Below are 144,179 nucleotides of genomic sequence, written 5' to 3' on the forward strand. Positions count from 1 at the left end.
TCCAGCTGCTTGAGACTTTTTTTTTTCTTTTTAGCCTTTTGATGTCATTTGCATGTTACACAATGTCTACACGGGAGAAAGATCTTTTTCTAGTAGTTTTGAAAAATATGGAGGCTTTTGATGGGTATGCATCGAATATTTCATAATGTATAAATCTCAAAGAGCGGAAACTTTCAAATCTTAAAAGTCATGATGGTCATATTTTAATATAAGATATTTTTTTACTAGTTTTAAGATCGTCAATGCTGAAACGAGTTCTTGCAATTATTTCTCAATAATCATCATTTTTAAAAGCATTATATTCTAAAGTTCTTAATCCTCGAGAGCTTGATCAATTGGAGTTTAATGTTACACTTACTCTTTGCCATATAGAAAAGATCTTTTCTTTTAGGTTTTTCACTATTATACTTTATCCACTCATTCACTAAGCTTCGGATGCTAAACTTGGTGGACCGGTATACCATCGATGGATGTATCCTATTGAGAGGTTAGTTTGCTAAACTCTATAGTCAATATTTAGAAATCTTTAGCTTCAAGAATATCATACTGATGTTGACATTTCAATTTTTTTTTTATGGTTTCTTATGCACTTAAAGGATTATATATGCAATCAAGCTTATCCGGGGGGCTCGATTGCTGAATGATATATTGCTGAGGAGTATTTGATATTTTATTCAACATATTTTGAAGGTGTAGAGACTGCTTTCAATCGACTACAAATGAATTGTGACATTGTAAAGAATGTAGAAGTTTATAAGTTCTCATCTGGTGGAAGAGTTCTAAAAAAGGTTGAAAGTATTGTTCTTGACCAAAAATCATTCGCACAAGCACATCATTATGTCTTACTTCATAGTGACACAATATCCGAGTATCATAGGTTAGTATAGTTATTGATAATAATTATGAAGATTGAGAAGAGAACAGAGGAAGAAGATGAAATGTAGAAGAAGAAGAATATATTTTCATTCACCTTCCATCGGTTTACTTGATAGGGTATATATAGAGATCGGAGAGATCAGAGTTGTCAGAAGGTTGTTAGGATTTTATTGCCCAGCTGGTTTGTTGAAGATCCGTTAGACATAACGCCGTTTAGGAGAACGTTTCACTGAAACGTTTGAGCCGGGACGTGTGTTGAAGTGCAAAGCTTAACCCGATGGCTTTGTCCAGCTGGTCATGAGCAGGTCTGCTGATATCCCCCTTCAAGCTGAATGTTCTTTTAGAATATGAAGCTTGGAACAGAGAGATGAATGTCTTGTAGAGGAGAGGGATTTGGTAAAAATGTCTGCTGGCTGGTCTATGGAGGAGATGTGGGATAAGTGAATCTCCTTGGAGCGAACTTTTTCTCGAACAAAATGGTAGTCCACCTCGATGTGTTTCGTTCGAGCATGGAATACTGGATTGGAGGCCAATAGCATTGCAGAAATATTGTCAGAAAATAGCTCAGTTGGTAGAGTTGTTGTAATCTGAAAATCTTGAAGTAGTCGCCGGAGCCAAATAATTTCGGTGGTAGTAATAGCGAGAGCCCGGTATTCTGCTTCTGTAGAAGATCTTGCAACTGTTGGTTGTTTTTTTGCGTACCAGGAAATGAGATTTGTCCCCAGAAAAATGCAAAATCCCGTTGTGGAGCGTCTGTCCGAAGCATCCCCTGCCCAGTCTGAATCGCAGAAGGCTGTTAAGACTGAGTTGCCGGGTGAAAAGTGTAGAGAATTGTGAATTGTTCCTTTGATATACCTGAGTACCCTTTTCAGCATTTGAAAGTGAGTTTGCTGTGGATGATGCATGAACTGACAGAGGAAATTTGCTGCAAATGAGATGTCTGGTCTTGTTAATGTGAGGTATTGTAAAGAACCGGCAAGACTTCTGTAGAGTTCCAAGTTGGAAAATGGTTCAGATACAGTGGTTGGATGATGTTTGAGAGAGAGGGGTGTCTGCACTGCCTTGCTGTCTATCATACCTGCCTTGTTTAGAAGATCTGTGGCATATTTAGTTTGATTAAGGTAGACCCCTGCACAGCTGTATTCAACCTTGATACCCAGAAAATAAGCCAAGGTACCTAAATCCTTGATTTTGAATCTTTGATGTAGAGTGCTGATGAGATTGGTTATGGCGGTTGAGTCATTTCCTGATATCAAGATGTCATCAACATAAATCAGGACATAGGTGGCAGTATGATCTTTGTGTAGAATTAGCAGGGAGGGATCTGCTGTGCTGAACTTGAATCCAAGGTGCAGTAAGAACCCAGAAAGTGTGGAGAACCATTGTCTTGGTGCTTGACGGAGACCATAGATGGCCTTTTTTAGCCTGCAAACATGATTGCATAGAGTAGAATCTGTAAATCCCCTGGGTTGTTCCATAAACACTACCTCATCAAGTGTGCCGTGAAGAAATGCGTTGGATATGTCGAGTTGCCGAATGATCCAGCCGGAAGATAAGGCCATGGATATGAGAACCCGAACAGTTTGAAACTTAGCTACAGGGCTGAAGGTTTCCAAAAAATCTAGACCATATTGTTGTTTGAAACCCTGAGCAACCAGTCGGGCCTTGAAGCGGGCAATTGATCCATCTGAATTTTGTTTAATTCTGTAGATCCATTTGCATCCTAAAATATGTTGAGTTGGTGTTCTAGGTACAAGATCCCAGGTTCCTTGTTCTAGCAGAGCATTGAATTCTTGGGACATTGCTTCCCTCCACTGTGGATCCTTTGAAGCAATGGTGTAGCAGGTTGGTTCAGTTGGAGTAGTTACTTCATGTTGCAAAGATAGAATCCTTCTTGGCCGAAGTGTTCCCGTCTGAGATCTTGTGATCATTGGATGAGTGTGAGATTGCTGTTCAGGGAGCTGAGAAAGTTCAGCTGTTTCTGGAGCAGGAGCTGGGTGAACAGGAATTGGGACAGTGTGTTCTGTGAATGATGTAGGGATGATGGGGGAGTTATGCTGATTGGTGGAGCTTAATGGTGAGGAAGATGTAGGAGGAGTAGAGGCTGTATGAGTAGCTGGAACAAGAAGTGGATATGGTAGTAGGGCTGGTTGATTGGAGGTTTCTATTTTGGCTGTAGCAAATGGGAAGTGGTGTCCATCAAAACGGACATGCCGTGAGATGAAAATGCGGCCTGTGACTGGGAAATAGCATCTATAACCTTTATGTGTTGAGCTATATCCAAAGAAGATGCAAGGGGAGGAGCGTGGTTCAAGTTTGGATGTGGTGTAAGGTTTTAGCCATGGAAAACACCTGCATCCAAAGGTCTTTAGTAGACTGTAGTCTGGGGGGCGATTAAAGAGTTTTTCATATGGTGATTGGTTGGAAAGAAGTGGTGTTGGTAGCCTATTAATTAAGTAAACAGCGGTTAAAAGAGCTTCAACCCAAAATTGTGCAGGGACAGAGGACTGAATGAGTAAGCACCTTACTGTCTCGAGAATATGCCTGTGTTTCCTCTCAGCCACTCCGTTCTGTTCGGGGGTGTGAGGAGAGGACAACTGGTGAATTATTCCAGAGGAAGAAAAGAGTGTTTGAAATCTGCGATTAACAAATTCCCCCCCACTATCAGATCTAAACAGTTTAATTTTGGTGGAGAACTGTGTTTCAACCATTGATTTGAAGGTTACAAAAATGTCGAATACATCAGACTTTGAGGACAGTGGGTATACCCAACTGAAACGAGTGAAATCATCAAGAAATAGTGCATAATACCGAGATCCCTGGGGTGAGGTTGTTGGTGATGGCCCCCATAGATCAGAGTGTATTAGTTCAAGGGGAGAATTGGTAGAAATTCCGACTGTATTGAAAGGCAATTTGTGGCTCTTTGCAAGGCTGCAAGGTGTGCAAAGAGTAGTAGACTTGGATGGAATATGTAGATTTATTCTCTTGGTGATTTGGAAAAGGACTGATGATGCTGGATGACCAAGACGCTGGTGCCAGTTGACAGCAGGGTGAGTTGACGATGTGAGAGCTTTGTGGGATGAAATGGATGCGGTACTTTGTTGAAGGAATGTGAAGGGCAGTTTGTATAGACCATCATTGTTGCAGTGACCCTGAAAAAGGATTCGATTGGTGTGTTTGTCTTTTATAACACAGCTGACAGAATCGAAAATAATAACACAGTTGTTATCACTTGCGAGTTTATGAACGGACAGCAGGTTATGTGAGATTTGTGGAGCATGAAGGATTTTTGAGAGATGAAAGGGAAATTTAGGAGTGTAAAGGGTGCCATTACCAGTGTGACTGATGGAGAGATTATCTCCATTTCCAACAAACACTTGATCTGTACCTTGGTAAGTTGTGGCATTTGGTATATTTGAAATGTCACATGTTAGATGATTGGTAGCACCACTGTCTATGATCCAAGCATCAGTGTTGGGAGATTGGGTAGTAGCAAGAGCTTGATGACTTGGTGAAGACGAAGCAGTGGCTGGAAATCTCCCATTGAAATTTGGATCCATTCTGTACCAGCAGTGGGTAGCAGAATGTCCAAACTTCTTGCAGATTTGGCATTCAATGGATGGTCTGTTGTCCCTGCCTCTGCCAGAATTGATCCAGGGTCCAGATCTGGGCATTTGCCGTCCTCTTCCCCTGCCACGAGATGAAGGAGAATAATAGTTGTACCTTCCACGTCCTCGAAAAGCAGGGAGAGCAAAAGAAGCATCCTGGGAATTTTGCTGTTTCTCTTTGTTGAGAAGAATAAGTTCTTCACTGCTGAGGAGGGCATATAATTCATCTAATGGTATAGATGAGGATCTGGTACGAATGGCTGTAGCGAAAGCATCGTAAGATGTGGATAACCCAGAGAGAATGTGCAGAATAACATCTTCAGAGTCTATTTTAGAGCCTGCTGCAGCTAGAGCGTCGACTTTCAGCCGTATTTCTTGAAGATATTGAGACATTGACTGATTTTCCTTTTTGATGTTATGTAATTCATTTTTCAGTTGGATGATATGTGTTCTAGTGGAGGAATTAAGCCGACATTCAAGGGCTGCCCAGATCTGGTAGCAGTGTTCCAGGTTTATCACGTAGGGAAGAATAGAGGAAGAAATGGTGGAAGACAGGGCTGTAGCAAGGAATTGATCCACAAGGATCCATGCTTCATATGAGGAATTATCAAGTGAAGTTGTAGATGAAGTTAAGATGTAAGAACCATCTAAAAAACCTAAGTATCCGCTGGCCTTAACAACTCTTGAAACTTGGGATTTCCAAGTGAGGAAGTTGTCATGTGTGAGAGGAGTGGATACCAGATTAGAGATGTTATTCAGCAGAAACTTCAGTTTAGGAGGAATGCTTTGATCTTCCATTGCTCGAAGTCCTTCATTTGATTGGGTAGCATCTATTGATCCAGGTGAGGCCATCGGAAGAACAACTTCGAGGTTGAAGTTTGGAGACTGCATAAGCTTCAGAATCCCTTCATTTTGTAGGAGGAAGATTAGATGTATCAGTTGAGGTCGTCCCAGTGAGGTCGTCCTGCTCTGATACCATGATAACAATTATGAAGATTGAGAAGAGAACAGAGGAAGAAGATGAAATGTAGAAGAAGAAGAATATATTTTCATTCACCTTCCATCGGTTTACTTGATAGGGTATATATAGAGATCGGAGAGATCAGAGTTGTCAGAAGGTTGTTAGGATTTTGTTGCCCAGCTGGTTTGTTGAAGATCCGTTAGACATAACGCCGTTTAGGAGAACGTTTCACTGAAACGTTTGAGCCGGGACGTGTGTTGAAGTGCAAAGCTTAACCCGATGGCTTTGTCCAGCTGGTCATGAGCAGGTTGCTGATAGTTATAAGATAATTTAATTTAATGCCATATAATATGTAATATTCTTAACCAAAGATTTTTTGATTGTGCAGAGAATTTTTAGTTGCTCAACGATGAGTCAACGATAACATTCGTCCTAACTCAAAGATTGAGCAACGATGGTTGGTTGAGATATTTCTTAAATAACTTTTCAAACAGGTTGGACATAAAAATAATACCAACTTAATTGCTGAACTGCCTGGAAGGTATTAAAACAAGCAGCTCCTCTCCATACTTTTAATGCAAAATAAACTATAAACGATGTTCCTCTTAGCAATTAGAAGTTCTCTTTGTTATCCAAGAACATTAGGAAAAGAAGATTCCTCCAGATTCCGTCAGGCCTTCAGTCAACAAAATTCATCTCAGTGAACTCTGTGCTGCCACTTGGGCCAAAGAAAGAAAACTGGATATCATTATTTGTTTTTTTTTTATCAATTCGTGGCAGATAAGGAGAGAGTTATTAGTACAAGCATTAGTCCTTTTGTCTTTTCCTTTGTTCTCTGACAGGCGTATGTTAGCAAATAAGTTATGGTTTCTCATTAATCCTTCTCACTATTCGGTTTCCTACATATTCTTGGGGGAAAACCCTTCTTTCTGTTTCTTGTTTTGGTGAGTTAAGCACAAAGTCTGATTTAGTAGATCATAAACTGCACTAGGATGATATGCCCCTAAGGGACATGTCCATCACAATATTGTACTCCAAAGGAATTCACCCCTTCCACTTCTCTTCAAGTGTTCATGACCATATCTGTAATCAAATTCACAATATCCTTTTGGGTCCCTTAATAGCCATGTTAGCTTTGTCCAATCAAACAAGAAAGCTTGTGGTTGTGAGAGGCACCTTATTTTATTCTCTCTCTCTTCCCCCACCCCCAAAACCCACCCCCTTTCCTTATCAAAAGAAGCTTCTTATTTGATTGCAGCATCAAAAAGAAAGTCTGAATTTTCTACGGAATCTCCATGAATAGATCAAATTTATTCCATGATATTTCCATAAATTTCTCTTTTTTATTCTTAAGCAAGCCCCCGAGAGGGCTTAGTTGATCATGATTTATGTTTCACCTTTTTTTTTTCTTTTTGCTTGTTTCGAATTCAATCAAAATAAAGCATCGAGATGTGGCCCAGCAAAGACTACGTCAGGATTTAAGCAACCTTAAACACATACTCTATAGTAGAATATGACTCTACTCCAAACCTTTCAAGTAGAATTATCCAATGCTGGGTTACAGCCGATGCCTGCAGACCCTTGGATATTCAACATCCTTTCCATTAAAACACTTTTTAAGGCAAAAGAATCTTCAACAAGTGGGGTTTTAAAGAACTACCGAGATCCTCAAAAGACCCCAACGTCTTGGGGTTCCCCTTGGCTTTCTTGTCCCTTTCATGAATATAGTGCTCATGCCACTTGGTGCATTTCTTTAGGGTCATTAATGCAATGGGATCCAAAGAGAGGTGTGGGTCAATTGCCAGCTTGCCTATAACATATATATACTACATAGATGGAAGCATATATCATATGAGAATCTTGAAAACCTAACTACGTGTCCCTTGGCATATTAATAGCCCAGAGTGTCTTTCGTCCTTGTTATCTTCCATCCCTTTTTCCTTGACCTTTGGAGTAATGATTCAGTTGTTTCCTGGGGTTAAGAGAAGGACCACATGGAGGCTCCCCACACATGTGCACTCCAGAAATCCAGTTTCCTCTATTGGTTAAATTGGCATCGGCAAGTACCCCCTCGCAATTTGCCGTAAATGCCACGACAAGAGCCGAGGATTTTGATTATTTTAGAGAAGTGTTTTCCATAACCATGCCCATATCTTCCAAGTGGAGTATAAGAAGCCAAAAGTATGTCAAAGGGCATTGTTAAAACCCCATGCAACACAGATAAAAGATATTAGCATCAGCATAAGTTAACAGGAGATCTATATCTATATCTAATATATATATGCATGCATGTATGTATGTATGTGTATGTGATGATAAATATATAATTGACACAAACTAGTTGCTTGTGTCTGAAATGGCCAATCATTCTCCCCCATTTTCTGATCAAGTGGATTATGGCATCTTGGGATAAGAAAAGGGAACAGATTTGCACTATATGGAGTCAGATATGTTTTCAGAATAAAGTGTACGCATTTTTTTTATAGCCAGAGACATTTTCTGGTTGAAGAGTGGGGACAGTATATTATGGTGCTGTCTGGTTGGAAGAGAGTACAAAAATTTGGAGGGACTTGAGATAATAGGGAAGGAAAATTTCAACTTCGGAAGACAGGATTTTGCCGAGTGAAAAAAAGAAGAAGAGATTTCTTATTTTGAGAAAGAAAAGAAAATGTAACTTGAACTAAAATCATGATTTACAGTGAAAGAAAATACATGCTTATCATGTAGTAAAACCGTCCAAGAATTTATTTTCCATTTGTTTTTAAAGATGAAGCTGATGTAATGATGAATACATTTTTCCCAAACAAATTGTTCTATACTATGGCTATTGGTAGGGCATTTGAACTACATTCACATGCTTACTTTATGTAAATAGAACTACTGATCAAAACCTTTTTTATAAAACTAATAGTGAGCTCTGCTTCTCCATGGCTAGCGTGCGCTGAATTTGTTTTCCATAGTTCCCATAACCATATTTCATAATTTAACTTAAAGTTGCACCATTTATCCAATAGTTTCTCATTATGGTAACAATTTTGGACTAATTAACTAATTTTTGGATCTATATGAAGGTTTTTGGTTAAAAATCATACTACTATATATGTTGTCCTTCGACTTGAAAAGAAAAAAAAGGAACTTCCAGACTCATTTTTGTAGTTTTAATAGTATCAAGTGTAGCGTGGGGTGGGAGTTTTAATGATTTGCTGCTGTATCCAGGCTCATTTATTAGTTTTATAGCCAACGGCTAATTGAGGATCTCTAAGTGAAAAAGTTCTGTCAACAGAAGGTGGGACGTACATATGGTTTATAAGACCAGGTGGATGGATAGGAACATGCTAGCTACAAGTAGAGAAACAATATGCTACTCCGTCCAAAGTTAACACACCTGCCCATGTAAATATCATGACATATCATGTTGGCTTTATTTTAGGGTAAATATGTAGCAATTGGCTACAAACCTTATCTTAAACATGTCATGCATGCTTTTGAGTTCTCGAGTCCAGGTGTCCAATATATAGTTAGAGAAAGTAGTGTTAAGTTCCTATTTAGGTTTGACTACTAAAACTTGCTTTTGTGGATAAGACCGTTTGAATGTTTATGTACAGACATCTGGGTGTATTACATAAAATCAACTACGACGATGCACCGAAAGGGCTCAAATGATAAGGATATAAACTTGGATTGCGAGTCCAATATATAGGTTTTTGTATTTAGCATGTAATTCATTGAAATTGCCTGTTTATAGTAAATCGGGAATACAATGTAAACAAGGTCGTATTTGCATGTTCCATGTGAGCCATCTTATTGATGTCTATTGGTAAAATAATTAAAAAATAAGCTTAGATAGATGTAAATTTGATTTATGTTGCTTGATGAGGCGTACCACAACTTATGATCGTTTCATAGAGAGGAGTTTTAGTCATATTATAATTATAAAAGCAAAAATTCTTCTAAGTATGATTGAAATTTTTGGCTGGGAAAATAAATGTAGATGATTTTTTTTTTGAAACTTTTTCTTCTTCTTCTACTTCTCCTCCTCCTCCTTCCTCCTAGCTCCTCCTCCTCCTTTCTCTTACCTTTCTTTTCTTTCCCCTCTTTTGGTGGAGAGAGTTGATTGTCAATTTTTTTATCAACCTTTCTTTTTCAAGCACTTTATCCTCAAGAATCTTAGATTTTAGGAATAAGAATACATAAAGACTAGAAAAATAATTCATTCTTAAACTGTTCTTGCTACTTTATTATATTGTTTCTTATAAGGAATAAAACTGATTTATCTTCAGCAACGCAACCAATAACTCTTGTAGGTAGTCCAATATCTACATTTTTCCTGTTTAGCTTATCATTTTGGCTTATAGCAGGTCAGTGTTTCAGCTGCCCAAATTAAGTGAACCAAAATTCCTAATGTTGATAATGACTCATATTTCTTGCTAATAAAGTACATACTGATTTCTTCTTTTTTTTTTAAAAAAAACAGTCCCAATATCCACATCAATCTGAAAATAAACCTTCAAACGGTTGTTGGGTATATGAAAAAGATAGTGACCAAGATTTCAGTCATTTGAGAGGGACAGGCTTGTAGCAAAATTACGCCACCAAAATCTTGGCCACTTCTGAGTTTACGCATAACACAAAATCGGTCATTGATGTATATCCATGAAAACGAGTCTAACCTACCACTCAATCATGCCATTTAAGATTCTCTCTTTGTAGATGAATAATGGAGTTGCAATCATCAGCCTGTTCAATATGTGGTTGGTTTCACCACCATTAGTGACCTGTCTTTTTCACCTTATGCTTCTTTATTAAGGTCCCCATCTTTTGTGTCCATGATTAATTAGGGATGATTAACTTTTAGGTTGTAGGAGACACTCAAAACTCGAAGCTTCTCCACATAGAATTTTCTCATATTCTCATTCCTTGGATGGATAATTGCTGCAGTGGTGCTGCTTGACATAACGGGCTGTACAACTAGGATTATCGAACATTATCCAATGCTCTTTAACCATGAGGCCACATAACGAGCCTACAATCTAGGTGCCTTAGCAACCTCCTTTTATCAACAGAAGTGGGACTAATACGGGGAACATAGCTCCCCCAGTTCTCCCTACTTAAACTTCATTGCTGGCAAATGGTGAGGCATCCTTACAATCCATGCTTTTGATTGATGAGGACAGATCATTTAACAAAATTGGGAAGGGCCGGTTCGAATTCTTCACTTATCAATGTGGTGTATTATGGTGGTGAATCTTCATTTGAACTTAAAGAGCAAGCAATCCAACAAGGAGTTTATTTTATAATTAAAGCTTCTTTCCATGCAGTTAGGTCTGGATCCACAGCATCACATGCACAGGTGATCAACCATGCAATGTAGTACAATCATCGATGTCCAGAGCGCATTAAAGATCAGAGGAAGGGGGACCATATCAACCTTGCATTATGATGTGCTTAGTGGGAGGGTGAGCATTAGCCTAATTTAGCACCAACCCTTCCCATTTCAAAACATGGAAGAAGAGTCACTTAACAAGCGAGATGAAAAGCAATACACACAAACTACGCAATAGCAGGTGATAATATTATGGTTTGAACAGCTTGTTCCAAGCTGATAGCAGCCGACATTGGGTTCCTCTCTTCCTCTTCTTCTTCTTTTTCCTCTTCATAAAACCCTTCTTGAAACAACTACCAGAATTAGGGCACTCAGTGATCATTCAATGGTCATGTACCCATCTTGTAAATAACTTCACTACCAATAAAATAAAAGGTGGTAACACTGCCTCCCATTTCATCAAAAAATCATGTGTTCTCCTCTCATGTCTTAGCACGTGCGAAGTGAGTCCAAAAGTCTTCCCTTCAGCACTGATCCTAATCAAACCATGATATACTAACAGGCAGTCCAACAGCTGAAACTTTAAAACCTCCACCACCATATATATGGGACCTGAGCTCACAGTGTGAATCCCCACCATCCAGTCCTACAACAACTGTGGAGGTTTCCGACATCATCATAACATGGCACTTCCTAGAACGCTGACACCACTTCTGTGTCACCTCAGAGAGATTTACATCTCTTTACCCTTTGCACATACATGCAAGAACTTTAAATGTATGCATGCATACATACATATACATATACATGTACGCTTGGAGCTATATAGGAGGAGCCCGTGTCTCCATTCGAAAGGGGGTTTCAGTGACTGTGGATATGGCTGATGGCGTAGGGAACAGCCCAGAGTCAGAAGGTCATCCTAATAATTTCCACACAGCTCAGGGTACATCCGGCGGCGCAGCATCAGGCGATGGAGGCATCAAGGAGCAAGATCGACTTCTGCCCATCGCCAACGTGGGGAGGATCATGAAGCAAATCCTTCCTCCCAATGCTAAGATCTCCAAGGAAGCCAAGGAGACGATGCAAGAGTGTGTGTCGGAGTTTATTAGCTTCGTCACTGGGGAGGCCTCTGATAAGTGCCACAAGGAGAAGCGCAAGACGGTGAATGGAGACGACATATGCTGGGCCCTCAGCACCCTGGGATTCGATGACTATGCCGAGCCGATGAGGAGGTATTTGCAGAAGTATCGGGAGATGGAAGGGGATAGAGCGGCTTCTGGAAGTCAAAATAGTAGGGCGAACAGTATGGATGCTAGAGATGAAGTAAGAGGTGAGCAGCAAAAATATCAATCATCTGGAGCTGGTCAGTCAATGTTTAACGCCATGGAGGGGAATAATGCTTCAACATCAAGGCGATTTTAGTCTCTTCGAGTCTAGAAGTGATTGTACAAAAGCTATTATTTGATGATGTGATGATGATGGCAACGATGGTCAGGAATTAAATGTTGCTATAGCTATTGCAAAGAAGATGATGCTGATGGTGATCATATTTGTGCGCTTTTATTTTTCATAAGGTCAGAAATCTCGGATTTCTGCTTTGCAAGTGTTGTTGGCTAAATTCTTGAATCGATATGTTTTTCTACTAACATTTGATCTCTTTATCTAATTTCTATTTTTCTTATACTATCTAAGCATAAATTGGGAAAAGAAATTTCAGTTTTTAGTTACTCAAGAGTTTATTAAATGTTAGGACTAATTAGTTTTATTGTTCTTAAACGTACGTAGTACAAATTTGCAGTTCTGAATTTTTATAAAGATCGACATACTGAATTTCATATTGCCTTTTGAGAAATTTTGATCTAAATAGTGGATGAAGACAAAGGAGACCTCTCAGTTCTCTCAGTTATTTGAACAACCAGAAAAAGATGACAATCTGTAAGAGATGTCCTTTGTGCGATGATTAACTTTACTAATCTTGAATAGTTATTGTTTGAGCTCGAGAATAGACTGCTGAAATCATTTCAAGAGAAAGCAAACTAGAGAAACTACAAGGTGTTGATTCTGATGTTTTTTGGGGTATTTGAAATGGGAGTCACCGTTGGAATAAATCAAGATGTGAGACATGCTTTTCTTATGTAAATTGAGGAAAGATGATAGGGTGCTGACAAATCTTTGAAACATTTTATTTATGGCAAAAATATCGACACATGAAACTAATCTAATTATAATTATGGATTGGCTACTCTTGTGCTTTTAACATTTTTCATTTGCTTATTTTATCTTTCAGGATGTTAATGCAAGGTCATATAAGCATCCCATTCCATTTAAAATTCTGATATAATATTCCTTGTTCATGTTTCATCTGGAGGGTTTTTTTGGTCAATCCATGTGTTTGTCTAAAACGAAGCAAGCGTCTGATTAAGAGGTATACCTTCCATGTTTATGTTGTTTTGCTCACTTAGCATAACTGTGCTCCACCATGGTTATTACACAGGTCTAGTTTTCATGCTTCCTTAAGCCCTAGCTAGGGGACCGTGGACAGCCCTTGCCTGCAAATAACCTGTATGGGTTCCAGTAAAGCCTCCGCTAGGATTTTGCAACCTGTCCTTATGACCGTTTTGCTTCCTAGAACTGAGGATGAACGTAAATTTGAGGTATACTGGTTTCAGATTCCAATGATTCTAGAATAAAACTAACTACATATCGTTCTTAGATAAGCAAATTTTTTTGGAAACAGCAAGCATCAAAAGTAGAGTTACCCTCTGAGGAATTAGCTTTGGTAAGAGGTATTTTTTTATAAGTTTAGCTCTATGAAATCTGGGACTTTTTATGGCCTTTGGAAAGGGAAGAAATTGAGACCTCTCTCTCTCTCCCCCTCCCCCTCCCTCTCCCTCTCCCTCTCTCTCTCTCTCTCTCTCTCTCTCTCTCTCTCTCTCTCGTACCGCACGCACGCACGATAATAACAAGTGCCATCTTGGTATATGCGAAGGCTTCTAAAGAAAAACATCTGACAGGAAACTGGCATGGCAGTCGTTTGGAGTGTCAGTGATGACATGTTGCGCATTAGCCAGTGTCTCTTGGCATTAGACCAATCAGTGAAGATTGAGAAATAAATGTTTGTTAGAATGTCATCATGTGCTTTGAATTGCACGCTGTGTTAAGAAATGTGGTATTTCTTCTAAGGAAAAATGAACTTCTCTATGTGAGTGGCTGAGAGGGAGGAGGGAGAGAGAAAAAGAGATAGAGAGGATGTGCAGATTTGCAGAGTAACAGGCCCGTGCTGTGAAGACAAATTTAGCTTCCTTCGTTGGTGAAGACAAAGGAGAAAACTTGTTATTTATTTTTATGTCTGGTCAAGGCTTTGGTAACAAAAGCTTCTAACCAGTGAATGTACACAATACACAATACTTCGGTACAGAACCAGTGGTTTATCATGCCAAGGGATATGAATACATGTATTATGCCTTATATATTGATCCAAGTTCAGGCTTTGATGCTCATTGTTATATATTAGTGCTTCAGCATAGTTCTGGAAGACAAATTTTAGCTTACTTTGTTAGTGAAAACAAAGGAAAAACTTGTTATTTACTTTTGAATCAGCTTAAGTCTTTGGTAACAAAAGCTCCCAACTAGTGAATGTAGACTACACGTAACACAGTACAGAACCAGTAGCGGTTTGTCTCAAGTTATGCCAAGGGATCTAAATACATGTATTATGAATAATATTTAGTAAAATAACTAATCGAAGAAATTTTACATGATGAAAAAATTAAAAAGAATTACGTATGGAAGGCCTAACTTGCACTTTGTTAGACATTAATGTGAACAAAATCATGATGATATCAGAAATTCAACTATCAGTATAGAGATATGTAGATGCAAAAAGCTGTCACTTTTTATCATATAAAGGAAGTTCATTTCTGATGTAGAACAAATATCATGGTCAAAGATGTACCTGAAAAAGAATAAACATCTAGCTCCTTCCTACACTAATCACACTTAGATTCATATAAAAGAAGAATTAGGCATGGCTGGCACTTCTATACAACAATTAATGTGCAATGTCAGCATTTGTTGTATAAACCACTATATACCCAAGCAAGCATGGTACATATCGACAAAGTGTATTAATCAGTTCAGATCCTTAAAAATTATCTTCAGGTTGCATGGCCTCATGCAATTTCTACCGGAACCCTAGTCTGAATGCATAATGCCTTGATATTGTCATTGCAGGAATATTGACTGGTCTCATCTTGAAATCCTATGTGCTTTTATTGTTAGAGTTAAAGCTAATATTGGTTCGAGTTTGTGAGAACCCGTGCATGCATGTGTTTAGTCCTATATTGGTTATTTACTGGCAAGAACTTGGGTACTTATATAGAACTAAGGATCCCAAATAATACCTTCCAGTTAGCCTTTTTGAGTGAGATCCTGAGTTGTGACAGAATTTGAGTATGTTATCAAATTTGACTTTATTATTATTATTATTATTATTATTTGATGTAAAAATTTGACTTGACTTGGGGGCTAAGTTTTGTATGTTGCTGTTTTGAGAGCTAGTGGTGTCCAAGAAATAAATGATGTTTGTTTCCACATAAAGTTTGGATTATGGTCAAAAATTCAACAAGGTTTTCTAGAAGCCCCAAAGTTAGAGTTTCAGAGGAGCATTGATAGCAGTCATAGGCAAACTTGTCCATTGAGTTTCTTTTCTTTATGTTGGTGTCCGATCAAGGACTCATTGAGTTAGAATAAGTTATTCTTTGATGACCTTTACCATGAAAGCCTTTCTTCTTCGTGTTTTGATATTGTATGAGGCGTGAGGAAGCTTGGTTAAAGAGAAGTTTGAGAAAAGTAACCTGAGTCTGAGATCTTCATAGCTAATACCATGTAGAGCATAAAGATGAAGATCTTTGTAACAACTTAGGACCTTACCCAAAAAGACTAGCAAGAAGGTATTATTTGGGTTACTTCATTCTATATAAGTACCCAAGATCTACCTAGTGAATAATCGATGTGGGACTAAATACATGCCTTCACAAGTCCTCACATACTCTTCCCATTTAAGTTCTAACATCCTCGACAAGCTAAGAGTTGAAATCTATTCAAATCTAATCACAAGCACTACGATCAGTCCGTGGTTAGCCTCAATGAATCCGTGCTATAATGTTTCCTAGTCTACATAGGTTATAGACTGGGTCCACTCTGATACCATTTGTCACGCCCCAGATCCAGAATATGACATGGCTGTGCTACCGAGAGGTACAACCTATGATAACATGAAGCTAATATTATATTTAGTTTTCAAGTCTATCTCAAATATAATAAGATAAATAGGAATCCAATTTTATTATCCATTAAATAAGTTAATTCTATTAAAACAAGAGCCTTAAGTAAGTTAATTTTGAGGACGAAATTATATTAAGAGGGAGAATATGTAATAACCCATATTTTATTTAGGCTTGTGGGCTGGCCCGGAGTGGCCAGGGTTGGCTCAGAGTGGCCAAGGCTGGCTCGATCTCGACCGTGGGCCGGCTTGGAGTGCCTCACGTGCGAGGCATGTGAGAAAGACTCCCAGTCGGAGTCTTCTTCCTTTTGATCACAGATGCCTATTGCTCCAGAAAAATTGGTGATTTGAGGCGAATTGAATAAGAATTTTTGCCTACTTAAGATCCCCCATCCTCCTCCTTAAGATCCATCGAAGAGTAGGCTAGAAATCCTTCGATTTAAGCTTTTGTTCTCCAAGTTTCTTCCTCTGATTTTCACCAGAAAGTCTTGTCGGACTGAGGTACGAGCTCTCCATATTCGCATCTTTCTTTTTTGTGTTTTGGCTTTCGATCCTATGGATTTGAGCCAAAAATCACCAGAGTCATTCCAAAATAAGGCACCCCTATTTCCGTCTTCTCCCACCGAAGTTGGACGGCCAATCGCTGCCACTGACTGCCCTCCATTGCCTTCCACCGCCATCTTGCTGGACCACCATGATCACAGCCACCAGCCTCTCTCTCTCTCTTTTGCTTTGCCGAGAAAGAAGAATTAAAAAAAAAAGAAGAAAGAAAAGAAAAAGAAAGAAGAAAAGAAGAAGAGGAGGAGGAGGAGAGAGAGAACCATCCTTCTATTTGATGAACCAGGGACAACCCTTCATTGATGAACTATGTTGATTAATCTTGATCCTGATCGAGTCCATGCCTATGATTTATTGATCTAACCGCTCAGGCCATACCCATCCAGACTCATCAAATGCTATCATCCAGCTAATCATCTCTATTTTTTACTATTTTAATTTGATTAAAATCGCTAAATAGAAATTAATTTTACTTAAAATATTTTAATAGGGTTAACTGAATTGCCTACTAAAGTTTGATGGTCTAAGATGAAAGAGGTAAGTAAATCTTATGCTCCTTATTATATTCTAAATTATCATATGTTCCATGCATATATATAATATTGCCAACAAAGATATCATATTTTCTTAAAATTACGGATCAACATATGTGTTATGAAAATCATATTCTATGAAAAATATTTCATAAATATTTTGCTGAAAATAGCTTTATTATGACATATGAATCTGATCATGCTATTAGTGTTTTTCATCTATATATGTGCATCTTTTAAGAAAAATATATAAGTTTTCTAAAGACTCTTATATAGCTATGTATGATCTCTAGAATTGAGAAAATCGATACTCAAAGCTAGCATCCATATGATCACAAACCCTACCAATGGGTATAAAGATGGCATACGAAATATGAATCTTTGTCGATTACGAATACGGGCTCTGTCATGGGTATAAAGTGACCGTAGCACGAATATCTGGAAGCAATATTTCGAACTATGATATGGTTAAATAGCAGAAGAATGATTTATGTATTTATTTGCAAAATAAACTAGGAGTTGTGTTTATAAAATATGAATGATTTATTCACATATGATTTACTTTATGACTTATTTTAATATACCGTATTATAAAATGTTTATTTTGGAATAATTGTTATATTTCTTAAATGATGCATTGATATGGAAAAACTAATGCTTGACACAGTAACATAGTAAAACGTTTACTTACTTAGCTGAGTTGTTCATATCCTCTCTTTTTCTTTTTCTCTCTCCAGACAAGTAGGGTCGATAGAAACCGAGGATGGTCCAGACTTGGAGTTACGCCAGCAAGCTTGACGATCTATATAGCAGAGCAGAGTTTTAGTTCTTTAGTTGATTATAAATTTGTAATTAGTGATTTTTTGAATAGTAAGAATTATAGGTTTGGTATTTATATTTGGACTTAGACACTCTGAACTAGTATTGATTTTTATTTAATGGATAATAAAATTTGATTTCTATTTATTTTATTATAATTGAGATGGAATTGAAAGCTAAATGTAATGTTGGCTTCGTGTTATCATTAGTTGTACCCCTCAGTAGCCCGGCCATATCAAGTTCTAGATTTGGGGCGCGACAATCCTTCTCCACTTTCAGAATCTCGAGACGAAGAGGAAAGGGGTGAGATGAAAATGGCTTGACAAGCGATGCTCTAAAGGATGTCAAGAAAAATGACTACAAAGCCTTGTACTTCAGTTAGCATGGTAGGGAAAGCATCTTTTATAGAGTCTCAACGACCAAGAATTCCCGTGAGGGTGGGTTACTCCAAAGTAGGAGTTCCGTGGCAATGCAAAGGTAAGAATGGTTGAACTTTAAACTCTTAGAAGAAAATTAGAGAATTTATTCATGAATGAACGTGAATTGGTGTATGATTTATTTTAAAAGTTATGAAGAGAGATAATTAGATGTGTGTAGAAGATGCACTATTAAAAATAAAAAAAAGTAGTTGAAAATCCTTAGAATTTTAACAAAAAAATGTGATCATATTTTTGCCACAGTAGAACAATTAAAAATTCAAGTAAACTTTTTGTTAGTAAATTTTTTAATTCTTTGCAATCAGATGAGATACACTAAATAGATCCTAGGAAAAATATGCTGATCTTGTCTTACATTCTACATTAAATCTATCATAGAAAAAGGTGATATAGATAAGCAGCCTAGACAAAACTCCAGAGTTCGAGGATGTGGTTGTGATCATGGACGAAGATGCGGGGGTAGATCTAGTGGCAATTAGAGAAATGATGAGTCAGATAGTCAGAATCAAAGAAATTACAAAAAGGTAATAATCGAGCCCAATCCCAAAAAATATTCATTGTCATTATTGTAAGAGATTTAGATTATTAAAAATTTTTGTAGGTTAAAACAGAAGCATGCTAAATTTATTGAAGAAAAGGAAAGTTGAAAAATCTAAAAAGAAAAATAGCAATGTTTGATATGTGGATAATGGATATAGTGATTATATGACAGGATAATCGGACTTATTTGTTGATTTAGACAGGTTTGTAAAGGGCTACATGAAGATAAGTGATGGCTATGTCGAAGAGGTACCTGGAAAAGACACAGTTAAGATAAGAATTGTTGGTGTTGATAAAATTCATAATATGCGTTGCATTTCTGGGTTGGATTCAAATTTATTTATTGTGAGCTAATTTTTGAATAAAAATGCTCTCTTGTTTTTGAAAATTTGAAGTACCTTACTTATGGTGATAGAAGTAAAAAGTATCTTTTGTTTGAATTTCCTATGACTAAAATAAAGTTTTTCCTTTGTATGACATTTTAATGTGAAGATTTTAGTTTTGTAAGCTTGATCTTTTGCACACAAGGATAAAGTAGAAGGCTTCCTTTAATATTAGGAATTATCATTGAGATACATCTAAAAAAAAAAATAATTGGAGGGCTAAACAGTCGCTTTAGATTTTGTGATCCGACACCATCATTGAATGAAAATCTTTATTTTATTACGTTTGCGGATGATTACTGCTGGATAGCTTGTTTTTATTTTATCAAAAAAATAAAGTATTTCATATGTCTTGGAAATTTAAAAATCTTGTGGATGGTAAAGAGACTACTGGATCAATACCCTTCACACTGACAGAAGATGAGAATTTGTTTTTAATAATTTCGAAAAAAAATGTGGAGCTAATGGTTTTTGCAGGCAATTGATAACCAACTAACTATTCATCTCAATAAAACAGCGTAATAGAGTACAAACAAAGGATTTTAAGGGAGACCATAAAAGGCATGCTGAAGCTTTAGGGATTCCTAATATTTTTGAGTCGAGTTAGTGTTTATAGTAACCTATGTTTTGAAAAAGTGCTTCACATAATCATCGGAAGATATCACCCTATATGAAGTATGGACAGGACAGAAGCCTAATATAAACCACTTTGAAGTTTTTAGTTGTCTTGCTACATTCATGTCACTACAGGAAAATGGTCTTTTCCCGACGCTTTTCTACCGACGCTAGGAGAAAGCGTCGGAAAAATGTTCACCGCCCAAATATTTGCCGACGCTTTCATTAAGCGTCGGTAATTCTTAGGAATAGACGACGCTTATTAGCGTCGTTGTATATTCCGGCCTAAAACGACGCGTATAAGCGTCGTCAAAAGTCAAATTCACATCAAAACCAGTGGCCACCCCTCTCCTCCTCATTTTGCATCCCGATCGATCAAGCCCTAGCTCCTCTGGCTCCTCCTCCCTCCTCTCCGACGACGAGCGACCGACCGACCCTTGTCCTCTCCGGCGCCGAGCGACGTCCGACGCCAAGCTCCTCTCGTCCTCTCTCCTCTCCGGCGGCAAGCGACCATCCGCATCCTCCTCTCTCGTCTCCGGCACCGAGCGACCGGCCACCTACGACAAGCTCAAAGAGCGAAGAGGCTCCGGACCATCTACGACAAGCTCCGCTCGAAGGTTTCTCTGCCGATCAAATCGAACAGGCTCTCTCTGCTCTCAAGGTTATTTTTCTTTTCTCATGTACTTTTTTTTCTCCTCATATCACAAAATTCCCTTTCTCAACTTGGGGTTCAAGAAACACAAATTGGTTGATTATTCTGGTTGAAACACAAATTTATTGCAATTCAGTGCCTCGAATCTTTTTTTATTAATCATTTAGAAGTCACAGTCCCGGATCCAGTGAAACACAGTGTAGTTTCACTGTGTTTTTTATTGTGCTTCATCATATACCCCATATATATGATGAACATTTGCATTATGTAGTTGAACAAATTTTACTATTTATTAATGATGAAAATATTTAACTGAATTCTTATTGCTATTATATGTTTGGTTTAAATTTTGGGTGTAATTGAAATATTGTTCGTTCTGTAAGACTCGTATGCTTTTTAAGAGTCATGCAGCTGTGTCACGTAGCCAACTTTGAGAGTGTGAGAAGCTGTTAGGGACAACAGAAGATACAACTTAAATAATGGATGTCACTCATGAATCCTTCATTAAAGAGTTTTCTGAAGTTTTCCAGCTCTCTTGATTCAGAGTAATCTCTGAATTGGACCTCCCTGAGGAAAGTTTGTTTACAGGGAAGTCATTTCTTCTGAAAGAGCACTCAATTTGAAAACAAACTGCATTGCTCCCACCTTCTTGATTAAATGACATAAATACTCCTCACAATTTTATGTAATGAATAGGCTGTATTTACAAGACTAAACATTTAAATCACAATTATAATAAAGGAGTTAAAAATGGATGGGCAGCACAGGGACATTGAAATATCACAGTCCCACATGTATGTGCATGTTTGTGTATGTTCATCAGTTGATTAGTATAGTAATGCATTAGTCATGCCTTTTATTTTTTACGGTATTTACCAGTACTTTTCTGAGAACTTGCATTGATAAGTGTTGAATATGGTCTTATTATAACTTCTGTAGCATGGTTTTATGATGTTGTTGTTGTTGTTTTGTGGACCTATTATTGTCAGTCTTCAATTTTTGACCTTGAATCTTCGAATATGGCATGCTTGTCGATATCTGTTGCAGGCAAGAAGTGCAGCAAGGCGCCCAAGACTCAAAGGCTTGTAACTCCCCTGACTCTCCATGATCTTATAAGACCAAGATCTTATACCTTGCATGCTTACTTGATGATCTGGCTTTCTTCTATTGTGGCACTGGTAGACCATGATTAATTGATGAACTTTTCAAATAATGGAACAACCAAATGATATTTAGAAAATATTGTTTAGCAATATGTACCAATAAAAATGTTGTGTAGACTGGCATCAATTAATTTACATATGATTTAAATTGTAAAGGTACAAGATGTCTTTCATGGCTAGTTACAATATCAATAAAGTAACCGATCTAGCTGATACATCCTTTAGATCAAGAAAGTTTGTTGTCTTATATCATGTTCCTTAGTAAACATTCGGATCACATGATATTGGGTTTCTTTCAAATCACAGTAATAAGATTCTTTACCTTTTTAATATTGATTTGTGACACATGCTCTTTTCCTTGACATTGATAGTGGATATTATCATTTCACCAAGATATTATCTTCTTCCCTTTCTTGCTAAATTCATCTCAGTGTGCTTGATTTGGTGACTTATTGCAGCTTGGTCAAAGGACAGCAAACGTTCTAAAAGATCTCTTTCTAGTACCTAAACCAGATTCCAAATGCATAATCACTTTTGCTAATCGGAGTGATTCAGATCACATAAGTTTTAGTAATTATGATATAAATATAGTTTACAATCTCATGTAAAGGTAACCTTCATAATATAGTAATTATGACAGGCTACTTAAACATGTCAATATTTTTCACTAAATATTTTGTGCAAAAATAATTAAATATTAAAGGCAAAGTTATAAACATCATGCACCCAGTACCAACATTCGTTTGGTAAGGGCACAAAGCATTAAACCAACCCTTGTTCCAAACAAACTCTTAGTCCAGCTGATTTGATATATAATTGCTGGACCAGTCCATTAGGGAACTGGTGCTACCCTTATGGAATAAAGTGCTTGCCTTGAGCATGTAGTGTAGCAGCTGCTATAGCATGTTTTTTCTTGATATATTCGGCAACTTTTACCCAAGTGCCACAGAGTCCCAATGAAGCTTAGTGTAGCAATTTTGGGTCAAAATCACTATGGCAGCTGCTATAGTAGGTGCAGCGACCACTTTTTGAGACAATGGGTGGAAGTAGAGAATGTAGTAGAGAATGTAGAACTGTTGTTGTGAAGAACCAGTACTTAAATAGAGGTCCATGGCAATGTAGAGACCAGTACAGTTGACTTATAATTTATGGAATGTAGTTTGTTTCTTTTTATGTTCAATTGCATGTGGTCATCTAAATGTAGTACTACTTTCATTCTTAATATTATCATCAAAGTGTATAACTTGGAAAAACATTTGAAATCTTTTGGACTAGTGGAATGGGAACCCAAGAGAATCTTTTGAATCTTATGTCTTGAGAACTCTATGGAAATTAATAGGCTGCTCACTTTCATCTCGCGTACAACAAGACTTCGTTGTTTCAATTCTTTATGGATCTTCATCCAGGTACGGCAGCAGTTAGTAAGTGTTAGATTATAAACCAGGAGATGTTGAGCAACTAGTTTGATAGTTCAGGTTGATAGTTTGATAGTAAGTGTTAGATTATAAATGTGTTTGATTGATGGTGTTGATGATCCTATTTTTGTTTGTTAGCAGTTTAACATCAAGAGATCCGCAGCTAAAGATGGGAGGACCGGGTAGCAATATGAAATTTAGTATAAATTTATCATTTAACCAAATATTGATTCTTTTTTGTGCATACCAGGTAACAATATGCCCCGAGGGAGACGATTTAGAGATGTGGAGTTCCAGCATTCTCAGGTGGGATCTACTTCTGATCAGTCCCTGCAGTCCCAGCAGCCATGTGAGCACCAGCAGCACGAGTCAGGATCTCAGCGCGAGCCTCCTGCTGATTGCCCGGAGGATGAGCTCCGGATCTAGGGTAATTCGATTTAAAGTTCATATTTTATGTTCATATTTGTCTTCAACTTTTTAAGACATATTTTATTTAATTTTAATAGATGGACAAGGAACGGTGAGGATGAGACGGGGACCCACTCAAGCAAAAGATGTGTGGAAGCTTCCTCCGGGTGAGAAGATTATCATCCGATGCAACAAATTGGGGCAGCCCATCAATAGAGCTAGAAGTCTACTATCAAGCTTTTTAGGATCGGTTGCACGCAAGGGTCAGCTGTGTCCACTCAACTATACGAAGTGGAATGACATGCTTCCTTCGTATAAGGTTGAGCTTCTTAGACTTATACAGGTAATGAATTGAATTTATTCTTTTTAATTCGACACCTCCTGTATATTAATTTGCTTAGTATCATAATTTTATTTTAGATGTTTAATATTATTATAACATTCTGAATCTTGTTGTAGGGTAAGTTTGTACTCCCTCCAGAGAGCCATGATTGGGTGCTAAGTCCCTCAATCGCAAATGGAAAGAATATAAAGCAAAATTGAAGACGGACTTCAAGCACGAAGGTATGACAGAGGAGGAGGTTGCTCGTGTGACTCCTCCTGATGTATACCCTCAGCAGTGGAGGGAGCTTGTTCATTACTGGTTTTCTGAAAGAGGACAGGTCACGTATGTTGTTTCAATATCTTCTATTATCTTTATTATTAATATAGATTGCAAATATATACATTGAATCATATTATACTATGTGCTTTTATTTTGGCAGACATATTCTAATATTGGTAGAGCTGCACGAGCATCTCAAGCAGTTCCTCATACTTCAGGCTCTAAGAGTTATGCGAGACGTAGAAATGAATTCGTAAGTTCTTTTGAAACTATTTGAAACTCTACTAACATATAGCACGTATCATGATATATAGTTTGCCCATATACTTTCCGTATGTGTAGATAGTAGAGCATGGAAGGGAGCCTGGTGAGGTAGAGTTTTATAAGATGACCCACACTCACCGAGATGGCAGCTTTGTCCGGGACGAGTCGAGAGATATAGTTGTATGTATTATGTATTCATTTTTTATTTTATCATAATTTTTTAATTAATTTTACTTCTTTTAAATTATTAATGTGACTGTTTTTTTTTTGAGAGAGATATAGGAAAGAGCTACAAATCTTATTTCAGAGCATGTCGGGGAGTCATCATCATCCGACGCGGCCAGTCGCGTCGAGGCTCAGGTGTATGCTGAATTGATGGGCCCAGAACGTTATGGTCGCGTGAGGGGTTACGGTGTCGGAGTTACCCCCACTCAGCTGTCTGCAGTGAGCCGATATACCCAAGATGCCAGACAAGGTACTAGCACTGCAGAGGTTTGTAGTTTGAAGATAGAGATGGCACAGATAAAGCAGTCATATGAGACAAGGATAGAGGAGATGAGGCAGAGTCATATGACTGATATGGCGGAGTTGAAGCAAAGCCAAGAGTTGAAGATACAATCTTTGCAGGACCAGCTTGACCATATTTCATCCTTTTTGCAGAGATTTGCTCCTCCGGTACATAACTAAATCTATTTGAATATTTTATGTAATTATAATGTATTCTTGTATGAGCGTGATGACTTTCGTATTTTTAGTTTCTAAAATATTTTTTTTTCTTGTAGGTTGATGATACTTCATCTACTTGTAGAGATGATGATGCCGACCCTTGATACATATTGTAGATTGTGTACTTAGGAATTTGACTTGTATGTTTTTAAAATTTTGGAGATTCCTTTGATTAATCTTGTATGATGATCATGAGATCTTTTTTGAGCAACATGATAAGTAGAATCTATCAAAACCTATGTGCCTTCTTCCGCTTCCCTTCATTGTTAGAATGGAATGCAACATCCATTCATTTGCTTTTCTAATTAATTGCTGTGAGTTCATTTTGAATCATATTTTATTCTATGAGCAGGTCACTTGACAGCTAGGAGTGATGTCTACAGCTTCGGGGTTGTCCTTCTTGAGCTCTTAATAGGACGCCGGTCTGTGGACAAGACTCGCCCGAGCAAGGAGCAGAGCTTGGTTGACTGGGCTCGCCCCAAGCTTAATGACAATATTGTAGAGATGATGATGCCGACCCTTGATACATATTGTAGATTGTGTACTTAGGAATTTGACTTGTATGTTTTTAGAATATTTTTGAAGTACAATGTAATCAAATATGATAATATGAATGTAATCAAAGTTCTTGTTTGTGACTCGTATTTTGTTATATATGTGATTCAGTGTATTTGTTTCTATTGTTTTGTAAGAATTTAATGTACACAGAGTATTTAAAAATTACTTTTACAAATTTTTTTTTTAAAAAAATTTAATGCCGACGCTTATAAGCGTCGGAAAAAGCAACAGGAACGTAAACCTAATGGCACACCTTTAACGACGCTTTTAAGCGTCGGCCTAAAGCCGTAGTAACCAACCCTTCTCGCCGACGCTTATAAGCGTCGGAGTCTGATAGAAGAAACGATGCTTAAAAGCGTCGGGAAAAGCAACAGGAACGTAAACTGGCACGCCTTTAACGACGCTTTTAAGCGTCGGCCTAAAACCATAGTAACCAACCCTTCTCGCCGACGCTTATAAGCGTCGGAGTCTGATAAAAGGAACGACGCTTAAAAGCATCGGCATAGACCAACGACGCTTTTTTGACGCGTCGGGTTAAACCCGACCCACGCCCACCTGCCCGACGTCTGACCCACGCTTTGCAAAGCGTGGGCTGGGAATTCGCCGACGCTTATAAGCGTCGGTAGAGACAAAAAAAAACGCCGGGAGTTATTCCTTCTTTTGTAGTGTGTTCCTCTCAGAAAGATAGAAACCGGATGATAGTTATATTAAGTGGATGTTAATTGTATTCTAAAAGAAGTAAAGCATATAAATTTTATGATCCTACTATAAATTCTTTGATTATTAGCCATGATGCTATTTTTTATGAGTAAAAAGCATAAACGGAGGAAAGTTGTGTAGGAAAATCCTACAAGCATTCTAGATGATGTACCTTCTTCATTTGAAGAAAATAGTGATGATAGAAGTTCTACCCTTTCTGATAATTGAAGACCTAAATCCTTCTCTAGTTTTATCAAGATCTCTCTCATTAAGTGCTACTTAAAAGAATTCTTCTGCAAAAATATCTCCTAGAAGAGTTAAGACTCTTCCTAAATTTTGTGAACGATATCAGTATATCCAAATTATTGAGCTATGCAAGTTTGAAGATGTAGCAAAGTCGAAGGATTAGTGCAAGATGATGGATGAAAAGAGTATATCACTGAAGAAAAATCATGCTTTAGAGCTTGTAGATCTTCTCCTAAATATGTTTTAATTAGGGAGAAGAAAGAATTTTTTCAACCCATTGAACTCGAACCTCTTAAATTTTTTTTTAGAAAAAAGATGAAATAATTACAAAAGTAGGGTTTATGTCCTCTTTTTTATTAATGATCAATTTATGATTCAATTGATAATTTAAAAATTGAGGTACATAGCCTCTATTTTTAATAGTAGTAGTGAGGTCTGCCCTAGTACAATTCGGATTGCATTCCTCTCCTAGTTTGAATAGAACTAGCTTTCCAAAAATAGGTATGACTAATAAAATTAAACAAAAAAACTAAAATTCTATTGAAGGTAGATCTTGTCTCCTACATTAACTTTGCCTTCCGTTGCTCTATCTGATTCTTCTTGGATTGAAAGATATGCTTGATCAAAATCTTTCTTGAAAAAAAAATTTGTTTAACTTGCCTATTTTGAGGCCTCAGTGATAGAATTTTATCCCATTTTGACTTCCTAGGGGGTGACTTTATGTCATAAATTATAAAAATTATCCAATTTGAAAAAAAATCATCTCAATCAGACATCGTATGAGCAAGTTATGACTTTCAAAAGTTTGGCTTGTGATTCAGCTTCTTAATATGGCAGATTTTACTTCTAGATCCTATTCAGCCTTACTCGTATTGGCCAAAGTAGTCTCCATGGAGTTTGGTGATCCTTCTGAATTACAGCTCTTCCAATTTAGGAGATTTAGCTCCTACTAAATTAGAACCAAAGATAGTCAAATACTTACTTTCCTGCCTCACGATTGAACCACTTGGCTTTACTTGGAGATAGCTTATAGTCTTACTCTTCTTTGCTCTCAAGTCTTAATGAAATACTTATCTTGCTTTTGCATTTGAACTTCATAGTAGATCCTTGTTTCCAAACATGGAAGACAACTTTGCTACGAGAGTTACTGGTGGTTGTGCTAAAGGCATCACCAATTGAGATGCAATCAAGGTGAGTTGGGCAATCTTCTCCTCTAGTTGTGGGGGACATTCCTTCATCACATCATCCATTGAGATGGAACTAGCAACCATGCTTACTTTTGATCTTTGATCTACTTTAAGCATCGGTTCCCTTCTCTCATTTGCTTGCATTGTATATGCATTTAGACCATAAACTAAAGCTCTCATAAATGTAGATGATCGAAGGTTTAATATAACTTGCTCACATAGATGTAGAGGAACCTAGCACTGAAATCAACTTGATCTGATCGAAGAGAAAAAAGAATTTTCTCAACCCTCTAAACTTGAATCTCTTAAAAAAAATTTAGAAAAAAAGAAAAAAATTACGAAAGTAGGATTTATGTCTTTTTTTCTTTCATTGATGATTCAAAAACTGAGATACAAAGGTTTTATTTATAATAGTAGTAGTGAGGTCCACCCTTGTACAATTGGGGTCGAACTTCTCTTCTAATTCGAATAGGACTACTTTTTCAAAAATAAATATGACTAGTAAAAATAAATATAAAAAACTAAAATTTTATAGGAGATAGATATGATTCCTACATTAATTTTGTTTTCTATCACTCCGTCTGATTCTTCTTAGATTAGGAGATACATTCGATTAAAGTCTTTTCTAAAAAAAAAAAAATAGTTTGAACGATGGCATTTTAGCCTATTTTAACTCCTTAGAAGGTTGGCTCTATGTCATAGATCTCGAAAGGTTCCCAAGTTTTTTTTTAAAAAAAGTCATCTCAATCAAGTGTGATATGATCAAGTTATGATCTTTGAAAATTTGGCCCATGGTTCGGCTTCTTGATGTAGCAGATATTGCTCTTGGATTCTCTCTAGTAGTAGTCAAAGTGGTCGACATCGAGTCTGGTAATCCTCCTGGATCAAAACAAGAAGCCATTGGTTTGAAATAGTGGATTTACAAAATAAGAGTACAAGCTAGATGGAGAGGTTCAAAAGCTAAAAGCAAGAATTATAGCAAAAGAATACCAACAACAACGTGGTATTGGTTTTGATAAAACTTTTACTCCTGTTGCTAAATTTGTTATTGCTAGAACTGTTTTGGCTTAGTTGCACATGATAAGTGGAAGTTTTACAAATTTGATATAAAGTCAGTTTTTTTTTAAATGGTTTTTGGGTACAAAACTGATATGTGGAAGATATATCTTGGAATGACATTATCCTGACTAGATGGGTTGTATAAATTGATTATACATGGAATTTACAATATAGAAAAGTTTCTAATACCATTGAAATAGACTAATTAAATTAGCCACATGCAACTTTGGTTTCTACAAGCATACTTTTGTCCTCAATTTTTTATATTCATGAAATAAGATATATATTAGTCACATATTTTAGATTTTTTTGACCAATCTCAGAAAAAGGAAAGCAGTCTTACTGTATAAAAGTTCTGGCGACTATAAAAATGGTAGATACATGCCATAGATTAGAACTAGTAAAAGTAACTTATCTTTACGATTTTATGGTGAATTTAGTAATATGAACCCATTAGTTTTTTGTCACTCCATCTTTTGCAAAACAAGGGGCATCAAAAGATTATAGAGTTTCATACCACTCCTACCCAGAAAATATTATTTGGAATCTCTGTTATATGATTCATAATATTGAAGTATTGTAAGAATAATTAATAATCTTTAAAGTAATGTATGATGAATCATATCTTCTCACAAAATAACATTTCATGCATTCTAGTAAGCTTGTATCACATGGTCATATCTACTTGTCCAAACCACATTAAAAACAACATGATCGGACGGCAGTTTTTTTTTTTTGTTTTAATAAAAAAAACTAATTGTCAAATCAACAATTTGTAAGTAGTTAGCCTAATGTCCCGGAGGCTAAGCTGAGGGCGGCTTGGGAAGCCTAGGTTATGCTAGGCGGGCTCTGCAGGCTAGAGCTGTTATGCTGGAGGGAGATTCATCGATGGTTATTGCTTAGATCTAACAGAGTGTGGCCGACTACCATCCACTACTTAGAGATATTCGGGCTATGGTCTGTGATAGGATGGTCTTTCACGCGAAGCATGTGTACTGAGAGGCTACCGGGGCAGCGGATTGGGAGGCCTTATATGTGGCCAACCACTCCAGTGACACTCTTTGAATTGGGGCGAGAGAGTTGCCTGGTGTGCTCTAAGATTTGTATTTTTTGATTTTTTTGCCTATGTCTGTCCCAGTTCTGTATGATACATCCATTTAGAAAAAAAAAAAGAAAGTACTTAACCTAATAGGATCTACTAGTTATTGGACTAGTAGCTCCATTTTTTGGAGTGATGAATGATCTAATGACATAGAAACCAATGTTGGGCATCTAGAATCAGAACATTCCACCTTTAAGTAGTTCAAGAATATAAGACATATCTGAGTCATGCCCTTTCTTCCACTGTAACAAACTAGGTTAGAGATGTTGGTGCACTTGATGCGCGTGAGCCTCTGACTATATATTTATACGTAGAAATCCAAAGAGGCCCGAGTGCAACATGTCTCCCTTCAATGGGTTTAGGTCTGTTCTTCTCTATGGAAATAAAGGAGAGTATAGATGCCATCTGCATTACAATGGTCTTGACCGCAACATTTCAAGAGCCATAACAAATAAAACCCAAGGAGATGAATGCATCAATGGGCAAGATCACCTCTTGCTGATAACCACTGTAGGATGAATCATGAACCATATGCCGCCCAATGCTAGGATATCCAAAAAAGCGAAAGAAACTCTTTAGGAACGTGCATCCAAGTTCATCAGCTTCGTTACTGGGCAAGCCCCCGAAAGATGCCGCTAGGAGAAGTGCAAGACTTTCAGTGGGGATGATATCTATTATGCTACGAAGACACATGGCCATGATGACTGTGCTGATGCTTTCAGAAGGTATTTGCCTTGATTTAGAGAGAATAAAAAGAAGTCAACCTCTATAAAGCATGATAGGTTTATTCAAATGATCGATGTCAGAAATGAAGCTGTCAATGGTTAGAAGTAATCAGTCTAGACACCAACGTTTAACTGGCAGTCATTATAGTAGCTTCGAGTTTGAAAATGCTAAGAAATTACTTTGACAGTATTTTTGGAACTTTTAGTGAGATTGCATTGAAAATGCGTGTATGTGTGTGTGTGTGTGTGAGAGAGAGAGAGAGAGAGGGAGAGAGTATTGGTGATCTTTCTTTATCTTCGACATTGTGTTGCCATGATAGCTGCAGTTCCTACATTTCTTCATTGGTTCAATTAATGTCATGTATTTGTAACGGAAACTTTTGTATAGCAATGCTATGTCACTTATTCGGAGTGTTAACTCTGTCATTAATTAACTAACATGATTCCTTGGGATAAAGATTTTGTATCATTTTCCGTATGCTTGACCTTTTATAATTAGTTGAAAACATATTGTGCACTATAATATTTTTCCCCCATTTTTTTTCTGATTCTCAGGAGTAAACATATGATACCTGGAATTTAGTGGCCTGAGTAGCTCCTCCTGATTGCTGCAACATACTATATGCAACTGCTAATCTTGTTCGCTTTTGTCTTCTGGCTGATTAGGAAGTTCGATTTAGACTGACCAATAAGAATGATCCAACATCGCAAATTCCATTTAACTTGTAAATGAAGTTTACTTTGTTTTATACAGTGAGAGCAAATGAGTTCTCGGGAACAATTTATATATATATATATATATATATATCTTAGTACAAACTCTTGATCATCCATTAATCTTGTTTGGTCTTCTGAATCTTCTTGTTCCATAGTAAAACAAAGGCCAATAGAGCAGCTTAAGTTTTCATTTTAATAGCCAAGAAGCAACTGGACTTGTGAACAAAGTTAAATTAGAGTCAACCAGAGGGGGACAAGCATTTAGTCACTATCCGTACAACAACCATGGGACCTTATAAATTGAACTGTAACCCCTGGCCATTCAAGTTAAATATAATATCATGCCATTTCCTGTTACTACGTTCAACTTTAAGTTTTGTAATTTGAAATGAATGTGTCACATCTCTTCCCACTAATAATTAAGCAGGCGCAAACGTATGGCTGCTCATGCTACAACGTTTGACCTATAGAATATATTAAATTTTTTCTAGATATTTGCTGCATAAAATCAGTCAGTAAAACTATAGCACTTAGAAAATTCTTAAATAATAAACGTTCATAATTAACCAAAAACAAAATCATCAGCCATTGACTTTTGTCTTGATCAAATATCAACCACAAAATTTTTATTTTTAACTAGAAGGGAAAATTTTCTAGGTCCTAGTTTTCCTGCTCTCAGTACCAAAATCCTTTTTGAGCTATTCGTCAACATTCGAAAAGAAAAGAAAAACAAAAGGTGAGATAACAGCACAATAACTCCTCTATATTTCTAGTTGGAGCAAGCATATACTACAGGAAAATCGGCCTTTTTCCGATGCTTTTTTCCCAACGCTAGGGATAAGCGTCGGGAAAAAATACAATACCGCCGACATTTGCCGACGCTTTAATTAAGCGTCAGTAATTCTTAAGAATAGCCGACACTCATAAGCGTCGTCGTAATCTTACAGAAAAAGCGTACGCTTTTTTAAAATGGGTAGAAATAGACGACGCTTATTAGTGTCGTTGTACTCACAGTCTAAGACGACGCTTATAAGCGTCGTCAAAAGTCAAATTAACAACCAAAACCAAGCGGCCGGCCCCCTTCTCCTCATTTTGCATTCCGACCGATCGATCAAGCCCTAGCTCCTCTCCTCCTCCCTTCTCTCCGACGACGAGCGAGCGGCCCTTGTCCTCTCCGGCGCCGAGCGACGTACGACGGCAAGCTCCTCTCCTCCTCCCTCCTCTCTGGCGCCGAGCGACCGTCCGCGTCCTCCTCTCCTCCTTCCTCCTCTGCGGCGCCGACCGGCCGACCCCATCTCCCTCCGCCTGAGAAAGAGATAATTCAAAAGATTTTTTGAGGCCAAGATAGATATGTCATTAAATTAATAGATAACTCAATTTTGGTAATCCACGCCAATCGACTTGGATTTTAGGGTTCTTTCCTGCATTGATGAATTGAGTAGATAAACTTTCCTTTTAGGGTTTGTGCATGCCAGATTTCAAAACTCACCCTCACATGCTAGGATGCTGTTCGCGTGTTATTATAAGGGTTCAAGGCATTTGATAGTTGGGATGTGTCATCTAATTACTAAACATGCATATTAGTACATGATAACATCTTAAAGGTCGTAAAGCGTAGATGAGTCTCAACATTGTGGAAGCAACTAAGGGATTGTGACAACAAAACAACCATTATTCTTGAAGTTTTAACTGATGAGGACATACTATAATATTGGTAAGGTTAACACTGAATTCAAGGGAAAATAATGTACACCAAAATGTGTGGTGCTGCTTGTACATTGAGTAAAGACAATGTCTCTATAAGGTGAGTAATGAGTACTGAGTATCATGAAAATAGATCACAGAGATGACTTCATTCAGAGTGCCCTGACTCCTGACTGATTGATAAACAGTGGATAAAGCAGGTATTATCTATATGGTCAATAAATTCGGCATGCCTGCGTCATCTTTGGTGTGTTTCAGTTCTTGTACTAATGATTCAGATATAGTGCTGTGTTATGGTGCAGTTCACCATGCACATAAAGTGATGACATTGAGATCCTTTCCAGACATTCGCCAAGCACCTGGTGAGGAATTGCTGGGGAAGACCGTCTTACTGTGGATGAAGTGAATGAAGAGGCTGAAATTACTGATTGCTGAGGTCTTATTTGAGACAATTGAACTTAATGTTATATCTGGAAAATATATTCCGTTCTGATATCTTTGACCATAATTTTGTTTGCGCCTCTTATTATTGCATCTGGACTTACATACAGGGGAGGAAGACAATAATGTTGTGGACCATACATAGTCCATGGTAAAATGTTGGTGAAGGTAGGTAGTGGAAGATGATCCATGACAGAGCTACTAAGCATTTTCTAATCATCAGGATGGTGTAACTTGATTTTAATTTCTCCCTTCATCCCATTTCTTTAAGTGCTATGCTAGCTATTCAGATGGATAAAAGGGGTTTTTATGATATCTCCATATTTATGCACTTATCTCTTTAATTCTTTGACATTTTGTTTCTTGAGGAGAATGGGGAAGGCAGCCATTGGAAAGCCAACTGAGCAACAGGTGAAGGTTTATTAAGTGCATATCATTGACTTAAAAATATTTAGTCTGTTGTAAAAATATTTTCAGTCTCCAAGGGGATGTCTAATTCTTTAAAAATCATTCTTTTCATAAATAAAGTTTTAATATTTTCATAGGTTTTTGGTTATTAACTTAGTATGTTGGTCAATATAATATCAAAATATCAGCCAGTATTTTCTATTTTATTTCTTAAGATTTCAATCGATATTTGAATTATCAATTAGTCAAATTAGCAGTTCATTCCGGAAATTAATAGTGTCTGGTTTCATTTCATTTTAGCCTCAAGAGAAGTCCATCTGCATTCTTTTGGTACAGCTCATCTCCTAAGACTAAAAAATTAGCGAAGTATGGCGCCATTTCATGGTTCAAACCTGTTAGCTCCACAAGATTTGTTAAATTTTCTTCTTCTTTTTCTTATAAAGAGAAATGGTTCCAACAAAGCATCTAATGTAGAAATGGAACAAAAGTCTATGTGGAAACGGGATTCTCAGAAACCTACAGCATGCCTCATCTTTAGTTGTATATTGGAGACTTGCTTTGTCCCCTATTCTGAATGCTCACTTTTAGGAACAGAAACAATAAAGATCAGCACATACAGTGTATTCTTCAGTGGATGAAAGGAGTGATACTTGCCTTACTTGTAAACAGGTATACATTATTCCCGCACTTATGAATTACATCTCTCTTTCTCTCTCGTGACAATTTTGACAGTTATGTGATTACTGATATGTTTCTTCTGTTTCATTAGGTAATGATTTTTGAGAAAATCATTTAGAAAGATTTATACTTGCTAATTTGCTTTAAAAAAATTATAGCATTAACAAGAATACTAGCACAAAGGTCAATATGAAGGAGAAGGCGAAACATTAATAAAATCTTTCATTCCTTTTAGCATCTATAACATCTGTTTCCAACCATTCTTTCTGAGAAATAAAAGCTCTTATGCAAGAATGAGTTGTGATTCAGAGTTGCATGAATTGTTAACATATCATGAGTAAACAATGGGTAGTGTATCGAGCAGCTCAGCATCAGAAACAATCTTACCAAAGAATTGGTGAGCACCGCAATCAATATTTAGATTTTATTTATTATTTAACTAATATTGCTTCTTTTTGTGCATACTAGGTAACAACATGCCGCGAGGAAAATGATTCAGAGATGTTGAGTTTCAGCACACAACTGTGGGATCTTCTTCCGATCAGTCCTTGCAGTCCCAGCAGCCCGACGAGTCCCAGCAGCACGAGTCCCATTCTCAGCACGAGTCTCAGTCTGAGCACGTGCCACCTGTTGATTGTCCAGACATGGATGACGTGCACATCCAAGGTAATTTGATTTATATTTTATATATTAATTTTTCTTACAATCTAATTATATTAAATCATTTGCCTTTAATGTTTTAATTAATGGATATTTTATTTTATTTTTATAGATGGACTGGGGAGAGTGAGGAGGACACGAGGACCCACTCGAGCACGGGACGTGTGGAGCCTACGTGAGGATGAGAAGATCGTGGTACATTGCAATGAACTGGGGCAGCCCATCAAGAGGGCTGCAAGCATTTTATCGACTTTTCTAGGATCGGTTGCGCGGAAGGGTCAGTTGTGTCCGCTCAACTATACGAAATGGAATGAAATGCTTCCTTCGTATAAGGTTGAGCTTCTTAAAGTTATTGAGGTAAAGAATTGAATTTGCTTACTATCACAATTTTATTTTTTAATTTAACATTGTTATAATATTCTTTAATTACTTTGGTGTAGAAAAAGTTTTTGCTTCCTAAAGAGAGTCATGATTGGGTGCTGAAGTCCGTCAACCGCAAGTGGAAAGAATAAAGGGTCAAGTTAAAGGCGGACTGGAAGCACGATGGTATGACAGAAGAGAAGGTTGCTCGTGTTTGTCCTCCTGATGTAATCCCTCATCAGTGGAGGGTGCTTGTCCACTATTGGTTTTCCGAAAAAGCTTAGGTTGTGTATATTTTTTCAATACCTTAGATTGTTTTTGCTAATAATTTAGATTACAAATTTATATTGTTTATTTTTTTTTTGGGAAGACATATTCCAACATAGGTAGAGCTGCACGAGCCTCTCAGACTGTTCCTCATATTTCAGGCTCGATGAGTTATGCTCGACGTAAAGCTGAATTCGTAAGTTTTTTTGCAACTCTTTAAAATCATTTTAAACTGTTCTATCATATAGCATGTATCATGATAACTAGCTTGCCAATATACATTTTGTTATAGATGGATGATAATGGGAGGGAGCCTGGTACGGTGGAGTTTTATAAGATGACTCACACCCATAGAGATGGCAGTTTTGTTCGGGAGGAGTCAAGAGATATAGTTGTATGTATTCATCTTTGACTCTTTCAATGATATTTTTATTAGTTCTATTATTGGCATGCATTAATATGACTTTTTCTTTTGAGAGATATAGGACAAGGCAACAACTCTTATTTCAGAGCGCGTCGGGAGTCATCATCATCCGACGCGACCAGTCATGTCGAAGCTCAGGTGCTCGCTGAATTACTGGGCCCGGAGCGTTATGGTAGAGTGAGGGGTTATGGCGTTGGAGTTACCCCCACTCAGTTGTCTGCGGTGGGCATGTATAAAAGAAATGCTGGAGAAGGCAGTACCAATGCAGAAGTTAGTAAACTTCAGGCAACAATTGAAGATATGAAGGATCGCCATCAGGCAGAGTTGGCGGAGTTGAAGCAAAACCAACAAACTTTGCAGTCTCAGCTTGAGCATATTTCATCTATGTTACAACGATTTCTCCCTCCTCAGGTAAATAACTATATATATTTGATGATTTTACATAATTATTACTTATTTTGCATGAGTTAATGATTTTCATATTCCTAACTTCTAATATTTTTCTTTTTTTGTTTGTAGATTTCTGATACTTCAATAGCTCGTAGAGATGATGATGGTGCTGAATCCGGTCCCTGATACGTTTTAGACTGTTATTTAAGAAGTTTTATATGTATCTTTCTTATATTTTTTAAAGTACATTGTAATTCTAAACTTATTATGTAAATTTAATCATATATGACAATATGAATGTTTTGAATGATCTGAATATTTATTTTGATGTAAATGTAATGCAGGTTCATATTGCTATAATATGTTTTTTAATATGCTTTTGTTTTTCTTTTTTTAAAAAAAAATTCACTCCCGACGCTTTAAAGCGTCGTTAAAAACCCCCTTTGGCACGGGCTGGCACGCCATCGCCGACGCTTACAAAGCGTCGGTAAAAATCCCTTTAGGCGACGCTATATAAGCGTCGTTATAGCGTCGGTAAAAATACATTTACCGATGCTTTATAGCATCGGCGAAAACCCAGAGTTGGGCTTCCTTTGGGCTTTCCTAACGCTTTAAAGCGTCGGCGAATGTGTTTTTGCCGACGCTTACATTAGCGTCGGGAAAGCCCAGTTTTTTCCGACGCTTTCTCTTAGCGTCGGCAAAAATATTTGCCACTCCGGTATCGCCAACGCTTTTGCGACGCTTCTGTTTGTGTTGCGGAAACTTTAGCCGACGCTTATAAGCGTCGGTAAAGATTACAAAAAGCGCCGGAAAAGATAAGTTTTCTTGTAGTGATATAACTAAATAAAATGATATTCATAAATACAAATATTATAATAGAAACTAATCTAGTAAATTCTCAAGAAGGAAATCTACAACCGACAAATAGATTTTTAACAATTTAGATATTTCACCTTCAAAATCTTGGAATAAAAAAAAACTTTTAAATTTATCCCATTGAGAAAACCCCTTTTATAAAACTTTAAGTAAAGTAATAACATATTTTTATCCTTTTCAATCTTTGCAACTACGACCTACCCCATGGCAAGGCCATAAGAGACTAGCTCTTGAATACAATAGCATGCTATCAATCCATATATGCTAACGTTTCGCTCTAACAGGCTGGACCTAAAAGAAAACTAGCTCTGAATCACATAGGAGATATATCTGTTAATAGCATGTGTAAACGATTGCCTTGACTAGCTAGGCTAAAAAAAAATAATTTTTGAATATAAAATACACCATCGATCAGTCTATTCCAGCAATCGCCCTACTGGCTAGGCCTGAAAGGAAAGCAGATCATGAATATATATGATCATAGTCAAACTAGAGAGCAAACATCACATCCATTTCAGTTAATTGTTCTTAGTCATATAGTAAAAATAATTTCTTCAAATGTCTATCCATTTTCAAACAAGGTTTGGCATCTCTTTCAAATAATTCCAATGTGCAATTTAAATACTCATGCCCATGATCATGCTCAAGTGGCACATTACATGCCATATCAATCAAACATTTTTCTTGAAGTACATTTTCATCATGGAAATCCAACAAGCATACACAATGTTGTCTTCTATACTTGATCCATGTTTTGAAATTCATTTCTTTTCATGAATTGTAAATATATATTTTTTAAACAACTATGTACTAAATACAATACAAAATATACATATGCAGATCAAGGTATTAGCTATAAGATAGATTGTATAAATAAAACATGAATGTATTTGTAAAGCTCTAGATAGAGATATATGCTTACAGATCCGGTTACAAAATATAGAAATTCTTCCAACAATGCTCTGTATGATCTAGACAAAATATATAGATGATTAGATTTTCTAAAAAGATCTAAAGTAACCATAAATTTCACTTTAAATCCGAGTATATGAAGGGTCCACCTAATTTGGAGAACCCACCCAAGGCTTGACAACCCATGATTCTTTCATATCAGGGGTTGTGACTACAGATCTAATGACTAGTAATTAAGATCTAGATGTGCACCACCAAGCTCAATCTAGCCTCCAGGAATACCATCAATCCCTAATTCAAAAATAGAGGGAGGGTCAAGGTTATCTCGGGTGTAGGGCTTGTCCCTTGAGCCTGATATGCCTCCAAGATCAGGTATATTTGCCTCCTATTGATTGCAAGAGTGACAAGCCTCGTTGGAGAGAGAAACAAAAGGATAATGGGAGAGGCTAAGTATGACACACACACACACACAGAGAGAGAGAGAGAGAGAGAGAGAGAGAGAGAGAGAGAAGAGAGGGTGGTTTAGAGATGGAGAGAGACCAATGAACTAGAGATTCCAAGAGAGAGAGGGAAAGAGAGAGAAAGGGAGAGTGACTATGAGCATCGAGTAGTGCGCAGGAAGTCGTTGGTGAGTTGGTAAAAAGAACTTCATTAGAAATGAAAAAAATAAGGATAAAGCTATACAATATTATCTAACATCATAATATCACATCAACATCAATATAAAATATAAATATCCACAATCTAGTGGCCAATATTATCATCCACCAAAAATAAGAATATTACTGATAAGATAAAATTGTGCATAATCCCATGTCATTAACTTTAGAAGAAAGATGTTGATAATTGTATAACATAATTCACTTCTTATTCTCCTCTTCTTTAATTAGCATTTTATCTTTGGCTAGGGCATGAGATAATTTGAGTGGCTTTGGTCGACCTATTTGAGCAGTTGATTGTTTAGACTATTCCAATTAAAAATCAGTCCAGTTTGGAAAGGAACAAAATCACCTACTTTGTGCTCGTAGTGTACCAGCCACTATGGTGGGTTTTTGCCCAATAGCAATCGCTTCATACCATGTAATGCTATCTTGATACTTTAGGAATACATTTTCAGACCAAAATCCATAGTGGCTGATTTTTACAAGAATGTACCTAATAACCTATTGTCATCCTTGTTTATAGTCCATTAAAATCTCTTTTAAAAAATTCAAAAAAACTGCTAAATGGAATGTTACTCTATTTTAGCTCTTCCTTTCTCTATTTCTTTGAGATAGAATTGAAAAGAATTCTGTCAGCCAAAACAGGGAATATATCTATAATCTAATGTAAATGCTAAACTGTTTAAATTCCGTGTTGTTCCACACATGCATTGTCCAACGACTATCTTTTAGCCAAGTGAAGACTGCATCTGGTTATAATTATGGTCAAACCTAAACCCCATTTCTGAAGTCTGAACTCAAACCCGAATATAATTTACAATGCTTCAACTTTATCTAATAGTAGGTCTAAGTATAAATGATATTGATCAAGTTTTAGGTTCTTCGCTACTTTTGACTCTTATCTTGATGGTGAAGTGAGAAGACAAGGACTGATTACTGAAAGAGTGAGAGAGAAGGGATCAAGGAAGGGGAGGGAGAGAGAGAGAGGGTGACTGTTGATTCCCGTCCTTCCATCCATGACATAAAGGCCCACAAGAAATGTCATTGCCATAGTAGAAAATTTGGAATATTTTCATATATTTGTTTGTTAAGATAAGTAAGAGAGAAGAAATATTAAAATATTACATCTATAGACATACATAAAACAACTCAATCCATGGATTCGATTCAAACCTATGTCCAACATCAACTTAATAAAATTTTAAGTCTAATTTTATTTTTTTGGTATTATTTCATGTCTGATTTTGGACACCAACCTAACTCAATAGCTTGATAGATGTATTTTACATTCCCAAGCCTCACATTTCACATTGGTTTTGGGCCAGGTTTGTATTATACTAAGAACATCCATTGCTATCTCTCCTCTAGACAATCATCCATAAATATTTTCTTCTAATTATTAAATATACTTGAATATTCAAAGCTACTACAAATAGTCTTGGTTGATATGACTGATACTATCCATCAACTTTCTTTATCTCTCTCGGTTTTTCATGTTATGTCAACTTTCATCATCCTCTGAGGCCCAATTTAGCATTTTTTAGGGGCTAAAAAGCACTTCTCAGAGGATTAAAGATTCTTTTGCATCATTTTGAGATGTTTGGTAAAAATTTTAAACAATTTTCTACTTACTCAAAGCACTAAAAAAAGTCGTCAAGAAAAAAGCTCCATTCGGAGCTTTTGTGCAAAAGATCTAATTTAGATATGTCGAGAAAGTATTCTTATGTTAATAAAATTTTTTGTAGAGATGAAATACCCATGATAATAATATAATACTATAACAAAATATTATTATCATATTATTTGAAAATAATAATATCAGATGTGTTGTATTATTTAGATTAAAATATTAAAATAAAAAATTTATAAATTAAGAAGACTTTATGATAATAGTTTTTGATAGTATAAATAGTTAGATAACTGAAACCACGATGCAATATCTTTTATTGTTATTTTAAATAATAAAGGCACTTTTTCACAAATATTGCAGTTTCGAAGAACGTCAAAAATATAATTAGTAAACTGCAAACAACTTTTTGTTAAAAAATTCTATTAGCAAAAACATTACTAGCTAAGGCTCTACCGACAAAAACCTTACGAGCTAAAGTACATGCATTTTTTATGGATTCAAGTGAAAATTATTAAGATTTTTCTCATTAAAATCAACCATCTTCTATAAGTTGGCATAAGTGCAGATCCTTTATACCTAAGAATCTTGTGCCCCAACATATGTCCAATACTTGATTGGTGCACTCGTTGTGGGCTGCAGGCTACATGTGTGACTTTATAGGCCTCCAATTGATACCGAGCACGAGTCCTGAGATGCACAATAATAACCTACCTAACGCATATTGGCATGCACATGACGTTCAGTCACTAAGAATTCGCTTTATTGTATATAGGTCCAAATTGTTTAGCTTATTGAAATCTGTCATGCATCCTAACACTACACAAAAAAAGAACATTACCGACTCTTATTTGCCGACGCTTATTCCAAGCGTCGGCAAAAAAATTTTCCCGTCAACATTTGCGGACGCTTTTAAAAAGCGTCGGCTAATGACGACGCTTAAAAGCGTCGTCGAAACTTTTAACGACGCTTTTTAGCGTCGTTAAATAACGACGCTTAAAAGCGTCGTCGGAAGCCAAAACATCACCTCATCTTAGTCCCACATCGGTGGATCTGAAAAAAAAAACTGTTTATATAGCCAAACCCAACCACTCTGCGCGGATGGAATGAAGGTACCGATCGGGGAGATTGTTTGTATTTCTGAATGGAGGAGAAGATGTAGACCGCAAATGGTAATTTTTTTTTTTGCAAATGGGAATTCGCGACGCTTTAAAAGCGTCGGGAGTTCGCGACGCTTTAAAGCGTCGGGAAAGAGCGACGCTTTAAAGCGTCGTGAAATTGGAATTAGCGACGCTTTTAAAAGCGTCGGAAAATATTTTTTCCACTGTAGCATAGGCGATGCTTTACCGACGCTTTGGAAAGCGTCGGGATGGTTTCTACCGACGCTTTTAAGCATCGCTAATAGCCAAAAAAAGCGTCGCTAATGTCCAAGTTTCTTGTTGTGTAATAGTAAAATATATAAATTTAAAATAACGCTATGGGCGTGAAGTTGGTACCAAGAAAAAGTTCTTTAGATTAGATACCAAGGTGCCATGTGATGGGGGGCAAAATGGATCGTTTTGCTCAGAATAAGGGATCATCCGATTCCAGCCAGCCAGACTTCGACACCGACCAGGCCAGACCTCGATTCTGTTAAGAGCCAATCTGATCTTGGACTTCGTCGAAAGCTCGGCCGACCTCGGCCGAATCTCTCTATTGCTACGACCTATAGCAACCTCTTCTAATGTTTATAATGACGTCTTAGGCCCGAGTTCGGGGCGCCCTGCTGCGTTGCCGGCGAGCCAAAGAGCTTCTTCGACTGCACTATACGACGACACGCCCCAGCAGAGCTCGGGGCGCCTTTATATTCGCCGATACGACCCCACCCGAGCTCGGGGTGCCTTTATATTCGCCAACACACCCCGATCCAAGCTCGGGGCATCTTTATATTCGCCAACACGCCTCGACCCGAGCTCGAGGCGCCATTGATATTCGATGACATACCTTGGCCAAGTTCGGGACGCCCTATCCAACAACGTACCCCGACCCACGAGCTCAAGGCACCCTACCGAGCAGACTTTAGAATCGGAGAGGCTAGGCCGACCTCAGCACCCGCCAAGCCGACCTCACTAAATATATGCGCGACCTCTCGAGCGAGCTTGACCTCAACACTCACTGGGCTGACCTCACCGAGTATATGATGCGACCTCTCATCGAGCTTGATCTCGCCCACGTCCGCATCCACACACACGCCTATGCTCGCATATGTGGCCGTACATTACAACTTTATCGCGCCATGCTTTGCTTGGTGACCAACGACAATCAAGGACGACGCCATGCTGCCCCAGCCATACCCTGCCACATCTACCAACATCTTACCGTTCATAAAAACGCCCTACACCGTGCGCCTCAAGCAAGCTCTAGCTGCGCGCCATCTGGCTAAAAGCCATCTCCTCCCATGATAAGGATGGGTCATACCTCGCCACCTAGGCACTTCTACGGGGACTATAAATAGCCCCATTAGGTAACACCTATGGAACTTTTTTGATCAACTAAGATCCACTCTAATTTGAGCATCGGAGGGCCCTCACCGGAATCACTAGTGAGACTTTGTGTAGGTACGCCGTCGCACGGAAGATGGCTCTTCTTTCTCCACTCCGGCAGGCAGCTTCCTTGTTTCTCCCGGTGTGGCCACCTTCGAGCCAAATTTGAACCACAACACCATGTTGTTGGGTTTTGACCCACATGACCACATCGTGGTCAGTTACGATTCCGTGAGAAGTGGAAGCATTATCCTTGATGGTAGGATAACATAACGGGTCTCACCCTCTGCCTAGCAAGCGAACAGAAAATTGGACTCCATCTCCTGAGTGTTCGAACAGGGGCCAAGAGGGAGATACGAACTTAGGACTTGATCATCCAGAAAACAAAGGAAGCTTTGATCGTTCAGTCTATCATGGATCCAGGTATGCTTCCTTTCAAGATTGGTTCTATTATGATCCTATTTAAGATGGTTTTTATCATGTGGTATCAGAGCCTGGTTCATCCTAGAACCAGATCACAGTAAAGGGGAGAACCAGATCATGGTAAAAGACCCATTTTTGACAGTCCATGGATAGTCCTCCACGGCCGCAGGGACTTGGCAATGGGATGGTCCGACCCTGTGATGGCCGGCAAAACAACCCCAATGCCGGATCAGCCATGGCTTCCATCCCATCCAAATGCCGGATCGGGCCGGATTCATGGATTTGAGAAACAACCCCAAAAGGGGAAGAATGACCCTGCTGACGCCGGATCTGGCCGGCATATGCCGCCATGAGCCATCAGAGGATCCGGCGTAGTGATGCGGGATGAATGCGAGGGATTTAAACATAAGGATTATCAGTAAGTTATGTTGATTAACTAGCCTAATAGCAGCAGAAAATTCAGTCACATATGGGATAAGAAAACATTAACATGAGCATAGTAATTTCAAGACTAGTTACCCGCATGTACTAATTCATTTAGGACTTAGAAGAATGGACCGTTGTGGTTGAGAAACCACTTGATTAGGACACTTCCTTCAATAAATCAGACCTAGAGTTGAGGTTTACCAAACATTGAACTTCTGAAATTTTTTTGGAGGAGGATCCTTGATCTCACTCTCGAAGGTTGATGATTGGATGACCAAGCTTCATCTTCCGTTGCAACAGGGCCCTTTTGCTATTGGTTTGGAAGGATAATTGACCCAATGACATGGAGTACTTTAAGGACCTGCAAAGAAATAGGGATTAGAACTTTGGCGTGAGAGGGGAATGGAAATCACAAAAGAAAAAGGAGGCGAGAGGAGGTAGGGCAGCGGTGGATGTGGTAGTGGCTTTAGGGCCTCACGCCCAACTTGGAACAAGGGCCTCACGCCCAACCTTCTCTCAAGGTGACAAAGCAAGATTGCTAAGGAAGAAAGAAGCACTTTTTATTCATTCATCAATTGAAATTACAAGATATCATGAGGAGGTATTTATAGACTTTCCTCATGATTTGAAATTTAAACACATAATGAATGGCGCTCCACATTTGAAGGCTTGGTTGCTAGAGAAAAGGAAAGAAAGTTGGCCGGCTTTAAGGGGGAGGATTTGAAAAGTTGTTGGCTCCCATTTGAAATTTTCTTGCATTTAAATTGTGGCCGACCTCTTGGACTTTGAATTTGGGTGACGTGTCAACTTGTATGAGGTGGCATGGTGATTGGTTCTTCTGATGAGGTGGCATGACGTTGCATTGGTTTCTTTGATGAGATGATGTGGTCGGCTCCTTATGCTTGACTTCATCCTGGTTGGCGTGCTTCCATTGGTTGGAGTGGTGGTGAGGTGGCCAGCTGATGTTGATGTGGATGCCGAGGTGGTGCTCCAAGGGTGTGCAAAGGTGGTGGTAGAAACATGCAACATGTCCTGACTTGGCTTGCTTTCTGACTTATTGAGGCTTGCTTTCTGACTTATTGAATTTATTTACAGGACTCGATCAAAGCCACAGTGACCTTGAGTTAATTGATTGGAGTCTTTTCTGGATTCTGGTGCCCGCACCACGTAGCCGCCGGCCATGGTCTGCCTCCCACCCTTTTTTTTTTAAAAAAAAAAGATAAAACTCACCGGAGTCAGTGCGGGTGGTTCGACCGCCCGGGTGACGCCGTCGGGCGGCGTTTCGTCCGGCACCGGGCCCATCCCGGTGGCGCCGTCGGGCGGCACTTCGTCCGGCAGCATGATCGCCGCCCGCTGCTCCTAAGAGCCGACGGGTTGGGTTCGGCGGAACCCCAACCCGCCGGCGTTGCCCTGCTGGCGTGCGACCGCCGGTGGGCTCGCCATCGGGCGGCGAGTCCACCGGAAGGAGGCGGCGCGCTCGTCGCCCGGCGACCGGAGGCTGGCGGGCTGGGTTTCAGCGGAACCCTAGCCCGCCGCTAAAAGAGGAGGAAGACGGGTCGATCCCGACCCGTCTTCAGTTCTTTTAAAAAAAAAAAATATTAATTTATTCATAACGGGTCCGGGTTTTGAGTTTTAACCCGAACCCGTAATTGGTAACCCGTCTGCATTTAAAAAAGGGCATAACGGGCATAACGGGTTCGGGTTTTTGGGTTTCGATCCGAAACCCGAGTTCGTTTGGCCAATAAAAAGGAAATTTTTGGTTAAACCCCTCTGCATAGTTTATTTGTGCAAACAGTCCTTCCAGGGCTGTTAGAAGGACGAATAATTTTCATTTCAGTCCCTGTTAAATGTTAAACTTATGCATACAGTCCTTCCAGGGCTGTTAAAAAAAGAAATGTTTCTGTTAAATCCCTGTGAAATATTTTATTTATAGTGAAGTCCTTAGAGGGCTGTTAAAAGATGAAATTGTTTCTGTTAAGCCCCTGTAAAACATTTTATTTATGCTGACATCCTTCCAAGGCTATAAGAAACAAAATATTTTGATTTAGTCCCTGTAAAGCATATCACTTATTTAGAGATCCTCAAAATATGTTAATTTAGTCCCTATAAAACATATTATTTATGCAGAGGTCCTTGTAGGGTAATGTGATAAAAAATTTTATCATTTATTTTACATTTTAGTATACTTGATAGCATGATATGACATATGTACTGATTGTGTAGATTAGTAAAATATTAAATACATGTTTTATTTTAATTTGTCATATTATGAATTGTCAATTATGTGCAATGTCATTATTTTAATTTGATGTCTATATTATGAAATAGTTTGGTAGTTGCCAAAGTAACCCAACTAGAATGTTTAATAGACATCAAGTCATCAAATACTCTAATCCCAGGTATTAAGATAATGACTTTGCAAATTATGACTTACAGTTTTTCAATCATGAGATATTATGGATTGGCCCAAAGGTGCACCACTTTCAAATGATTGATTTGCTGAGTTAGGATAATTAATGAGTATCCTTGATTTAATAGGTATTGGATGCTCAAAGGCAACAGACCTATTTGAATTTTGGACCTATATCATTAATTATTCCTAGGTGAATTGGGAATCACCATAATAGTAATTTAGTATTTCATGATTACTACCCAAAGGTGTATTATGGTAATACTGTTTATGTTATTCATCATTATTGCTAACTCAAAGTGTTAATGTTGTAAGCATTTTCTTATTGTTAATTTTCTTATTGCAGTATCTATTCCTATTTCGCTTCATTCGCAAGCTTCATCTGTTACGATCTTTAATAGAACTAATTTCTCAGAGTGGAATGAACAAGTCCAGTTTCACCTAGGTGTTCTGGATCTTGATTTAGCACTCCGATCTGAAAAACCGGCTGATATTACTGATTTGAGCAGCTCGGAAGAAAGGTCTTTTTATAAGACTTGGAAAAGATCGAACAGATTGAGCATTATGTTTATGCGGATGAGTATAGCGAACAATATCAAGTCAACGCTTCCTGAATGTGACAGTGCTCAAGCATTATTGAAAACTATGGAAGAACGTTTCCGATCTGCTGATAAGTCTCTGGCTGGGACATTAATGGCTAAACTTACCACCATGAAATTTGATGGTACTTGTGGGATGCATGAGCATATCCTTGAAATGAGAAATGTAGCTGCTAAGCTGAAGGCTCTTGGGATGGATGTGAATGAATCCTTTTTAGTTCAATTTATTTTGAACTCCTTGCCTCCTCAATTTGGATCATTTCAAATTCACTATAACACTATTAAGGATAAGTGGAATGTGAATGAATTGACCAGTATGCTTGTTCAAGAGGAGACAAGACTTAAGCAACAAGGATATCATTCTGTCAATCTTGTAAGTCATGGAGCCAAGAAGAAATGGAAGAAGCCAAGAAAGGGCATGAAGAGTGGACCATCCAAGGGTAAAGAGCCTCATCATGATACCGAGGTTCATAAGAAGAAACAAAACAAAGATAGATGCCATTTCTGCAAAAAATTGGGACATTATCAGAAGGACTGCCATAAACGCAAGGCATGGTTTGAAAAGAAAGGTAAGCCTTTGGCTTATGTATGTTTTGAATCAAACCTTACTGAAGTTCCTTCTAATACTTGGTGGTTTGACTTAGGTTCTAATGTTCATGTTTCAAATACGATGTAGGGATTCCTTACAACCCAGATGCAAGATCCAAATGAGAGTTTTATCGTTTTGGGGAATGGGGTTAGAGTTCCTATAACAGCTGTTGGAACCTATCGTTTGCTTTTAAATACTGGTTGTCATTTAGATTTGCTTCAGACTCTTTATGTTCCTTCTATTTCTAGAAATTTAATTTCTGTTTCTAAACTTAATGTTGAAGGATATTTCTTTAAAATTGGGAATGCTAGTTTGCGTCTTTTCAAAGACAATCTCTTCATTGGTTCTGGTGTCTTGTGTGATGGTTTATATAAAGTAAATCTTGATAATCATTTTGCTGAAACTCTTATGACCTTGCATCGTAATATTAGAATTAAACGAAACATGATAAATGAAAGATCTTCTAACTTGTGGCATAAAAGATTGGGTCATATATCCAAAGAAAGATTAGAGAGATTAGTAAAGGATGGGATTTTGTTAAACTTAGACTTTACTGATCTCGGTATGTGTGTAGACTGCATTAAGGGAAAGCAAACCAAACACACAAAGAAAGTTGCCACAAGAAGTGAAGAACTTCTTGAAATTATCCATACAGACATTTGTGGGCCTTTTGACTCTCCATCATTTGGTGGAGAGAAGTATTTTATCACCTTTATTGATGATTTTTCACGTTATGGTTATGTCTATTTGTTGCATGAAAAATCTCAGGCAGTGGATGTCCTAGAGGTATACATTACTGAGGTTGAAAGACAATTAGATAGAAAGGTGAAAATTGTCAGGTCTGATAGAGGTGGTGAATATTATGGTAGGTATGATGAAACAGGACAACACCCTGGCCCATTTGCTAAACTCTTAGAAAAGCATGGCATACGTGCTCAATACACTATGCCGGGAACGCCACAGCAGAATGGAGTAGCTGAAAGGCGTAATCGTACACTTATGGATATGGTTAGGAGTATGTTAAGTAATTTTTCGTTACCCATATCGTTGTGGATGGAAGCCCTTAAGACCGCTGTATACATATTAAACCGGGTTCCTAGTAAGGCAGTTCCAAAAACTCCTTTTGAGTTATGGACAGGAAGGAAACCGAGTTTAAGACACCTGCATGTTTGGGGTTGTCCGGCGGAGGCCAGAATTTATAATCCACATGAAAAAAAATTGGATTTTAGAACGATTAGTGGATACTTTATAGGTTATCCCGAAAAATCCAAAGGGTATAGGATTTACTGTCCTAACCATAGTACGAGAATTATAGAGACCGGTAATGTCAAATTCATTGAGAATGGTGAAACCAGTGGGAGTGATAAACCACAAAATGTGAAAATTCAAGAAGTTAGGGTGCAAGTCCCTTTACCCATGACTTCTAAGAAAATTGTTGTTCCTACAGTTGTCACACAGTTTAATAACAATGAACAACAAATTAATGATCAAACACTCCATAATGAAGTTATCACCACTGAACAAGTTGTAGAAGAACCACAAGGGATGACATTAAGGAGATCTCAAAGAGAAAGAAGATCTGCCATTCCAAATGATTATATGGTTTATCTACAAGAATTTGATTTTGATATAGGGACAAGAAAAGATCTGGTTTCTTTTAAACAAGCCATAGAAAGTATTGATTCGACTAAATGGATTGATGCCATGAAAGATGAGTTAAAATCAATGGATCAGAATGAAGTCTGGGATGTCGTTGATTTGCCCGAAGGTTGTAAGACAGTTGGGTGTAAGTGGGTCTTTAAGACCAAGCTCGACTCAAAGGGACATAAAGCCAGACTGGTGGCCAAGGGTTTCACTCAGAAAGGAGGCATTGATTATAAAGAGACCTTTTCTCCTGTATCTAAAAAGGACTCATTTAGAATTATTATGGCTTTGGTTGCACATTATGATTTAGAGTTGCACCAAATGGATGTAAAAACTGTTTTTCTAAATGGGAGTTTAGATGAAGAAGTCTATATGGACCAGCCCGAAGGTTTCCCATTAAAGGAAAAAGAACACATGGTTTGCAAATTAAAGAAGTCAATATATGGTCTTAAACAAGCTTCCCGACAATGGTATCGCAAGTTCAATGATACCATCACTTCCTTCGGTTTTAAGGAAAACACTGTTGATCGGTGTATATACCTGAAGGTCAGTGGAAGCAAGTTTATCTTTTTGGTCCTATATGTTGATGATATATTGCTTGCCAGTAGTGATCTTGGCTTATTGTATGAAACTAAGGTTTTTCTCTCAAAGAACTTTGAAATGAAAGATATGAATGAGGCAACCTACGTGATAGGCATTGAAATATTTCGTGATCGATCACGTGGATTGTTAGGGTTGTCTCAAAAGGCATATATAGACAGAGTTCTAGAGAGATTTGGTATGGAGAATTGTTCAGCCAGTGTTGTTCCAATTCAGAAAGGGGATAAATTTAGTCTCATGCAATGCCCACAGAATGAATTGGAACGTAAGCAGATGGAAAATATACCTTATGCTTCTGCAGTTGGTAGCTTGATGTACGTTCAGACCTGTACCAGACCGGACATCAGTTTTGCAGTTGGAATGCTAGGAAGATACCAAAGTAATCCAGGGATAGATCACTGGAAAGCTGCAAAGAAGGTGATGAGATACTTGCAAGGAACAAAGAATTACATGCTTACATATAGAAAGTCAGATAGCCTTGAGGTGATTGGCTATTCGGATTCAGACTTTGCTGGATGTGTGGATAGTAGAAAGTCAACGTTTGGCTATTTGTTCCTATTAGCTGGAGGAGCAATCTCATGGAAAAGTGCCAAACAGACAAGCACTGCTTTGTCCACCATGGAAGCAGAATTTGTGGCATGCTTTGAGGCCACGGTTCATAGTTTGTGGCTGCGTAACTTTATCTCGGGACTTGGGATTGTCGACTCTATTGCCAGGCCGCTGAGAATCTTTTGTGACAATACTGCAGCCGTCCATTTTTCCAGAAACGACAAATATTCTAATGGTGCCAAGCACATTGAGCTTAAATATTTTGTTGTCAAGGAGGAAGTTCAGAAACAAAATGTGTCTATAGAAAATATGAGGACAGAGCTCATGATTGCAGATCCTTTGACAAAAGGTTTACAACCGAAGACTTTTAAAGAGCATGTTGAAAGAATGGGTCTTAGTTGTAATCCATGATATTTGTTGAGGATTGTATTATGTTTATTTCTTTGACACTTGGATATAATTGATTATGTTTCTGTTTTTCCTGTTCTTCAAATATATGTACATGTCTGGGTTTGAATGTATGATTACAGGAATTGTCTCTGACAAAGACATAATGTTTGACCATTAAAGATACTTCTCATTTATGGACTATGGTTAAATAATTTGCTAGTGTTGTAGTACTTGGAAGGAACTATGTCATTATATTGATGTGGAACCGCCTTGACTCGCATTAGTAAGTTGTTTAATTATGGTATTATGATGACCCAACTGACTATGGATTAGAATGATGCGCGCCTAATGTTTATATCATTTCTAACCAAAGTATGGTCATATGGGCCAAGTGGGAGAATGTTGGGTTTTGACCCACATGACCACATCGTGGTCAGTTACGATTCCGTGAGAAGTGGAAGCATTATCCTTGATGGTAGGATAACATAACGGGTCTCACCCTCTGCCTAGCAAGCGAACAGAAAATTGGACTCCATCTCCTGAGTGTTCGAACAGGGGCCAAGAGGGAGATACGAACTTAGGACTTGATCATCCAGAAAACAAAGGAAGCTTTGATCGTTCAGTCTATCATGGATCCAGGTATGCTTCCTTTCAAGATTGGTTCTATTATGATCCTATTTAAGATGGTTTTTATCACATGTATTATAGATTGGATGATATGACCTTTTTATCATTTAATGAGGGATGGGATTTGAGCTTTAGAGGGTATGGATCCTCAATTCCGCCGCGTTACTCGATACCCCAGGGCAACTTGAGGTTTGGCAAAGGTGGAAGGAGAGGATGGATAACTAGGGTGAGTTAGAATCCTATTCGCGGTCTTTAAAAACTACAAAATAATGTGCTATGTGTCAAGAGGGGATTGGTGTGGTTCGTAAAGTTAGCCCAATTCACATGCAAATCTTGGGTAAAGCATGAGCCCTCTTATGCACTGCCCACTATTTCTGTATACTAGGTTTGAGCCTCAAAGCATTTTTTATATTTAAAAAACGGCTAAAATAATGAAAAATGATGTTTTATTAAATTATGTTAATAATTTTTTTTAAAAAAGAATAGTAGATGGATCGGGTCGTGTGAACGAATCCAATAGTCACTCTCCACGTTACTCTCTCTCTCTCTCTATATTTATACTATGTATCATCAAAACAGAGGTGAGAATTTATCTTGTTATCCATCGTGTGCATGCTCCGAAATTTGAGCAAGTTCATTGTACTTGATTCATCCGATATTTTTTTTATAAATTTTAATGTTAATATAAAAATATTATTTTGACAAAAGTATCAGCCGAGATGAAAGTCTGGTCCAAGCTAGACTCGGACTATACGGAGATAAACCATATTACTCATAGTTAGGTCGCGATATGACCGATAAAAGCATAGTTCGAGTCAAATTCTTTCTTTTCAAGTCTGTGTTAAATGCAACACCAAAATACTAGCCTGGTGGTAACGAGGCTTGAATTCTATATGAGTTGATCGAGTTCGAAATACATAGGTGTCGATTAAATCAGAGGACCACATTACCCCACGGTCGGATGGCTCTGTGTGGATATGCTTTCGTTCTATCTATACTGAGGTAGCTGGATGGCCTAGTGGAGCTTCCCACAGGTTGGGAGGGGCACGGAAAATTTGCGACCTGCATCGAACATTCTAAGGGGACTGCTACGCGGGTGGGGTCCTGCCTCCCCCCCCCCCCCTCTCGTTTTACCAAAAAAAAAAAAAAAAAAAAACAAACAAAAGAAAAAGAACAAAAAAAAATTGAGGGAGGAACATGTCGGATTTATGCTGTTCTCCTGCTCAATCTCTTGAAGAGAATCGAAGGCTTCTCACCCCACTCTCATAGCTTGTTCTCCGCCATCGGCGCCGCCTCCGCGGCCTCCGCTGCGGCCGCTTTCATTGCGGCCGAGAGGCCCTTCGCTCCTGCTCCGAGATTTGAACCAGTTTACTGTACTTGATTTATCTAATAATTTTTTTATAAATTTTAATTTTAATATATTAATATTATCTTGACGAACGCATCAGCCGGGATGAAAACCTAGTCCAGACTGGACTCGAACTATACGGAGATAAACCACATTACTCACGGTTAGGTCGCGATGAAATCATGAAAAACATGGTTTCTCCTGCTCGATCTCTTGAAGAGAAGCCAGGCTTCTCCCCCCGCTCCCACAGCTTGTTTTCCGCCTCCGCCGCGGCCGCTTCCATTGCGGTCGGGAGGCCTTTCGCTCCTGCGCTGTTTTCAGGTGAGTCGACTTGGATCTCCTCCTCCTTACACGCGTTCTTGATGTTTCTGTTTCATATTCTATTGTTGGGATTTGAAGATTTAATATTCAGCTATGATTTTGGTTCATAGCTTTCACAGATCAACAAAAAGATAGTTTCTTTTTTTATAAGAAGGATGCCGTGTTGTTCTTGTTCCCGTTGCTAAATTAAGGTAGAAAGATGCGAGCGTGCGCCAGGAACTTGGATATCAGACATATATATGATTTCTTGTAATGTAGAATCCGCGGTGGAATTATCAAAACTTACTTTTTATGCTTTGATTTTAGCATGAATGGATTAGATCTTGATTGAATTTCTTGTGGAAAATTCTAAGAACTGATTGTGCGAAGATGAGTGAGTTTCCGCAGGCCTATTCTAGGCAGCTCCAAGATCAATTTTTTTTAAAATAGTTTATGCTTGTCATACGTGGAATGTTTTCTAATTGTCTAGATGTTGTATGATTTATTATATATTTTGAAGCTATGGATTTATTGATAAGAAGGAAAACATGGGATAACGTTAAGTATTAATGTTCTTCTAATACAATTTGGGGGAAGTTCCTCACTTCCTCCATGTTTCCTTAAAAAAAAAAACAAAAGACAAAACAAAACAAAACAAAACGAAATGTTTGAGATTTGTGAGAAGGCATGGATTCGGTCATTGTTGAAATTTAAGCACAAGTATGCAACTTTTGCAGGAAAAGAGGGCTTTCTCATGAAGCTTAAGCAGTTGGTTGTAGAGTAGGGAAACCTACCACGTGGGTAGCAGTAAAAGCCCATGAGACTAAAGTGCAACCTATGAAATTCCTGTGTCCATAAGAAAGGGGAATTGGCGGGGTCTTGATAGAGGGTATTATGTTTAAATATCAGGAAAAAAATATCAGCTAAAGTTCAAAATGCATGATGGAATGCATGGTCCTACGGGGTGATACATGTAAGAAAGTTTGCTAAGTTTTATAATTACTGGAACAATTGGCTCTAAAGATTGTAATCCAACAAGCAGTTGACTTATCAAGATGAGATGGCTCAACATAGCTGTGATGAAATGAGATAAATAATAAAAAAAAAACCCTATGTCCCATCATGGTTGTAATGAAAAATGTTCATTTTAAGAAGCCCCAATGATGATCAGATTTTCTTACAAGGCAAACTTTGCAATGCAAATATAAAATTAATTTTGCTAAGTTTCAAAGTATAATATACTTGTGGGGGAATAGATGGCATTTAGCATGTCAAGTGTCTTTTCTGAAGAGCTGAGCTAGAAGGATCTTTAGAATGAGATTGTGATATAACAAAAATTGGTTGAAACTTACGAGGAGCGGTGTTTATATACTTTCAGTATTGTAAGGTTTTCATATCACTTGTTTTTTGATTTTCTATAAATATTATCTCCTACATCACTATAGTTTCTCTCTTATCGTACTCATTGAGTAGACTCTTTGGTAGGGAAAGCTAGAGTTTTATTACGATTCCATGCTATAAATTGTGATCTTTGCTTCTACATAAACTTTGTCTTCAAACGCTTCTTGTAATTTTGAATTAGGAGATATGTCCCATCCAAAAATGGAGGTGAAAGATATATTTTGATGAAGCGGTAATTAAGCAGAACTAAGATATGGGATAAGGCTCACGGGTAATTGTTACTAAAATCAGGCTTATGCGATACATATGTTTAATTGAGAGGTCGGAGTGCTCAATGGATGGTTGTTTAAGCAGGAGAGGGAGGTCATTCTATTGACAACCCTCATTTCTTTTTTATATGAGAATTTAAAAAGAAAATCTTTGTGGTTTGGAGATGCGTGATTCCCCATGATATAAGTCATCTTCTTTTGTGCGTCGTGTTTATAAATTTATCTAAATATGCTTGCATGTGTACTTTTTTAATAAATTAACTTTTTTGACTTTTAGCTAACAAATTGTTTACCTCAGTTTGTGCTAAATGCTTTTTAGGGTGTCATGTGTGCAAGTGTCTAGAAGAATGCGACATGGGTATCTTCTAAAAATCAGACATAAAACATTTTCATATATATAGAGAGAGAGATAGAGAGAGAAAAGTAGACTTGGCTACACTTGAGTAGTTCTCCACTCAAATTCGATTAGGTCTAGGTCGGACGATTAGGATCTCATATCGATGATCCGAGTCATTGGATATGCCCTATTACTCTCAAAGTGTCCAATTGTTAAAACCTCAAAAAACTCAATATTTGGATTGTCTAGGTAACAATGCATACCAACATATTCTACTTGATTGTGCATACATCATTCATCGACATTGCAGGGCCTATGTGTTATGTGCAATTTCGTTTTTGTTCTCATATGCCAAATTATTTTGACCAACAAGTCTTGCCCAATATACATAGATGGACTTTATATCGGTGAATGTGTCTAAGATTTTAATGAAACTTTTTAAACTGAACTTGCATATATTCATTGGTTTATTTGCAATTTTGTCAATAATAGGAGCAACATGAACTAGTTCTAATTGACATGAACTAGTTCTAGTTGTCTTATGTATTTCAGACTACTGTTGTAACGACTAGAAGGGTACTGGAAAGACATTCACCAAGAATGGCATGGAAACTTCTTAAAGGTGCTTGGCCTTGCAAAATTACAAAATTGTAGTTTTTGACAAATGTTTGAAGTACTTTTGTATAGTCTTCTCTATCTTGTTTGATATTATATTTTTTTGGGAACCAAAGATTCCTTTTAAGAAGCTAAATCCTTGCCAGCCACTAAGCTAGGGGTGCAAAACTGACGAGTAATTTTTCCTTGTAAGTTTAAAACTGAATTGCATGAACAGTGGTGATACTATGTCTAACAAATTGCTTTTTATTTTACATTAAACATTCTTGTGAGAATTTGGTGTATTTTGCTTATCTAATTCCAATGTGTTAGATTATTAATTTTGACAAAGAACTAGAAGATCTAGAATGCTCTCGCACATGATGTGTAATTCCATTGCTTACGAATAAAGGAGTCAAAACTGTTGGATCTGTCATTGTACTAGTTCATATGTGTTATTCATCAAGTAGCTTTCTCTGGAAACAGGATACTAGCATGCTCCACTTTATATGCTTTAGAGGATTTAATATTGCATTTAGGAGTTGTTATGGTGCGCAACAATAGTTTGTGCCATTGTCATTTCAGATTCTCATAATGCACCCTTTTTCTTTTCAGGGTTTCCATTTTTTTTTTTCCTTTTTTTTAAGTGGGGGGGGAGGGGGTGCTTTCATGGAGAAGTCATATATGCTTTTCCTGTTTGATGTATGGAGGGGCGATAATGTGCTTACACATTGATAGTGAATGAAGGGCTTTTATGGAGAATTCTCAGTAAACATATATGATAGTCTTGTTTTCTTCCTAATATTGATTCTGGAAACAAATACCAACAGATGAAAGTATTTATAGTGCACATATATCTGCTGTGCCACTAAGTTGATGCTTGCTGTGACATGTATTCTGAGTCAAATTTGTTATCTAAGTGGATATGTGAATTGTCTATGTATAGATCTGGCATCAATACATGGGCACATACATCTGCTGTGCCACTAAGTTGATGCTTGCTATGACATGTATTCTGAGTCACATTTGTTATCTAAGTGGATATGTGAATTGTTTCTTATACATTCTTATACATTAGAACCTAAGTTTGCCATTTATTTTAGGACATTTATGAAAGTTTCAGAGATGCATCACTAGAGATTTGACCAACTACAAAGGACCCTTGATGTTTAGCTTGAGCACCATGATGTCACATGTACTGCCCACAATCACAAGACCTAGCTTGTTGGAGTATCCTTGATTCAAAAAAGTGTTCATTAACACTTGATTGAGTATGCACCAACTTGACTAAACGCATAAGGCTACCAAAATTTCAAGGAGAGCTCAAAGGTGGTGTTTAATCATTTATCTACTCTAGTAGCTGTTTGGATCCATTTTGCGGTTTGATGCAATGAAATAGCACCTAATGTAGTTATTTTGGTGATTTTTGTAGCATAATGGTTTCATACAGTCATCAATAACAGAGGGTTTTTAAAGGCCGCTAGTAGCGATTCTTGGCGGGTGACCTAGGCCAAGATGAACCGAAATATTTATCTGCCTAGATCAATACGGTTGATTCAAAAAATTAAAAAAAAACATTTCCCTGTTTCTCTGCTGACTTTTAGTGATCTGGATGTCAAAACATTGACTATAATTTCCTCCCCTTTTTTCTCCTCTCTTCTTTTGTCTCCTGATCCATGCTGCCTTTCTCCTAGACTCACCAGCTAGTCTCTTTGCCAGTTTGGGCCACCATCTCAACACCCCTTTTATAGGCCAACCCACTGCTACTCTCTCTTTTCCTCTCTCTCTATACATATGCCGCTTATCCATGGGCAATTTTTCCAGCACTGCTCTGCTTATCCATGTGCCATAATGTTCAGCTACCATTGATCGTTTCTGCCTCCCTTGTTCCATTGTCAGATAGTAAAGTACAATTGGCCAACATGTTGATATCATATCTGCTGATACTTGAAATATATCAGGTTGTATTGGCCAAAATATTATAGGCCAACATTTTATGTGTATCGTATCAGATCAGATGTGGCCATGATCTCAAAATAAGAAGAAAATCTTGCAAGAACTGTGTGACATGGTGACCTGTGTAAAGGTATGATTAAAACAAAATGTGGCGACACAGGGGTTATATAAATGTAAGCACATGAAGATGCATTTAGATATACACTCGATGTATATCTATAGAATAATGAAAATTTGAAACCAGTTTCTAGGGTTACAATAGGTTGACAGTCGGTCACAAAATCTGCTTGATCTTTCTATTTAGCCTCCTCTACTTCATGTTCTGCTCTATAGCCGACCCCATATTTTATGGGAGGAGACTTGGATGAAAATGATGATGATAGTATGGTATGCTGAACTGGCTCGTACCGGTCGTTTCAACTCGTATCGGACCGGCCTGGTTCAAGCGTAGAAAACGGTTTCGGCTCCTTTGGGCCGGAACCGAGCAGTATAAGCCCGGTACTGGTGGGCACCGGACCGGTTTGCACCGATACGCGCCCTGGGCAGCACGCCCGCACGCAGGAAACTGTGCTCGCGTGGGCGCGAGTTGGGAATCGTGCCCATACGCGGTTTCCTGTGCTCGGAATCGCGCCCGCGCGGGGTAGCGTGCCGTGCACTGCCCCGCACAGGGCATTTAATGCCACTCTGTGGCATTTAATGCGGCGCGCGCACGTCCGCGCGCACCCCCACGCGCGCGTCCGCCCGTGCTTTCGCGGGCTGTGGGTCTGTTGGCCAGTTCGGTACCGGTTCAAACCGGTCCAAACCAGAACCGTACCGATTCGGTAGGCAACTGGTACGCCTACCAGTACCAGTACAACGTACCTTGGATGATGGTGATGAGAATGATTGTATACAGAAGTGTAATGGTCTGCATGTTGCTGTATGACATGAATATGTGTTGGACATGGGCGTTGGACACTATTGCATGAGATATATGCAAGTCATAGCTGCAACACATGTTTGATTTTCATTTTGAGATCTCTCTAAAAGGCAAAGGGCTAATTGTCATTGCATCTGTAGAATGAACCCCTGCATTTTTGTCACTATATGCATGCGTACTGAATTTGGCTCGATGTAGTTTAGGATCATTTGCTTGTAGAGTTTTTTTCTCGAAATCACTATAGACTATATTTGTTACATTATTAGATCTTTTCGATTCCTATTCATGAATTTTGACCTTACAGTTTGATTTGGAAGTTCTGGGCTACTCAGCTCCTCTTTTAGTAATAATCACTTTTGGACCAATCCTGGTCTCTATTTCTCATTTTTCTGATTAATTATTTAAGTTGCCTGCTTAGTCTGCCCCCTCTTTTAGTACTATTCATTTCTTTCTTAGGTACAGAGAGTATACTCTTCCTTTTCATAATTGATTAGCTTTCAATAAATCTTATGTGATCTTTGAGTTTTGTTTACACTTTTGGGGACCACATATCTCTTTCTTGTTTTCATGGTTTTGCCTATGTCAATTATTTTTGTACACCCTCCATTTTCATGCTTAAGTTGAAGTGAAATGGAAGACCTCTCTTTACTCATTTTTGTGCAACTTAGGATTTCTGTGAGCTATAATCTAATCTCTTTAGTTCATTGTTCTTGTTCTTGGCCCTCTCCAATGTTTGAGCCTTTTGCTTTATTAGGTTGACATGTAATTAATATGTGCTTTGTTGATTCGTAAAGACATAGTATGTGTTGCTTTTGTTCCTTGATTGGCCATCCCTTTCTCCTACAAGGCTCGTCAACTTCATTACTTTCAAATTTTTGACTTAAACCTTTTACTCATTATACTGATTGGTGTCACAATCCATTTTGTGGTCCTTGTTCCTACTAAATTTGTGTTATGCCTCTTAAGATTGTCCTTCATGTCTTTAGGCCAATCCCATGTCTTTGCTTTCTTTCTTTCCATAATCCTGAGTTTTTTCTTTGGTTAACTTTTTCTCTTTTTCCCAATAGTTTCAACTGTTGTCATTATTTTGTCCTATACACACTAACTATTGACCTTACGCGTCAATTTTTTAAAATTTCTTTTAAGGTGTATTAATATTCGTACAGCTATGAGATTGACCTTACAATTAGCCTCTTGCACATGGTCTTTATTGACATCAACTTCATCGCATCATTGTCATCTGCCATTAGGATCTCGATATACATTTTTTATTATATTGTTCATCAATTTCATCACCTTTAGCTTGCATTGCCAACTTGTTCTAGTTAACAATCTTAAATAGCTACCAAATGTTTCTTTCATGGATTCAAGAACTATTGGAACAGGATGGTACTTTTGGTGTCGTACCATTGCAACATGAAACTGGCACCAGTATGGGTGTTTGTATGCCAAAACCATACGTGCCAATACATATAGTCCACACTGGGGCACACGGATGGCACCCTACTAGTCGGTACCGATGGTTTTCATTCCTTTCGATATTGTCAGTTTCAGGTACCGTCAATACTGGTGCTATACCAATACCATACCATTCTATTGGAAGACAATATGGGTTTTGCTACCAGTATTTAAAACCTGAGTTCTTTTTGTTATTGTCTATAGTAGTACTTAGAGCAAGATTTTAAGTTTTTTGGCGGAAATCAATCTTTATTTCAGCTGAGACTTAACGAAACTAAGCCCTAATGTTGGGTTTCAATTACTTTCGGGCCTTCCGTAAAAACTGACTAGCTTCAATCAAGTTTCGACAGTTTTAGCCTATTTTGGTCAAAATTGCTAAAACTAAAACAAAATTTTCAAATCTCTCTCTAGAAGATGGCTTCTGGTGGCTTAAATTTTATGCATGGGTTTGCATGGCACTAAAAATTATGCTTGTGAACTCATTCTCAATATCTTAGCTTGTTCTGATGGACACAATGTAATCCTCATTGTATTTCATAGCTTTTTGGTCACTTAAATTTTATGCACAGGTTTAGATGGCACTTAAAATTATGCTTGTGATCTCATTCTCAATATCTTAGCTTGTTGGGATGTATTCCATGTCACCCTCATTGTGCTAGATGACTTCTGCATATAAACCCCTTTTTTTTCTCTTTCTCTTAACATCAGATTCATTGTCATGTGATGACAACCACAGTGTTGGCTAGTATTATGAAACAAACACCTTTTTAATTCCTCAACTAGTCACTTAAGTTCTTTTGGTCCTATGAGCAGATTTTTTTCAGTCATTCCTTTTTTCAGGCTACTGTTGGAAGATGGTCCAACTTGAGTTTCAAGGGGTTTGTGGGAAACAGTTGGAATGGAAGCCCTTAATCATTCCATACACCTGCTAGACCTGAATACTTACTGTGCTTTTTGCATGTATATTCTGTCATTTTTTTTGTGATTTATGCATATAATACGCAAATAAGTTGGTACATTGTTTCATCGTAAACCCTACATGTGTTTTATCACCCAAGTTGAGTGCTTTATCTAGTACCCTGTATAAGAGCAGATGGTCAAAGGGCTTTTGGTTATCGCCTTTTTGACTGTAAGCTGTTTAACGGCCCCACGTTTTAGCCAATTGTTGAGTTTTCAGTGGGGCCATTTGGGGCACCACTCTTAGCCAGTTGGCAACCAGCAAAATGCTGGAAACCAAGATGATGTCTTCGCTTCTTACACCTGGCTGGTCTCCTCCACCTGCCTACCATATAAAGTCCAAAGTTGACCTGTCACTAGGAAGTCGGCTCAATCCAATTTCACTGGAAAAAAAAGAAGATTAGTTCCCTGTTTTGTTTTCCTTTTTAAATACCAATTGGGAATATAATAATAGTTTTCATACAAGTACAAAATAAAAGCCATAAATCAAATAAATCTTACTCAGCAAAAAAAAGAAAGAAAAGAAAAGAAAGCATCTCAGCTGGTAGGAAGATCTAAATTTGGAAAGATAGATGAGCCATCGAAATTGTGCATTTGAACTACCCATATTTTTTCTTGCTACCTCTGCCATTTTCGATGAAACTTTTAGTGGTTGCATGGTGTTTTTCCCTTTCCATAATTTATCTTTTTTTATACCTGTCGTTCCTCATTTTCGAAGCCTATAAACCTCCAATTATTGATTAATTAAAAGCATATAAATGTTGAAATATAATAGTACTTTAGTGACTATTATAGTGATCATAGAGATCTCTCTTAAGTTATGATAAAGAATATCTAAAAATATGTTTTTTTTTTATAATTCCTGTACAGTGTATATTATTTCTTTTGGTGAATCCATAACCATAAAATCCAGCTTTTTTCCAACATTTTTTTTCTGGTTGACTTTACAGATCTCCATTCACCATTTGGATGATTTAATAATTATTAGCATAATTCTACAATTGGCCATCAACTTGAAGTTGACGACAAGCCACCACCTTTCTCATCCAAGGTTGGAGCTGGCAACAACGTTGTTATTTCTGTTAGCAAAAATGAATATTATGTGTGTTATAGCATCCAATGGTAGCTACCTCAATAGCCATTGCAAGATAATAAAGGCACCACTAAAGCTTGAGGTTAAGGACAAATGATATATAATCAATAGTTGTTGTATCATCATTCATGTTATTGGTTTAAGAAAGATGGGTGACTAATCCCGTGGTGAGTGTAATTTTCAAATTAGATGTTTTCCTGCTAGCAGAAATTTTATATTTTTATTTTGTGAACTATCTAACATTAAAATCTGCACAGATTCATTAAGGAGGGATCCTTGACTTAGGGTTATGTTGTAAGTGATGAATAATACTTACAATATTGTATGAAAAAAATTATGGCTTACCAAGCTGGTAAAGTTTTTTAGTATTGGTATAAAGTATTTGGATTTGTGTTCCTGTATAAAAAGCTATTAGCCAGAGAGACTTCACCCTTACCTCTTGGACCAGCTGGCCCCCCTTTGGCTAATCATCTAAAGAGCATTGCTAGGGGCCTATTTTTATTTTGTGAACTATCTAGCATTAAAAGCTGCACATGATTCATTTAAGAGGGATTCTTGACTTATGGTTATGTTGTAAGTGATGAATAATACTTACAATATTGTATGAAAAGAATTCTGGCTTACCAAGCTGGTAAAGTTTTTTAGTAGTGGTATAAAATATCTGGGTTTGTGTTCCTGTATAAAAAGACATTAGCCAGAGAGATTTCACCCTCACCTCTTGGACCAGCTGGCCCCTCTTTGGCCAATCATCTAAAGAGCATCACTAAGGGCCTCCATTAAGGCCCGCTATTTTGGACCACCCCAAGCCATGCAATAATTAAGTGATGTCATGCATGTCCATTGTGCATCATTGTGCTTAATTTGTGGATGGTTCCGCATCCAAGTATGCTTGATGCACCGTCTACAGCCCCTAAACCCCTCATAGTTTTCCATGTGTAGATGGTTGTGATCAGTTTGTTGGATCGCAAATGGTGGATCATATCTGCTTGCATGTAGCACTATCCTAGTCTTTTGACACCTCTTAGCCACTTCTAATTATCATCAAATAATAAAAATATTAGAAAATACGTTTTTGGAGGAGGCTAATTTTTTTTATCTCTCCTTATGGATTAATCATTTCAACTATCCAGCAATATATTAAAAGGAAAAAATGCTTACAATGTATTAGACTAATTCATAGGAATGAAAGTTTATTTAGTAATTGTTTCTCGGTGAAAATAATAAAATAATTAAGTTAAAACATAGTTCATCATATAGTACTATTTTTGAAATTAAATAAATAGTTGGCACATGCAATGCAAGGTGATGGTAGTTCAAGAAATAGCATCTCAAATATTAATCTTATGTTTTGGCAAATGGAAAACTTGTGCTGGATTCAATAAGAAGGGAATATGATGAATTGTTGTGACCCATCAAATAATAAAATGTTTGGATTATAATTATTGGACATCACTTGCAATAGTAAGATAATATTGCATAATATAGAATGTTGAACTCTGATTAAATAACTAAATTTATATGCTGCAACACTTGCACATGCAATGCACATGCCAAATCACCAGTATCTATCTAAAATATGATGTATAGACAGTTGATGTACATATGAGTCTGCACATGGTTGCACAACACATCATATATACCTCACTTTCTGCTAAACGTATGATATCAAGCTTGAAATCTATGGACTGTAAAGAAACATTAATATTGTGAATTTTGGGCTTCTTGTCAGTTGCTATCGTGGGGTGCCATTTTATTTACTGGAGGGCATCCATGTGAACATTTTTAATATGCAGATGAAGTTTCTTTCTAAGAAAATCATTTGTGTGTTCCACTATTTCTTTTCATTATTTGAATAATTAGTTGCTATTCACAAGCTAATGATTGAGGTGTGATTTTCAGACGTTCCTAAGCCATGTGCACAGCTCAAAGAGGTTTGCCAACTCTATTGTATTTCTATGTAATGTCAGCAGAACAACTCTCGGAGGGTAAACTTTTTTGCGATAGTATCTTTCATTTCTAAGCTACAGTTATTCTCACTGCTTCTTATTCTTTTCTCTTTCCCCCCCCCATCAGGACATTTGTTATGTGTAGCTGCATCATGGTTTATCCAAATTGTGACTGAGATTTACAGATGCTTCCTCCGCAAGTCCAGTGATGATAATGAAGTGGTTGATCCAAGGACAAAATTCAAGCATTTTAGGAAAAAGGTGTATGGAATGGAACTGTGGTCAAATGTGGTGCATCATTAGTTTTTGCATCTATTGGCAAGGGATTGGTGCCCTTTTTCATCCTTCAACTGGGCAATGGATTGGTAAGCAAAGAGCTCATGACCTTTTTATACCTAATTTTTAGTTTAAGACAATGAATTGTTGCACAAACATGCTTCATGTTCTTAATTAACTAAATCACAGGGCAACTATATAATTTTCTGAAAAAGCTTGAAAATGATCTGTCTAATTCTTCTATGATCAGCACTTGGTGAAAATGTAATTGCCTCTTTCAGGTTTCTGAGCTGATGGTAGTTTAGTAATCAAATCCAGAACCTTTTCTTGATAATTGATTTTAGGGAAGTGTAGAAGCCAGCTCTTTCTTGATCACCAGCTGATAAAGATCAGATAGAGACACAGACATTCTAGCTGCAAAGTCACATCAGTGAATATTTAAGTCATGAAGATAACTATCCCAGAAATGTAAATGCTATAATATATTGGCAACAAGATCTGCTATCTCTAGATGTTCATGGGTAAGATGCTGAATTTGTAAGATCAACCATTATGATGCTTAAAAGATTTATCATAAACTTTCTAAAGATTTTTCTTTTCTTTTTAATTTGGCTTTGGCTTCCTTGTTAATTTACTCATTTTACTAAGTTGCATGGCATTAGGATACTGATACCCCCATGAAGAGTTCTAGATTTAGTGGTCTCTGCATCATTTTCTAGTTTCGTAGAAGATATCCATGCTTGGCCATAATTATCACAAATCACATTTAATCTATGTCGGTGAATTTGATTTTGGTGAAAGGGAGGGGATGCAAGAGGCAACAAGCATACTTATATTCAAATTGGAGTTTCATTGAATTTGGCTTTCTTATCGCTGTAAGTTGCCACCTTCAGCAAATTTGATTGTTGGCTAAGAGTATAAAGGGAAGCCTTGAGTCTAAAGGCTGGTATGAATAACTATATGGCATTGAGCACCTGCACTGGCGAGGGGACTTGAGAAGCAAAAATGGCAGCTGTGCATTGCCAGTATCTACCAGGAAGCCAGGGAGATGATGCAAGAGTGCATGTTGATGTTTATTAGCTTTGGAGATGACCATGCTGAACTGATGAGGTACCTGCAGAAGTATTAGAAGGTGTAAGATGCAAGGGAATAGAGCAGTTTCAGGAGGTCACTTGAGTAGGCAGTTGGGCATTAGAGATGAATTGGAGGCAAAAATAATGGAATCTACACCTTTGTTTTTGCTCATCCTTCATCCCTTAAGACAATCTCTATATTTTCTCATAGTAATTATGCAGATATAGAAAAGAAAAATGTCAAACTTTAATTTGTATTCTATCAATATGTGTTAATTGATTTTATTTTTCTAAATGTCAGAGTTTATTAGAATTACAGGATCAATTTTTTAATTTCTTGCTAGAATTCTTGACCTTAAAAGTGCTTGCGGGCATGGAGGGCCTTAAGTAATTGAATTAGTAGGTGAAATTGCATAAGATATTTTCAGTGCAATCTATTTATATGTTCTACTCTTTTGTAATGATCGTGTAAAGAATTAAAAAAAGTTTTTGAGTCAGTCCAGGAGGAAGCATATTAGAGATAGGATAATTTTGATTCTATTTTTAATTAAGACATTCCTCATGGTTTTTATTTAGATGGATCCAATATACTGTGGCTGAGCATAGTCATAGTATATTTAAAACTTAGGGCACTAATGGATCATCTGCAACTTTAATATTTTGAGAAATATTTATGAAACTATTTGAAAGTACATAAAATTAGTCATCCTTGTCCTTTAGCTAGCTGCAGACAGGTCGGATAAAATATGATCATATCCATATGTGTTCAGATCTGATTCAGATTATTGTATTTGGATATAGATATATCTTTCAAAATTTTATCGGATATGGATTCAAGTATCCGATAAAAAATGCTTTTAAATATAAAACCTCCTTCTGCAGGCTTGGAGAATCAAACCAGCAACCTACCCACTAGGGCAATATTAAGCTTTTGTTTCATAATGATGCTTTATTACACTCATTAATGATGTGAATAAGTTTTTAATGAGAACGGATGAATCTCCCGTTTAAAATAGCTCTATTGGGTTGAAAATAACTTTATTAGGAATCTGACTGCTTTTTTGGCTTCAGTGAATCTCTTGTCCTATTGTATTGGTTTCTAGCAATGCTTGCAATGCTCATCTCTTGTTTGCTTTGTTTATAAATATACCTCGTTTTATTTATATTATTTTCAGAACTTTGTTGTTTAAAATATTAAAAGGTATCAATAACTTCTAGATAATCCTACATTTACATATAATTTTACTTAGAAATTTTCTAAAGAATAGATAATTCATGATTGTTTTTATTTATAATGTAATTAAAGCGTTACGTGATATTTAATATAGATTTTATTATAGTTTATATTATGATATTTATACTATATATTTTTTTTAAAATAAATTTAAATTTTAATATACTTTTAATACTAATTTGGTCGAACCATGACCCAGATCCTTGGTTGGGTTAATTTTCGTGCGGGTTTAGTAGCGATGCCTTAGACTAATACCTAGTTTACCATGTGCATGCGATCTGGATAATGGATTCCTTTATCGTACTTTATGATTATGTCATTCATGTTAGTTTTCCGTATTGAACTTGGCTTGAAAATTGTTTTGTATCCAAATAATATCTAATTTATTGAGAAAAATTATGGATATGCTTAATATGCAATTCATATCCGTATCTGTTTAGAACAATATGGATGCTCATTTTTGGTATCTATATCTACATGAAAAAATAGATACATATATGGATATCCTGATAGTTAATCTATATCCAATCCATTTTTAACCTTGTCTTTAGCTCACCCCTTCATTTTTTTTTTATTTCAACTAACCAAAGATGAGTGCTTAAAATTGCATTCCATCTCAGTTGGGCTGAAAACAAGTGAAAATCTAACAACATCCATTTCCAAATCCAATTCAGATTGGATTCAGATACATATTTTGATACTCATTCAGATTCAGATGCAAATCTGAATATATCCTTCTAAATGTTATCGGATACGGATCTGCATATCTAGTGAAAATGCATTTAAATATAGAAAAAAATTATATTTTGACTCCCTTAACTTCGCCTAGTTTCACACGCCCCTCCACTTTAAATTTTTTTTAATTAAATCCTTGACGTTACATTTCATTGCATGTGATGCTTCCACGCGTGTCCATTAATTAGGTGTTAATAGATTGCAATATGTGACCATCGTGTCATAACTTATATTTATTCTTTGTTCTAAAGTGCCCTTATCTTTTGGGTTTAAGGGTGGCTCAGGACCTCTATTCTATCTCAATCCTCATCTCGTCATATGTATTTATACCAAACTACGATCAACTACTCCCTTAAGAAACTCCAAGAGCCCGAAGGTGGCCGGAGGCTTGGGAGACAACCTGAGAAATATGCTCCCTCATACCTACAAGAGCTAGTATTAGGCTATTAGCACATTAACCTCTCCCCTCTCTTGATCAGGAAGAGAAACAAAGAGAATGACACAAAAAGATGATAAGAAGAGTTGAGGGAGAAGGAAGGAGTAGATAGAGAGAGAGGGAAATGGGAGGCTGCTACTCTGCCTAGTCCTCTAGTGTGAAGAGAGATTTCTATCTTCGTCTCTTCTCCACCATCCATTACTCCTATCCTTGCGTTCCCCTCTTCTTCTTCTTCTTCCCTTCTCGTCGTTCCTTTGGTTCAAAAGAGAGAAGTAGCAGTTGTACACAAAAGAAACAACTGGTAGCCTCAATAGAGGAGAATGCAAAAGCAAAAAAAGGGATATTTTAAGGGATTTCTCACTTCCCTCCTCCTCCTCCTTCCTTTTAGTTTCTACCTTCCAATTTGGTAGTTTCATTCTTTCCTGATTGGCCCTAGAAATAAAAATTTTGATACTGTTGAGGAATAATAGTCCCATATCAGATAGGTTAAGGACTCTTGTGGTGTTTATATACTCTTAGGCCTATCCATATAAATGCGTGGATCTTTAGATAGGATTTTAACATGGTCTCAGAGCCTACTGAAACCTCTATGCTCTCACTTACTAATCCACATGTCTACTGAAACCTCTTATGCTCTCACTTACTAATCCACATGTCGCCCCTCATTTCGGGTTTCGTCTCTCAAGCTCTACATGTAAGAGGGGGTGTTGAGGAATAATAGTTCCATATCGGATAGGTTAAGAACTCTTGTGATGCTTATATACTCTTGGGCCCATCTATCTAAATGTCTGAGTTTTTAAATAGGATCTTAACAGATGTGAAGAAATACCGAATTTGATAGAGAGCAAGCCAAAGCCCAAGTGGGTGTTGCTATCATTGACTCCTTTGAAACTCTCTAGAGGAAGAAGCTGTACTGGAAGGTTTGGAGGGGTCTTCCTTTATACCGACTAAAGTCTAATAGGACAATGGGCACATTATTACCTTGCAGCATTTAATAATTCCTTTAGCTTATCCTCATATATATATATATATATAACCTAAGACCTCAAGTCTCCTTCTCTACTCTATTAGTTTTCTCCTCTACTCTCTATTTCAGAATTTAGTCAATATTTTTGTTGGTTTGGTAGGTGTTTCAGCTAGCTCTTATAAGTTGCTACTTTTGGTGCGTCCGGAATGTAACAAGCATCTCATCCAAAAAGGCTACTTAGAAGGTGTTATTTGAATTTCTTGGTCCTGCATAAGTATGCAAGATCTAGCCAGCCTATAGCTGATTTAGGATTAAACATATGCCTGCAAGAGTCCTCACACACTCCCTTCATTTAAGCTCCGGCAACAGGTTAAGAATCCAAATCCATTCAAATCCAGTCACAAGTATCATAAATTCAATCATAAATACCATGATTAACCTATGGTTAATCTAAATAGGTCCGTACTGCAATGTCCCTTAATCTATATAGGCCATGAAGCCATGAGCTCGTCTCGCTTTGATACCATTGATAACAACCTATGATATCACTCAAAAAGGCTAGCCGAAATATAATATTTGGGTTTCTTAGCCTTATATAAGTACCTAGGATCTACCTAGTGCATAGACAATGTGGGGTTGAATACGTGCCTATGCAAGTCCTCATTTGAAAGCTCCATTACCTCCTTTCCATCTCTTGCAACTACAATGGCAATTACGAAGACAACAATGGCAATAATGACAGACCCTTAGCCACCTCTGCTCTGGTGCAGCCTCCTAGTGCAGCCTCCCCTTTGTCTTCGTCTTCCATTATACCTCGGTCCTTTACCACCAAGTTCCTACATAGGTTTTGCCTTGGGGCGAAGCTTGTGTAGGGGGAGTCAGGGGCAACAACACTCTCCATTGATGCTGCCACCGGTCCTTTACTAGCAAGTTCCTTACATAGGTTTTTCCATGGGTTGAAGCTTAGGTCAGGGAAGTTTAGGGCAACAAAACACTCCATTGATGCTGCCACAGCTAGGCTCTCACCTTCAAGTCCACCTCGAATTGAAGCTTCGAATGGCCATTGACACCTCCAACATTGGGCAGGAGATTGAGATCATGCACGGCCTCAAGGAGCACCACAACATCGTGTTGTTGCTGGAGGTGTATGAGGACAAGGAGGCCATCCACCTTATCATAGAGATTTATGAGGGAGGGGAGCTCTTTGATTAGATCATGGCCAAGGGGCATTACACCAAGTGCACCACAACCATCATTTTAAGACCATCATCAAGGTCTTTAGGTGTGATTATGGAGATTTTGGTTCAATTCATTAATTGAGAAACCTGTTTCTACACAATCTGATCTTTCCTTCTTTTGATGAAAAAATTCAATTTTTCTTAGAAAGCTATTTGATTTGTCATTAGTCACTAATAAGATTTGTGGTACCGACTGTACCGACGTACCGGTGCGGTCCGGTGCCGGTACCAAATCGAGCCGAACCAGTACTGTACCGAAAGTGTCACAGCGCGACACTTAGCACGGTTCGCATCGGTACAGGCCATGAATCGATCAGTTCTGACATAGATTGGGTCGGAACCGATTTCGATAGTCGTATCATACCAGTGCCGACAGGCGTCGGTACGGTACGGGCTGAATTGATCGGTACCGGTCAGTTTAGGAGACCTTGGTCACTATAGTCATGGAGAAGATCTTGACTAATGGACATGCATTGTTAATTCATGCCTCTTGCAACATTGCAAGTAGTGATGAGGGGACCACATAGAAGACAAGGTGCAGGTGAAGGCGGCGTGGTGGGAAAAAAGTGCCAATAAGATGGAAGGGTATTTTTTGTTGTTTATTGTTGCTGTCAATGGTGCTATAGAGGAGATGGATGAAAGGACCATAGCACCATGAAAAAGAAACGTAACATCACGGATTTAGTTGAAAATTTTTAAAATGGAAGGGGAGTATGAAACTTGGGCAAAAATGAGAGGGTCAAAATGAAACTTCTCCTTGAGTACTTAAACCCCCATAACCCCCAAATGGAGAATCAAACCAATGACCTATTTCAAATGCAGCCACCTAACCTGTAAGACAACATTAAACCTCTATTGTATACGATGCTTTATTATACATAAAAATTTATTCACATAATTAAATAAAGATGCTCAAAATATGTTGTGATATTTCATATTTATAATTAATTCCTTTCATAGAAAAATTGATCCTTTTTCCTTTGATAAAAATGAAATGTAAATATACTTCATTTTATTCTTCATGATTTTTTCATAATTTATTGTTTAATATATTAACAAATATCAATAACTTCTACATGTTCCTATATTTATATATAATTTTAATTACAAGTTTCCTAGAAAATAGATATTCATGATTATTTTTCATTCATGTTGTAGTTAAAGAGCTGTGGTAATATTTATATAGAAAGTTTATTAATATTTTATAGGGGATTGATAACCTACTCTCTATTTTGGTAGGTTATCAATCTACCCATTTTTCCGTAGACAAAAAATACCCTTAGTTTTTATAACTTTTAAGGGTATTTTATGTTTTTTTACAATCCCACATTAACTCACCCTCGCAACCCCCAATTAATACTCACTCCCTCCTCTCTCTCTCCGGTATACATGTATGTATATATATGTATACATATAAATACATATATGCATATATACATGTGTGTATATATATACATGTGTGCATATATGTACATGTATGCATATATGTATGTATGTATGTATGTATGTGTATATATATATATATATATATATATATATATATATATATATATATATATATATACATATGCATGCATATACAGACATATATACACATGCATATATATATACACACACACACACACACACGTATATACACATGTATATATATATATATACACACATGTGTATATATATATACACACATGTGTGTGTGTATATATATATATATTTGTATGTATGTTTGTATGTATGTTTATATATATATATATGAGAGGGAGAGAGAGAGTATTAATTGGGGGGTTGAGAGGGTGAGTTAATGTGGGATTGTAAAAAGACATAAAATACCCTTAAGAGTTATAAAAAGTAAGGATATTTTTTGTCCAATGAAAAATGGGTAGATTGATAACCTACCACAACAGAGAGTAGGTTATCAATTCCCTATTTTATATTATATATTTATTTTAGATTATTTTAAATTTTTAAATATATGTTTAATACAAATCCATTCGACCATGACCCAAATCATTAGTCGGGTCAATTTCTTTGCATGTTTAATAACTTTCCCTAGACTCATACCTAGTTATCCGTGCGTTGCATGTGTCATGGATAATGGACTTCATACAATACTTTGTCATTCTGGTTGATTTTCGTTTTTGAACTTAGCTCAAAATTCAATTTATATCCAAATACTTAATATCCAAAGATAGAAGAAAAATATAGTCATAAATAGATATCTAACTTGTATCCATATCCATTTAGAAGAAATATGTATATGCTTAATATCTAATTCATATATATATTTATTTAGAACACATATAGATACTAAATTTGGTATATATTTAATACACATATTCGTATTTGTATCCACTGAAAAATATGGATGCAGATATGAATATATTAATAAATTATTTATCTTCAGCCATACAATTCAGAAGTCATTGGCTTAATTACTTTATTTGGTCATGGTTCTTTCTACTTTTTCTTTCCTTCCATGACGTTGAACCAATACAAATATCTTCTGGTATTCTAAGATGCAAATGCTTAGATGTTCAAACATTTAGTTACTTTAGGACTTATGATATTAGATAAGACCTTATTTCATGTTTCGTCAAGAGCGTGCTTCTTTTATTTATCATGAAAGAACCAAGCATGTAAGATAGTTAAGAAGTATTAAGTTTATCAATCTTGTTTAAGGAACAATGTCCGTTCCAATATTCTTAAACCTGCCCATGGTTTCAACATAGATCTAGATTTTATGCTTCCTCAAACCCTGGCATGGAGAACGTGAACATCCCTTGGCCCAAGGTAACTTCCATGGTTTCCATGAAAGTGCCCACTTTGTTTTTGCAACTTGGCCATACTATATTGGGACGGTTTTGTTTCCAAAAACTATGCTCAAAACTTGAGCTGCTAGTCCTGGATTTCAGTTGCACTGTCTGTCTAGATTAAACAACTAAAGTCTCTCTCCAACAACAGACTTTTTTTTGTAAACAGCAATCATTAGAAAAGAAGCACCTCTTACGATTTAATTTTATGAAGATGTTTTCTATAGATGAGCCCTATGTGCTTGGAGGTTTGTTGGCATTTCTCTGACCTTGCAGAGAGTGACAGTGTTAGATTCTCTACTGAGTCCACAAAATATGTGCCTTGGATATTGGAATCATCAACAACAGCATGCGGGCGTGGCACGGATTGTCGGCAGGTGTCACCTCGATATGTGCAAAGGCTTCTGAAGAAAACTTTGAACAGGCAATTTAACAGCTATCGCATGGAGTGTCGGCAATGACACATGGTGCATTGGCTTCACTTAATTCGCACCTGCGCAAACCATGAAGCTTGAGTAACTAGGATTTAGTAGATTCTCGTTTTATGACATGAAATGCCTGTTAGGAAATGTAAAACTTGTTCTTCCTTGAAATGACATGAACCTTCCAATGCGTGTACATTATGATAAGCAATATACTGATCTTTACATTATTCAGACAGGTTTCTTAAAATATCTAGCTGATGAAGCTTGTGGTATTATGATGACTGGTTTTCCAAAACAGTGCACAAAGTTCTTATTCTTTATTTATGCAGCAAATCTTACTCCACCATGAAATTATCAAGAGAGCATTTTGTCCTTTCTATTTCCTTGAAATAAAATATAAAGGCAGGGGAAAGGATTAATGGATCCAAAAGGAAGCCAAGAAATGGAATGTAATGCAAGATGTTGGGAGGCACAGCATTGTTTCAATTTAAGAATCAAAGTTCTCCAGTATTAACTTTCTGTACTTCAGCGATAAAATAACTTTTAACTTTACTATGATACAAGAATTAAGTCTCTTTCTAGAAACCCTCTGCTTCATCCAATTTAATGATTTAAATGTGATCATAATTTAATTACCCATTTAAGGAATTTTCTATTTTATCAAATAAAATCTCTTCAAATCTCTAACCTGATATGATGATCAGAGGTAGTTGGATGCAATTTTAGCAATAATGGAAGGCAGTGATACTTTGCCTTTAGGAGGCAACTGAGGCACCAACATAGGTGATTCTTTTTTTTTTCCATTGAAAAGGGGAAGTGCCTCTCTGAATTTCATTTATCTAAAAGAATATGTACAGGTGAAGGCATGTCAGCTGCAACGAATTGGCAAATTACCATCATTATTTCCAGATAAGAGTAGTGAGAGACGGCGAAGAAGAAGGCGGGATAGTGGGGGGAAAGTGGTGTTTGACCGAAAAGTTTGCTATCCGATTGAGCCTAAACTCTTTCAAGGCTAGTTTTCTTTTACAAAGAGGGGAGGTCCTAACTAGGTCAAGTTGATTCCCATTACCCATCTCAATAGACACTAGCAAAGAACCATGAGCTCTTTTTTATTGTCTTTCCAAGATGATGAGGGTTTGATAGCGCTTGATACCTAGATTGGAGGTGTTCTTGCGAAGTGCAAGTGGTGGTGTATCAGTCTTCTCCACGGTCTGGTGGTTTTGCAGAAGAATCTCCACCACCATTTAGTTAGTAAACTTTGGTTTAGGGTCTTTATGTCAAGGATTCCAAAACCGCCCAAATGCAATTCGATCGGCAAGCTTTTTCCCAGCTCACTAGACAGTGACCTCCATAGAATGAATTGCTCCTCCATAGAAATTGCTTTCTTTTGGAGTCAATGTATTTGATAACTTCTACAGGCATGGTACGTCGTATCGGTCCGAACCGGACGGTATGAGGTAAATCGTACCATACCGATTCAGTTCTGGTATTTGATACGGATGGCGTACTGTACCGTACCGACACTGTAATAGTATGGCACCGGTATGGGTTTCGGTACCGAAACGGCAAACTTTACCTATGCATATTTGAAAGCATAACATCTAGTAGATTAGGATTGCACTGAGAAGAGAGTTGACTAAGGCTAATCTCTCAGCAAACATTAATAATCTTTCTTTCTAGGTGGCCGGATTTTTTCTATTTTCTTTTCTAGGAATCTCCAGTCAGATCTTCTAGGCTTGTTGTGGTGAAGAGGGAAACTCAGATATTTATACCAAGAATTTTGGCATAAAAATTTGGCTTCTTGTAAGTTGTATCATCCATGCTCAGACCTTTTATCGAACTTTACCTTTAATCTAGATGCTATCTCAAATGAATAAATAATGAACTTCAGGTGCTTGTGAACTCCTTTGGGGCTTTGCAGAAAATCAAAGTTTATCTGCATATTGGAGGCAGATGATACTTGCAGAGATTTGAGAGGAGTCCACACCTGTGATGAGGCTATTCACCACTGCTGTGTTTAGCATACGATGTAATGCATCAGATGCGAGGATGAACCGGGAGGGGGGTAATGGATCTCATTGCTTGTGCCTATATTTAGAAGCAAACCACTTTGTAGGCTCCCCATTGATGAGTAGAGATAGTTTGGTGGAATGAAGCAACTTCTGTATCTAAGAACACCAGGTAGTGCTAAAAGCTCTTGCCTTTGAGAGTTTTAGAAGGAACATCCTAATTTAGGCAGTCGAATGCCTTGTCGAAGTCCAATTTTAAGACAACACCTTAGTGATATGATTTCTTGCAGCGAGCGATAAGATCTGCAGCTGTGATGAGACAGTCTCCTATTTGTCTTCCTTTAATGAACGCTGATTGAGATTGGGAGACCAAGATGTTGATGAAGTTTGCAAGGCTGGTGCAGAGGACATTGGAGATAATTTTCAAAACGCCATGAACCAAACTTATATGCTTGTAGTCGCTTACTGTTGGACAATCTTGTTTCTTAGGGATCGAAGTTAGGTAGGTGTAGTTTAGTCTGGTAAGGTTAGCAGATCCATTGTGAAACTCTTCAAATAATTTGACAATGTCCTCCTTAGTTAAAGCCCAATATTGCTGATAAAAGGATATTGGGAAATGGTCAGGCCCCGACGCCTTGTCTCTGCCCAAGCTGAAAGCTGCCCTTTAATTTCCTCTTTTGAGAAAGGCTCATCAAGCTTAGATAGGTTCAATCAACTGATTTCCTTCATAGAGAGCTAGCTCTAATGAAGGGGTGGCGGTGAGTAGATCTGAATAGAAACGAACAAAAATCTCTTTAATGTCATATGTAGCATCGAAGGTTCTACCTTGATAGCCAAGGCTGCTGATGGTATTTTTCCTTTTTCTTGCACTGGCATAGGCATGGAAGAATTTAGTGTTATAAAAGAAATTGCTATATCTTTATTTTATAAAAGTATTATAAAAGATTAATCTACTATAAAAATCAGAAGATTGAAAAGAACTTGTCTGAATTGAGGCGTGTGATATACACTGCCCTAAGAATGTACTCTCTCCCTACATGCAGGTTTGCGACTATCTCATCCTCAAGGTACAACAGATGCAGTTTGGAGGATGTGCTGGAGTTCGAAAAAAAAGCGGAAGACAACTAGGCGGAGGGGGAGAGCGAGGTGCATACTAGTGTCTAGGGCGAGGAGTCCGGAGGTGACCAGGGGGAGCAAGAGTAGGAGCAGCAGGAGCAGGAGCCATCTCCATCAAAATAGCATATGACTATGGTCTTTGGAGCCGGCCTTACATCATGAATTTCAAACTAGCATTTGGATCTATCTGCCTTACAACCCCTTGATGCATAGACTAGCCTTTTTTCTGTGTATAAATAATATACACCTAGTGATGAAAGGCACTCCATACTCGTGCAATTTTTACTGTGAAACCCTAGTCCGAAATCAGGTCATGATGTAATCAGAAACATAGAAATTCACTCTAATATGTCCATGCAGCAAAGCTTCTCAAAGCATAAGCAAATAGCATTTTTGATTTACTCGGAAATGGATCAGATAAATGGTCCATTGTATATCTGGCTGCGCTTTAGTACACATACTTATTTACATACTTTGGTTACTTTGAAGAAGCCTATTTGCAAATGCATTTAAATAATCCGAAGTTATTTTCTGCTAGGTTTTTCTTTGCATCCAACAATTTTTATTTAAAAGTCTCTAAATCCTCCTCCATTGTTTATCCCTGGATCTTCAAAATGAAGGGCTGAGTGTGAATGCTCAGTGATATTTGAAGTGTCATAATACAAATTATTTGCAATTATGTACACCAAGCCATATACAGCTACAAGGAATCATCAGATGCATTTTAAATAAGTCTGTGTCATGTGCTAGTGTCCACTTGTCGATTTCAGATCAGGCAGAATGATGAAACCAATGGAACTCTTTTCTCATACAAACTTTACCTATTAAACGAAGAAAACAAATCTTAATATGTAACCTAAAAATTTTTATTAGTATTTAGATTAGCGGAACCATTATTGGAGTGATGGCCCACCAGCATACCTAACAAAGTTAGCCCTCTATCATCAGACCATTCCACCTCTCAAGTAGTTCAAGAAAATGACATATTTGAGTCATGTGTCTGCTTGTTTTCCAATAATCAAGGAGAAAGATGTCAGTGCATTTGCTGCACGTATCTGCAAGCAGCCCTATATATATTTAGAAACCTAAGGGGTTAAGGCACAACTTTTCTCCTTCCTCAAAATGGATAGTAGCATAGATGGCCAACCATATTTCAGAGTTCATAACTGCAGTGTTCCTAGAGCCACAGCAAGCACTGCTTCATATGGATGCACCAGTGAGCAAAGTCACCTATTGCCCATAGCCAATGTGGGGCGAATCATGAAGCAAGCTCTACCACAGCATGCGAAGATATCCAAACGAGCAAAAGAAACCATCCAGGAGTGTGCATCCGAGTTCATCAGCTTTGTTACTGAGGAAGCATCTGACCGATGCCGCAAGGATGACCGCAAGACTATCGATGGAGATGATATCTGTTGTGCTATGAAGACACTCGGCCTTGATGAATATGCTGATGCCATGAAAAGATATTTGTGTAGATATAGGGAGCGTGAAGAGAAGACAGCCTCTATGAAGTGCAATAAGCCAGTTCAAATTGATGTAAGAAATGAATTGCCAATCTTTAGGAGCAGTCAGCGTAGAGACCAATTGCCTTCCAAGAGTCCTCACAATGTTGCAGAGACAAGGAAATTTTTCTGAAGGCAATTTTGGGATTTCGATCGAATGTTTAAACTGCATAGCATCTAGAATGTGGCGTTTTCTTTTCTGAAGATGGGGGAGTGAGGGAGTCTAGTTGCACACTGCTGATCTTTATGTTCTACCTCTTGTCATTTATCAGCATTTCCTGTATTCTGTCATTGGTCCAATATCTAGTCCTTTAAATGGGCCCTTAGTGTTTGAAAATATTAATCTCTATGTAACTAGGATAAGGCTCTTGTATCATTTTAAGTTTCCCCATGTTAAAATTATCCTTTTCAGTTTCTAATCTGACTCTGAAACAAATGCATGAAGCGTCTGAATTTTTTTTGATTGCTGTAATACATGTGGACAGATACAAATCTTGTAGACATTTTTTTGCTGGCTGGCTTAAGAAGTTCAAAAGTAATCACTGTTGCCTATTAAAAAGATTCTACTTCATACTTTCCATTTAACTTGAAAATCAAGTGTTTTCGCTCATATATAATGAAGGGCAAACAAATAACTCAAAAATCTATTTATGATGTTTTGTATACATAAATTTTTTACAGTTTCTGGATAATTCTTGTTTACCCTTGTACTTGTGTTATAGTAGAACGAATGGAGCATCTCAAGTTTTCATTTCCACATCAAAGAAACAATTAGACTTCCGTCAAAAGTTACTCATAAGATGGTTTCACCAGAAAGTTAATTTTTTCTGCATCGATCATGGGACCTTAAATATTGAAGGGAAGCATCCCGTGCTTAAGTCAGATTTAAATTTCTGTAATCTCAAGTTATTTTAAATCTAAAGAGTGCTTTCATACTGAATTTTATTGCATGATTTCTTGTCAATAAGTTATTGACTTTAATGAACTTCAACTATACTACTGAAATATAAATGAATAGATATTTGAATCTCCAATGGATGACAATGAGAACCATGTGCAGCTAGAAATATGAAAAATCCAACAAACATATAGAGAAGATTTGTTATTTTAAAACTATAGGGTCTTATTTTTTAATGTAAAGCTCTAAGCTCTTTGGGGGGGACCATCCTTGAGTTGCTGTGCTTTTAGGAGGAGTTGATAGCAGGACCTCTTGCATTGGGAGCTGATATGGGTTGTCTGCCTTGGTTACATCATGAACATTAGAAACAAATATATCAGATTGTTCATTGGACTTACACAGCTTGTCGACAGATGTCAAGTTGGGAGATGAGAAAGCTTGAAAACTGCGACATGGCATGGAATTGTGCCAATCGACAAGATCAACCAATGTAACATGAATAGATCCGCATGCGAAGAGCTCGTGCTTTGCAGGCATCCGATGTTCCTTGAATCTGTTGCATCAAGGGGTGCCATCATTAGTATGATCATGCATGCTTCAAAAACTTTGGCAATGATACAGAAATGTCCTTAAGCAAGTAATAGGTTCATTACCTAAGTATAAGCAGAGTTGATGTATCATATAGCACTTTGTCTGAAACCAAATTATTGGAGTATTAGCCTAATTTTTGTGATTACTCAATGAAAGAAGTCATAACCCTGTTGAGCTTCATGCAATCCTTTTTGCCTTGATGCATTATAAAAGAAAGAAACACAACCTCAGAAAAAACTGGATCAAAAGAGACATAAAAAGCTTAGAAATAATCTGAAAATTCTAGAATTCGTGAAGTAATTCATTTGCAACTTAGATGTATAGGGTAATTTTAGATAAGTTGGGAATGACCTTTAAGCTCTACCTTCTAATATAAAATAAATCATAGATATGCTTCCATCATTCTCCAATATGAAGAAAGTCTCGAACCTCAGAGTTCTTGGTAATCCATATCTTCAAAAGTTTTGATCAGACTCATTTTTCAACAGGTATACTGCATCACCAAACTGTTATATTTCAGTAACATGAAATCTTCCAAAGCATTCTTGTCCATGAGGATCTACAGTTAAAAGCAAATTGTTGGGATATCAGAGAAGTCCTGCTAGGAATTTTTCAATGAAATAGGTCATATCTCTAATGAGATAGGCTTGCTGCAATTCCTCTTATCCTCCAAGAACTAAAACGGAAGAAACTTAATCTGGAATAACAAATTCAGAAAAAGAAAGAAACTAAATACAGCAGAGCTAGACATTTACAAAAAAAAAAAGTCTAGATTAAAATAACTCATGAATACAAAATTAATGTAACCTGAGAAAAATGTCAGAGTTCCACCATCGATGCTGGTCCGCAAATCTTTTATTATTTGCCAGCATGAATTTTAAATCTCTTGTTAATTCTATCCTAATGGATTCGATGAAGTCTCATTCATCAAGCAGTTGGTCATATCACCAAAGTATTCTAGTTCCCTAAGTCAAAATCCTTCAAGAAATTATTGTTTGAGGTGCCTCAAATTGTGTCCAAGAAATTAGCTAATAGAATCAACTGCTGTGGCATTGGAAAGATGTGAGTTAATTAATGTCTTATTAAGATTTTAAAGTTAATCTAAACTCTTAACAGACTAAGTCCATACTTCATGTAATGAAAACCAGATAAAACTAAGATATAAAAACTCCTACTTACACTGATGCAGAATTTAGATGATCTAAAGGGTTAAAACGAACATGAAAACAAGCAGTGCTGAATTCTGAATTCTTTTTGATTTGAGCAATGGACTCATGTTTGTCTAACATTAAAGTCCATCATTTGTTTGATGACTTGAATTCCATCTTTGTCCTCAGTTGAAGCATCATGGAGGCATTTCATGTGATTGTCCAATGGCACTGCATCTAGTAGTTAATTATGACCCTTGTCATTCTTTTACATTGTTTGAATATTCACCATCAGTCATCATATATCATTAAATCTTGTCAACATCTGGACTGATCAGTATTTTTTTCAGTCCATTTAGGACCCCCTCTTTTTTTTTTTTTGCTCTAAGAGAAGGAGGAGCAAGAGCTCCACCAATCTTGATTAATCTTGCTCCACCAATCTTGATTAACAAAATATAGGTAAAGCCATACATACTTTGAGTAGTAGAACAGATCAAAAAAAGAAAAGTGCCATCACCTAGTGGAAACAAGCAAAGTTACAGAGTACATTGAAAGAGAATCCAAAAAAAAGAGAGAAGAATAATCTTCTTGCTAGGATCCAAAATCTACCGAGAAGAGAATAGGTTAGGGGGGTGGGTATACACCCCATATTGTAGGACATTTGAAAACTTGCAAGAGAGGGTACTTCATTCTTTGCGAGGCGTATCTACCGTGAGGTGAATGGGGTTGCGGACTGGATGCCCTCCTTCGTGGCTAAGCACTCTATGGAGATGCTATGGACTAACCGACTTGATAGCAACTCCGAGGGCACTTCGGGATATTTTACTTTCTAAATCTTTTGGATCTATTCATACTAGAATGGTGTGAATCACTCATCTTAGCAAAAAATGAAAAAAAAAAGAATAGGTTGATAGCTCTTTTCAGTGGAGTGCAGAAGGTGGTTTCTTAGAAAAATCTCAGATTTTGTCACTCTCGAATCCTACCATTGTGTCGATTCTTCAGGTAAATGGAAGAACATGTGTATAACATGGCAAAACTCACCTACAAATTCTATTCCAAGCAGTAACAAGATGTCACTTAGCATTAATGAAGTTTGAAGACATTGGATCATCCCAAAAAGGCTCAAGAAAATTGCAGAAAAGACACTCCTCTTCTTTTTCATCAGCTTGCAAGGTCAAGCAACTAACTTGCAAGGTTTTATTAGATGCAACAAGACAGATGATCTATATGTATTGGTGAAGTTGGTGTTTAAAATAGGCAAGCATGGTTTCTATGATATCAGAAGTTACAGAGGTTAGATTGCTGGAGCATCAAGGCGTTGTGGTGCAACCATTCAGCTCTGAAAGGGAAGCCCAATGTCATTTCTTATTTTGAAATCAGCAAGGCCTAACGTATCATTTGAAATATTTCTATTAAGAATGGTGCAAGTTTCGAAAAGCATGGAACCTGCCTTGATCCTTCCAACATAAGCATTCTGAACGGGCATTTGAATGCAGGAGATTTGAATCAACTGAAGATTTTTTCCCCTTTAAAGTTTCAGGCTTTGGGCTTTCAAGTTGACAAGTTATATCCCATAGTTACGCATGCAACTCGAATTGGGTGTCAGAAGCCAAATTAAATCCAACTTTTACTTCGTACTGAGTTGGGGGCTTAGCTTGAGCTGGAAAATATCAACGAAATATTACTTCGAAACGTTATCATGCAGGAAGGTAATCAAGTAGCTGATCTCCTGGTCAATTATGCAAGTATAGAGCATTTAGAAGAGGTTTGGACCTGTCACGGCCCTGATCCAGACATGATTTGTTAAGCCCTAAGTCTGGCCCATGACCCGGCTGTGCTACCGTAGGAATTTGCCCACAATAACACGAAGCCTATGATAACAAAATTCTTCCATGTAACAAAATAACATTTGATCATCTTCATTTGTAAATCAAAGGAAGCAGGTACATATCATCCAAATCAACTATTTGATTTTGCAAGATTACAACGCAAATTTATTAGTATAGCTGCATCCATGAATCCTTGTAACTATGCTTCAAACTTTATTTTCTTTTATTCTTCTCCACTCCTAGCAACCGTACTTATCTGAAATAAAAAAAAAACAAAAAGAGGCATATGAGCTTTGCGACTCGATAAGTAACCATGCACCATCTTACCAGATCAAGCATGAGTTTTTTCAAGTCAATGCATCATATAAAGAAAATAATAGTTTATCCAAAATAAGCATTTCATAGCATATATATTAAAAGCATGTCATAAAGCAAGTCATGCATGTATAAATCATATAATTTCCATGAACAATGTTTCAAGCTCATTTTGCAAATAATTGCATAACTCATTTTTCTTTTTTTTTGCCATTTAGCCATTGCACATTTTAAAACCTTGCTCGCAGATGTGCATGCTGCTATGGTGACTATAATCCCGTGACACGGTAATCTTCGTAATTGGCAAGATTCATAATTGATATTCATTACTATCTTTAATCCATTGGTAGAGGGCCATTTTTGTTGGATGCTAGCTCCAGGGTATTGATTGTCCTCTATTTTTAGAAGCAGTCATAGCTATCTGAGAGCTTTTAAAATATTTCATAATTTTTCATAAACCATACCATAAATAGTAGGTTTGAAAATGCTAAATGGTGTCACAATAGTTTAATCATGTATAATTATGCGAAATATGCAATTTTTAATGAAGTATTCTAATCATGCCACATATATCATTTCATATAGTTTTTCATAAATTATATATAAATCATTTACATCAATAATTCAGTAAAGATGCTATTTGACCAAAAACAGGTTTCATTATCAATCACATGCTTAATCCTATATTTTAAGAAAAACAGGATCTATCATATCAAATATCATTCATAATTTTGTACTAGAAATTAATTAGTATTTTGAAATTCAAAAGGCTTATGCCAGGGTCACTTCGCTAGACAATCCAGTTAACCCTATAAAAATATTTAAAAAAATAATTATATTCTATTTGACAATCTTAATCGCATTAAAATAATAAGATAGGGTCAAGCGTTCGACGATTCTGGGTGGGTCAGATCTAAACAATTCGATTAATAAATTATAGGGCATGGACTCGATCATAGCGAAGGTAAACTCATCATAAGTGAGTTCCATCGATCTTGATAAGGTCGGATGATCGGTTTAGTAGGCGACCCCGAGCGCCCAAGCAGTTCAAGGCCTCTTTCTAGGGGTCAACTCAGGTTCACAAATCAGGTCGACATGACTCGGCTCTAGGTTTCTTTGAATTCTAGAGAGAGAAAGTAGAGAGAAAGTGGAGAGAGGAGAGAGAATCTTTAGTCGGATCTGTATTTGGTCTGATCCTGGTCTTGGGCTCGATTCGAGTGGTTCGAATCGACCATTAAAAGAAAGGTCTTGATCTAGTTAGAATGTGGGCTTGCTTAGAAAGAGAAAGAGATGCACGATCTTAAGGCTTATTGAGCTTTTGGGCTTGATTCAATAAGGTCCAATCAGAAGCTTGGCCTATTTAGTCCAGTTTGACCAAAATCAGAAAAGAGATATTTGGCTTAGGTCGACCTGGATCAATTATTGTTTTTGGTCCAAAATGCATGGACTCGGCCCACAATGGATGAACAGGGCCCAATAAGGCCCACAACGGTGAACATGGTCCAAAATGGGTACGGCCCAAAAGGAATGGATAGGGCCCATATTTGGTACGGCCTAAAAGGGATGGATAGGGTCCATATTTGGTATGGCCCAAGAGGGATGAACAAGGCCCAACAAGTCCCAAAGGAATACGACCCACCATGGACATGGCCCAACAGGATGAATAGAGCCCGAGCTCGGCTTACAAAGGACATGGCCCAATAGGGCCCAACGTGACTGAATAGGGCCCAAATTTGGCCCACAATGTGTACGGCCCAACATGGCCTAAAGTGATTGAACTGGCCCAAATTTGGCCTACAATGGGTACGTTACAATAGGGCATGAATGGTTGTGTTGTGGTTCAAATTTGGCCCAAGGGTGACCACACCGGTGGAGTCGAGGGAGCCACCAGTTGTTGGAAGAAGGAGACGAGAGCCACTTCCTACGCGACGGCTGCGGACCTGCATAAAAGCCTCACCGGTGTTTCCGGTGAGGGCCCTCCGACGATCAAGTTAGAGTATGATAAATTTGATCCAGCCAAAAAGTTCCTTAGAAGTTACCTGACCAGGCTATTTATAGTCCTAGTGGAGAGGCCCAGGTGGCAGAGGCACTGTCAGCCCTCATCATGAAGAGGCATGGTTCTGAGCAAAATGGTGCGCAGCTTAGGCTCGTTGGTAGTGTGTAGTACTACCCGTTCTTAAGAACGGTAGGGAGTTGATAGTCACATCAGTGTATGGCCGGAGTAGTCATCGTGCCGTCCTTTGATTGTTGAGGGCCGACTATGGAGACGTGGCATGGTGGTATTGTAATGTACGGCCACGTAGGTGAGCGTAGATGCGCAAATGGGTGCAGTTGTTGGCGAGGCCGAGCCCGTTGAGAGGTCGCATCATGTGTTTGACGAGGTCGGCTTAACGGGTGCTGAGAGTAGCTCGGCTTTTCGGATTTCGAGGTGTACTCAGTGGAACGCCCCGAGCTCGAGGGTCGAGGCATACTACTGAAGTAGACGCCCCGAGCTTGGTCGGGGCGGGTCGACGATACTGAAGACACCCCGAACTCGGTTGGGGGAGTCAGCGAATATCTGAAGCTGAGCTGGTTCCGGGCTGGAATGAGGCTTCGATCGGACTGTGTTGGCGTTTATTGGGTTAGAACTGGGCGGCCTTTTAGTTGTGAACTGGATGATTCATTTCGCCCCCCACATGATGCATGTGCACTATAAAAACATTAAGAGATGTGAAGAATGTCATAACACATGAGCTCTTAGCTTCTTATATTTATCAGGTGGAGCTGTATAGATAGGCAAACATCAGTTATAAAGCAAATTGAGTCTAAGATTGGTGTAGTTGGCTCGATTATGAGGAGTCAGATGATGATCTCGCAAGGTGGAACTCTGTTAGAGTGCTATTGTAGAGGTACCTACAATAATATCATTGAACCAATTCATCAATCCGTTTTCTAAAAAAATAATTAAAAAACTAGTACCTACGTAGATTCAGAATACTTAACAAACTTGTCATTTAATTTTGTTAGGAAAGATTTGAAAATTGAAAAAGGATGGAGCATTTATATAATATTTCAAAAAATTCAGAGAAATAAGAACTTTGGCACTACAACTCTGCTGCATTGTTATAATATTGGCTATCTTATATGGTTGGCTTGGAATAGAAGGATATTTGATGCTTTGCTTCTCTCCCCAAAAGAAATCTTGCAAAGAGCTGAATATTTCTTTCAGGAATCATGCAGCCACCAACAACAATGCCCATTCTTCAATGGGGAATTTGTGGTTTCTATCATCTTTAACCTTCTCCTTATGGGATTCATTTCACCTAGGAACCTCCACCCATCATTTTGTGTAGATAAACTTTGATGGTACCATTCTTAATGGTGGGAAATTGAGTGGTGCAAGCTTTGTTATCCAAGATCATAGAGGCATGGTAATAGCACTTGGAGGCAATAACTTCTTTGATGCTAATGTTCTCATGGCTGAGGTTCGAGCTCCCTACCAAGGTCTTAATTATGCTTTCTTCAATCTCAATGCCAAGAAAATCTTCTTGGAAAGGGACTCCCTCACCATCGTTAACCGGTTCGAAAGCTGCCAAGACTTTCACCATTGCTGCTGGATATCTGGAGAATGACACCATCATTGGGAAACTTTCAGGCTGGTCTTTACAAATAGACAAATAATGTTGCAAATTGGGTTGCATCTCATGTTGCCCATCATGTTGTGAACATCCTCTAGAATTCTCTTGCTCTGTTTCCACCACCCCTTGAGGGTTTGTAATGTGATGCCTATGGATGTCTCTATAACCATACTGTTTGAGTCTTCCATTTTCACAAAAAAGAAAAATGTAAGGTTATTGATCCACACATATAAATAGAATCAAAAACTTTATTATAATAAAATATTGTTTGTTTTAATCCATGTCTTTCTTGTACACGCTATTTGGTTTTCTTTAAAAAATGCTCGACTAAATCAACTCATTCGAGAAGGATTTATAAGATCGATAATTCAAAGTTTTCAATAATTTGAAAATAATGGCACGATACACTAAAAAATCAATATCAATTGTTTGTTTTGCTGCACATGCTTTACTCATTGTTAATTAAAAAATTAAGACTATAAGTGCAGGAAGTAGTTTCTTTATCATTACTTTGAGCTTAATTTGAACTTAATTTCAAACCAAACCACAGAAAAATACTTGCCTAAAAATAGTAAATTGAGCTAGAAATCAGTTTAAGATTGAATGAAATTCTACTTAAGCTTGAATTAGAAACATGATTCAAATCTAAATTAATATTTAATGGATTCAAAAATTAAGTAATCATTTAAGCTTAAGTGCTCCGAATATTGTCGATCGTTGGATCTAAGATCCAATACCCACTAGCTAAACTTATATATAACATATATTTTAAAGTCTAATCAAGCTAAGCCTTCTTGATTAGGGAATATTTTGGCTTGGCTTGAAATTAATTCGAGCTTATATTGTTGGTTCAGGCTTGGTTTGTTTAGCTTCAAACCGAGCCTGAACTAGCTTTCTTCGAACCAAGCTTGAGTTGTTTAGACGTTTGTCAATTCTATTATAAACTGATTTTAGTCCATTCCCATGTAATTAGACAACAATACCTCAATTATTCGGAGGTTTTGGATTTTAGTTCATTTCCATGCAATTACACAATAGATATTTCTCAGGTTCAACCCTACCGCTATTAGCAATGGCAATCAAGTTGGCACGATTGGAGACAGGTCAAGTTAGATGTACGTTAGGTTAAAAATTTATTAAACAAAATTTGATAAAGCAAGTCAAAAATTCATTTCAAATCTATTTTTTTATTAAATAGGTGTAAATGGATCAAATCAGATTAAATAAATTAAACAAGTATTAAAAAAATTAAAATGAGTTAAGTGGGTCTTAAATAGTTCAATGAGTTTTAAAATAAGTTAAATGAATTAGGCTATGATCGGACCTAATAGGTTAAAATAGGTTAAATAGATCAAAAATCTATCTAACGTTCTTTATTTTATTTTATTTTATTTTTTTTATTTTTTGCTAGGACCTACAGAACGGGTGCAAACGAATTGACCCATTTATGGCCAATATCCATTTGTGCCAAACCTGAGTCGATTTAAAGCGAGCGAGCTGCAGGTTGGGTTGGTGTTCGCGTCGTCAATGGTCGATTACAGATTCCGCAGTGCGGTTACGGCTCAATCTATACACTCCCTCCCTCCCTCCCTCCCTCCTCCTCCTCCTCCTCCTCCTCCTCCTCCTCCTCCCTCTCTCTCTCTCTCTCTCTCTCTCTCTCTCTCTCTTAATGGCTTGTGGAATCTGCAACCCCTCCTTGAGGCCTTCCATCCTTCCCCATCGCCCGACAGCGCTGAAAGAGGTAACAAACCGCTTCTTCTGTCGTCCTTCCCAAATCTCAATTTTGTTCAATTGGTTCTGCTTAAAGTTGACATTTTTAGTTGTTTAGAGAAATTTTTGGGTTGTTATCAGCTATACTAGTACCAGATTATTAATCAGCACTACGAGGGTTATACAGTGACGGCATCTTTGCCTCGGGGTCCTGTAGACTTATTCCTCCGATAACTATGTTGGCTGAGACATTATTATTATAGCGGCACTAAAATTTGTAATTAAATGCTTCCTTTTTTTTTAATGAAATCCTTACCAGGGTGTTCTTAGTAGCAATTAGCCAAGTTAAGATTGAAGTATTGTAGGAGGCTATCTATGGAGTAGATGTGGATTCTTATTAAAAAGGGTAAAGAAAAAAAAATGGAAAAAGAAAAAGATTGGCCTTATCTAAGGAGATGGTAGTGCAGTGGGCTATGGAGTTTTAATTTGGTGAATGGATTTAAAGCAGTGCATAAGGGTCTTTTTAGCATCAATTTTAAGGTGCCTTTTATGCTGGGCTGGTCTCTGTTGCATTCACTTAAAGTGGTTCGAGGTGTCAATCTAAAAAAAGAAAAGTGTGAATTCTTGGTGATGGGTGTCAATGTGGGTTGTGGAAAAGTGAGAGAGTTGGTAACTTCGAGTGTCCTGGCCTTCCCCAAAAAGAAGTTGCAGCTTCTTATTAAGAATTGGAGGCAATACATGCTTGATGGCATTGTTTTATTTTTTCTTATTAAATTGTTTTTTTAGGTGTGATATTTTGTTTCTATGCTTCTGTCTTACAATAATAACTTAGTGAGAGATGTGCTAAGATGAAGATTTTTTCTGAGAAGTTATCGTTTAATTTGTTTGATTGGATTACAGAAGTTTGTCGCAATTTGCTTGAAACACGGTAGTGGTGTTCGAGAAGAATGCTAGGTATTGTTACTCTCCTCAAAGGAAAACCTTCTTTTGATGGTGAGAATCTAGGTTAGGATAGGCAGGGTACTTTGTTTAGAAGAAAGGGTGCTTCTGAAACTTTTTCTGGATGGACCTTTGGTGTTTAATCTTTCAGGGTGTTATGCCTTAAGCAATTCTGGACTGAGAGTGAAAACACAGAACTTGTCAAGGGTGTTATGAGCTGAGGAAGTTAATTTGATCCTCAAAGGTCTCTTAGGACTTGAGTAGGACTGGCGTTAGCTGGTGTTTAGCTGATTGGGCACAGTATCCATATGATATCTTGGTGTTGGTGAGATATATATAAGTTGAAGCTTTTACTATATATGAGGAGAAGTGATGGAGCATGGCAGAAGTAGGAGGAATTGGAGGTCACTGGTTTTGAAAACCCCGGAGTATAAGGCCTCAACAAATCACCTTCTTATAAGCATGTAATATTTTACGCATGGAGGTAAATGAGAGTCGAACTCCTATTCAAACCTATAATAGTAGTTCCTCCATATGATTCTATCTATTTGTGTTGTCCAGAATTGAGTCGATCTTTGGAGACCATAGTAGTTGAAACATCTGGAGGCCTTTTGGTGAGATTGTTGTGTCAAAGAGAATACTTTTATATGTCTAGGAATGAAGTAGATAGGAGAAATTGATCTCCTTCAACTTGTGGCAATTTATTTGAAGTCTTATTGTTGTTGTAGAAGTCATTCATGATCCTCCATTTGTAGTTCCTCTTGATGTGATCATTTATGAAAACCATAGAAAGATGGTGGCAAGTTACGCTTGCTAGCTTTTACTTCCTTTCTTGCAAATTAAAGAGATAATCGCCTCCTCTTATTCCCATGATTTCTGCACATTGGAAATGCTCTGCAATTGATGGCATTGATTCCTCACATGATGGTTTAATGACATACTGAAACCAATTTCTGAATTCAACACTTTAGAGTTGGGCATATGGATTCTTAAGGAGATGCTCTGACATGAACTATCAGTATAGATGACATCTTGAGTCTGAAGACAGTACTTTTCCTTTGTTACTGCAGTAATGTTACTGGAATTGATCTGTTATGTGGCTTGTTGTTTTTAATTAGTTTTTCGTTGCTGCTGAACAATCCTGTTAGGATTTCCTGTCAACTTCTGCAAGTTGTAGATCAATTGACATCTATTTTTTTTTCATAGATGATTGAAAACTATTTGCAACTACCTTCATTCGCACATTCATTTATAAGTACTGGTTAACAGTTTAGATAGGTGACTTCTCTTTCTTTCGGCATTATAATTCCTATTCCCAAGTTTCGTATACTTAGAAGAATTAATAATAAGAAAAGAACACAAAAATCGTAATAAAAAAAGAAAACAAAAATCGATGTTATAAGCATGATGTAGATATATCTGAAGTCTCTTAATGAATCTCTAATGGGAGACCATCTCTTAAGTTTTCATTGTTTTGTGTTTTATGCTTCACAAACAGTCTCCTGCTATCCTGCAAGAACTCTTCTTAGCCCAACTTGCTTCCTAAACTATCTTCTTCTTCAGTATTTTAAAAGTAGAGTTTTGGACTCTTTTAAGTGAATTGAACTCTTTTAAGTGATTTACTACACTTGAAGTACTTAATTCAAAATGACATTTAATCTTTTGCATTTTCAGAACTGCCACGTGATGTTCTTCTATGTTCATAGTTACTGCAGTGATCAGCTGGTGTCGAATGTACACGTATGATATCTTCAGGGGATATTTGAATGTTCAGCTATGATATCTGTTGGTTGTCCCTTGTAATTATGGATTTACTTGGAATTGTTATTTTTGATGCATTACATGCATGGTTACTGAAGCTGGAGTCTCATGCAACTTCTATGCATAGGATACCAAAATCTGCTGATGAGGTGATTTTAGCTATACTGAAATGCCAGTTCTTGATAACTATATCAAAGGTTTCAAGTTTACATTTTCCAGCCAATTACAGCATATGAAATATCCACCAGGAGACCCCCTTTCAACACTCAATAAACTAGGCTTATAATTTATGAGAAGTTGAATCAGCTTGTTCTTTTTGCAAAGGGGGAAGATGTCCGCATTATCTCCATTTATGACTCCAAATCAAACGGAAGACTTTCATAATGTGATGAAAGAGAACCAAATGCCTACATCCAGTTCTTGCTTGCTAGTGGCATTTTGTCATGTTGTCTGTTTTATAAGTGTCTGTCATACTGATGGACTTCCTCTCTCTGATATGTTATCAACCTGTTGGCAGGGGGCGCGAGTACAAGCTTCACTTGTAAGTAGAATATCGGGTCAAGCAGCACCCAGGCCAGGTCTAATCCCATCGCTCTGTGGTGTGCAATTATTTAAATTTAAACACATCCATTTTAGCTGATGCTTTGCACTATTATTTGCAGCCATGAAACTATCCAGACCTAACAACATCATCAGTTTTGACATCACTATGGGATGCTGTCAGAATCTATTGATGCCTGTCAGATATTTGTGTGTTTCGGTTGCTAGCTGCAAGACTGAAGATTCCAATGTGATAATAACTGGTTATTGGATGGGGCCTGATATTGAAGATGGTTGGGGATTTGTTGAGGCTGCTGTCGATCGAAATATTTGATTGTTGATAGGGCACATGTACTTGCCAATTATGTGAGTTTTCCAATACCCAATATACCGCATATTGTGTTGGCTCAGGCCTTTTGTACCACTTTATTTCCTTAATGAAGTCAGGTGGTGCTCTGCTCCTCCTTTTTAGCAAAAAAAGTGGCTGCATATTATGATTTCAATTATGAGCAAGTCTGTTTCATTTTTGAACTCAAGAATACTTGTTACTCTTTAGGTGTCTTTATTTTGGATCACAAAGCGATGTCGATGTTAATACAATGCTTCATGAGTGTGGGGTGCTAGCTAATTGTAACAATATGTTGTTGTGATTGGAGTCACGAAACCAGTGTTTCAAATTCGCACATTATGAATGATATCTGAAGCTTTCAACAAAGGAAATAGTAAAGCAAATCGGTTTGATAGGTATACACCTGCACCTGGACATATCTCAGAGGCCCTGATCAATGAAATGGGGGTGGTGCATCGGCATTTCGGATGCTTATCGATTTTTCCATACTTAGCAAACATGTTTCCTTGAGCTCAGTTCTTATTCTCACTCTAGGGTTGTTTGGTTTGGCGGAAGAGGGTTGCAGCTGAACTCACCATTTTCGCATGTTTGGTTTGGCAGAAGTGAGAGAGCGAACTACCATATTAAACCTTGTCCAACAAACGGTAAAGATGCTTGTTTTTGATAAGAAACTAGAGTCACTTCAGGGAAGTGAAAATTCTCAATTATGAGTACAGAGTACTTACAACAGGGAGAGACAGAAGAAGTTCACTGATTCTAATCTCTTTGATTCCATGAACATAAAATCGACGGATACATGGGATCCTATTGCTGGTTTCTAAGACGTGGGGTGAAATAGATTAGATAATATTTATTTAGATACATTTTTATATTTGAATCAATCCATATATAAATAGAAATTTGAGCGTCCGACTGATATCATTTTTCATATCCATAAAAAAAAAAAACGAATATAGATATGGATATCAAATGATCCATATCTATATATCCGATTCTTTTTGTCATTTTATTTAATTTTATATAGCAATCATGAACTTTTAAAAAAAATAAATAATCATATTAATATATTATTAACTTGTCTTATTTTTGACTTAGTAATTTCTTTGATTCTCTAGTCATAAAGTTTAATTATCCAACTCATATCTATATTTATAGTTATACTTTTCGTATCCGATTTATATCTTTATCCATCTAAAACAAATATGGATTTAAATTTTTTTAATCCAACATCCACATCTGTATCATAAATATGGATATGTATCTAACTTCACCCTACCCAAGACTCATAGATGGGCTTTTCTGAGGTTCTCAGGTGCTCTTCGGCAGTCCTATGCATTCCTTTTACAATTAGGAGTGCCCCCATTCTTGCATTCACATAAACCATATTAGCAGTCGTATGCACTCCTTTCTACTCGGCTGCTCATCTTTCACTCATATTGCAAAATATTCACAAAAAAAATGGAAGAGGTTGGGAGAGCTATCCTTTTCTAACAACATCATAGCAGAAGATGTAAGAGGTTTTGAAATTTGAAACGGTTATGAAATCGTTCCACCCTGTTTAAACTCATTTAAACCCATCGTGAATGCCAAATATACATTGGGCTCCAACGTTACTCGAGGTGGGAGAGAGAGGAGAGCCCTCTCACCCTCATTTAATTCCTCCTCTTCATATCTATTAGAGGTTTTTCCTTCTTTGGTTTTTCTTTCCTTTCTTTTCCAATTTTTTTTTCAAGCGGTGAGGGGAGAGGAGAAGAGGGGAGAGCTGGTTGTTGGTCTCCTCTTCGCCGATCTCTCTTCGTCCTTTGGCTCTAATTCTATTGTGTACGAGCATATAGAAAAGTCCCTGTTGAGTTCAAGAAATTTTGTAATACTGTGCACGTCTACAAATTTAACGGTTCGTTGTATCTTGGGGAGGAATCACCAGAATTCGGTGCACGTAAGGAGGCGAATCTCTTTCAAAATTGTCAATAAAAGCTTCCATCTTCCTAAACGAATTTTAAAATCTCTTTGGAGCATAAGAGACACACCCTCTCTTTGGATAAGTACTACTGCCTCTTATTCTCCTCGGTCAAATGGAGTTGCTAAAAGAAAAAATATAACTTTTATTGACATGATTAACTCCATGCATACTAGTTTTGGTCTTTTCAATAATTTGTGGGGTGAAGCTCTAATTTCGGCATGTAAAATACTTAATCGTATACCTTTTAAAGCTAACCAGAAAACACCATATGAATTATGGTGGGATAGAAAACCTAGTGTAAAATATTTTAAAGTTTGGGTTTGCCTTGCCAAAGTTAAAATTAACTCTAGCAAGACGACTAAATTGTCTCCTAAATCTTTCGATGCAGTTTTTCATAGGATACGCGGAAAATAGTAATGCATATCGATTCTTGGTAGTACAATCAGATGTACCTAACATTACACCGAACACTATTAAAGAATCAAATGATGCAGTATTTTTTAAGAATGTGTTTCCTATGAAAAAAGAGAAAGTTAGAAATAAGAGAATCCTCCAAATCACAAAATGATAACACTGTAATAGAACCCCAAGTTGAACTTAGAAGGAGCGGGAGATCTAAAATAGAGAAAAAGCTAGGAGATGATTTCTACACATTCCTTGTTGAAGATAAATCTTTGACATATGCTGAAGCAATGAAATCTAGAGATGCACCTCTATAGGAGGAAGCTATTAAAAGTGAGATGGAATCAATCCTTTCACACAATACATGGGTGTTAACCAACTTACTTCCAAGGTCTAGACCACTAGGATGCAAATGGGTCTTTAAAAGGAAACAAAATCATGATGAATCCATTGGAAAATACAAAGCTAGATTAGTTACTAAAGGTTTTAGTCAAAGGGAAGGAATGAACTATTTTGACACTTATTGTCCAGTCATTAGGATAACTACAATTCGAGTGCTTATAGCATTGGCAACATTATATAAACTTGAAATCCATCAAATGGATGTAAAAACCGCCGTTCTTAATGGCGAGTTATATGAAGAAATTTATAAGGAGCAGCGAGAAGGTTTTGTAGTTCCTGGTCAAGAGAATAAAGTGTGTAAGCTAGTCAAATTTTTATATAGATTAAAACAAGCTCCTAGACAGTGGCATGAAAAGTTTGACCAAGTCATTTTGTCACATGGCTTTAATATTTGTGACTTTGATAAATGTGTATATTGGAAAATATTTGATAGCTCTATTATTATCTATGTTTATACATAGATGATATTTTAATTTTTGGTAGTAAACATATCACAATTTTAGAACTGAAGAAATACTTAAGTGACAATTTTGAGATGAAAGATCTAGGGTTAGCTAAAGTAATTTTAGAAATCAGAATTAGAAGGATACAAAATGAGATTGTTCTGAGTCAATCTCACTATGTTGAAAAGGTGTTAAAAAAATTTGGGTACGAAAATTACAAGCCAATTAGCACCCCATATGATCCTAGCATAAAATTAAAGAAAAATGGTGGGGATAGGTTTTTCCAATTAAAGTATTCTCAATTAATTGGAAGTCTTATGTATTTATCTAACTATACAAAACCAGGTATCTCCTATACTGTAGGAAGACTGAGTAGATACACTAGTAACCCCGATAAAACACATTGGGATGCAATAGAAAGGCTTCTTAAATATTTGAAGGGTACTATTAACTATGTAATATACTATTCTGATTTTTCCACTGTACTAGAAGGGTATAGTGATGCTAACTGGATCTCTGATTCTGAAGACACAAAGGCAACTAATGGATTTTGTTATGGGGGAATTAAGCCGCCATGCCCCACGTGATCGGCACGCGTATCCAGGAAAGCTACAGTTACCCTTTGACCCAGAACTCCGACCCCGAGTCGGACCTCCTCGGCTTCGCAGCCCGACCCCGGGTCGGCTGCCCTATGATCCAGCACTCCGACCCCGAGTCGGAGCTCCTCGGCTTCGCAGCCCGACCCCGGGTCGGCTGCCCTATGATCCAGCACTCCGACCCCGAGTCGGACCTCCCCGGCTCCGCAGCCCGACCCCGGGTCGGCTGCCCTATGATCCAGCACTCCGACCCCGAGTCGGACCTCCTCGGCTTCGCAGCCCGACCCCGGGTCGGCTGCCCTATGATCCAGCACTCCGACCCCGAGTCGGAGATCTTTTGATAACGACAGGCTATTCTCCAGAGGCACGCCGCGGCCTCCTGCTCCACTACTCCCTGCAACGGCTGTACCCGATGCTGCCCACGATCTCCTGTATCAACCGTACAAAGCGGAGCTCCACTACGCCCTGTCATGGCCGTACCCAGCGCTGCTCCACGACGCCCCGTAACGGCCATGTCAGTGGCCATTCTATCGTGCCCCACGACGACAAACCCCCCTGAGAGACCTCCCAGCCAGGTATATACGCGGCTGGGGGGAGAAGGGGGGGGGGTAAGCAATACCTCCCAGAGCACTCTCTCCCACTTGTGATTATCATCTCTCCTCCTCCAATCTCCTCTGACTTGACCGTCGGAGGGCCATCACCACCCTGGTGGTGGTGCAAGGCTTGTTTGCAGGTTCCTTGGCGGAAGGTGGAGCGCAACCAGCACCAACCAAGACAACTCAGGCGGAACCCCGTTCACACCGTCGTGTCAATCGTTCTCGGTTTGGACCACCAGCAACAGTTGGCGCTAGAAGGAGGGGCCGAATCTCAGAACGATCGTAATGGCACGGCGAGGTGGTCGCGGAGCTTCCAATGCTTCCGGTCGCGGAGCCTCTCGCGCCTCTGGCCGGGAGGCTGCTGCGTCCCCAACACACTCTCAGCAGCATTCCACCGCTTCTCCTCCCATTCAGACGGTCGAACCTGCTCAGTTCGACCAGCTAGCCCAGCAGGTTCGCACCCTCGCGGAGGCAGTGCAAAATCTACAGGGTGTGATCTCTCGGGTGCCGCAGCGGGCTCAGGAGCCGCTGCTCCCCGAGCACTCGCCTCTTCCTCACAACCCGCGCTCCTTCCTCTCCCATGGAGAGGAGCGCCGGCGCGAGGAGGATTCTCGAGTGCGGTCCATTCTGCCAGGACCTTCTCATCGGAGCTGCGCGGGGTACGAGAGGCGGACCCGGGCGCGTTCTCAGACACCCCAGTCCTCGAGGGGCCCGCACTCCAGTCGGTCCCCCTCGCGCCGCTCCTTGTCTCCCACCCACCGGTCGCGCTCCCTGGACCGGCGGGTGGACGATCTCCACAGACAGCTCCAGGTCCTGAAGGGCCACTCCAAAGATCCCTTCGCCGACTTGGAGATCTCCTCCCAGCCGGCGCTTGCCTCAAGGATCCTGCGGACCCTAAACCCGCCGGGGTTCAAAATGCCGGCGATCGAACCCTACGACGGGGCGGCGGACCCACGGGACCACGTGGAGAGTTTCAGGACTCTTATGCTCCTCCATGGAGCATCGGATCCTCTCCTCTGCAAGGCCTTCCCGGCGACCCTCCGCGGCCCGGCAAGGGCGTGGTTCGCCGGCCTGGAGGCTAATTCCATCCAGTCCTTCCACCAGTTCACCCGTCTCTTCATCAGCCATTTCGCCGTCAGTAGCCGGCGAAGACTGGTCTCCGACTCCCTCTTCGATGTCCGGCAGAACGAGGGAGAGAGCCTGCGGGATTATCTCACCCGCTTCAACAAGGCAACACTGGAGGTCCGGAATTTGAGCCAGGAGGTGGCTCTCTCAGCCCTGAAGCGAGGCTTCCGGAAGGGCAGACTCACCTTCTCCCTGGACAAACGCCTGCCGCGGAGCTTCCCGGAGCTGTTGTCTCGGGCAAACCAGTATGCAGACGCCGAGGAGGCAGCCTCCCACCGGAATAAGGAGGCCGCCGAGGCCCCTCTAAAGCCCGGGAAGAAAAGGCGAAAAGAGGCACCCCAGAGGAGGAGCCCGACGCCTCAACGCCGGCGCAGAAGCCCGTCACCAGCAAGGAACCACGGCGCCACACGCCCTCGTTCTCCGCACCGACGCTTCAACCGGTACACCCCACTCCTGGCCCCCCGGGCCCAGATCCTCATGGAGGTCAAGGGGCGGGAGGACCTCCCGGTCCCGAGGCAGATGAAGAAGATCCCTGGGAGGAAGCCTTCTCGGGCGTACTGTGAATACCACCGAGACCACGGCCATGATACCGAAGACTGCTTCCAGCTTCGGGACGAGATCGAGGCTCTCATTCGCCGAGGGCGTCTCGGTCGATATGTAAACGACCGACGTCCCCCCGCAGATCCGCGTCCAGCCGACCCGGCCCCTCAGGAGCCTCGGGAGCAGAATCGACCCGTTGCGGGAGTGATCCACACCATCACTGGGGGCTGCTCTCGGCCCGTGAGGAACGCAGGGGGCTCGGCGGAAGTATCAGGAGTGGCCGTCGCGAAGAGGCAGCGGGTCGGAAATGTAATCACTTTTTGTGATGAAGATGTAAAGGGGGTTCAGACTCCCCACGATGACGCCATGGTGATCTCTCTCACTATGGCGGACTATGATGTAAGGCGTGTTCTTGTGGATAGTGGAAGCTCAGCTGATATTTTGTATTACGAGGCCTTCCAAAAGATGGGCTTGTCCCGACAATTGTTGCACAAAACATCCACCCCCCTCATAGGATTCACTGGAGACGCTATCTCGGCCGAAGGTGTCATCGAGCTGCCTGTGACTGCGGGCATTGCACCCGCAGAAGCCACGGTGCGGCTCGGGTTCTTGGTCGTCCGTGTCCCCTCGGCCTACAACGCTATCCTCGGACGACCCGGACTGAACGCCCTTCGCGCGGTGGTTTCTACCTACCATTTGCTCATGCGGTTCCCCACGGCGGCCGGGATTGGAGAGGTCCGAGGTGACCAGCCGACCGCACGGCAGTGTTTCCTAGCAACTCTCAAAGGGAAGAAGCCCATGGAGGCCCTAAGCGTCGAGTCACTTGACGCCAGAGACGAAGTGGCCTTGCGGCACGGGGAGCCGGCTGAGGGCGTAATCGAAGTTCCCCTCGAAGAAGGCCGCCCGGACCGCACGGTCCGGGTCGGTGCCAACCTCGACTTGGAAGCTCGGCTCCGGTTAGTGGAATTCCTCCGAGCCAATGCAGATGTGTTTGCCTGGTCGGCGGCCGATGTACCTGGGATCGACCCGGAGGTCGTTTCTCACGCCCTCAGCGTCGACCCGACCCACCGACCAGTAAAGCAAAAGAAGAGACACTGTGCCCCGGATCGGATCCGGGTGGTCGACCAGGAGGTAGACAAACTCTTGGAGGCAGGTTTCATAAGGGAGGTGAGCTACCCCGAGTGGCTGGCAAACGTCGTACTTGTCCGGAAGGCGAGCGGGAAGTGGAGGATGTGCGTCGACTACACCGACCTGAACAAGGCGTGCCCCAAGGATAGCTTTCCGCTTCCACGGATAGACCAACTGGTCGACGCGACTTCCGGATATCAGCTACTGTCTTTTATGGACGCCTTCTCCGGCTACAACCAAATAATGATGGCTCCACAGGACGAGGAGAAAACTGCCTTCATAACAGACCGGGGGCTGTACTGTTACAAGGTAATGCCCTTCGGTCTGAAGAACGCTGGCGCCACTTACCAGCGCCTCGTCAATAAAATCTTCAAGGAGCAGATCGGCCGGAATATGGAGGTGTACGTGGACGATATGCTGGTAAAAAGCCGCCATGCAGACCAGCACATTGCAGATCTGGAGGAGACTTTCACCACCTTGCGAAAGTTTCGCATGAAGCTAAACCCAGCGAAGTGCGCTTTTGGTGCTTCGGCCGGGAGGTTCCTCGGTTTCATTGTCAACCAACGGGGGATCGAGGCCAACCCGGACAAGATCAAAGCCATCCAAGATATGTCCCCTCCGACCAAAGTGAAGGAGGTTCAGGAGCTCGCTGGAAGGGTCGCCGCGCTCGGACGATTTGTGGCAAAGTCGGCCGAACGCTGCCAACCATTCTTCAAGGTGTTGAAGCGCCCAAAAGACTTCCTCTGGACGGCCGAATGTCAAGCGGCGTTCGACCAGCTCAAGGAGTACATGGCGTCTCCTCCCCTGCTGTCCAAGCCGCAAGAGGGGGAGATGCTCTACCTTTACCTGGCGGTCTCCCCAACCGCAGTCAGCGCAGTACTGGTTCGGGAAGAGGCAAGACTTCAGAAGCCTGTGTACTACATCAGCCGAGTCCTCCGGGATGCCGAGACGCGGTACACGAAGGCTGAGAAGATCGCCTTCGCGCTGCTGACTGCGACCAGGAGGCTTCGCCCCTATTTCCAGGCTCATTCTGTCACCCTTTTGACCAATCAACCACTGCGGCAGATTCTCAGCAATCCAGAGAATGCGGGACGGCTGGTGAAGTGGGCAGTAGAACTTGGTGAGTTCGACATCCTCTACCAGCCCCGACCAGCCATCAAGGCCCAGGTGCTCGCGGACTTTCTCGCTGAGTGCACTGTGCAGGAGGCGGAACCTAAGCCGCCGGAGACACCCAGCCTCGATCTCCCGATCTGGACGCTCCACATTGACGGGTCGTCGAACCCTGAAGGTGGAGGGGCTGGGCTGGTCCTCACCAATCCCGATGGAGTGATAGCCGAGTATGCCTTGAGGTTCGGATTTACAGTGACCAACAATGAGGCGGAGTACGAGGCCCTAGTCACGGGACTCAAACTCGCCAAGGAGCTCGGCGTCCGGCGTCTGAAAGTCTTCACCGACTCCCAGCTGGTGGTCGGGCAGGTTCGAGGGGAGTTCGAGGCGCGGAGCCCGACCATGCAGAGCTACGTCCGGAAGGTGCAAACACTCATTCCCGACCTCGGCAGTGTTGACATTCAGCAGGTCCCAAGGAGCGAAAATGCCAGGGCCGACAGGTTGTCCCGCCTAGTGGACGCAGACGCGCACAACTTGTCGAGGGCAATCTACCTGGAGACCCTGGATGCCCCGAGCATTGACGGGGCTGGAGCGGTGATGGCAATTGACCCGGAGCCGTCTTGGATGGACCCGCTCGTCGCCTACCTCGCCGAAGGAATCCTCCCTGAAGACGAAGATCAGGCCCGGCGGCTTGTAAAGAAGTCCGCCCACTACGTACTTTATGAAGGGAGGCTGTATCGGACCTCGTTTACCGCCCCCCTCTTAAGGTGCCTCCGCCCCGCGGAAGCGGCCTATGCCCTCGGCGAAGTCCACGAAGGCATCTGCGGATCGCACTTGGGGGCTAGGTCCTTGGCGCATAAGATCATGAGGCAAGGCTACTATTGGCCGACCTTGTTGGAGGACTCGAAGGACCACGTGCGGAAATGCGACGCCTGCCAGCGCCACGCCAACGTCCAGAGAGTCCCCTCTGTTCCCTTGGCGCCAATCACCGCGCCCTGGCCCTTCGCACAGTGGGGAATGGATATCCTCGGACCATTCCCCGTCGCTTCGGCCCAGCGGAAATTTTTGATTGTCGCCATCGACTACTTCACCAAGTGGGTGGAGGCAGAGCCACTGGCCACCATCACGGAGGCACAAGTCCGGAAGTTCGTAAAGAAGAACATCATTGTCCGATTTGGAGTACCTCGGGTCCTCATCTCGGATAACGGTCGACAGTTTGATAACAAGCACTTCCGGGACTTCTGCGAGGAATTCGGGATCGAGCATCGGTTCACATCCGTGTCGCATCCCCAAACCAACGGCGAGGCCGAGGTCACAAATCGTACAATCCTCCAAGGTATCAAAGCGCGGGTCGGCCGGACGGGGCAAGCTTGGGTCGAGGAACTCGAGAATGTCCTTTGGGCGTATCGGACCACGCAACGGACTCCTACTGGAGAGACGCCTTTCAGCCTAACCTATGGCACGGAAGCCGTTGCCCCCGTGGAGCTCGGACTCCCCTCGCCTCGGGTGGCCGCGCACCGACCCAAGGCCAATTCAGAGCAACTCCGAGGGAACTTGGATCTCTTGGAAGAGGCAAGGGAAATGGCTCAGGTTCGGATGGCAATGTATCAGCAGAGGGTGGCCCGATATTACAACTCCAAAGTCCGACCGAAGCTTTTCAGAATTGGAGATCTGGTGCTGAGGCGAGCTAAGGCATCTCAACCTACGGAAGGTGGGAAGCTAGCGCCAAATTGGGAAGGCCCGTATAAAGTTCGTTGGATAAACCGACCTGGCTCCTACCAGTTGGAAGCCCTAGATGGCCGAGAAATTCCAAGGGGCTGGAATTCCGCTAACCTGCGGATGTATTACCAGTAGAACAACAAGGCCAGAAAGACAATTTAAAAAGGTGCAACACTTTTCATTTCAATAATTTCTGGTTACAATGGCGTGCTCGTGTGATTACAAGGAATTTCCAGAGGGGAATTAGGGAGTAAAGAAAGTAAAGAAGAGGTGGGGACCCAAACCCTCAACCCAGGGCGGCTGCAGTCCCGCCAGAAGTGGGTGCTTCTAACCGGAGGCGCCATCCAGCACCTCACCAAAAAGACGAGGAGCCGCCGCAGAAGAAGCTCCCGCTGCCCCCAGGGGAACGCCGCCTCCAAAGGATATTCCCATCTTCCCCAGTGGTAGGGAAGAGAAGGGATTCAAGGGGGAGGAGCATATGGTGGCGCGGTCCCGGATTGAGCGTCCGGCGCAGAGCTCAACCGGGAGGCTGAACTTCAAGAAGGGGAGATGTGATCCCGGATGAAACGCCTAGGGCGGAGTTCCGCCGGGGAGACCCTCCTTGTTGATCCCAGATGAAACGGCTAGTTGGCTGAAGTTGTAAGGGGAGCGCCTCCCCTTTCCTTCGACAGGAGTCTCTCAGTCATATGCCAAGGAGGAGGTCCGCGATCCATGGCAACCTGCAGCTCCGGCTTGGCAAATTCCATCGTACCTGCACCTGTATTTATAGCCAAGCTGCGGCCCCCTGGTAGTTCCGATACGGGTGGCTCCAATAAATGCAGGCGCACTGAATCCGGAGCCGTTCCGGCTCCCGAGGCGTATCTCCCCGCGACTTCCTAAGCGTCATTCTCCTTAAATCGCATTCTTTGTGCAGTACAATCCGGGTGTCGTATACCCCTAGGTCCACGTGTCTCCGCTCGCGCCCAGGCCGCATCCTCCTCGAAGAACCCGCGTATCGCGGCCGCTCAACTAACACTCCTCACCAGCAGCAACTGGCGATCTGATTTCCCAGGTAACGCATTAATTAGCGTTTAATACCCTTCTCGTGTTCCCCCCAGGCAACGCTTGGAGGAGAGGAGAAACACGGTCGCGGCTGGGCACGGAGAAACCCCGATGGGCGGCGAGCGACAAGTGGCCGACCAACGAGTGGAATGTCCCGGGGCTCGGCCCCCGGATGCCTGGCTAACCCGATGATCATCCCGGGAGCAGACTAGCCGGAAGCCCCGACCGGTCGCCTCGGCTTGCGCCAGCCTAGGCCGACCAACGAGTGGAATCTCCCGAGGCTCGGCCCTCGGATGCCTGGCTAACCCGATGAACATCCCGGGAGCAGACTAGCCGGAAGCCCCGACCGGTCGCCTCGGCTTGCGCCAGCCTTGGCCGACCAACGAGCGGAATTTCCCTGAGGCTTGACAACCCTTAGATGCCTGGCTAGCCCGATGAACATCCCGGGAGCAGACTAGCCGGAAGCCCCGACCGGTCGCCTCGGCTTGCGCCAGCCTTGGCCGACCAACGAGCGGAATTTCCCTGAGGCTTGACAACCCTCAGATGCCTGGCTAGCCCGATGAACATCCCGGGAGCAGACTAGCCGGAAGCCCCGACCGGTCGCCTCGGCTTGCGCCAGCCTTGGCCGACCAACGAGCGGAATTTCCCTGAGGCTTGACAACCCTCAGATGCCTGGCTAGCCCGATGAACATCCCGGGAGCAGACTAGCCGGAAGCCCCGACCGGTCGCCTCGGCTTGCGCCAGCCTTGGCCGACCAACGAGCGGAATTTCCCTGAGGCTTGACAACCCTCAGATGCCTGGCTAACCCGATGATCATCCCGGGAGCAGACTAGCCGGAAGCCCCGACCGGTCGCCTCGGCTTGCGCCAGCCTAGGCCGACCAACGAGTGGAATCTCCCGAGGCTCGGCCCTCAGATGCCTGGCTAGCCCGATGAACATCCCGGGAGCAGACTAGCCGGAAGCCCCGACCGGTCGCCTCGGCTTGCGCCAGCCTTGGCCGACCAACGAGCGGAATTTCCCTGAGGCTTGACAACCCTCAGATGCCTGGCTAGCCCGATGAACATCCCGGGAGCAGACTAGCCGGAAGCCCCGACCGGTCGCCTCGGCTTGCGCCAGCCTTGGCCGACCAACGAGCGGAATTTCCCTGAGGCTTGACAACCCTCAGATGCCTGGCTAGCCCGATGAACATCCCGGGAGCAGACTAGCCGGAAGCCCCGACCGGTCGCCTCGGCTTGCGCCAGCCTTGGCCGACCAACGAGCGGAATTTCCCTGAGGCTTGACAACCCTCAGATGCCTGGCTAACCCGATGATCATCCCGGGAGCAGACTAGCCGGAAGCCCCGACCGGTCGCCTCGGCTTGCGCCAGCCTAGGCCGACCAATGAGTGGAATCTCCCGAGGCTCGGCCCTCGGATGCCTGGCTAACCCGATGAACATCCCGGGAGCAGACTAGCCGGAAGCCCCGACCGGTCGCCTCGGCTTGCGCCAGCCTTGGCCGACCAACGAGCGGAATTTCCCTGAGGCTTGACAACCCTCAGATGCCTGGCTAACCCGATGATCATCCCGGGAGCAGACTAGCCGGAAGCCCCGACCGGTCGCCTCGGCTTGCGCCAGCCTAGGCCGACCAACGAGTGGAATCTCCCGAGGCTCGGCCCTCGGATGCCTGGCTAACCCGATGATCATCCCGGGAGCAGACTAGCCGGAAGCCCCGACCGGTCGCCTCGGCTTGCGCCAGCCTTGGCCGACCAACGAGCGGAATTTCCCTGAGGCTTGACAACCCTCAGATGCCTGGCTAACCCGATGATCATCCCGGGAGCAGACTAGCCGGAAGCCCCGACCGGTCGCCTCGGCTTGCGCCAGCCTTGGCCGACCAACGAGCGGAATTTCTCTGAGGCTTGACAACCCTCAGATGCCTGGCTAACCCGATGATCATCCCGGGAGCAGACTAGCCGGAAGCCCCGACCGGTCGCTTCGGCTTGCGCCAGCCTTGGCCGACCAGCGAGCGGAAGAATTTTCTGAGGCCTAACCCTCGGATGCCTGGCTCAGCGCCGGAAGAGTTTCCTGAGGCCTAACCCTCGGATGCCTGGCTCAGCGCCGGAAGAGTTTCCTGAGGTTTAACCCTCGGATGCCTGGCTTAGCGCCGGAAGAGTTTCCTGAGGCCTAACCCTCGGATGCCTGGCTTAGCGCCGGAAGAGTTTCCTGAGGCCTAACCCTCGGATGCCTGGCTTAGCGCCGGAAGAATTTCCTGAGGCCTAACCCTCGGATGCCTGGCCTAGCGCCAGAAGAGTTTCCTGAGGCCTAACCCTCGGATGCCTGGCCTAGCGCCGGAAGAGTTTCCTGAGGCCTAACCCTCGGATGCCTGGCTTAGCGCCGGAAGAATTTCCCTGAGGCTTGACAACCCTCAGATGCCTGGCTAACCCGATGATCATCCCGGGAGCAGACTAGCCGGAAGCCCCGACCGGTCGCTTCGGCTTGCGCCAGCCTTGGCCGACCAGCGAGCGGAAGAATTTCCTGAGGCCTAACCCTCGGATGCCTGGCTTAGCGCCGGAAGAGTTTCCTGAGGCCTAACCCTCGGATGCCTGGCTTAGCGCCGGAAGAATTTCCTGAGGCCTAACCCTCGGATGCCTGGCTTAGCGCCGGAAGAGTTTCCTGAGGCCTAACCCTCGGATGCCTGGCTTAGCGCCGGAAGAATTTCCTGAGGCCTAACCCTCGGATGCCTGGCCTAGCGCCGGAAGAGTTTCCTGAGGCCTAACCCTCGGATGCCTGGCTTAGCGCCGGAAGAATTTCCCTGAGGCTTGACAACCCTCAGATGCCTGGCTAACCCGATGATCATCCCGGGAGCAGACTAGCCGGAAGCCCCGACCGGTCGCTTCGGCTTGCGCCAGCCTTGGCCGACCAGCGAGCGGAAGAATTTCCTGAGGCCTAACCCTCGGATGCCTGGCTTAGCGCCGGAAGAATTTCCTGAGGCCTAACCCTCGGATGCCTGGCTCAGCGCCGGAAGAGTTTCCTGAGGCCTAACCCTCGGATGCCTGGCTCAGCGCCGGAAGAGTTTCCTGAGGTTTAACCCTCGGATGCCTGGCTTAGCGCCGGAAGAGTTTCCTGAGGCCTAACCCTCGGATGCCTGGCTTAGCGCCGGAAGAGTTTCCTGAGGCCTAACCCTCGGATGCCTGGCTTAGCGCCGGAAGAATTTCCTGAGGCCTAACCCTCGGATGCCTGGCCTAGCGCCGGAAGAGTTTCCTGAGGCCTAACCCTCGGATGCCTGGCTTAGCGCCGGAAGAATTTCCTGAGGCCTAACCCTCGGATGCCTGGCTTAGCGCCGGAAGAGTTTCCTGAGGCCTAACCCTCGGATGCCTGGCTTAGCGCCGGAAGAGTTTCCTGAGGCCTAACCCTCGGATGCCTGGCTTAGCGCCGGAAGAGTTTCCTGAGGCCTAACCCTCGGATGCCTGGCTTAGCGCCGGAAGAATTTCCTGAGGCCTAACCCTCGGATGCCTGGCTTAGCGCCGGAAGAGTTTCCTGAGGTTTAACCCTCGGATGCCTGGCCTAGCGCCGGAAGAACTTCGGGAATCAAAAGTCAGCAAGACGCAACCAAGAGCTAAAAAAAAAAAAAAGAAGACAATGAAAGGTACAAGAGGTCAGCTTGGAGGAACTCCCGGGTCGGGAACGCCGGGCTCGTCCGCGGGAGGTAGGGAAGCAGCAGGAGAACCAGCAGGCGATGGCGCCGGAGAGGAGTCGAGGAGGGAGATCTCGCTCAGGTCAACTTCGGGATACTTAGCCGACACCCTTGCCAGGCCCTCCTCGAAGCCCAAGGTGAAGGCTTCGGCCCCCGCGTCCGACGCGTCATGGACAAACTCGTCAGACTGGCGATAGGTCCGCACTGCCTCCGACATATCATGGGCGAACTCGGCGGACTGGCGATAAGCCTCTACCGCCTGACGCCCGATTTCCGCCATCTTCTCGGCCAGCTCCGCCTCAGCTCGCTCCATAATCTGAGCCTTGGCCTCCAAGACCTTCGCCACAATCCGACCTTCGGCCTCAGAGGAGACCCTCAGCAGATCAGCCTGAGCCTCTTTATGCTTCGCCTCGGTAGCAACCCGAGCGGCCTCGGCTTCCTTCAGGCGCGAACGGAGCTCTTGGACGTCCGTGCATGACTTCTCCAGGGCCGACTCCAGTTCGCCTAGTTTGGCTTCAAAAGAGCGGATTCAGTCGCAGGCGTTGTCGGCAGACCGCTGGGCCTTCTCCCACCGCTCTCGATAGTCCGCGATCTTCCGGGACTGCTTTTCAGCCCGTTCCTCCGCCTTCTTGACCCTGCTTTCGAGGCCCGAGGCGGCTTTGAGTTGCTCCCGAGCCTCTGACAGTTGCTCCTCCAGGGCGGCGAAGCCGAGTGCCCGCTCTTCGGCCTCCCGGAGCCTCGCCTCGAGGTCCCCGGTCGTCCTGCCTGCCGCAGCCCGGCCTCCCTCTTCCATTGCTTTCAGCCGGTCCTCGGCCTTCGCCAAAAGCCCCGCCTGTTCCTTGTAGCACTCCTCCAGACGGATCATGTACTGGGCGAGCTAAGAAATAGGAAAAATAAGGGAGTCAGGCGGAGAACAACAGAGCCAATAAATGGTGAAAGACGGCCAGAAGAACACTCACCGACATGAGACAGACGCAGCTGGCGGCCCCAACGTCAGAGACATCCAACTCCCGGACCCGCCGACGGTCCTTCTCCAGCAACACTGTTTCGATGAGATTTCGGGCGCCATCGGTAGTGAAGGCAGACCCCGATTTCTCCCCGGAGCCGGATGGTGGTTCTGCAGCCTTACCCTTATCCATCGCCTGGGGAAGAGTCCGGCTGATCGCGCTCGGGGCGGGGGTCGCCCCAGGAATTGATAGGGTCCCGCTCGGCCGGGGCCTCGGCGCGTCCCTCCTCGAGTCATCAGGAGCCGACCGAGTCGAAGGCCGGGTCGGGGACCGATCATGTCCGACCCGTCCGTCTTGAGCAGGCTCAGGTGGCACCTCCGGAGTAGCGGCAACCTTACCACCGGAGGGCTGATACAGCGTCAGCTGCCGGTCGGTGCCCACGACATCTCCCTGACCGGTGGGCCCGGACTCGTCGGTCGGCATCGGAGGTATCTCCTTACGGGACTTCTTCGCCGGTGGGGCCCCGCTCGGAAGAGCTCGTTTCCTCCTCCGGACTGCTTCCAGCAGGGACGCCCTACCAACAGCCTTCGTCTTCACCGACCGCATGACGTCGTCGACCTCTGCAAGAAGGACGGGATAGTCAGGGACTGAGAAACCGAAAGGAAGAAGGAACGAAAGAGAAGAAAAGAGCTAAAGAAACGATGGCGGACTCACGGTCGGTGGGGACCGAGCTCAAACCGACGTTCACCAAGGTATCCTCAGAAATAAGGCGGCCCACCGGGGGAAGCTGGCCCTCGGCGACCAACCCCTTCAAGGCGGCGACGCCCTCGGATTCCTCCCTCGACAACTTCGACAGGCCAATTGGGGACTTCACCGGCGTCCCCCAGATTGCCCTGATTTCCCAGGAGGGGTCTGCATCAACGAAAAAGAAGCGCTCCTTCCAGTGGTGAATGGAGGTAGGACCCTCCTTGACAAGGCCGCACCCTCGCCGCGCTGCGAAGCACCACCACCCTTTGTCCTGGGGGTGGCCACTCAGGCCGTAGAGCTCCCAGAAAACGTTCAAGGTGGCGGGAATCGCATGCAAGCGACAGAGAACCTGGAAGACCGTCAGAGCACGCCACGAGTTCGGCACCAGTTGCGTCGGTGCCATTCCTAAACCCCGGAGCACCTGTAAGACTAGGTCTGAAGGGGGAAAGCGGAACCCGGCCTGGAGGATGCCCTCATTGATGGCGATCTTCCCTCGAGGAGGATGAGACATCCTCTCCTCAGGCCCTGGGAGCGTGACATTGCAGGCCTCGGGAAGGTGGTACCGAGCCACAAATCCGTCTAAGTCCTCGGCGACCAGTTTTGACTTGATGCTATCTGCTCCCACTTCGCCCATCCCTAATGGCCAATAAATCTACGGTCAGGACGGGGTCAAGAAGGAGGGAAAGGCCGGAACGACTGGGGTGCACTAGTACAAAAAGAAAAAGTATGAAGAGCTCAAAGTAGAAGAGTGGGAAACTCACTTGAAGAGGAGGAAGAACGGCTCCGAGAGCGTCAAAGGAAAAGCAAGCGAACGTTTCGGCGGCAACAATGGCAGCGCAAAGGAGAAACTCGAAAATGTCCGTAAAGAAGAAGACGGACGGGGGAGGGCCCCCGATTAAATAGGCGAAAGGGCAAGTGACGCCTCGATGACGCCAGAAGACGCCTGGCCGCCGAAGGGTCGCTCGCACCCCAAAGGCGAATCGACACCATTAAGGAAGGATGTCCGCCGAAATCCTCAGGTTGCCAGGTCAGCAGCAACCGCCATACGCCATAAAGAAGGCGGGAAGCTTGAAGCGCGCGCGCCTCTCCGAAGGATGGCGGCAATCTCGAAACATCACTCCCTTCACCTGTTCCCCTTCTGGTTCCAGGCTCGGAAGTGGGGGGCTACTGTTATGGGGGAATTAAGCCGCCATGCCCCACGTGATCGGCACGCGTATCCAGAAAAGCTACAGTTACCCTTTGACCCAGCACTCCGACCCCGAGTCGGACCTCCTCGGCTTCGCAGCCCGACCCCGGGTCGGCTGCCCTATGATCCAGCACTCCGACCCCGAGTCGGAGCTCCTCGGCTTCGCAGCCCGACCCCGGGTCGGCTGCCCTATGATCCAGCACTCCGACCCCGAGTCGGACCTCCCCGGCTCCGCAGCCCGACCCCGGGTCGGCTGCCCTATGATCCAGCACTCCGACCCCGAGTCGGACCTCCTCGGCTTCGCAGCCCGACCCCGGGTCGGCTGCCCTATGATCCAGCACTCCGACCCCGAGTCGGAGATCTTTTGATAACGACAGGCTATTCTCCAGAGGCACGCCGCGGCCTCCTGCTCCACTACTCCCTGCAACGGCTGTACCCGATGCTGCCCACGATCTCCTGTATCAACCGTACAAAGCGGAGCTCCACTACGCCCTGTCATGGCCGTACCCAGCGCTGCTCCACGACGCCCCGTAACGGCCATGTCAGTGGCCATTCTATCGTGCCCCACGACGACAAACCCCCCTGAGAGACCTCCCAGCCAGGTATATACGCGGCTGGGGGGAGAAGGGGGGGGGGTAAGCAATACCTCCCAGAGCACTCTCTCCCACTTGTGATTATCATCTCTCCTCCTCCAATCTCCTCTGACTTGACCGTCGGAGGGCCATCACCACCCTGGTGGTGGTGCAAGGCTTGTTTGCAGGTTCCTTGGCGGAAGGTGGAGCGCAACCAGCACCAACCAAGACAACTCAGGCGGAACCCCGTTCACACCGTCGTGTCAATCGTTCTCGGTTTGGACCACCAGCAACAGATTTGTTTTTACACTAGGTGGTGGTGCAATCGCATGGAGATCTTCCAAGCAGACCTTGATTACTAGATGCACCATGGAGGCTGAGATGGTAGCCTTAGAGTTAGCTGGTGGAGAAGCAGATTGGCTTAAGGGTCTATTATCAAATATTCCCATGATGGATAGGCCTATTCCTGCTATTCTAATTAACAATGATAATCAAGTGATTATAACAAAAGTGAAAAGTAAAAAATCACAACTCGAAGTTGTCTAGGCACATTGAGCTTCGATATAAAATTTTAGGAAAGCTCACCTCTACTAGACTTATAACTTTAAGTTATATTAAATCAATGGAGAACTTAGCAGATCATCTGACCAAGGGCTTGTCGAGAGGACAAGTTCAATATGCTTCGAGGGGGATGGGTTTAAAATCTATATTTGAGTCACCGTCGACGGCAACCCAACCTATCTGATTGGAGATCCCAAGATGTAGGTGCAATGGGGCAAATGTAATAACCCCAAAATATTTTTTTTATATAAAAAGGGATAGAATAGTCCTTTTCAATTAATATAAGGGGTAAAATAGGAAAGAATCAAAAGATAATGGCATAGTTGTAGATGTATTGAAGTGGTAAGGGTAAAATTGGAAGGAATCAAAAGTTAATGGCATAACGGTAGATATGTTGAAGTGTTAGGGGCAAAATGGGAATTTAATAATATTAAACAAAGGGTGAATAGTGTCTTGATGTGATTTAATTGGAGGGTTTGAGCTGGCTTTTGGAATGAAACCGAGAGAAAGAGGGAGGGGGTTCTCAGGCGTGAAACAGACGAAAGAAAGAAAGAAAAAGAGAAGAAGAAGAAGAAGAAAGAAGAAGAGGAAGAGGATTCAAGGAGGAAAGGGATCCCGGTTGCACTTCCAGCTGAAGGGAAAAACGTAGATCTCCTTCCCCTCTACGCAAGGACCTCGATTTCCAAAAAAAAAAAGGTAAATATCCATCCCTATCTAGTCTTTTGATGACATTAGGCTATACAAAGGGTGGATATAGTCTAGAGGGGTCGGATAAGGGTTGTAGAGGTGGTTAAAAGAAGAAGAATCGGATTTTGACAAATTTTTCCGGCACTACGAAAAAACTGTGTCGAAGTCCCAACTTCGGCAAATTATTTAGGGGGTCAAACGGCCTCCGATGATGATGCATGTTATCTCTTTGGAATCCTCTGTGAGTGTAGAATGTTAGGTAAAAATTTTATCAAATTTGGAGTCCTGAAAGTGGATCAAAACCGGGATGAAGTAACCCACTGTCAGTTCGGGTTACTGTTCATCCGGGTGGAAAATAGGGGATTTCATGCTATAATAGAGTATTAAGCCTAGATCAAGCTAAAAGGGACCTTGTACTCATGCAAAGGAGTCCCTAATACACATAAATGGTGAGTTAATTAATTAAAAAGGAAAAGAAGAAAGAAAAGAAAAGATTTAGGGAACAGGGGAGTTGAATCAATTAAAGTTTCCTATGTTATAATTGGCACGTAGATTATAGCCCTTGATACAAGACTAAATGTATTGTAAATGCATGTCACAGTTGGGCAAGAAGCTAGGGAACAAGAGGAAGAAGTTCCCCACTGCCTGCTGTAGATTTTTGGAGGCGTATCAGGGCTGTGCCAGATTGACAGGTGAGTGGGAGTCATGTACTTTGCACCATGAGCATCCTTAATTCATTTTTATGAATACCGCCAAGTGTGAATTGATTCCACTTGTGCATATTGATTGATATTGTAGTAGATTCCTCTATAATTTTGTTTCTCCATACTTGATTATCTTGTGCACGCATTTGAGGGAACATTGAGAGGAATTACGAGGGGTTGATGAGTAACCAAATTGATTCCGAATTGTGAAATAACTTCTTTTGTAAATTGATTTCATTTCCTCTATTTCAAAGACTTGTAGAGCCCTTCTCATGGTATATTGAGTTGCATTGTACTCCCGTGATTCCTCACTCCCAACCCTGATGTTAGTTTATAATTGGGTCATGATCGAGTGAGTGGTAATCTTGATTGTACTCCTTTTTAGTAGAGTATTGGGAGGGTGCATTATGGCATTTATGCATGGCTTGGCAGTATCTGCAGGACACCTATAGTCGATGGGGTTGAACATCGGCCTTTGTGCACATAGTAGCCTTCTGGGTGGGCGGAGCCCAGTCCCTTCCTAGGGGGGGACACGGCCCTAGGCGTAGGATCGGCCGGTCCTACGACTTATATTCTGCTTGCCGCCGGGCATAGTAAGACCCCGCGAGGTGCAGTATGGCTTTCCGCGGATGTAGAATTCCCGCGAGGTGCCGTTTAGTATATAGATGTGAGATGGATTTCTGTCCTGGATACTGGCCGGCATTTATATGATCAGTGTGGTGTCTTATCCTGCATATGCATGTGACAGTAGGGAGTTGTTGCTGGTTCGCCTGGGGCGTAAAACCCACCTCCTGATAGCTGTCTAGCATTTATGTTATCGGTATGGTGTCTTATCCTGCATATGCATGTGACAGTAGGGAGTTGTTGCTGGTTCGCCTGGGGCGTAAAACCCACCTCCCGACAGCTGTCTAGCATTTATGTTATCGGTATGGTGTCTTATCCTGCATATGCATGTGACAGTAAGGAGTTGTTGCTGGTTCGCCTGGGGCGTAAAACCCACCTCCCGACAGCTGTCTAGTGATGATTTCAGCATATTGACACCTGATTTGTATGTTCCAGCATTATGATCTGTTGAGCATATTCATGAGTAGCATATATGTTTGCTTGATTATTCCATATATGCTTCAGATGAGTTGATATTGATTGTGGTAATATTGATGATTTATTCCATATTCTCTATGTTGAGTTCATGTTCATGTTGTTATTGATCTTGAGATTTCATCTCGAGCCATGATTATATTCTGTCTCATGTGCATAGTACTCTCTACTCCACTCACTGAGTATTTATATACTCACTCCCCAGTTTGGTGTTTTTGATTGCAGGGCAGGTATTGTATAGAGAAGAGCAGGATTAGTGGTTGCCTGCTAGCTGTGCCGCTCCATAGTATAGTATAGTATAATGTAAATAGAGGTTTATACCTTTTGGTGTATTATAAACCTTCTATTGTATATAGTGCATAGTTACAGTCATAGATCCTGTTGTGGATATGGGTTTGACCATGGATGGAATGGGAACCAGATTTTTATACAGATGAGTTATATGCCTGAGATAATGTATTGATATATATTGTCCAGGTTCATTATGTGACGGATTATGTGATTGCTGCTCTGACAGGTAGTGTGTTGTATGTATTGAGATAATCCTGACAGGTCACTATAGGAAAAGTGATCATTTTGTGCATGTATCATGCCAAATTTTTCAAGATCTATTGATGATTGATAGGTAGTAGGGTTCTACGCGGTGGCTGGTGGCCTTATGCCTACCCGCACCCTAGGACCGTCGCGGCGGCCCGCCGGGAACGGGGCGGGGGTCGTGACAAAGCTTGGTATCAGAGCAAAGGTTAAAAAGAGTCCTGTCAGAGCAATAGGATGAGTCAGGATTAAGTATAGGATTATACTATGGAGCATAGGATTTTTCTGTATGTTATTTTATGAGTCATTTACAACTCAGTAAAATATATCATGACTCAGTGTGTAACGACCATCCTCTCTTTTTGACTTTTTTAGAGAGATATAAAGAATACCTCTAAGGAGAGGACCTGCTCGTCCTGGAAGGAGGATGGAGCCAGATATAGCATTGGATGCGGGTTCTGCACATGTCGAGCCCCAAAGAGAAAAACCTCCTCCTGCTGATAGACGGAGGGTTGATGATCAAGGAGATGTAGGAAGTAGAGATGCATTGATGGAACAGTTACTGGCGGAGAATCAGGCTCTGAGGGAGCAGATTGCTCGGGGGAAATCTCCTGCCCCGTCAGTAGTATCCATCCCACCTCCTGTACCTGTGCCAAGAAGTTTGGCCAGGCGGGCTCTAGATGATGAGAGGATTACTCTACAGGAATTTCTGAGGCTCAGAACCCCGGAGTTTAAGGGGGAAGAAGGTGAAGATCCTCAGAGATTTCTGGAGGAGACTGAAAAGATGATACGGAGACTGCCCTGTTCTGATGCAAGAGCTATAGAACTTGTAGGGCTTATAATGAAGGAAGATGCTTGGGACTGGTACCAGAGACAAGTGGAGGACAAATTGTACAGTAGGAATCCTCCAACCTGGGAAGAGTTCAGGCAAGCAGTGATGGATGAGTTTTTGTCTCCGGTTGAGAGGCAGAATCGGGCTCTTCAGTTTGAGAGGCTGAAGCAGATGCCCGGAATGAGCGTATCTGAGTACGCTCGTGAGTTCACTAGATTGGGGAAGTATGCTCCTTACATCATCCCCACTGAAGCTGTCAGGATAGAAAGATTCAGGCGGGGTCTGATTTCCCCGCTTTATAATGCAGTGCTGGCAGTAGAGGTCCCCACCTTGTCTAGGCTGATTGATAAAGCAAAACAGTGGGAGATCAGAAACAAAGAGGAAAGGGCTGAAAGAGAACAGAGGAAAATGAGTAAGGGGAAAGGGCAAAGCAGCCGAGGTAGATCTGAGGGAGCAAGTCTCCCGGAGGGCCCGACGGAGCAGTCTGTACGCTCAGCTCCACCTGCCCCACGTAAGAGGAAGTGGAGGAGAAGAGGTCAGTCACAGGATGCTTCTCTACCATTAGCACCTCGTCCTCCGGTCACTATGGCCAGAACTGAATCCAAGTTCCAATCATGGCCAGTGTGTGGCATATGTGGGAAGCAGCACCCTGGCAGATGCAGAATGGGTCAGGGAGTGTGCTACAGATGTGGACAGCCGGGTCATTTTGTCAGAGAATGCCCGCAGGGTGCCACCCAGCAGTTTGTGCCTTTGGCATCCTATCCTTCTGTGCAGATGGACAGGCCTAGTAGTAGGGAGCCTGTAGGCAGAGGTAGAGGTCAAGCACAAACATCACAGCAGAGTGCTGGACCATCTCAACTGTCAGCTCCAGTAGGCAGAGGGCAAGGAAGGGTGTTCACGGTAAATCCACAGGAGGCACAGACATCGAATGCAGCTATGACAGGTAATTTACTCTTTTAAATTCGAGGACGAATTTTATATAAGGGGGGGAGGATGTAATAACCCCAAAATATTTTTTTTATATAAAAAGGGATAGAATAGTCCTTTTCAATTAATATAAGGGGTAAAATAGGAAAGAATCAAAAGATAATGGCATAGTTGTAGATGTATTGAAGTGGTAAGGGTAAAATTGGAAGGAATCAAAAGTTAATGGCATAACGGTAGATATGTTGAAGTGTTAGGGGCAAAATGGGAATTTAATAATATTAAACAAAGGGTGAATAGTGTCTTGATGTGATTTAATTGGAGGGTTTGAGCTGGCTTTTGGAATGAAACCGAGAGAAAGAGGGAGGGGGTTCTCAGGCGTGAAACAGACGAAAGAAAGAAAGAAAAAGAGAAGAAGAAGAAGAAGAAAGAAGAAGAGGAAGGGGATTCAAGGAGGAAAGGGATCCCGGTTGCACTTCCAGCTGAAGGGAAAAACGTAGATCTCCTTCCCCTCTACGCAAGGACCTCGATTTCCAAAAAGAAAAAGGTAAATATCCATCCCTATCTAGTCTTTTGATGACATTAGGCTATACAAAGGGTGGATATAGTCTAGAGGGGTCGGATAAGGGTTGTAGAGGTGGTTAAAAGAAGAAGAATCGGATTTTGACAAATTTTTCCGGCACTACGGAAAAACTGTGTCGAAGTCCCAACTTCGGCAAATTATTTAGGGGGTCAAACGGCCTCCGATGATGATGCATGTTATCTCTTTGGAATCCTCTGTGAGTGTAGAATGTTAGGTAAAAATTTTATCAAATTTGGAGTCCTGAAAGTGGATCAAAACCGGGATGAAGTAACCCACTGTCAGTTCGGGTTACTGTTCATCCGGGTGGAAAATAGGGGATTTCATGCTATAATAGAGTATTAAGCCTAGATCAAGCTAAAAGGGACCTTGTACTCATGCAAAGGAGTCCCTAATACACATAAATGGTGAGTTAATTAATTAAAAAGGAAAAGAAGAAAGAAAAGAAAAGATTTAGGGAACAGGGGAGTTGAATCAATTAAAGTTTCCTATGTTATAATTGGCACGTAGATTATAGCCCTTGATACAAGACTAAATGTATTGTAAATGCATGTCACAGTTGGGCAAGAAGCTAGGGAACAAGAGGAAGAAGTTCTCCACTGCCTGCTGTAGATTTTTGGAGGCGTATCAGGGCTGTGCCAGATTGACAGGTGAGTGGGAGTCATGTACTTTGCACCATGAGCATCCTTAATTCATTTTCATGAATACCGCCAAGTGTGAATTGATTCCACTTGTGCATATTGATTGATATTGTAGTAGATTCCTCTATAATTTTGTTTCTCCATACTTGATTATCTTGTGCACGCATTTGAGGGAACATTGAGAGGAATTACGAGGGGTTGATGAGTAACCAAATTGATTCCGAATTGTGAAATAACTTCTTTTGTAAATTGATTTCATTTCCTCTATTTCAAAGACTTGTAGAGCCCTTCTCATGGTATATTGAGTTGCATTGTACTCCCGTGATTCCTCACTCCCAACCCTGATGTTAGTTTATGATTGGGTCATGATCGAGTGAGTGGTAATCTTGATTGTACTCCTTTTTAGTAGAGTATTGGGAGGGTGCATTATGGCATTTATGCATGGCTTGGCAGTATCTGCAGGACACCTATAGTCGATGGGGTTGAACATCGGCCTTTGTGCACATAGTAGCCTTCTGGGTGGGCGGAGCCCAGTCCCTTCCTAGGGGGGGACACGGCCCTAGGCGTAGGATCGGCCGGTCCTACGACTTATATTCTGCTTGCCGCCGGGCATAGTAAGACCCCGCGAGGTGCAGTATGGCTTTCCGCGGATGTAGAATTCCCGCGAGGTGCCGTTTAGTATGTAGATGTGAGATGGATTTCTGTCCTGGATACTGGCCGGCATTTATATGATCAGTGTGGTGTCTTATCCTGCATATGCATGTGACAGTAGGGAGTTGTTGCTGGTTCGCCTGGGGCGTAAAACCCACCTCCTGATAGCTGTCTAGCATTTATGTTATCGGTATGGTGTCTTATCCTGCATATGCATGTGACAGTAGGGAGTTGTTGCTGGTTCGCCTGGGGCGTAAAACCCACCTCCCGACAGCTGTCTAGCATTTATGTTATCGGTATGGTGTCTTATCCTGCATATGCATGTGACAGTAAGGAGTTGTTGCTGGTTCGCCTGGGGCGTAAAACCCACCTCCCGACAGCTGTCTAGTGATGATTTCAGCATATTGACACCTGATTTGTATGTTCCAGCATTATGATCTGTTGAGCATATTCATGAGTAGCATATATGTTTGCTTGATTATTCCATATATGCTTCAGATGAGTTGATATTGATTGTGGTAATATTGATGATTTATTCCATATTCTCTATGTTGAGTTCATGTTCATGTTGTTATTGATCTTGAGATTTCATCTCGAGCCATGATTATATTCTGTCTCATGTGCATAGTACTCTCTACTCCACTCACTGAGTATTTATATACTCACTCCCCAGTTTGGTGTTTTTGATTGCAGGGCAGGTATTGTATAGAGAAGAGCAGGATTAGTGGTTGCCTGCTAGCTGTGCCGCTCCATAGTATAGTATAGTATAATGTAAATAGAGGTTTATACCTTTTGGTGTATTATAAACCTTCTATTGTATATAGTGCATAGTTACAGTCATAGATCCTGTTGTGGATATGGGTTTGACCATGGATGGAATGGGAACCAGATTTTTATACAGATGAGTTATATGCCTGAGATAATGTATTGATATATATTGTCCAGGTTCATTATGTGACGGATTATGTGATTGCTGCTCTGACAGGTAGTGTGTTGTATGTATTGAGATAATCCTGACAGGTCACTATAGGAAAAGTGATCATTTTGTGCATGTATCATGCCAAATTTTTCAAGATCTATTGATGATTGATAGGTAGTAGGGTTCTACGCGGTGGCTGGTGGCCTTATGCCTACCCGCACCCTAGGACCGTCGCGGCGGCCCGCCGGGAACGGGGCGGGGGTCGTGACAAAGCTTGGTATCAGAGCAAAGGTTAAAAAGAGTCCTGTCAGAGCAATAGGATGAGTCAGGATTAAGTATAGGATTATACTATGGAGCATAGGATTTTTCTGTATGTTATTTTATGAGTCATTTACAACTCAGTAAAATATATCATGACTCAGTGTGTAACGACCATCCTCTCTTTTTGACTTTTTTAGAGAGATATAAAGAATACCTCTAAGGAGAGGACCTGCTCGTCCTGGAAGGAGGATGGAGCCAGATATAGCATTGGATGCGGGTTCTGCACATGTCGAGCCCCAAAGAGAAAAACCTCCTCCTGCTGATAGACGGAGGGTTGATGATCAAGGAGATGTAGGAAGTAGAGATGCATTGATGGAACAGTTACTGGCGGAGAATCAGGCTCTGAGGGAGCAGATTGCTCGGGGGAAATCTCCTGCCCCGTCAGTAGTATCCATCCCACCTCCTGTACCTGTGCCAAGAAGTTTGGCCAGGCGGGCTCTAGATGATGAGAGGATTACTCTACAGGAATTTCTGAGGCTCAGAACCCCGGAGTTTAAGGGGGAAGAAGGTGAAGATCCTCAGAGATTTCTGGAGGAGACTGAAAAGATGATACGGAGACTGCCCTGTTCTGATGCAAGAGCTATAGAACTTGTAGGGCTTATAATGAAGGAAGATGCTTGGGACTGGTACCAGAGACAAGTGGAGGACAAATTGTACAGTAGGAATCCTCCAACCTGGGAAGAGTTCAGGCAAGCAGTGATGGATGAGTTTTTGTCTCCGGTTGAGAGGCAGAATCGGGCTCTTCAGTTTGAGAGGCTGAAGCAGATGCCCGGAATGAGCGTATCTGAGTACGCTCGTGAGTTCACTAGATTGGGGAAGTATGCTCCTTACATCATCCCCACTAAATGAATGTTCAAGTCCGAAAGACACCTTTCATCGAAAGCTAAGTGTACTGAATGTTCTTTGAATTTTTCAAAATTTTTGACATTTTTAGAATTATCTCAAAAAAAAAATGAAATTTCAAAATGGTGGGGAATGTAAGAGGTTTTGAAATTTAAAACGATTGTGAAACCGTTCTACCCGTTTAAACTCATTTAAACCCATCGTGAATGCCATGTATACGTTGGGCTCAATGTTACTCGAGGTGGAAGAGAGAGGAGAGACCTCTCACCCTCATTTAATTCCTCAACTTCATATCTGTTAGAGGTTTTTCCTTCTTTGGTTTTTCTTTCCTTTCTTTTTCGATTTTTCTTTCATAGATATTTGCATCATTAACATAGTCAAGAGACATATCAGCCCACCCCTCTAACCAAGCAGTATTGTAGTATTATTTGTTCATCCTGTAAAGAAAGCGTTCTACGTTATAAGTAGTCTCAGGTCTCTCGCTGAAGCTTTGGCCCTAAGAAGTGTCCTCTGGCTGATAATACGGCAATGGAGAGCCCCAGTAGAATATATCAGCAACAAAATTTGACCTGCAAAATACTTCGTGCACCAGATTGGAAGCATCAACCAACTAATAAAAAATGTCTTCATATCATAATATGTCAAGAAGTTGATAATGCTCCATCTAGTAGGATCGGTCCAACCATCATACATCACCGTCAGTTCATATATGGACCACTTGCTTTTGTATGAGACAATCCACTTCTCTAGTTTCTCTTATTATTGTCAAGTAGCTCATTGTAGATATCCTTCGGTCCTGAAAGATTTACACCAGAATCGACTGCCTATATGAAGAAAATGACAGACTTATAGTATGTATTATTTACCACAATCACTCGAATGTGGTTGAATTAGAATTAGATCCAATAGCCCGCCACATGTCCTTCTTCTTATTCTTCTTTAGGATTATGTCGACTTTTTATTGCTTCAAATCCTTGCTGGGGAGTAACTTGCATGCCCCTAAATATGCTTCTGATTTTACTTTTTTTTAATTTTATTTTATTTTTTAAATCTAAAAACATCTTTTTAATTTTTAAAAATTATATATAATCTAAAAATTAATTTTTTTATGATTGTGTAGATCATCCTTAAATCTACAATATATCATAAAATAAAGCAAAATCAAAAATTTAGTATGATCTTTCTTATTTTATAAATTCCAAATTATTTTTTGGCATCCAAAAAAAAGAGAGTAAATAAGATAAGGGAGAGAAAACATACCTTAGTTAGGGTTGGATCCTTCTTCAATCATGCGAAATCAATGTGTTTTTCACTGTGAAAAAAAGGGGTTATTCGAATAGGTTGGGATGACCTGAGAAACTTCTCAGGCCTTCCCAACTTATATTCAAAGTAAAAGGAAGAGAGAGGGGAGGGCGCTGCTCAAAATTGGTTCAACTTGGTAGTTCCGGTGAGGGCCCTCCGTTGCTCAAGTTAGTGTGGAGCTTAGTTAGCCCAAAAAAGATTCCTTAGGTATTACCTGATGGGACTATTTATAGTTCCTGTAGAGGTGCCCAGATGGCGGAGGTATGGCCCGTTCTCATCATGAGAGGGGTGAAAGAGTAGATGCCCTATAAGCCAATCATTTGATGGGTTTCTCTTTGTAATCCTCCAAATTATGTACTTTGACACTCGATATATATCAATAAAGGCATTGTGTTTCATCACTTGCTGCTTATTTGTTTTATTATTGGATGATGAACCCCATAAATTAGGACATTGGTTTTAGGGTTATGATGAGATCATACCAGTGAGATCTAAAATTCTAAAATCCTAATTTAGAATATTTTCAGTCAAATTGGTATATTGAGTCGGAGATCAATATTACTGGAAAGACTGGCACATCTTATGTATGCTCGATGTAGAGGGTGATTGATCTCACAATCATTTGTGTGAGACACTAATACAAAGATGTGGGTGCTCATTAGAGGAATGAGTTTACTAAAATGACCAGCCATGAGAACATCTTATGGATTCTTACTTAATTGTCAAAAGATGGTTCTCATAGTGGGAGTTGTGCAAGTGATCCTTAGACCTGAGATCACCATGGTACCTTGTGCACTTGAACTTATATTTTGGTTTACCCTCATTCACGACATTGCATTGTGTACGGGGTATTCTGGATATGGTGGATTTTGTACGAAGGTTGTGAGTAGGTCAACAAGGAATCAATCACTTCTAGTAAGAGAAGGTAACATCCTACTTACTCTAATCTTATGATGATTCAAGAAGCCTTTGATCAAAGCAAAATGAAAATTAGAAAGAGTTTCTAATGTTTCATTGTTTGAATTATCATATAAAAGATTGAGAGAGACATGAATAAGTGATTGAGTTTGATATTGATCCATACTCATGCACTTATTAAGGATGTAGTATGACTGAGGGATTGAATTGCACGGTAACTTGCCACTGAAGGGTATGTTTGGATTTGTCCAATACATTCCTCATCTTTCGGATAGACATGATACGTTGCTATACGTCAATCTTGTCTTGTGGGTTGATCAGATCAAAGAGTTTGATTAGATTAAAGCATTAGAAAGGTTCTGATTGCTAAGTCAGGTTTAGCACTAAATTGAACCTAAATTGGATTAGAGGTATTCTAATCAGGTTAGGTCAACTTGCACCTGCACCTACTGCTGGCTAAGATAAGGAACCCAATGGGTCACACACAAGGGAATTGATCAAGGGTCTAATTGGATTAGATCATGTTTGCAAGATGAACATGCTAGCACGTGTTGCAAACTCTAGCTCCTGATCCAAATTAAATTCGAATCTGATTCTTAGATTAGGTTGATCTAATATGATTAGATCATGACCTAATATGGGTTAGCCAAGAGTTGGAACCCATTTGGCTTTAATTAGACATGATTTGATTAGGTTTAATGTTTTCTTTAAGTTGGTTAAACCCAATTGGATTGGGTTTGATAGGGCCTTCACTTCTCGACCATTGGATCGCTCCCTGGATGAAGGATCTGGTCCACTGGTTGGCGCCTTCATCTGGACCATTGGATGGCTTTCTGGATGAAGAATCTAGTCCACTGGTTGGCGCTTTATTCTGAACCACTGGATGGCTCTCTGGATGAAAGATCTGGACTGTTGCTCAGCGCCTGAATCTGGACCATTGGATGGCTCTCTAAATGAAAGATCTAGACCGTTGCTCAGCGCCTGAATCTGGACCATCGGTGATGGCATCTTGCTTCTGGACCATTGGATGGAACCCTGGATGATGATGCCTTGATTTGGACCATTAGATGGCGCCTAAATCTGAACCATTGGCTTTGGTTCACTGCATTTGGACCCTTGGATCATCAGAATTTAAGAGGGAGATGTAAGAAAGAAGTTGATACACCCTTCTCCTTAGCACCCCATCATGATGGGATGCCTCTCTTGGCACATGCCTTATCATGATGAGGTGTGTGGATGGGATGCATCCCTTTATGATGCATCCCTCCATCTCTTATAAATAAGGAGGCGCCCTGGGGTTCTAAAGATCATCCAAGAAAAAGCCTCTCCTTCTCTCTCCCTTATCCCTTCTTTCTTACAAGCCTCTCTCTTTTGTCCTAACCCAAGACAAGAGGGTCTTCTTTAGGACAAAAAGGCTAGTGAATGTTTTAGAGGTAGAAAGGAAGAAGAAAGTGAAGGAAAATCAGCCAATTAAATCCTTTGGAAGGATTGAACAACTAGAATCAAATTTTGGTGGAGCTAGAGTCTTGAACCCATTTCTGTGTGGATCAACATTGGAGGGTGAACATTTGGGCACCTTAGGACATCTTCAGACATATTGGATATAGCGTGATAGGTATTCTTCTATACCAAGATTATATTTTCTATATTATTTGGTTATATTATTAAGGTGATCTTAGCTTATTAGGGTTTCATATAATGGGTTTTATAAGAAAATTTTATAATCCCATATCTTCTGCTGCGCCCTAGGGCACTAGGAAACCTAACAAGGGGATGGCTTTATGCTAGATGGCACGTAGCTAGAGCTTGCTTCAGGCGCACGGTGCAGTCCGTTCTTGCGAGCAGTGAGGCATTGACAGTTGTAGCAGGATATGGCTAGAATAGCATGGCGTTGTCATTGACTGTCGTTGGCCAGCAAACGAAGCATAGTGCGAAAACGTTGTAATGTACGGCCATGTAGGCGAGTATGGGTGAGGCCGAGCTCGATGAGGGGTCGCGTCATGTATTCGACAAGATCGGCTTGGCGAGTGCTGAGGTCGACCTCGCTTTTTTGATTCTGAGGTTTGCTCGGTAAGGCACCCCAAGTTCAAGAGTCGGAACACGTTGTTAGATGAGGCACCCCGAACTTGGCCGGGGTGTATCGTCGACTATTAAGGGCGCTCCAAGCTTGGGTCAGGGCGCGTCGGTGAATATAAAAGGCCCGAGATCGGTCGGGGCGCGTCAGCAAATATAGGGGCGCCTCGAGCTCAGGTCGGGGTGTGTCGGTGAATAGTCCTGCGGTCGAAGGAGCTCTTTGGCTCACAATTGACTCAGCAGAGCATTTCGAGCTCGGGCTCGAGACGTCATTACAGGCGTTGGAAGAGGTTATGGCAGGTCGTAGTAGCGGAGAGATCCGACCGAGGTCAACTGAGCCTTTGGCGGAGTCTGAGATTGGGCTTTTTCTGAGCAGGATTGTGGTCCTACCTGGTCGGGATGGGATGATCCCTTGCCCTGAGCAGGACGATCCATTTTACCCCCCATCTACCTACTAGTTCGCAACCATGCATTGATCCCAAGTTTGCTATAATTATGGCAAGCAATTTGGATGCAAAGTTTGATTCTCCTGTCAAGAAGAAGAAGAATAAAGCCTCCGGTTCCAGCCTCAAAGTTGGACTAACACCATCTGAGATATCACCCTCTATTGATGGCTACTTAACTACAACCAAGGTCCAGGAAATGATTCAACAGGCAGTATCTAGTCATGGTAACACTGCTGCTACTGCCTCCGCCTTCCAACTACTTCAAGTAATTCATCTCAATATTGGCTTACTAACTATGGAGCATCCAATCAAATGCCCTTCTGTTCTAGTCTTTTTTATACTCTCAAGAATGCTCAACTCTCCCATATTCGCAATACTGATAGTTTCACTATATCCATTAGTCATATTGGTTGTCTCTAAGTTTTGTAAATCATTTATCAATTTCTGATATCCTTTTTGTACCAAAACATTCGATGAAGTGATATGTGAAATGGGCCTTGATCTTATTTCCTCATTGTCTGAATGTGTCAGATGGGATCAATCAACAGGAAAGCAAGATTGGGATAGTCCGTAAAGTCGGAAGACTATTTTTTTATGGATAAACAAAATGTTCCTAGTCAAATTATACTGCTCGGTTCAATTTTTAGATGTTCCCTTGTATGTTAGCTGTTGATTAGCCGAGCATCGATCATGCTCTTTCATTTAATAAAAGTGAACATGTTTCTATGTCTCTTTATGATTTGATACACTGATATTTGGAGACTTGCTTCTATTGCTTCTGTGAGGACTCGTGCGGGCGTGTGTTTAGTCCTACATCGGTTATTCGCTGGATAGATCTTGGATACTTATACAGGATCAAGGAACCCAAATAATATCTTCCGGCTAGCTATTTTGGGTGAGATCCTGAATTGTTACAAATGGTATCAGAGTGGACCCAGCCCATGACCTATGCGGACTAGGGGACACTGCAGCATGGATCCATTGGGGCTGACCACGGGCTGATCGTGGTGTTTGTGATTAGATTCGAATAGATTTGAACCCTTAGCCTGATGAGGACGTCAGAGCTTGAACGGGGGAAGTATGTGAGGATCCGTGCGGGCGTGTGTTTAGTCATACATCGGTTATTCGCTAGGTAGATCTTGGGTACTTATACAGGATTAAGGAACCCAAATAATATCTTCCGGCTAGCTATTTTGGGTGAGATCCTGAATTGTTACAGCTTCTATGGGAGAAGCTTCAAATATTATGTGTTATTCATAGATGACTATTCAAGATATACTTGGATCTACCTGCTTCATTCTCTGCCTGATATCTTGTAGGTTTATCTTCAATGCTCCACCATGGTCGCTACTCAATTTTCAAAGGCCATCAAACTATTTCTCTCTGATTCTTGTGGTGAATACTTACCTACCAAAGTCCTTCAAGAATCTACTTAACTCCCAAGGAACTTACTTTATCTCAAATATATTGTGTTGAGAACCACTAGAGAATGGTGTTTTTGAATAGAAATAGGGTCATATCATTCAAACTGCTCGCACTCTTCTACTCCCATCCTCCACACCTTGTGAATTTTAGGGGAAAGCAATTCACATGTTTGTATATTTAATTAATAGGACATCTTCTTCTGTCATTGCTAGAAAATATCCATATGAACACCTTTTTCAAATTTCCCAAATTTTTCTAAGCTTCCTGTTTTTGGCTCAATTTGTGCCATTCTTCTTCCAAAAAGAGTGAGATAAATTATCCGAAAAATCTGCTATTTGTGTCTTTTTAGATTATGACTCTTAACAAAAGACTGTAGATGCTATAATCCTGCCGCTTGGAAACTCCGTATCTGTCCCCATGTAATTTGGGAATTTATACTCTTTTTAATCTCTCGAAATCTTATCTCACATCCGGTCCTTCACCTACATCACTCCATTTTATGACCTTTTTGCTGAGGAAGCTCATTCTGTCATCTAATGATAGGGAATCATCAGAATCTATTATATATTGATGCTAATGTCTCCATGCTGAATAACTGAACTACTTGGACTCGATCCTAACACAACCTTAGAGAATGATCTATTACGACGTGAGCTTTGTTATCTACAATGAGAATGAGACTCACCCTAACACCTTCAAGATTCAATGCTTCTTTTCCACCGTCTTCACTTATCATGAGCCACAGTTTTATCACGAGGCAATTGGAAGCAGGCTATGTAGTAGCACTATTTGCTCTATGAAATACCAAAACCTAGGATCTTGTTAATTTGCCTCCTGGAAAATCAGTTTTGTTGTAAGCGGATACAAAATCAAGTATCGGTCAAATTGCTCTATTGAATGATACAAAGCTCATTTTGTTTTTAAGAATTTTCTCAAGAATATGGGATAGATTATGAAGAGACCATAGCCCTCGCAGCCTGTATAATTATTGTTCGAGCTCTTCTTGGAACAAATTCAATACAAAAGTATCATTTACTCTAGATAGATGTCAAAAGTGAATTTTTGAATGGTGAACGGTAAGATGAAGTCTACATAACTTCCACTAGTGGCTGGGCAAATCAAATTTGCTAGCTTCATCCTAGATGTATTGAAACAGGCACCTCCAGCATGGTTTGCAAAGTTTAGCAGTGTACCATGTCAAATTGGTCTTTATCAAATATTGCATGACTATGCTCTACTTTTTCGAAATATAGCTAAAGGGATGATTTTACTTTTACTATATATTGATGATATGATTGTTGATATTATGCATGCCACAAAATGCCACCTAAGCAAATGCTTCAAATGAAGGATATAGGTCCTCTAAAGTACTTTCTCAAAATTGATATTCAAAATACATTGCAATGATATTTTCTCTTCAAGTAAAATATGCCTTAGATATTATCAGTAGAGCTGGCCTGATTGATACCAAAGTTGTGGATACACTACATGAGCTTAACGTTAAATATCGATCCATTGATGGAATTTTCTTTTAAATCTCATATTATATTAACAACTCGTTGAGAGCCTTATCTATCTCATTGATACCAAACTTAATATGCATCATATTGTCCCTATTGTCAGTTCATGATAAATCTCCTCATCTGTCCATTTTGCCCTACTTTGGCTTTTGTGCTATATTAAGCGCATAATCTCACTTTTTTTTTCTTTTTTTTGATAAAAACGGTAATTCATATAGCTCTAAAGTGAGTACATCCTACCAAATCAGAAGAAAGTAAAGAGTACAATGAGGGCGGGAGCTCTACCATGGGCATCCACAAGAACTCCCCAGAATGCTTCGCAACATAGGAAGCGACCCAATCTGCAGTCCTGTTCGCCTCACGAAAAGCATGTACAACCTGGAACTCGCCTAGCTCCGCTACCAGTCCGTGTGTGTCACGAATAAGAGGGTGACCATCTCCGAACCTAACCGCACCCCATATCTACTTAATCACCATCGATGAGTCTCCCTCGATATACATAGTCTCTCACTTAATATCAGATATTTAAGTGTGGCAATTTATGTTCCAACCCATGGAACCCAATTCATAAATGGTAACTTACCCACTTTATTTAAATTTTGTTGAAATGATGAGTTCGGATTATAAAGGGTCTGCCCACCTGCACCAATTTAGATCTCATCTCTGTGGGCCCCATCGCACGCGCCACTCCGCGCCCTTCCCCCACGCGCCGGCATTTGTATCTCCCCGTCCCGCTCTTCCCGTTGTAAAGCTTCCGGAGAGCGGGAAAGCCTTCACGAACAGAGGATAGACGGAGGGAGCGAGCGTGCGATCTCTTCTCCTCTTTGCTCAGCTTCAGCGGTAAACCCCGGAGAGAAAGAGACCGTGAGTTCTTCTCCCACCGGTTCTGATCGTGTTGCTTCTCTTCTTGAATTACTTGATGCAAAGCAGTATGAGTTTGATTCATCTTTGTTTTCCAAGAACAAGAATTCGGATCGCTACTCCTTTTCTTTCGTACTCTTCTATAACTTCCAGCTCTTTAGTTTCCTAATTCTTGGTAGATTACCAAGATAAGGTGTTGTGGATTCTTGGATTCTTGTAGTTTATCTCTCCAAATCTCCCCTACTTTCAATCCATCAAGACGGGACATGAGTTTTTGCTTTTGTTGTTGTTGTTATTGTTGGGTGTTATTCGGTTTAATCTTTGCATGCGGTTTGAATCTTTTTATATCTTATCATCTGTTTCTTTCCTCTGTTTCTTGACCTTTCTTGATGTTATCATCGTTGGGGTAATCAGATGTCTACGGAGATTGTTGAGTTAGAACAAGGATTGGGTTTAGTGAACACAGGGACTGCCAAGGTGCTCGCCATTCTCGAGGGCGACCAATCCGTGTCGTTGAGTTCCGAGCAGTACATGAATCTCTTCACGTAATTATTCATTCCTCTCCGCCAGCTGCATTCGTTGTTTAGTTTGTTTTTGTCTTGGTATCTCGATGTGAAGGCTCGTTGCTGTTCTGATTTTTTTTTTTTTTTGGTAATTGTTATGTGATATTAAACTGTTTTCTTGAACAGGGTTGCCTTTAATATGTGTACTCAGAACGGACCGAACAATTATGCCGAAGAACTCTACAATAACTACAGGAGAGTTGTTGAAGAATATCTCATGGATAGGGTGAGAGAACCTGAATTCTTTCTGTTATTCAAATAATTTTCTCGCTGTTTTTGTAGCTGTCACCTTGGAGTGACAACGAGGGTAGTTCATATGATATTTTTACGTACCTTTTCTTTTGAGATGAGGATCTGTAAGGCGATGATAATTAGATATAATAAGCCAGAAAAGAAATTAAATTTTAGGAACTTATCTTTATGATTTTTTTTCTTTTTTTTTTTTGAGAGAAATCTCTATGATTAACCCTTTGGTTTGGTTTCAAAACAGTAATGCTCATCATCCTATTTCTGGTTTATTCTAAATCATAATTATCATTCTTTTCAATCGCCATAGGCGAAAGTAGAACTGTTTGTACGTAAATCCATCAGGAAATATTTGTTGAGTTTGGATCCTCTGCAGTGCATCGCGAGAAAGATCAAACGCACCATGTTTGACAGCCGTCTGTCTCCATGATGGAATGATATGGTGGCTATCGAGGGTTGTACATCCCTCTGTGGTGCAAAACATGCACAGCCGTCCGTCTGTCTCCTGAACCATTATTTGTTGTTTGCGGCTCAGGAATCACGAATAAAAGGAGGAAATAGAATTTTCATGCTCCGAGCCTAATGAAATGGTAGGATATGACTGAATGATTAGAAAATGGGGTTCCTCTTCTTCAGGTATAAATGGAAGAAGCTCATGCCAGGTCCAGATCATGCAAGATGGGGTCCCTTGACAGAAAATCTTTACATTGCACAGAGTCGCTTTGTAGATTTGACATGTCAAAAATGTATGGAACATTTTCGATTTGTTGGTTGCAAAATTTGCATTACATCATCATTATTACCAACTCTATTTTTTTCAAGGAAACATGGTTATCAACTCACTGATTTTTCAGTCATATAATTTATTCTTGGATGAACCATACTAGTGACAAAAGTAAAAAAAAATTGGTTGCTTAGTTTTTAGTTTAATTATCTGATCCCCCGAATATAGAATCCGAAGGATGTTAATTTGTTTTTGTAACAACTCAGGACCTCACCCAAAATGGCTAGCCGGAAGGTATTATTTGGGTTCCTTAATCCTGTATAAGTACCCAAGATCTACTCAGCGAATAACCGATGTGGGACTAAACACACGCCCGCACAGATCCTCACATACTCCCCCCGTTCAAGCCCTGACGTCCTCGTCAGGCTAAGGGTTCAAATCCATTCAAATCTAATCACAAATACCACGATCGGTCCGTGGTCAACCGCAATGGATCCGTGCTGCAGTGTCCCCTAGTCCACATAGGTTATGGGCCGGGTCCACTCTGGTATCATTTGTAACAACCCAGGACCTTACCCAAAATAGCTAGCCGGAAGTTATTATTTAGGTTCCTTGATCCTGTATAAGTACCCAAGATCTACCCAGCAAATAACCGATGTGGGACTAAACACACACTCGCACGGGTCCTCACATAAATGTCACGCCTCCGCCTCTGCGAGGCACGTGAGGCACCTAATGCCCACTGGGGGCCACATGAGAGGGGGAAACAATAGTCCCACATCGGAAAGACTCGTTCCAGAGCCTGGGCATATGAGGCGGGTGTCTCCTAATCCTGCAGACGTGTTTTGGGTGGAAAACAAAACCGGGGAGGGGTGAAGGACGCTTGCGTGAAGCCCCAGAACCGGACAATATCTGGCAGGGGAGCCCCGTGTTCCCCCCTCATGTGGCCCCCACATGGGCACTAGGTGCCTCACGTGCCTCGCAGAGGCGGGGGCGTGACATTTGGTATCAGAGCCGAGGACGGCTCTTGTCCGATGGTGGGAAGGGTGTGAGGCCCAATAGTCCCACATCGGAAAGACTCGTTCCAGAGCCTGGGCATATGAGGCGGGTGTCTCCTAATCCTGCAGACGCGTTTTGGGTGGAAAACAAAACCGGGGAGGGGTCAAGGACGCTTGCGTGAAGCCCCAGAACCGGACAATATCTGGCAGGGGAGCCCCGTGTTCCCCCTCATGTGGCCCCCAGTGGGCATTAGGTGCCTCATGTGCCTCGCAGAGGCGGAGGTGTGACATTTATGTGAGGATCTGTGCGGGCGTGTGTTTAGTCCCACATCAGTTATTCGCTGGGTAGATCTTGGGTACTTATACAGGATCAAGGAACCCAAATAATACCTTCCGACTAGCCATTTTGGGTGAGGTCCTGAGTTGTTACAAATGGTATCAGAGCGGACTCGGCCCATAACCTATGTGAACTAGGGGACACTGCAGCACGGATCCATTAAGGCTGACCACGAGCCAATCGTGGTGTTTGTGATTCGATTTGAATGGATTTGAACCCTAGCCTGACGAGGACGTCACGGCTTGAATGGGGGGAGACTGTGAGGACCCGTGCGGGCGTGTGTTTAGTCTCACATCGGTTATTCACTGAGTAGATCTTGGGTACTTATACAGGATCAAGGAACCTAAATAATACCTTCCGGCTAGCCATTTTGGGTGAGGTCTTGGGTTGTTATAGTTTTAGTTGACTTTTGCAGACATATATAGAGTGAAGTTGAAGAGAGAGAGAGAGAGTTTTAGTTGACTTTTGCAGACATATATAGAGTGAAGTTGAAGAGAGAGAGAGAGAGAGAGAGAGAGAGAGAGAGAGAGAGAGTAATTCATGTTGATAAAACTCAGCATTGGTGTCCTGGAGCAGTGGTTGTCGAAATTTTAGCTTTACTACATTATCCTTGCCTGTAATTCCTTGTTTGTTTCTATTGCTTTTTTGTTCACAAGCTTCTCCGAACCTATATGCTGGAACAGCAGCTGTAATTGTTGCTTCTGATTCTTTGATTATAATTACCTTCTTTTATTGTTGACGAAAAGCTGACTATCCCTACCTGAATCTTTTATTGAGGACATCATATGAGTTACTTCTGATGGAATGTTGGATATCATGCTTTTCTCTTGTGGATTGACAGTTCATAATTTTCTTTTATGGAACTGCTTCTTTTTGTTTCCAAATCATGATCTTTTGTGAAAACAGGTATTTCCGTCATTAAATGAGAAGCATGATGTGCATCTACTGAAAGAGCTTTCCGAAAGGTGGTCAAAACACCTTGTAATGCTCAGATGGCTGTCGCGCTTCTTCGGTTATCTTGACCGTTTCTTTGTCCCTCGAAAATATCTTCCTTCTTTGCAAGAGCTTGGTGTGACATGCTTCCGTGAATTGGTCAGTAGCAGTATTATCATTAATGCATACTTAGTGCCAATCACATTTTAAATTCAAACTTAATTCTGTCTAGTTTATTCTTCCAAATTGCTTAACGAATTATATCCAAACAATTTCAGGTATACTTTCAGATATGTGGTAGAGTCAAAGATCATATTCTCGAAGTGGTTTGTTTTTTGCTGACTAGATATAACTCATGAATCTGAATTTTTTCTACATATGCTAAGAAGAAATGCTTGTCAGATTTCTCAAGAGCGTGAAGGGGAGAAGGTTGATCGTGCTTTACTGAACAACATTATGCAAATTTTTGTAGCCATTGGGCATGGCCAGATGTTATTTTATGAGAATGATTTGGAGGCAGCAGTGCTTAATAGTACAGCTAATTACTATCGCAATATCGCCAGAAATCTTATTACAGAGCACAGTTTCCCAGAATATATGATAATGGTAATGTTTATGAAGTCTTTTAACCATTCGCAGTTGCAGTCAGATACTAGTATTAAGCATTAGATCGTATACTAGTAACAACTTGTAGAAGTGGCTATGTAATATTGGTGATAATAGGATCATTATTAAAGTAACTTGACTTGTCTTGATATCTTGCAGGCTGAGCAGTATTTGAAGCTAGAGCATGATAGGGCTTCTAGTTACTTGCATAAAGACACTAAACCAAAGCTGATGGAGGTATTTTGGGGTTCAATGAATGTATACTAGCAATATATATTACATACCAGTTTATTTCCCGTAAAATTTGTTATATGTATATTACTTGGTTTTTCTGATGGTAAGAGTAGTTTTACACAGAATGAGTGATGAAAATATTGAAGTTGTTGGTGTCTATCTCGTATTGTATAAGATACTATACCGATCTGGATGCTCTTTTTCTCTCATAGACTTAAGGTGGATTCAGTTTACTTAAAGGATGATTAGCTGTTAGAATATGAATAAATATGAAATCTAGCAAATAATAGAAGAAATTTTTGAAAGAAAATAAGATTCGGAATATAATTTTTCTGTCCTTTTTTAATCTAAACGCTGTTGAGAATAGTTGAACTTTCATAGCTAAATTAGTTGTGTTAAATAATTTTATCCAGTGGTGCCATGCAATCATGTCTCAGAATTTTCATACATATACCTGCATACGCATCAGTTGGGGTTACATGCATGCAAATGCCAAACCTATTTATCAATTCGTACTGAAGTTTGCAATTGTTGCACTTTGTTTCCTCATAAGGATGGATCTCAAAAACTTTACCTAGTTTTTATTTTCTTACATATGTTCAATTTTTTCAGATAGTACAAAAGGAGCTGCTGCTTTCACAAGAAAATGAACTACTTGAGAAGGAACACTCTGGACTGCATGTCTTGCTGCGAGATGGCAAGGTCTGCTTGCATCCAGATGTCATCTTCTACCTCCAAATCATGTTATATGTAAGATATTTCAGATTTGGTTTCAGATGAACGTCTGATGAATTTCCAATGCTGATATTCCTCAGGTTGAAGATCTTAAAAGGATGTATGAGCTCTTTCATTGCATTGATGGGGGTCTGGATCCAATTATATCAATGTTTAAGCAGGTCCTTCTCCTCCCCTACTTCCCCTCTCTCCCCACTCTTTGGAGGAGATTGTGGCTTGCATGGAACAATTTGTTGAATTGTATGGGGCCTGAAAATTTCGGGCTAAGCCTATTGTGGAGCTTCTTGGATTTTCAAAATTATGCTTCACAGATACACCCACTTTTATAGGGAAAACTTGGTCGTTGTTGTAAATAGCCATGAATATATCTTTTATCGTACTAGTTGATTTCAATTTTGCATTATTTTGTCTACACCTTATTATGATCGAGTTTCATGTGGTGCAGCATATTGTTTCTAAAGGGAAGTATTTAGTCCAACAATCTGAAGATGCTGCTCACAAGGTGCAACTTTTATTTCTTCTTTATGATTTTAGCTAAGAAGAACTGTTGGCCATCATTGACAAGTTTTTACTCCAACAAAGTTATTGATCTCATGATGATACAGCCTCCTTTTTTCAGATTGAGAATTTAGAAACTTTTGGTTGAATTCTGGGGCTTAGACTTTATTACAGTAACCGAAGATATATGCTCGGACCTTTAGCAAGCTGTGCGCCTTGCATTTTTGAGGATCAAGCAGAAAAATTTATTTTCTTTTGTTTTCTCAAACTAACAATTATATATATGGATCTGTTGTTCTATGTATTACGGTAATGTACATCACATTATATGTAACTGGATCTATTCTAAGAAAACTGATGTTTATGTAAGAATTGGAATTTTATAGCTTGTTTGACTAATTGTGGGTCTGGAAAGGGGCCTAAAGTTAACGCGGTAGTATAATTTCCAGGGTTCTATTTTCTGTTATTTTGCCGTTTTATCTTAATTTTAGGGGTTTTGAACTCTGTTTTAGGATAGCTTTATTTTAGGTTTTTAACTGCTTTTGTTTATTTTAGGATAGTACACTTAATTTAAACCAAGGATGAAGGTGCTGGCTCTGCCAAGCCCATGCCGGTCCTTGCAATGACGAGCCTGTGCCCATGCCTCGTCAAGTATATCGGGCTGACTAGTGACTAGCAGCATTGCTGATCCCAGTCAGCAAGACCTTGATTTAATTTCACATTTTTCACGCGAAGTTATAACTCTATTAAGGATTACTATTGTCACAACCCAGGATCTCATCCAAAAAATATCTTCCGGCTAGCCTTTTTGGGTGAGGTCCTAGATTGTGACAAATGGTATCAGAGCAGACCTGGCTCATAACCTATGTAGACTAGAAAACACTGCAGCACATATTTATTGGAGCTGACCATGAGCCGATCGTGGTACTTGTGATTAGATTTGAATGAATTTGAACTCTTAGCCTGATGAGAACGTCGGGGCTTAAACAGAAAGAGTATGTGAGGACCCGTGCGTGCGTGTGTTTAGTTCTACATCGGTTATTCGCTGAGTAGATCTTGGATACCTGTATAAGATAAAAAAATCTAAATAATACCTTCCGACTAGCTATTCTGGATAAGATCTTGGGATGTGATAATGGTATCAGAGTGGACCCGGCCCATAACTTATGTTGATTAGGGGACACTGCAGCACGGATCCATGGGAGCCAACCACGGGCCGATCGTGGTGCTTGTGATTAGATTTGAATTCTTAGCCTAACGAGGACATCAGAGCTTAAATCCACATCGATTATTTGCTGGGTAGATCTTGGGTATTTATACAGGATCAAAGAACTCAAATAATATATTCCGGCTAACTATTTTGGGTGAGGTCATGGGTTGTGATAACTATTGCCATGAACTGAATGGAGTCTTGGAAGCATTTAGATTACATAAATATATCGCTTATCAATAAATACTAGTTTTCATGTTTGGTTATGCTTGTTTCTGTTTTTTGATTTTCTCTTCTTCTTCCTGGTTAGAACTGTTGCTGAACATAATCTAATTTCCACAGGTGGATAACCTCGACTCAGCTGGTCAAAGGGTAACTACTTGCTGGAATTTTTCGTTCAATGAGTTAAATTTTGTACTGCAAAATAAATTCTGATCCTTAAATTGGTTTCTAGGTTTTCATGAAAAGGGTTATTGAACTTTATAATGAGCATCTAGGCTATATCACAACGTGTTTTAATGGAAACAATCAACTCTGCGAGGTCCGTCTCTTTACACATTTATTTTTGTTTTTTTTTCCTTTCCTTGGATGATGTAACTGTTTATTCCCTGTGGCTCGGATAACTTATATTACTTCTTGATCATTTAACAGGCACTTAGAGAACCAGTCGAAGTGTTCTGCAGCAAGATGATTGCTGGCGCATCTGTTGCTGAGTTGCTGGCTGTCCATGCTGATGATATTCTTAAAAAGGGTGGTGAGAGTGAAAAAATGAATGAGGAAGCTGTTGAAGAGGCACTTGATGAGGTTATTATTTTATTATTTGGATGACTGCATGAATTTATTACGTTGTAATTAATTCTAGTATTTGAAAAATCTGATCTGCAGATCGTGCAGCTTCTTGTTTGCATCCATGACAAAGATCTCTTTGCTGAATTTTATAGGTACCCTCATTTCCTGAGTCCTTACACCATGCTTAATTATGTATATTTTCTTCTCCTGTAACTAAGTAATAGCTGACTCTTAATTGTTATACATTTGTATGCATCATGTCCATTGTCCTCCAGCAAATTAGTATTGTCATTACCCTTTTTAACAGACTATGGACTAATAATATTGTTGCATTGGCATGATTGTAGAAAGAAACTTGCTCGCAGATTCTTTTGTGATAGGATCGCCAATCATGAACATGAAAATTATATCTTGTCAAAACTGAAGCACCAATTTGGTTGCAATTTCACTTCAAATATGGAGAGAATGGTGTGTCTTTTTATATAAATCACTTATTTGCTCTCTGTAAATGTGTCTTTCTGCTTTCAGGGCGTTTGGATTACTTGAAGCTTTTATTAATGGTTTGATATACTGCTGACAGATGACAGATATGACATTGGCAACGGAGAACCAAGTTGAATTTGCGAAGTATTTGCAGAGCAACCCTCAGGAAAATCTGTGCTTCGACTTGGTTGTCAATGTACTGGCAACTGGGCTTTGGCCAAATTATAAGACAATTGATCTGCACCTTCCTGAAGAAATGGTAAAAGAAATTATTATTTTTTCCCTTTTCCTATATATTTCTTGTAGCTTCTCAAAATATTTCCTGTGCTGGTATCCTTTTTTTTTTTTTTTGTGTTATTTTCCTTCACAGGCTAATGCTGTTGAGGTTTACAAGAGGTACTACTCTTCAAGAACTAGCCGTCGGAATCTTACTTGGATGTTTTCTCTGGGAACTTGTACCATGGTAGGCAGGTTTGACGCAAAACCAATGGATCTCATAGTCGCACCACATCAGGTAAATCTTTGTTTCAGTGTCTTTTAAGGCCTTGCATGATTTATAGGAAGCAGCTACTCAACCAGTTTTGCATCATTTTATCCAGGCAGTTCTCCTGATGCTCTTCAACACCTCAGAAAGATTATGTTACACGGAAATAACAGAACAACTGCAGTTGCCCGACGAGGATGTGGTTAGACTACTGCACTCTCTATCATGTGCCAAACACAAAATACTGCTCAAAGAACCAAACGATAGAAGCATCTCTAGAAATGACATCTTTGAGTTCAACTCCAGGTTCACCGACAGGATGAGGCGGATCAAGGTTTGAACTTCCCCTACACTTGTTTTTCTGCTCTTCTTTTAGCTCTTTTCTGCTATCTCATTTTCTCTGTTGCGTGCCGCTCTCCTTTGGTGAATGATGGTTGAACTTCCCCTCCTTTTTTGATGGAGAGGCAATCCGCCTGTTTATTAAAAACCGTTTATTAAGTTAGACAATACAGATAAGTGATTGCATCTCACTACTTATTCTTTATTATCTTATGGACTGCTAGTTTCTTTGACAACAGTAGTTGTCTTAAGCCAATTAAATTTCTAGTTCTTTTCTCTTCACTTCTATCTGCACAACCGATCGGTATCGGATGGTAATCGACAACGGCGACCAAGTTTCTAAGATATTTCATTTCTTATTATTTTTTGGAAAATAGATTCCTCTTCCTTCTGCTGATGAGAAGAAAAGGATACAAGAAGATGTCGTCAAAGACCGACGATTTGCTATTGATGCTGCACTTGTGAGAATCATGAAGAGTAGGAAGGTCATGGGTTACCAGCAGCTTTTGGGGGAGTGCTTACAGCAACTCAGTCACGCATTCAAGGTACTCAGCAGTTTTTTTATACACTCATTTTATCTCTTTCCATTTTTTTTTATTCTTCCCTGTTATTATTGTTTATTGTGAGGTTAAACTTGAGGGAAGATCTGGTTAGCTGCTGATCTAGAATGGCTCCATTTACAATGCTATTGATGCTGTTGCTTCAAACCTATTAATTATGGCTTCTTGTTTTTGACCCTGCAGCCGGATGTCAAGGTGGTTAAGAGACGGATTGAAGAACTGATCGGACGGGAGTACATGCAAAGGGACAAGGATGATGCAAATGTCTTTTATTATGTGGCTTAAGACGAGCAGAGAGGCTCAAGTTGGAGAGAACAGCGAAGTTGGAGCTTGTTGTTGGTCTTTCATATAAAGAGGACTCCATTCGAGAGAACTATATCTTCAGGGGCTGTTTCTTTTTTTCAGATTTTTGACATCTGAGGCACTACGTAGCTTTTTTGCATGGAGCAAGCAGCAGCAGCAGCTAAATTGTGCTGCCCATTTTCTTCTTCCCTTTTAATTTTTGGACTCCACTTTATAGGGTGGGGATTTGAAACTTAGAATTAGGAGTGAGTGGTGTACATTCAGAAGATTCTTTTAGCTTTTATATTACAAAGAAGATTATGTGGTATGCTTTGATGAACAATGGATTAGCCTTTTTATGACGCTGTGCAACCCCGCTTACGCACATGCTTATGAGGACGTGACATGGGTCGTGGCCCGGTTTTTAAATGGGCCTGACAATGTAAGCCCGGCCGGCAAGGCGAATATCTCTGCCCAGGCCTGTCCAAAATTCAAATACCTCTAAACATCGTATAACTTATTAAGTGGGAAAAAAAAACACAAAAAAAACAACCACCCTCCTCGACCTCCTCATGCTCGCTCTCTCTCTCTCTCTCTCTCTCTCTCTCTGTTTTTTCTTTTCTTTTCTTTTTTTCCTTTCTACTTTTCTGTTTCTTTGGTGGCTTTGAAGAGGGTGTCATCACTCACCTTTTTTTTATGATACTTGGATTTCTCTGGCCCCATTGGCCTTGCGGCTGGCCATGATCAAAAACTACTGTACTTTGAGGGATCTAAAGGTTAGCGATCTTGATGAGAGGAGGTAGAACGTCTCTTTCATTACCCAGTTGTTTCGAGAGGGCTTAGCTGAGAGAATTCTAGCAATTGCAGAGCCTAAAAGTGACATGCTTGGGAGGTTAGCGTGGGGTTCTACTTGTACTTCCAAGGTCAAGACCAGGAAGCTAAATAAACTCTTCAATGCAATCCCAGAAATTAGGAAGGATTTTTCATGACTATGGAAGATTGAGGTACATCTTCATCTTCAAGTGGCATAATTCCTACAGAAGCTTGTGTCACATCCCGAATCCAAAGCGAAACAGATGCTGTATACCTATATAGTGGACTATACAAGCATGCAAGGCAACAGATTATATCATAGCAATAATAATTCCAAAAGATGGCGGATAGAATGGTCTGGGCAGCCACCAGGTGGTCCAGGGTGCGAGCCATCGACTTATAGGAGATGATGGGCAGTGAGGCGGCCAGACAGATGGATGGCAGATGGATATGGAGGACGTGCAGGTGGGGAGAGGAGTTAGGGTCACCCCGAGCTGCAACAATTGCCTTGGGGTGGAGGAGACCATCAGCCATGTATTGCTTGAGTGCCCGAAGGCTGTACACGTTAGGGGAGGGGCTCTAGTTCCCCTGCCTCGGGTTGTTCGTTCAGTTGAGGAACTTTTGCATCAGATGAGGGCCATCATGCAGAGTCAGTGGACGATAGGGCAGGGGATCATGTGGGCTTATCTGGCATACCACATATGGTTGGATAGGAACGCCCAAGTTTTTGAGGACAGGCGGGCGTGCTTAAGGAGTGTGATAGACAAAGCTCTCCTTCAGGCGACTGAGGTCGCTAGAGCTACCACGACAATTTCATCTAGGATGGCCAGAGACATCTGGAACCCCTTGCTACTGTGAGAGCGCTCAGGATTGTCTTTGTTCCTTGGGAGCCCCCACCTCCTGGACATTTTAAGGTAAATTTTGATGGTAGCGTTTCAAGCAACGAAGATAGAGCTGGAGTAAGGTTCGTGATCGAGGATCACAACTCTCAGCTGATTGTCGCAGGAGGCCGCAGCATTGCTGGTTTGACAGTGATAGGGGCAGAGCTTAGGGCTGCCTGGGAGGGCATCACCTATGTGGAACGGGTGCTGAGGGCGGAGCGAATCTTTCTTGAGGGGGATGTAGCTACAGTGGTTGACTGGATTCGCGAGGAGGGACGGATGGGGGAGGAGTCCCCTCTTCTGTGCGACATCTGACAGTTGGCGGGGCAGTGCAGTACCTTTCAGACTGTACAAGTGTACCAGGAGAAAAAACAAGGTGACAGACTGGGTTACCACCTATGCTGCCTAGCATTTCAAAGAGATCTTTTGGGCATAGCAGGAGGCTCCTCCTCTATCCTTTATAATTCTATTGGCTACACCTATCCTAGAGTTGGGTGATCAGCCGTTGTATCAAAAAAAAAAAAAAAAAAAACAGCATGATAGTATGATTTTCCACAATGGATTTATGAAATGCCCACTGCCTAATCATAGTCGTGTTATTGAATCCATAATCAACATAATATTGTTATTTCTGCTATTATTGTAATTTTGTGGCATGATATTTATTTAGTATTTTTTCTCTTTCTTAGCTATAATTTTATATGTATTTTAGTTATAGTCTTACATAAGAAGCTAATTATTAAAATATTTAAACATTGGGCCTCTGCAGGAGGCACCTGCGCGCTCTATTCGTTGATCTGTCGATATGCAAAAATGGGGTTGTTGCCAAGTCAGCAAGCAGAAGATAGAGAGGTGTCCAATTATAAGCTAGATCCGCCTAGCAACAGACGCCATCATCATGCCTTTAATGTAAAAGCAGCAGTCGAGAACAGTCCCTTCACCAAATATTTTCTCTTGGTAGCAACCATGCTCGAAACCTTATGAGATAATTCATACATGTATCTTTCCGATAGACGTAGTTCCACACGAGCATTGGCCTTCACTACCTTCTTACAAGGTTCCGAGCGAGAAGGTGGAGGAGATAGTTTTGAATTCTGGTGTTCAATGCATCCCGGGAATTGCCTTCTTCTACTCAGAGCTCGTGCAGGGGATTCCTCCGATATTTGAGCATTATGTTGCAAATGTGCCCGCTTTGCACTCTATTCTTGTCTTTGTTTCCATTAAGTCACTACCAATCAGCCGAGTTCCGATGGAGGAGTGATTTTTATTCCGTCGAATGGGGTCTCATGATTGCTACGTGTTTCGGCGTGTTGCGAGGTATGGCTACAACGATGCAAGAAGTGAACATGAGCCCTTGGATGCAACGCTGGTGCAGAGATTGAAGGAGTTCATGGAGAAAGAAGTATTGTTGGGTAGGGAGTGAGGACTCCATCCCCAATGACCATAGAAGTCCCAAGCATGGTTGCCACTAAAAAAATATATTCGGCGAAGGGACTGTTCTCGAGTGCTGCTTTTACCTTAGAAGCATGCTGATGGCGTCTGTTGCTAGGCAGTCTAGCTATTGGACACCTCTCTATCTTCTGCTTGCTGACTTGGTAACAACCTCACCTTTGCATATCGACGGATCAACGAATAGAGTACAAAGGTGCCTCTTGCATAGACCCAATGTTTAAATATTTCAATAATTAGCTTCTTATGTAAGACTATAGCCAAAATACGTACAAATTATAGCTAAATAAGCGAAAAAATACTAAACAAATATCATGCCACGTACAAAATTACAATAACAGCAGAAATAACAAACATTAGGGAGTTCTCACCGTCGCTGTTATCGTTGGCATGGAGGATTATCACTTGACCAAGGTGATGAGAGTGATGCTATAGAAGATGAGGGAGAGAACGCCTGGGATATCGTCCTCATGCCATATTCCCCCCCCCCCCCCCCCCAACGTGCTCGCATACATGTACAGCAGAGATGTCCCGATGTCCCCGTACATGATCCCCACACTCTGAAACGCCAGCCTCATCACCGTTCCCCAGGCCCTATACTTCCCCTTCCATCATCGCAATCGCAATCACAATCACCCACCGCTCATCTCGCATCACACGGCTCATAAATATATTTTTTTCGATTTTAAAGAATTTAGGGATCGGAGAGATGGACCTTGGAGTCACAATTATGTACGCAACCAATATGTTCAACAACAATGTCCCAATTACGTGATTTCCTTGTTCAACCAAAACATAGGTTAGAATTAAGCCCAATGACTTTACCTGAATATTATTGCATCGGACTCCGAAGCCATTTTCCAATCAACATAGATTGGCAATGTCAAGAGATAGTCATTGTTCAATGCATATGTCAACAGCAAATCTTGTGTTGTCTTCAAATTGAGCATCACATAGAAGTTTCATAAAAGACCGCTGGAATTGAGTTGCAACAGTAGCAACTCTGCATGTGAAAACCAATTATGAGTTAGCCAAAAACAACAAGCAAACACTAAATCGAGGATGATATGTATCTTACTTTGTAGAAAACTTCATATCAGGAACAAAAAAATAACACAAGAATCCTATCTAAATGCATTGGGCCCTAAAATGCATTGGACCGCTGCTACAATTTCTATGAACAGATCACTGCAGCAAATTAACAAACATCTGGTGCTCCAACAGTAGACTGCTATATAATAATTCCAAACTATGATGTTGTGGCATTGGGAGAGCATGTTGTGGCATTGGGGTGATCCAAACTATTATTACAACCCTAGCATATCCAAGGACACTGCAAAACAATGTAGCATGTAGCTTGTAATTTGTACTTTTTCTCCTTGCTCTTATCATCATTCTCTCCATACATTTAATGCCAATAATTAGAGTGTAACATATTTGGTCACATATACAGTTCACATCCTGGGTATCATGGGCTTCAGGTTTTAGATTGTATTATTGGTCTATTATTTTGCATACCATAACTCTTAGTCTCTTACGCTGCACTTCTGGAAACACGTTTACTAACTACTTAGGGCTCGTTTGGTTCGCGGAAAAAGAAGGGAGAAAAGTGTGGTCAACGGGAAAGTAATGAGATGACTCTTGTTTGATTGGAGTTTTCAACGGAGAGAGATGGAAAAGTTGTATTTCCATGGGAATATGATTCCTACATTTCATGGAAAAGTCTTTTCCATGAGAAACATGGAAAAGTCTTTTTCATGAGAAACATGGAAAAGTTACTTTGAGGTGAGAATCACTTTATTTTTATTTTTTTCTAAAAAGCCCTTCAGCATTAAATAAGCATTAAAGACTTAATTTTTATTAAGGGCATAATAGAAATTATACATAACTTTTTCAGAAAAGTGGATGGCCAACCAAACATAAGCACTTTGGAAATTTGTCACTTTTCCATGGTCAACCAAACATGCCAAAAGTACTTTTCTGGGCATCCTCTTTGTAGGAATTGTTTCCCAGGAATCATATTCCTAAGAGGAAAAATGCTTCTCGCGAACCAAACGAGCCCTAAGATTATCAGGCATAACTGCATAAGCCAGCACTCGAGACCAAAAAGTTGCTACATTTTCTATGAACAGATCACTGCAGCAAATTAGCGAACATATGGTGCGCCAACAGTAGACTGCCATATAACAATTCCAATTTCCAAGTCTCCAAGAAAATGGACCACAGGAGCAGCAACAAAAAACAAGAGATGCAGCCGATGTAACCCATACAAAGAGACAAGAGAGGGGAATGGGAAAGACGAGAGAGAAATTGCGATACCTGCTGGAAAATTATAGCAGTCGGACGCCGCCCACATGGCACCAGCGACGAAATAAATAGGCCAACGGGTTCGGATCAAGAACCGATCGATGACAATACCTGATTACAGTCTACACAGTGCAAAGGAATCAAGGAACTAGGAAGATTGAAGAATGAAGAAGCCAGGAGGAAATGAGGTCTGAGAAGGAAAGAGGAATAGTTGAGCTGCCGTGCTGGGATTTGGGAACTGGGAAGTGGGAATTGGGACCAAGGACAAGGAGACGTCAAGGACGAGGAGAATAGCCCGTAGCCGAATGCCATAGGTGATACGTTCATAGGTTTACCGCTTACCTTAAACCATAAAAAATCGAGAATAAATCCAAACAAGTGGCAACACACCAGCATGCACTCTATCCAAGTAGAAAAGTTTGGAGGCAACGACTTTTGGAGTGCTAGAATTTTGGTACAGCATGGTTGGAGCACTGCAGTGCGGCACAAGATTAAGAAGCACATGAAACTATAAATATCAATGACTAATAAAAATGGAAACTGCACGCTGCGAGAAACATTTTATTGTTTTCATAGATGAGGCGTTGTATGAGTGGTCGCCCTACTCATAAGTTGCAGGGAAATCTCAATAGTTTGTGCATGAAAAGCCTCTTGGCCAACAGATTATTTCTCAACTCAAAGTGTAACATGTCATGGACGACAACAGAAACAAGTCTTCCTAAAACTTCATTCATGTGACATAAGATGTCACATATGGTTTCATGTTACATGAAATGACACCACAGTCCTGCAGTTGAGTTCCAATATTGCTATTCATAATCCTACCATTTGGACAACTGATTGGTTGGTAAAAACAAAGTGCTTAGTTTTTGTGTAGTGAACTCCAAAAGTATCCAGAACACTTTAACTATGTTGTGGCATCCAAAAGTTAAATAACCAAAATA

The 144,179-nt window shown here is 40.7% G+C and overlaps 5 protein-coding genes and 2 long non-coding RNA genes across 12 annotated transcripts; 6 read left to right on the plus strand and 1 right to left on the minus strand.

Moving 5' to 3' along the window:
* Positions 1–11,621: 11,621 nt before the first annotated feature.
* On the plus strand, positions 11,622–12,414 carry LOC103699129 (nuclear transcription factor Y subunit B-1-like). The gene has a single exon (XM_008781182.4). It carries the CDS (start codon positions 11,645–11,647, stop codon positions 12,188–12,190), a length of 546 nt encoding a protein of 181 aa, XP_008779404.1. The 5' UTR covers positions 11,622–11,644; the 3' UTR covers positions 12,191–12,414.
* A 19,728-nt stretch (positions 12,415–32,142) lies between these two features.
* Positions 32,143–45,748, minus strand: LOC120110230. Of its 2 annotated transcripts, none has more exons than XM_039124589.1 (2): positions 45,473–45,748; positions 32,143–32,767 (listed from the first exon to the last, which is right to left on the minus strand). In XM_039124589.1, exons 1-2 carry the CDS (start codon positions 45,581–45,583, stop codon positions 32,471–32,473), a joined length of 408 nt encoding a protein of 135 aa, XP_038980517.1. In that variant the 5' UTR covers positions 45,584–45,748; the 3' UTR covers positions 32,143–32,470. The 2 variants fall into 2 exon arrangements, 1 of the variants encoding a protein (XP_038980517.1); XR_005511006.1 differs by lacking the exon at positions 32,143–32,767 and adding an exon at positions 34,527–35,320.
* Positions 32,766–34,366, plus strand: LOC120110231. The gene is made up of 2 exons (XR_005511007.1): positions 32,766–33,775; positions 33,979–34,366. It is a non-coding gene; the product is annotated as an uncharacterized LOC120110231 (long non-coding RNA).
* Positions 45,749–52,874: 7,126 nt separating the features above from the next.
* Positions 52,875–73,666, plus strand: LOC103723885. Of its 4 annotated transcripts, none has more exons than XR_005511008.1 (4): positions 52,875–53,319; positions 64,182–64,267; positions 64,356–64,593; positions 73,209–73,666. It is a non-coding gene; the product is annotated as an uncharacterized LOC103723885 (long non-coding RNA). The 4 variants fall into 4 exon arrangements; XR_005511009.1 differs by having other exon boundaries at positions 73,222–73,666; XR_005511010.1 differs by having other exon boundaries at positions 52,876–53,319; positions 73,271–73,666.
* A 4,000-nt stretch (positions 73,667–77,666) lies between these two features.
* Positions 77,667–78,431, plus strand: LOC103723887 (nuclear transcription factor Y subunit B-4-like). Its single transcript, XM_008814960.2, has one exon. The coding sequence runs from the start codon at positions 77,667–77,669 to the stop codon at positions 78,180–78,182; it is 516 nt and encodes a 171-aa protein (XP_008813182.1). The 3' UTR covers positions 78,183–78,431.
* Positions 78,432–87,947: 9,516 nt separating this feature from the next.
* LOC103723884 lies at positions 87,948–91,900 on the plus strand. 2 transcript variants are annotated; one of them, XM_039124590.1, is made up of 5 exons: positions 87,948–88,188; positions 90,771–90,836; positions 90,956–91,006; positions 91,375–91,435; positions 91,520–91,900. In XM_039124590.1, the coding sequence occupies exons 1-5, from the start codon at positions 88,117–88,119 to the stop codon at positions 91,729–91,731; spliced, it is 462 nt and encodes a 153-aa protein (XP_038980518.1). In that variant the 5' UTR covers positions 87,948–88,116; the 3' UTR covers positions 91,732–91,900. The 2 variants fall into 2 exon arrangements, with proteins under 2 accessions (XP_038980518.1, XP_038980519.1); XM_039124591.1 differs by lacking the exon at positions 90,956–91,006.
* A 32,107-nt stretch (positions 91,901–124,007) lies between these two features.
* Positions 124,008–137,788, plus strand: LOC103723886 (cullin-1-like). Its single transcript, XM_039124023.1, has 20 exons — positions 124,008–124,223; positions 128,179–128,309; positions 128,454–128,553; positions 131,539–131,724; positions 131,844–131,891; positions 131,968–132,171; positions 132,331–132,408; positions 133,018–133,107; positions 133,221–133,301; positions 133,586–133,642; positions 135,191–135,220; positions 135,303–135,389; positions 135,500–135,652; positions 135,734–135,789; positions 135,985–136,105; positions 136,218–136,379; positions 136,491–136,634; positions 136,720–136,938; positions 137,321–137,488; positions 137,687–137,788. Exons 1-20 carry the CDS (start codon positions 124,008–124,010, stop codon positions 137,786–137,788), a joined length of 2,433 nt encoding a protein of 810 aa, XP_038979951.1.
* The last annotated feature ends 6,391 nt before the right edge of the window (positions 137,789–144,179 follow it).

Source organism: Phoenix dactylifera, chromosome 3 (assembly GCF_009389715.1).
Source record: "Phoenix dactylifera cultivar Barhee BC4 chromosome 3, palm_55x_up_171113_PBpolish2nd_filt_p, whole genome shotgun sequence".
Lineage (NCBI taxonomy): Eukaryota > Viridiplantae > Streptophyta > Magnoliopsida > Arecales > Arecaceae > Phoenix > Phoenix dactylifera.

Bases quoted from the DNA above. Each gene is read 5' to 3' on its own strand.
- LOC103699129 (XM_008781182.4), top strand. From the start codon at position 11,645: ATGGCTGATGGCGTAGGGAACAGCCCAGAGTCAGAAGGTCATCCTAAT.
- LOC120110230 (XM_039124589.1), bottom strand. From the start codon at position 45,583: ATGCTGCCGGACGAAGTGCCGCCCGACGGCGCCACCGGGATGGGCCCG. The intron at 32,768-45,472 runs GTGAGTTTTATC...TCTCTTTCTCAG, and splicing joins AACCACCCGCACTGACTCCG to GCGGAGGGAGATGGGGTCGG.
- LOC103723887 (XM_008814960.2), top strand. From the start codon at position 77,667: ATGGATAGTAGCATAGATGGCCAACCATATTTCAGAGTTCATAACTGC.
- LOC103723884 (XM_039124590.1), top strand. From the start codon at position 88,117: ATGGCTTGTGGAATCTGCAACCCCTCCTTGAGGCCTTCCATCCTTCCC. The intron at 90,837-90,955 runs GTATGATATCTT...TGGTTACTGAAG, and splicing joins AGCTGGTGTCGAATGTACAC to CTGGAGTCTCATGCAACTTC. The intron at 91,436-91,519 runs GTCTAATCCCAT...TATTATTTGCAG, and splicing joins TCAAGCAGCACCCAGGCCAG to CCATGAAACTATCCAGACCT.
- LOC103723886 (XM_039124023.1), top strand. From the start codon at position 124,008: ATGGCAAGCAATTTGGATGCAAAGTTTGATTCTCCTGTCAAGAAGAAG. The intron at 128,554-131,538 runs GTGAGAGAACCT...TTGTGAAAACAG, and splicing joins AAGAATATCTCATGGATAGG to GTATTTCCGTCATTAAATGA. The intron at 137,489-137,686 runs GTACTCAGCAGT...TTGACCCTGCAG, and splicing joins AACTCAGTCACGCATTCAAG to CCGGATGTCAAGGTGGTTAA.